General features: G+C 44.6%; 2 protein-coding genes and 1 long non-coding RNA gene across 11 annotated transcripts in view; all 3 read left to right on the forward strand.

Moving 5' to 3' along the window:
- Nucleotides 1-333: 333 nt before the first annotated feature.
- GNG4 (G protein subunit gamma 4) lies at nucleotides 334-68,452 on the forward strand. 5 transcript variants are annotated; one of them, XM_067711033.1, is made up of 4 exons: nucleotides 502-637; nucleotides 31,893-32,011; nucleotides 38,369-38,477; nucleotides 64,867-68,452. In XM_067711033.1, exons 3-4 carry the CDS (start codon nucleotides 38,379-38,381, stop codon nucleotides 64,993-64,995), a joined length of 228 nt encoding a protein of 75 aa, XP_067567134.1. In that variant the 5' UTR covers nucleotides 502-637; nucleotides 31,893-32,011; nucleotides 38,369-38,378; the 3' UTR covers nucleotides 64,996-68,452. The 5 variants fall into 5 exon arrangements, with proteins under 5 accessions (XP_067567136.1, XP_067567134.1, XP_067567133.1 ...); XM_067711032.1 differs by having other exon boundaries at nucleotides 31,893-32,003; XM_067711034.1 differs by lacking the exon at nucleotides 502-637 and adding an exon at nucleotides 7,977-8,084 and having other exon boundaries at nucleotides 31,893-32,003.
- Nucleotides 68,453-76,857: 8,405 nt separating this feature from the next.
- LOC137209398 (uncharacterized) lies at nucleotides 76,858-96,727 on the forward strand. Of its 2 annotated transcripts, none has more exons than XR_010936034.1 (5): nucleotides 76,858-77,696; nucleotides 77,830-77,984; nucleotides 79,582-79,796; nucleotides 81,123-81,232; nucleotides 96,023-96,727. It is a non-coding gene; the product is annotated as an uncharacterized lncRNA (long non-coding RNA). The 2 variants fall into 2 exon arrangements; XR_010936033.1 differs by lacking the exon at nucleotides 96,023-96,727 and adding an exon at nucleotides 86,036-87,154.
- Nucleotides 96,728-98,054: 1,327 nt separating this feature from the next.
- B3GALNT2 (beta-1,3-N-acetylgalactosaminyltransferase 2) overlaps nucleotides 98,055-144,179 on the forward strand; it is a 58,148-nt gene continuing 12,023 nt past the window's right edge. For 2 of the 4 annotated variants that reach the window (XM_067711052.1, XM_067711054.1), the window contains exons 1-7: nucleotides 98,055-98,412; nucleotides 109,892-110,039; nucleotides 123,128-123,228; nucleotides 127,060-127,253; nucleotides 132,249-132,344; nucleotides 141,469-141,579; nucleotides 143,927-144,005. In XM_067711052.1, coding sequence (XP_067567153.1) covers nucleotides 98,301-98,412; nucleotides 109,892-110,039; nucleotides 123,128-123,228; nucleotides 127,060-127,253; nucleotides 132,249-132,344; nucleotides 141,469-141,579; nucleotides 143,927-144,005 — 841 coding nt within the window. In that variant the 5' untranslated portion in view covers nucleotides 98,055-98,300. The remainder of the gene's footprint in view (nucleotides 98,413-109,891; nucleotides 110,040-123,127; nucleotides 123,229-127,059; nucleotides 127,254-132,248; nucleotides 132,345-141,468; nucleotides 141,580-143,926; nucleotides 144,006-144,179) is intronic. The other 2 variants (XM_067711051.1, XM_067711053.1) reach the window with 2 other exon arrangements.

Consider the following 144,179-nt stretch of genomic DNA (forward strand, 5'->3'; position numbering starts at 1 on the left):
CGGGATGGGAGACTAGGGGCGCTGGGAGTGCGCGGAGCCCGGGTGCGGGAGCCCCGGTGACGCACCAGTGACGTCGACGGCGGCGGGCGGGATTTCCTGGCCCCTCCCGGCCCCTCCCGGCCCCTCCCGGCCCCTCCCGGCCCCTCCCGGCCCCTCCCGGGCGCCGGGCGAGACCCTGCTGCGGAGTGGGCGCGACCAGAGTGGACGCCAGAAGGCGGGGTTCGGCGACACGCGCTCTGCACCCGCCGGACCCGGACGCACGCCTGGCGCCCGGCACCGGGGGTGCCGAGCAAACAAAGTACTCGGCAGCTGGGTGACCGCACTCGCCAGCGGGGCACGGGCTCGCCCACCTGCACCCAGCGCTCGGCCTCACGAGGTCTTTCCCTTGCCCAGGCCTGGAGGCACGGGGCGGGGCGGGGCTGGTGACGCGGCGCGGAGACCCCGGGGGCGGCGCGCTGCGCGAGGCGCGCGTTTCCACCGCCAGCCCGTCGGCGCCCAGGCGCGGGAGCCCGAGCGCCGAGCCAGAGCCCGCCCAGCCCTGCGCCCGGATTAAGGGGCGATGCCGTTCGGTCTGGCCACCCTCTGCGAGCACGACTCCGGAGACAAAGCCAGCGCGTGAGCGGCGCCCTCGACCCGGGTAAGTGCCGGCCGGGGCGTGTCGGTGGGTAACGAAAGGCACCGTCCTTGCTCGGGGCGAGCCAGAGACAAAAGGGAAACTCGGGCGGGACGCTCTCTGGAAGTGGAGAGACGGTTCTGGTGCCTGCGTCTTCCTGCAGCTGTCAGCGGAAGCTCGCGAAACGAATACCTGTGATCATCTTGGCCGTCCGCGGCGAACCCGGCCTGCGCGGCGCCCGCACAGGTGGGCATCGTCGGCGGCCCGGTGCCGGCGCGTGCGGGGGCTCCTCGAAGCCAGGACCCTCCGCCGAGCCCTTGGGAAACCCGAGCGCAGGTTTGGACAGACAGCTCGGAACGTCTGAGGGGTCTCCTGGGGGTCGGGGTCGCCCGATCTTTCCGGCTCGAGGCGGGGGAGGCTTCTGGGGACCCGTTTTTCGTATGTAGGTCACGGCAGTTCGCTCTTGTCTCGGCAGGGGCGTCCCCCGTTGAGGAGCGCCGTAATGGGAGGGACGGAGTGGCTAGTTGGTCATTTTATTTGGAGAAATGCTTTGGGCCTGAAGAAGCCCTCTTGATTCCCCAGCACCCGGGACACCTGCCTCGGGCGGCAACAGTGGACGGAGGGGCGACGGTTTGTCCCCCCCTTATGGCGTCTGTCCCCGAGTCTGGTGCTGAAATGGGCTGCGCTCGCAGCGCGCGCACCCAACGGCATTCGGGGAGCTTAGGTTTAATTTTTTTAATTACCTTAGAAATAAAAACAAGAGGATGGGATGGGACGGTGGACAGAGGTGTGACTGGAGAAGACTTCTTAATTTAAAAACAAGGAGGACTTATTTCTGTGTATCTTGAGCTAGGGTGTTAGAAAATGCAGAAATGGTAAAGTTTGATCAAGTGATAAAGTGGATCCTGGACACGGGTTCTCCCGCTCTCTTCCCAGCTCCCCACCGGCGCCTGTTTTCTTCTCTCTCTATTGCCTCCCAGGATTGTAAAAGGCTGGCACGGGGCCGGCTGGGCTGCGCTGGTGTTTCCCATTAAACCGTGTCAGTCTCATCATCTGCTCATGAGTCCTCACTGTGGTGCTTCCTTCTCATGGTGCGATAGGAAAATTCAGTGGCAAATGCCTCAAAGAGGCAGGGAGGGGACCCGGGCCCTCTGGCTGGCTTCTTGATCCTTTGGGGAAATCCTTTTCCTGGTTTCTGCATGCTGGGGGGGGGAAGGAGGCACCCGCCATCAGATCTGGCCCAGTTCCCTACTGTGGGAACAAACGACGTGATAAATGGAAAGCCTTTTTCAATCCTGAGAAACAAGACACGGTACACTGTAAACTGTGAATTATTTTTGAAGTGTGGGGTTGGCTGCATTATCAGTCGTGATGAGACATGGATATAGCTGGGCATGACTAGTAGGCGTTAAGGTAAGGTGTATTGTGATGCTAGTTAATGAGTAGCTGCACCGTGGGGTTATTAGGCTGAAATGACTATTTAGGACAATGGGCTTCCTGTTTTCTCCTCCGCCCACACGTGGCTCCTATCCTTCAGCCTCCTTAACATAAAATTGTTCAGAGGAAGCCTCTAGAAGATGTTTGGGCAGCTGAGAAAAAAAGCAGTGCAAAAGGGTCATTCCCAGTGGTGCTATGATTGGCCGGGCAATCGCCTTTGCCGTTTCGCATGCAAGTTGATGGTGGAGAAACGAGGAAAAAGCTTTTCCTGTATTCATCTTACAGTTTTTAAAGCCAAAATGACAGTCCCTAAAGCCCTCCAAATCTCAGTACGTTCTTCGAAATGGTGGAACATCAGGTGGGAACTGGACACTGTCCTCTTGTCCCCCTGGTTCCCAGGGAAGCTAGAGCCTGGCAGCTGTCTCAGGAGGGTGGGGTTGAGCTTACGAGTGACTGAACAATGTCATCTCTCGCACACACGCACACGCACACACTGACTCACCACGTAACTACTCCTTGCTGAGGAAAGCAGCCAAATGGCTGAGAAAAGACTGAAGTCTACTAGACGAATCCTTCTCATTTATTTATAGCCACATATCACTGTCACATTTTTCTTACCTTGTCTGATTTTTTGTTCTAGTTGAGGAAGGGAGAATGCCTAATAATGCAATGCACGTTAGTAGATTGACCTTTTTTCTTCATGGAATTTTGAAACTGTCTTTAAGATATTACCTGATTTGTTCTCAGAACACCTTTATGAGAATTTACTATCAATATTATCTAATCTTGCAGATTATTCCTGTTCGTTTTTTTTTTCACTCTAGAGATATTCAGGCTTCCAGAGGACTATTATTCAGGTAGAGAAATTGTTCATCAGTTTTCTTAAGCCAGAAACTGAAATTTAACTTCCTTCATGCACCAAAAATACTACCAAAATATCCTTTCAACAGTAGTCAGCAAAGGAATTTTAACTGAAAATCGGAGAAGCTGAATGAGTGTCAGAAAAGAAAAACAGGGAGATCAATTATACTATAGAAATTAACGTAATACTACTGAAAGGTTTTAAGTAGCTGGTTGAAACCACATGAAGAATAAACCAAATATCTTTTAAAAAATGATCAGAAGTGAAAACAAGCAAATGAAATTTCCATTTAGGGAAGGAAGTAGAGGCAAGAAGTACTGCTGGAAGAAGAAAAATTACTGCAGAGAAAACAGTGGGTACTTAAAAAGAGCTCCCATTCAACAAGCTAGCTGGGGCATTCCAAATCACTTTAATTGTCAAGGAGCTTTTGTTAGGTCAAATGGCAGCTGGTGTGCAATCAGTTTTTCTGGTGGAACTTGGCAAACAAAATGGCAGGTCCTGGGACTTCCCTGGTGACTCAGTGGTTAAGAATATGCCTGCCAATGCAGGGACACAGGTTCGAACCCTGGTCCGGGAAGATCCCACGTGCTGCGGAGCAACTAAGCCTGTGCGCGGCAGCTACTGAGCCTGCGCTCCAGAGCTCGTGTGCCACAACTACTGAAGCCTGCACACGTAGAGCCCGTGCTCCGCAACAAGAGAAGCCACCGCAATGAGAAGCCCGCGCACCAGAACGAAGAGTAGCCCCCGCTCTCCGCAACTAGAGAAAGACCGCACGCAGGAACAAAGACCCAACGCAGCCAAAAATAAAATGTAAATTAATTAATTAATTTTAAAAAAAGTCAGGTCCTGTGCAGATTGGGGAGTGCGGGGTGTGTTGAGAATATGGTGCTTCTGGAATGGGCCCTGGGTGTGGAGAAGCTACTCTGTCCCTGGAGCCCTGAGGTTCCCAGGTATCTGCAAGTGAGTCACCAGTGGCTCAGCCTAGGAGGACCAGACAGCAGAGGGAGCAGCGGGCAACGGCGTGGAGGGAGGACCAGGCTTCACCTGGATGCCCCTCGTGGATGAGCTCATTTAATCTTCCCGGCGTACCTGGAAGGTTTCTCTTCAGCAAAACAAAAAAAGACAATGGTGTCCATAGTGTCCTTTTTATCCAGGGGTATATCTGGCAGGGTACTTGTGGTGGGTGGTGACTTTTTTAACTAACCAAGGAAATGCATATACCAGTGGGAGGCGAGCGATTGAGATGCGTGGAAGAGACCCACCCCCAGGGACTGCATTTGTGCTCCCTTCCCAAAGAAGATTTGTTCCTCTCACTTCTTAGAGTTCTCAAACCATTTCTCCCTGGGCAGCTGGGTTGACTCTCTAGTGGGACATCTGCTGTGAGGCTGAGGCAGTAGATAGAGGAGACAGAAGATAGAAGAAATGGTGCTTTGTGACCACCTAGAGGGGTGGGGTAGGGATGGTGGGAGGGAGATGCAAGAGGGAGGAGATATGGGGATATATGTATATGTATAGCTGATTCACTTTGTTATAAAGCAGAAACTAACACACCATTGTAAAGCAATTATACTCCAATAAAGATGTTAAGAAAAACAAACACACACACAAAAATAAATAAATAATTTTTTAAAAAATTAAAAAAAACATCCCTCTGGGGCCCAAGTCACCCCCTCTGCCCCATCAAACCCGTGCACGACGCGGAGCGGTAGCCCTCCCTCCACCCGGTAACTGGCGCGAGCTGCTTTTCTCATTCGTCCCTGTGCTTCCTCCGGGTGCTGTGTGTAACTTGCAGCTCTGGGGCCTCCTCTGCCACGCCCTCCCCAAGGTCGCCACCAAAGGAAGAGGGGCAGGACGATAGCAATAGGAAGAAGGAAAACATTTAAAATTGTTTCCAAAATTCTTATTAGAACACCTTTGCAACTGCAGCTTAAAAGGGGTTACCGTGAAAAATACATGTGCCCCCATAGCCCCACCACCCGAATTCAAGTGTAATTACTCCTTCCGGTGTTGTATCACACAAATATGTAAAATTGAGAGATGTTCGCCAAAACAATACACGAGTATAAAGGTCCAAGTAGGCGAAACGGAATTAGAAAACAGGAAGGAAAGAGCAAGGGAATATTGAGAGGGGGTAGAAAGCAGAGCAAGGTGGGGGATTGCTGAGGACAGTCTGTTACAAGTAGGTTATCTTCCATGATGGCCCCTCGGACTCTGTGGCTCAGGTTCCGGACGCTGTCGGAGAGGCAAAGACAGGGATGGTAGACAGTGGGTGGTGTCAGGACCCTCACATCCTGGAGGGGACCCCCCTTTTTATCTGTGGGACCCACTATCCCAGTGGCCTCCACCTTCCCATCTTTCCTTACCTGTATGAGGGTCCAGGCACATCCAAGAATTGGAATCCTCCTCCGGCATGTTTTTCCAGCCTAATTTGGGCAGGCATCTGTCCTGTTGCTCTGTAGTACCTGCTATGCATACCCTTTATGGAAACTGTAGGAGGGGAAGAAGATTTCTCCTCTACCTTCTTATGTTCTGTGCCTGGGGCCTGGGAATTAAACTGAGGACAGGCAAGAATAACAAGAGAAAAGAGCCAGATTAACAGGGGAAAAGGTTTATTATGCATGTGCACAGGACCTTCACAGGATAGAAGAGCAAACCCAAAGAACCGGTTAGGCTTCAGAGCTTATGTACCATTTTAACAAAGGGACATGAGTTGTGGGAAAGTGACAAGACAAAGATAAAGGGCTTTGAGCTTCCAGGGGTGGTAAATTTTGGGAAGGTAAGTATGTGGCGAAAACTAATGGCAGATAAGGGTTATTTTATTTGTGTAGGTTTATTTGTGCAGGCCCATCTCGGTGGTGTCTTTCTCCAGTGATACTGGTTGTTTTCCTCCTCCTGGGTGATGGGAGGGGAAAACACCTTCACAAAGGGAGATTTATATCCTGCTTTTAGGTAGAAAGGGGGAGGCCAGAGAATTCCTCCTGTGTCTGCTGTTTTCTAATTGCCTTCAGCTCAAAATAATCCTTATGCCAAGGTGGCATATTTTGGGGTGGTCTATTCTGATCCCCTTCAGAATTTCCAGCAAAGTCTAGAGCCCAAAACTGGTGGCCTGCTAAACCAGTGTGAGTAATCCCTCTTTGCTTTTAGTCTCTGTTCCTCAATCTTGGGAAAAATCTGTTTTCTCGGTGCCCCGGTTGACTTCACTTACAACCCAGGGTCTCCAACTGGTCTGTAGGTGCTTATTTAGCCCCTGACAGCTGTGGGACCACACGGACAAGGGAGGGTCGCATCTTGGTTAAGGAGACAGATTACTTAAGTGTGTAAGTGTATGTTTGATGGTGTACATGGGGGAAGCCAGTGTTGCAGGGAGGTAGAGACACAGTCAGGCGTCTGAAGTTTTAAGGGCTGTGTGGCCAGGAAGGGATGATGGAACTTAAGATTTCCAAAGCGTTGAACCTCGAGGGAAGTACCACAGGAAAGCAGTCACCAAATTCTTTCTGGAGCAAGGTGAGGCGTAGATACGTAAATCAGCCTTCATCGGCATCCCGTATTCTCTTCTTCAGCTGAATTTTAACTAACAGGGACAGGGTCACCGGAGTCTTCTGCTGACTTAGACCTTTGGGTGCCCGGGTGACCCCACTACCTTGTCCCTGTCTCTGAGTGGCTTTGCCTCATCTCCCTTGCAAGCGGGGCTTGGTGTTTCAGCTCCACTCAGCCGGTCTTGTAGAATCGTGTCTTCTTCTGGCTGTTTCCCACAGACCTTTCTGTGCTCCGTCCGTCTGTCCACATTGCAGCGAGTGTGACCACTGCCACCACTCTGCCATGTCTCCATGTCCTCAGAACTGCTAAGAGGAGGTTAGAGAAAGCACAGTGTGTCCTGCACGGGGCGGGGTGGAGGGGGACCAGCCCTGACATCCCCCGCCCATTACATACTCTAATGGGTCAAAGTCCTCTGAACTGCCCAGTTTCTCTCCAAACCCTCTCCTTGTGCTAGAATCTGTTTTAGTAAATAGCGTCTGAAATAAGCTGATCGTTGGCCTGGACCCAGGCGTGTTTTCTTTGTCATGGGATTTGTCACCACGGACTTCTGCCCATCCTCACCGTGACCAGCCTTCCCAGGGTGGTCAGCCTTTCTCTGCTTCTCCTGTGCGTTAACTGCTGCAAACCACGTTCAGCAAGTTCGGGTCTTCAGCAGGCCCTGGAAAGCCGAGTCCCATTTTTGAATCCAGACAAGCGAGAAAGGGCTCTCTAAGCCAGAGTGACCAGCCTGAGTGAAGGCCCAGAGTTAGGAAAGGGCAGATCGGAGCCCGGTTATGAAGGCGCATGAGTGGCATATGGAAGAGTTGTTTTTTTTTTTTTTTTGCGGCACGCGGGCCTCTCACTGCTGTGGCCTCTCCCGTTGCAAACCACAGGCTCCAGACGCGCAGGCTCAGTGGCCATGGCTCACGGGCCCAGCCGCTCCGCGGCATGTGGGATCTTCCCGGACCGGGGCATGAACCTGTGTCCCCTGCACCGGCAGGCGGACTCTCAACCACTGCGCCACCAGGGAAGCCCTGGAAGAGTCTTTTGTAGGAGGAATGGGGATCCAGGGCAGGTGTTGAGCAGATCCAGGATTTAGCAGGTCCCAGCCTTGGCGCCCTGTGCCTGCTGTTCAGGGTGAGTCAGATCGGCTAGCGGGAGATGGAGGGCAGGGGGAGCTGGGAGGTGCATCCAGGTCAGCAGAAATCCGGCTGGAGACGGAGCCAGAGCTGCTAGTCCCCCGGTGAAGCCAGGGGGTGGGTGACACTGCCCACCGGCGGGGGGTCCGAGGGAAACCAAGTAGGGAGGCTTCAGAGAACAGATATGAAGTGTGGGCCAAACAAAAATGATTCTGTAGAATGCATACTCTTTCTGCTGCAAGTTCTCATGTTTTGGAGTCCCTGAAAAGGGACCCCCTGCCTAGCAGTCCCTGAGGCTGCTCAGGCCGCCAGTCTCTGCGAAGCAAGAGCAAACCGCCACCACCCTGCTTCCCTGGATGACTCATTCTTTCTGTGTTCAAGCAATTGCAGCTCTGCTTCTTGTTTATGACTCCTTTGTCCCCCTAACGTTACGCACTTGATCCGATGCTCTCACCAGTCGCTGACGTCGGGGGTTACGGTTTCTTAGCCTTCCGTGAGAACGTGTCTCTATCCAAGGGTGAGTCTCTGTTTTATGTTTTTCCCGAAACTCCTGGTCCCCCTCTACCCACCCCCAAGGTCTGGTGGCCCGAGGCAGGCGCTCTGGGCCCTGGCCCAGCTTCACGGTAACCATGGCAACTCACCTAAACCACCCACAGATTGACCCAGGGCCCCAGGCTAGCTCGGGCTCCCGCTAGTTGTTAGGTGTTCGCTGTGAAACAGGCCCCGTGGTGGGGTTTGCTCTCTTTCTTTCTTCCTTTCTTTCTTTTTTTTTTTTTTCTTAAAACAGTCCTCCCTCTATCCTGCTGTTTTTCCTCACTGCACCTTCTACGTGGGAAGGATACAGCAGTGGAAAAGGCAGGCAGTGGACGGGGAAACAAAAAAAATCCCTGCCCTCGTATATGTTTTAGTAGAGGCATCACACCGTACTAATAAGTCAGAAAATAGAAAGTAATTTAAATAAGCAAATAAATGAGCATTTAACAGTATAATCAGTGCTTGGGAGAAAAATAAAACGAGGAAAGGAGATAGGGGATGCTAGGGAAGGGCGTTATGCATTTAAAATGCACTGCTCGTGGAAGGATTCCTATGTTGATCCAAGATGAAGGTCAGGAGGTAAATGAACTTACCTGATCTGGGTGGTGCCCGTGAGAGTGGAAGCAGCTGGAGACGTGGTGGACCCACAGGCTACTGGTGCTCCGCGGCCTTCCTCGACAGAACAGGGCTTCGTTGCCCTCCTCCCACACTCCCACCGTGCAAGGAAGGTGCATTTCCCAAAAGGAGTGTTTGGTAGTGTCGACTGAAAAAAAATGCACAACGTGAGAGTTGAGAATTATGTTTTATTCGATGGATTTACTGAGGACTGAAGCCGAGGACACAGCCTCTCAGATCGCTCTGAGGAACTGCTCTGAAAAGGTCAGGGAGGACCAAGGCTATACAGGAGTTTCTGCAGCAAAGACCAGGGAGTCGGAACATCAAAAGCTTACTGAAATTAAAGAAAACCAGGTATCTCAGGTTAATGAATTGAGCACTTTTCTTCGTATATGGGCAGATGCATGAGTCTGGGCTCATTGAAATGATTCCTTTGATATGCGCCGAAACTCTCTAGGGTCAGTATCCTGCTTTTCTCCATCCTGAAACCCTTCAGGGTGCACAGCTGGGGGTGACTGCAGTGGCTGCTGGTTTGATGGTCACAACATCCTTTGTTTACTGATACTGGCAGGTGACATTCTTCATCCCCAGCTCGGGGCAAGAGGCAGAGACTCTCAGCAAAATAACACACAGCACAAAGATGTCTCTCACTCGAGAACAGCCTGTTTTGTGGACACCCCACCCATCCAGGGACTGGACCAATGGGCCAAGCAGCTCCTGATGTACCAGGCTCCAGATAGAGCCTGGTACCGGGGAGTTTGACCCATCCCGGAGCCCTCCAAAGAGTGCCCTGAGAGGCTGGATCAGAGACCTGCACGTCTTGAAGATCTGGGGGCTCGCTAGAGTAGAGAGACCACCCGCAGGTCCACTCTTCTGCGGGCCTGGATGGGTTAGGGGACACAGCTCTGTAAGAAGGGTTTCATATGTTCTGGATGTGGGGCCTGCCTCGTTCACAGTAAGTTTGCTTAATGATGAGCTGCCCTGCCTGTTCCTTCCATTTTAACACACCTGTTCAGGGAACCATTTATTTGTAGCACAGTCTGTCTGTAAAATTCAGGGTAGATCCATCCGTGGTTTCCAAACCTGGCTGCATAACACAATTGCTTTGGGTAGTTTTCAGAAATACTGCTTTCTTGCCTCACCCCTGGACGTTCTGATTCAGCAGGTCTGGGCTAGAGCCTGGGACTGTGTTTTGAGTTTTACAAACCACGGAACCAGGTGATTTCTGTGGGTCTTTCTTCCTTGTGTCTGATCACCTCTAACCTGCCCAAGCGTCGTGGAGCCTGTTTCCCATGCTGGTCCCTCCCGCCCACCTGCAGCCCTGAGACGTGACTCCCAGCAAACGCCACCTGGCTGCCACACGTGCTGGAGCCCAGGTCTCCCTCCCTTCCAGGATGAACGCATGCATCTGTCGTCCCTGCATTTCACGCGAGAGCCTCCTCGATGGGGAAACCAGCTACTCTCCCTGAATAACCGCCCCCGCGCAGAGCACGATGACCTTGGGACACAGACATTCCCTCCACAGCTCGCCTCCCGCAGGGAGCAGCACCCCGTGGTCTGGAGCACCCGGCAGGTTGCACCCTTGTTTGCTGTGGAGTCAGGAGGGACCCTTGGTTGTTGATGAGACATGTGAAGGCTGCTGTGTGCCATGTGCTGGGAGTCGGGACGCAGAGATGAGAAGAAGGCATCCCAGCTCTTGAGGAATTTACGATCTAGTGAGACAGGCAGATGATTATAACACCACAGGGAACTGAGAACAGGTCCCCCCGATCACAAATCTAGCCTAGGTCATGGAAGGCTTCCAGAAGGGTCTCAGGATTTGGCCAGGTGAAAGGGTTGGGGCAGAGCCAGTGAGTGGCGGAGGCTTTCCAGGCTGAGACTTTCTGCTTGAGCAAATAATAGTCATCATCGTAGCAAACATTTATTGAGTGCTTACTGTTATGCGTGGCAGACTGTAAGTGCCTTCTATTATACTACGTATTTATTCCTTGATAACTGTTGTGTTAGGAAAAGCAATCCCCCCCCACCAAAGATGGCCACACTCAAATACCTAGAACCTAATGAGTCTGGTAGCTTAAGGGTAGAAGAGATTTTGCAGATATGAGTAAGAATCTTGAGGTGGGGGAGTTAGCGTGGACTATTTGGTGGGCCCAATGTAATCACAGGTATCTTTATAAGAGGAGGGTAGGAGTGTCTGAGAGATTGAAGGTGTCATGGTGGCTTGGAAGGTAGAGGAAGGCCACAAGCAGGGAGTGGAGGTGGCCTCTGGAAGCTGGGAAAGGCCAGGAAATGTTACCAAACTCAGTTCAGCTGTTCACCACTCAAAAACAAATAATCGAGAGGCAAGTGTTGGTGAAAAGGAAAGTTGTTTTAATCAGAAAAGCCAGCGATCTGGGGAGAAGGTGGACTCATGTCCGAGACCAACTCCGAAGATTCTGCTCAGCATGACAATTCTTGGAAAGGGAAAACAATCTCAGTTAATCATTAAGGTAGGAGGTCAGATTCTTCATCGTTTTTTTTTTTGGTTTAATTTTATTTATATTTGTCTGTGTTGGGTCTTTGTTGCTGCGCGCAGGCTTTCTCTAGTTGCGGCGAGCAGGGGCTACTCTTCGTTGTGGTGCACGGGCTTCTCATTGCGGTGGCTTCTCGTTGTGGAGCACGGACTCTAAGCATGCGGGCTTCAGTAGTTGCGGCACGTGGGCTCAGTAGTTATGGCTCACGGGCTCTAGAGCGCAGGCTCAGTAGTTGAGGCGCACGGGCTTAGTTGCTCTGCAGCATATGGGATCTTCCCGGACCAGGGCTCGAACCCGTGTCCCCTGCATTGGCAGGCGGATTCTTACCCACTGCGCCACCAGGGAAGTCCCCTCGTCATTTTTCCATTGCTAGCAGACTGCTGACTTCTCCTGATCTTCCTTTGGATGCTGTCTTGCCTGCCTGGTTCACTTGCACATTTGCTAAGGGGGAAGCTGGGGGTACAGAGTCAGTCATTCTTTAACTACTTAATTCTTCATTCTCACACCTTTTAATCCAGGAAAGGAATCAACAGGTTAGGTAAGGCATTGTGTATGTTCAGTAGAGCAGAACTCAGGAGGCAGGTTAAATGTTACCGAGTGATCTCATTTCTGTAAGGTTTGAGGGGAACAGAAATGGGCAAACAGGAAAGGGACAAAAGAGCTGCTTATAGAAACATTCTCCCCCAGAGCCTCCCCCTCCAGCCCTCCTGATGCTGTGGAGTTCCAAACTCCAGCACTATAAAATCATAAGTTTGTGTTGCTTTAAGCCATGAGTTTGTGGTAATTCATTGCAGCAGTGATAGGAAAGGAATACAGCCATTACTTTTTCCATCTTGCCACTGAAGAAACCAGGAGGTTAAGTAACCCGCCCAAAATTGCATAGCAAGTAAGAAGTAAATCCGGGATCCAAAATTCATCTGTGTGGCCTCAGATCCTGCGGTTACTTGTCCACTTTCATTTCTCTCCTGCCTGGCAGAGGTTAAAAAGCATCATGGCCCCTTGGGCTTCCCTGGTGGCGCAGTGGTTGAGAGTCCGCCTGCCGATGTAGGGGACACGGGTTCATGCCCCGGTCCGGGAGGATCCCACATGCCGCGGAGCGGCTGGGCCCGTGAGCCATGGCCGCTGAGCCTGCGCGTCCGGAGCCTGCGCGTCCGGAGCCTGCGCTCCGCCAACGGGAGAGGCCGCGGCAGTGAGAGGCCCGCGTACCGCAAAAAAAAAAAAAAAAAAAAAAAAAAAAAAGGCATCATGGCCCCTGGAGGTTGTCAGGAAATAGCTTTTCTCCGCTATCTGATGGTTTTTACTCCTCCTTGGCTGCGTGGTTAAGGACAGACTCGGGTTCAGCGCAGCATCCTCATGCATTTAAAATTCTCCTATCTTCAGACATCCGTTCCTACCTCGTAATTCCTTTGTTCATTCATTCTAACTCATTTTCTCTCTCATAGAAAGCATCCCCTGTCCCTCTATCTTTGACTGAAATAAGTGGTGAGAGGAATTTGAAGGCAGGGTTAGAGGTTTTTGTTTTTTTTAATATTAAGCACAGTAAGCATTACTTGAAGCCACAACTCCAGATACATCTACTTCACTTGTACTCCAGGTATTCTGCAGGCTGTGCTTAGATTTCCAGAGGAGCAATAGCTCACACTTCGGAATTTACTAAAAGCATTCATGTCCCCAGTCCACTTGATCGTTTCAGAAATGCTGGGGGGATGTTTATCCCCATGTATCAGTGAGGAAACTAAGGCTCAAAGAAGTTCAGTGTGGGGAATTCCCGGGCAGTCCAGTGGTTAGCTCTCCACACGTTCACTGCTGAGGGTGCGGGTTCAGTACCTGGTCAGGGAATTAAGATCCCACAAGCTGTGCGGCGCAGCCAAACTAAAAAAAAAAAAAAAAGTTCAGTGTGGCCGAGGCACACAGCAGAGCCAGGATGGAAGCTCTGGGCCTCCACGCTTTCTCCGTTGTGTTCTTTTGCCTCTTAAACGAAAAAAAAAAGTTGACCCAAAACATCCTTACAAGGAAATAGGATGCCAGATTCCAGGTCAGATGTGCCTCTTTCAAGTGTGGAAGTAAGATGCTGGGGTATCCACACCATCCCCTCTCGGTGTTTCTGGGACCCCGCCCTGCTGGAGGGGATGCATCAGATCCCTGGGCCTTTGCCATGAGAGTGTCATGTGGGATAGTTGAGTTGAGCCGCACTGGTATCTCAGGGCACAGGCAGGAGTCCTGATAGGGACCCACAGTGACATGCAGGTTGCTGCAGGCCTGGGCTCCCAGTGGGACGAGGACAGAGGCCTCAGGTCTGCTTCTCAGTACTCAGTGCTCTCCTTACACATGGGCCCCCCAGGCCCCTCGGTGGTCCTGTCCTGATCACCGCCCCTCTGCCAACACAGGGGTCCCAGGGACAGGCCGGTCCTGGCCTTTCTCTCTTCTCTTTCTAGGTGCCTTTGGGGGCCTCCCATAGATGAGAGACCCCTTTATACAAATCAAGAGTTTGGCACCCCAAACTTCTTCCTGAGGAGGGCTCTCAGAGCTTACTTTGGAAGTGAAAAGCAGAACACCTGTCTTTCCCTTTCTGCTTTAACAATCCTAGTTCCCCTGGAGGCAACATGGATGCCTCTGGCCGGCTGAGACGGGCTAGGTACAGGGAAGCGCGGAGAAAAAGCACAGACCAAAGTGGCAGGATATTCTCTTTCTGCACCGAAGTCTGGACTCACCTGTTCAGGGAAAGGAAGGACCCTCAGTGTCCCCCAGATGGAGGTGAAAGAAGAGGTCCCTGGCTTGCTACCTGGGCTGTGTGGTGATGCCGGATGCGCACCACTCACTGGCTGGTTAAAGGAAGTTAAGGAGGTTAAGTTACTTGCCTTCTGCCATCCTTCAGCTTCCTCGAGGTGGTACCCAGAATTGCTGCAGGAGGTCTCTGAATCCAGGTCTGCACCAGGAACCCCGGGTAGACTGAATGCAGGGTGCTGTGCTTTTGTATAAAGCTAATTTGCAAGTGTACATAGACGCCTCTGGGATCAAGAAGACAAAAATGAATGTAAGTGTACTGCTGGGTTCCTTAGATCATTTTATATCTTCCGAGTCAACAGATATCAAAAGTCCTGCCATAAAGGAAGCTGCATTTTTATTATTATTATTACTTTAGAAGGGACCTTATGCTTGAAACCATTGGAACCATGGTCTGCGAAATCCCTTCCATTTCTAATACCCTGTGGTTCACGAACAATGTCATGTTATGGTAAATCCTCTAAACACACCAGAAATGTAGTTGCTGTCGACTTCTCCCACATTGCTCGCTGGCTCCAGAGCAGGAAGCCTCTGTAAGCGGCCGTACTCCTTCCACAGGGCATGGAGCGGAGACTTTCCAGGGGATGGGGCTTCCCTGTGTAGGTGTAGAGGGCCACTCTGAGACTGGCTGTTGGTCCTTCACCATCCCTGGTAAAGTGGGGACTAGTTAGTGGCCAGTGAGACTAACCGTGCCATCATAGGACAGCTCCGTCCCCGGCCGCCGTCTCAAGGTTGGCGTCTCCTTCCACCCCCAGGTGATCCTCTTCTTGGACCAGAGCCTTTTCTCATTCGACTTTTCCCATCTCAGGTGCCTCTTCACAACAGCTAGTTGACTGCTGGTTAAAAGGAGAAACAGCCAGAGCCAGCCTCCCTGGCAAGCGGTCTTGCTCAGAGACGGCTCGGAGCTTTCCCAGCGTGGTCCAGCCGTACGGCACAGGGGGAGCTTTTTCTCCACGGGGGTGCTGGCTACAGATCAGGTCAGCCCCGCATCTCCTGTGGGCTGTGGCTTCTTTGGCTGCCAGCAAGAGGTGGACTATATCCCTGCTTTGCTTCCAGCCCCAGCTCCGCCTATCACCACGGCCACCTCTCCTACTTAGGGACAATTCACCGGGAACAACTACTTTCCTGGGATCATCAGTGGGCTGTTGACACGTTAACGAAAAACTGGTGTCAGACGCTGCATCTTTTTTCTTGGAAAATACCCAGATTATTTTTAGGCTTATTTAATGAGTCCTGTTTTTCTCTGTTTGCTTGTTTTTTTCCTCCACTGCTGCTAACATATGTTCCTCCACGCACAGTTCACTTGAGCCACACAAATCTTTTCTGTCTGCAAAGTATGAATAACCACCTCGGAGAAATCCCGTTAATTCGCGTAACAAAGGATCAGCCATATTGGTGGGTAGCAGCCTTCAACGTCAGTTCTTCCTTCTTTTAAAGACAACTGCCTTTGAGTCATCATTTGGTCTTACTGATTCTTCTCCTCTAGAAGGAAAACTACATTACTGTGTTTTTCTTTTTTTTTTTTCCCCAAGATCAAGCCATTAAGTTGTTAACCTAATCTCAAAAAAATCTAACTAGACAAGGTCTAATATTCTACGAATGTGCTGAGTTGTCCTATGGGTTTTGTTCCCACCTGAGGCATTTTACCTGATTCTCATCTTGTTGGGGGTAAGAGCATCATCTTACAAAGGGGAAGACAAATGCAGAGAGACAGAAACTTGCTTGAAGTCATACAAGTCACAAATAGCACGATGAGACTAGGATAGGCTACGCTTCCTGTCGGAAAAAAACACTCTTTTTCTGATTGTTTAAGCTTCTTCTCCAGAATCAGCATCGGGAGCATTCTAACTACTTCCCTTGAAGGGGGGATTCTCTAATTTGGTTGTGGTAGCTTGTTCTGCAGCCCAGGTGTTCACACAAAGATGCAAAGTGTATGAACTCGGCCCCGCCCCTGCACAAGACGCTCTCCATCAACACAGCCTGCCGACCCTCTTCATGTGGCCTTCTGCGCCCTCTCAGGGTTTATTTTAAATTCTTACATGATGTGTTCACAGGAAGGAAGTTTTCTTGTCAGTAAAGTGCCTTCTTGGGGTTAACTGAGAATTCATGCACACATCACCCCTCTTAGAAGAATTAGAAAAAAGTAAATTACGCCGGATGTGTCAACAGTCATAAGTCAGAAGTCACTTGGGAGCCCCGCAGCGCCTCCTGGGTGCGTGAGCGTCTGTCCCCTCAGGAGTGTTGGTTCCTAGAGGCTTCCAGTGGACAGAGCAGTGGATAAGCGGCTGCCACACTGTTTCAGAGTTCCTCTCCCCTAGTGTCCTGAGCCACACTTCCTAAGTGGTTCTGAGCTACGCCCACACCCCACAGTGTGGCCATCACACAGCCCTTGTCTATGGCACGCAGACCTGCCCTTGAACTGCCGTCCCGGGCTGTGTTGACCCGCAATTTACAAACCCCTGGCTCTTGTTCGAATTTCAAGGATGAACAAAACACCCAGCTTTGGCTGCTCTGCCTTGACGGGGCTGCTGCTGTGTGACTGCACTGCAGGGGTCGCTGCTGGTCTTGACTGACCATAGGCTGCCGTCCTCAACAGCAAAGCTAAGTACTTACGATACTTTGAAGGTGCGTTTCTGACAGCTTGAAGATGCTGATGATTCGAGGATGTTTCTGAAACAGCGTCACAGGAGAATTCTTAAATGTCTTGAGTAAAGAGTAACAGTCTCTTTCATGAGCTTGTGTTTGGTGTATGTGAAGTTACAACACATGGAGGCTTCCAATATCTTAGTATTTTTGATAGTATGTTAGATTGACAATATATTTGATAGTACGTTATTGTCGTCCTATTTAAAAAGAAAGGGAAGAGGGAATTCCCTGGCGGTCCAGTGGTTAAGACTCCATGCTTCCACTGCAGGGGGCATGCGTTCAATCCCTCGTCAGGGAACTAAGATCCCACGTGCCGTGCCACGCGGCCAAAAAAAATTATTTCTAATAAAAATAAAAAAATAAAAAGCAAGAGTGAACATGAAGAATGTATATAATCTACACCAAGTTTCTTCCTGGTATGTACCCTAGAGAAAATCTCTCTCAAGAGATATATTTACGACATAATGGTACAAATATTACAATATTTGTACAGTATGGTACAAAAATAACAAAATATTGTAAATCACCAGCTCTACATCTACAGGAGGAAGGGTAAAGAGAAGGTAAATATACATATATATGTGTATATATATGTATATGTGTATATATATATATGGCAGTAAACTGGATAAATCTCAGAAAAATAGTTCAAGAGGATACATAAATATTTTTCAATAGGAAAATAATTGTATTGTTTAGAGACACATACATATGTTTTTTTAAACTATAAAGACATGTAGGAATAAAAAACCAAATTCAGAAGAGTGGGCACACAATTAGGGAGAAGTACCCAGGGAATTTCGACCATATGTTTTTGATTTATTTCATAGGCTGGGTGGGAAATAGTCCAGGGTGTCCGTTGTATGATTCTCTAAATTGTATTATATGTCTGGAATATCCCATAATAAAAAGCAGGTGGGAAATCTACCCAACGCTTTGCTCAGGAGCATAGGGGAAAAAATAATGAACAGATTATTAGATCATAGCAGATATTTATGTAAAGCATAGCGTATTTAGTTTTTGGCTGTTTCCATGCACAGTGGGCCTTAGCTGCCCAGGGACCGTCTCCTGGTCACACAGCCACGAGGAGAGCAGATCACAACTACGCCCTGGCAACCTGGGGACAGAACCCAGGAACCAGCAGCCAGACTGATGTCCGTATAGATAGGTGGACGAGTGGAGATGAGTCCCTAATACAGCTGTCGAGCACCCAGTCCTAGTTTAAGAAAACTCTGGGTCTTTTCCAGACAACAGAAAGCAGCTCTGGAGTCCTAAGCTAAAGGAAGATTTATTGTAAAGTTATGGGCAAGTTCACAGAATCAACAGGAATGAGCTGGCTCAGAGGCCGGGACTGGGGAACCATTGGCAAGTTCTCCACGACCTGTGAACAAGCCACTACTGCTGGCGGTCACCACCCCTGTGAAGAGCATCTCAGCATCCTTCTGTCCACAGGCCTTGTTAGGAGCGTGCTGGGGCCAGATGGTCATTTGGCCAAGCTGTTGCAGGGGCACTGAAACCTGCTCCAACACAGAGCTTTGGGATTGGTTCTGTCCTTATGATTCCATGGATTTTTGCAGATGTGGTTGCCGCGATCTTAAAGAAGCTAAACAAATATTCCCATTATCTCGTTCCACTCTAGCCTTCTAACAGTCTAAAATTCCTCCACCAAATATTGATTTTTTTTTTTTTTTTTTTGGCCATGCCCTGTGGCTTGTGGGATCTTAGTTCCCCGACCAGGGGTTGAACCCGCACCCTCAGCAGTGGAAGCGCAGAGTCCCAACCGCTGGACCGCCAGGGAATTCCCTAAATATTGTTTTTTAAAGGAGTCATAATACTGGAGCAAATATATACATGTTTTTCATGGAATTAAGTCAAAGAATGTAAATAAAAATCTTAATTATCTTACTGAAATAACTTAATTAACTTACAGGTGATTTTAACTTTATATTTTCCTGTGGAGTTTGGATATGTTTGTAATGAGCACATAATTAGGAAAAAAAAATAGATTCGTTCCATAAAACGAATCTACCCTTCAAAAGAATTATTGAGACCTGGAACCTTTGCAGCTGATGTTATTCCAACCTAGGCCACCATCATTTCGGCTCCCATGGTATTGACTCAGAAAAGAGCTGACGCTTGGTATTTTAGTTTGGTTGGTTTTTGGTTTGGCATTCTATTCAATTAAGTAAATAGCTACTCGGTGGTAATCCCTTTGCTCGGTGTCCTGAGGGTATAAAAATGAACCTAACACACTCCCTGCCCTCAAAAAAGCTGGCAGTCTAGAAAGGAAAAAATTATTTGAATACAAGATTACACGGACTAATGTGGAAGGCTAGAAGTGTCACAGTAACAGAGGGGAGAGCTTGGCCCCAGGGGCCGAGATGACAAGCCAGCTCAAGGAGCTTTTTTTGAGAGGGTGGTAGCATCTGAATGGTACCTTAAAGATGGGTAGCAGCACCTTGTAACAGGAGGAGTTGGGACGGTGAATAAATAAAACACCGGAGGCAAAAGCATGACTGGAAAATTTCTAGGCACCTAAGACTAAACTCAGCCAGCCAACTCTAAGGTTGGATTGGAATTATTTAATTTTGAATATTATATGGAGGAAGTTTGGTACCAATTTTTTTGAAGTCTCTTGTATTTGACAGTTCGGAAGACTCAACCCAGCCGTGACGTTAAATGTGGTTAAAAAAATAAATGTGGGCTTCCCTGGTGGCGCAGTGGTTGAGAATCTGCCTGCCAGTGTAGGGGACACGGGTTCGATCCCTGGTCAGGGAAGATCCCACAGGCCGCAGAGCAACTAAGCCCGTGCGCCACGACTACTGAGCCTGCGCTCTAGAGCCCGCGAGCCACAACTACTGAGCCCATGCGCCTAGAGCCCGTGCTCCGCAACGAGAGAAGCCACTGCAATGAGAAGCCTGTGCACCCACAACGAAGAGTAGCCCCCGCTCACTGCCGCTAGAGAAAGCCCACGCGCAGCAACGAAGACCCACTGCAGCCAAAAATAAAAAAAATAAGATTAAAAAGAAATATATATATATATAAACGTAATGGCTTTATCTGGGCCTCTGCTTTTTCTTGCCTCACATCAACATCTGCCTCACCTGGTTTCTAATTAACTCCCGGCTTGAAAAACCAAGCAGGTGTTTGACTTCATCACCTCTCCATAAAGCAAGTGCCGGTTGTGTTCAAAAAGGGATTGCACGGCAGCCTCTGGTCCTGCTCGGTTCTGTCGGTTCCATGGAGTCATTACCTCGAGGGACGTCTGGCACAAAGATTCCAAGGAAGTAAGACGCCTTCAGAGAGGCAGCCTGGTAATAAATGGCTTGTGAGCTACAGAGAGCTGAGGCCAGGTGCCCTTAACCAGCTGGGGCTCGTGCAGAAGCCCCAGAATCAAAGGAGGCCGAGGGTACAGAACACAAAAGTGAAGGGAAACAGCGGAAGGGGAGGCTGGGCTTGCAGTGGGGGAGCCATCATTAACCGGGGCCCGTCTAGTGCCAGGAGTCAGGATGAAGGGGGCTGGGGTGACTCTCAATCCACAAACTCGGCTGTAGGGGGAAAAGGTGGTTCTTGTAATTTTCCTAGAACTCCACTTCCTCTGAAGTGTGTGTCCCATAGCCAGCAGGGAACTTTTGTCCCAGCCTGGACCCTGGGGTTGCCTCAGGGCTCCCCCAGAATTTATGTAGAGCCAGGGTGTTGGGAGAGGTGCCTCTCTGGTCCTCAAGGCATCTGTCCACTGGGTGACCAATGAGACACGGTAGCTGGGATGAGCCCTTGAGACCGGTGGCTTTTGGTGGTCTTGTGTCCCACACTCCTCAGGGCTGCCCGTGACCCTCTCTGCTGCAGGGCATCAGGTGGCCGTTCTGTGCTGGGGTCTTACCGACCCTTCATGCTCCCCCTAAGAAGGCTTTACAGCCCCCCTACCACCCAGCAACCCTGGTCCTGGGGGCAATTCCTCCTGCTCTGGACAAGACATTTTGACCCCTGCGTGCTGAGTTCTTTATTTCCCACCTCCGAGGCGTAGGCTTTTGGAAGCAAAAACCAGAAGGACTTTCAGCAGCTGTGTCTGCTTTTTTTTTTTTTTTTTTTTGTGGTACGCGGGCCTCTCACTGCTGTGGCCTCTCCCGTTGCAGAGCATAGGCTCCGGAGGCGCAGGCTCAGCGGCCATGGCTCACGGGCCCAGCCGCTCCGCAGCATGTGGGATCTTCCCGGACCGGGGCACGAACCCGCGTCCTCTGCATCGGCAGGCGGACTCTCAACCACTGCGCCACCAGGGAAGCCCTGTGTCTGCTTTTTAACCGATCATACCCATCCCTCCGTGAAAGGGCAGGTGTAGGTTAATGTCTCAAAATGCCTTCCAGTTACATGTGTTTGAAGGTAAGAGATTTGGGTTTTCTTTCAGACTTCACTCTACTATGGGTGGTCTAGCTTTCCTCCCTAAGGATATTAACACATAGAAGGCTTGCAGTGAAAATTTAAGGAGACCCTGGATCTCAGGGTTGTATAAGTGCAGTGTCACTCTTGCAGGATCCTGAGACGGAGTGCCTCCTTAAATTCTGCACTCTGGGGTGCCTTACTAGTGTCCTGAGAGTGGAGGCCCTGCACACAAGCATCGGAAAGGGTGGGAAGGTCAAAAGAATGAGAATACAAGCCACAGACTGGGAGAAAACATCTGCAAAATATATCTAATAAAGGACTGGTATCCAAAATACATGAAGAACTTTTAAAACTCAACAATAAGAAAACAAACAACCCTATTAAAAATGGGTAAGAGTTCTGACCAGGCATCTCACCAAAAAAAGATACACAGATGACAGATAAGCAGGTGAGAAGATGCTCCCCAACATATGTCATCAGGGAAATGCAAATTAAAACAACGAGATAAGAAGCAAGAGGGAAGAGATATGGGAACATATGTATATGTATAACTGATTCACTTTGTTATAAAGCAGAAACGAACACACCATTGTAAAGCAGTTATACTCCAATAAAGATGTTAAAAAACAAAACAAAAACAACGAGATACACACGCCTCTTGGAATGGCCAAAATTCAAAATACTGAAAACACCAAATGCTGGTGAGAATGTGGAACAGCCGGAACTCTCATCACTGCTGGTGGGAGCACAAAATGAAGAGACACTTTGGAAAACAGTTCAGCAGTTTCTGACCAAACTAAACTTACTCTTAGCGTACAATCTAGCAATAGTGCTCCTTGGTACTTACCCAAAGAAGTTAAAAACATATAACCACACAAAAAACCTGCACAGTAATTTTTATAACAGCTTTATTCATAACTCCCAAAACTTGGGAGTAACCAATGTCCTTCAGTAGGTAAATGGATAAACGGGGGTACATCCATACAATGGTATATTATTCAGCACTAAAAAAAAATGAACTATCAAGCCATGAAAAGACATGGAAGAATCTTTTTTTAACTTATTTTATTCAAGTATAGTTGATTTACAATGTTGTGTTAACTTCTGCTCTACAGCAAAGCGATTCCGTTTTTTTATGTAAATATATACACACACACATTCTTTTTCATATTCTTTTCTGTTATGGTTTATCACAGGATATTGAATATAGTTCCCTGTGCTATAGAGGAGGACCTTGTTGTTTATCCATTCTATAGATAACAGTTTGCATCTGCTAATCGCAAACTCCCAATCCATGCCTTCCCTCTCCTCCCCACCCCTTGGCAACAAGTCTGCTCTCTCTGAGACTCTGTTTTGTAGATAGGTTCATCTGTGTCATATTTTAGATTCCGCATATAAGTGATATCATATGGTATCAATATTTGTCTTTCTGTCTCTGACTTAACTTTGCTTAGTATGATAATCTCTAATTGCATTCCATGTTGCTGCAAATGGCATTATTTCATTCTTTTTTTAATGGCTGAGTAGTATTCCATTGTATATATATTTACCACATTTTCTTTATCCATTCATCTGTCGATGGACACTTAGATTGTTTCCATGTCTTGGCTATTGTAAATAGTGCTGCTGTGAACATAGGGGTGCATGTATCTTTTCGAATTATAGTTTTGTCTGGGTGTATGCCCAGGAGTGGGATTGCAGGATCATATGGCAACTCTATTTTTAGTTTTTTGAGGAAACTCCATACTGTTTTCCACAGTGGCTGCACCAGTTTACATTCCCACCAGCAGTGTAGGAGGGTTCCCTTTTCTCCACACCCTCTCCAGCATTTGTTATTTGTAGACTTTAATGATGGCCATTTTGACCGATGTGAGATGGTACCTCATTGTAGTTTTGATTTGCATTTCTCTAATAATTAGCAATCTTGAGCATCTTCTCGTGTGCCTGTTGGCCATCTGTAAGACGTGGAGGAATCTTAAATGCATTTTACTAAATAAAAGAAGCCAATGTGAAAAGTTCATATACTGTAGGATTCCAACTGTATGACATTCTGAAAAAGGCAAAGTTATGGAGACAGTAAAAAGATAAGTGGTTGCCAGGAATTAGGTAAAGCACTGAGGATTTTTTTTAATAGACTTTTTAGAGCAGTTTTAGGTTCACAGCAGAATTGAGCGCAAGGTACAGAATTCCCATGTACCCTGAGATACATACAGCCTCCCCACTAATCAGCATCCTCCATAAATGAGGCACAGTTGTTACAAGTGACGCACATACATGGACACATCATCATCACCCAAAGCCCACAGTTGACATTTGGGTTTATTCTTGGTGGTGTACCTTCTATGGGTTTGGACAAATCCTCAGAAGATTTTTAGGGCAGTGAGACTATTCTATATGATACTGTGATGGGGGATACCTGTCATTATACATTTGTCCAAACCCCTCCCGGGAGCTACTTTCAAGGTCAGTTCTTTCCCAGGTTTAAGAAAGTCAGCAGGGCTTCCCTGGTGGCGCAGTGGTTGAGAGTCCGCCTGCCGATGCAGGGGACACGGGTTCGTGCCCCGGTTCGGGAAGATCCCACATACCGCGGAGCGGCTGGGCCCGTGAGCCATGGCTGCTGAGCCTGCGCGTCCGGAGCCTGTGCTCCGCAACGGGAGAGGCCACGACAGTGAGAGGCCCGCATACTGCAAAAAAAAAAAAGAAAGTCAGCAATGTTTTACAGGTTTTTCCCAAGCGCTGCAATTGACTAACAGTCCTCCTCTTTTGGCGTTCAGGAGCTGTTTGTAAATAGCACCCTTGACCAAGACAAATAACAAGTTGCTAAAGGTGAGAGGGAAACTGTGATGGAGCCACAGACAACAAAGAAATCTTATTTGATCTGTTTTACTCCTAAAATCTCATAGGAAGTAAAAATCTGAGAAATAATTGACACACACACACGTGCGCGCATGCCCACACAAAGTAAAGTAAAATCCGGATGCCTTGTAACAAAATCATCTTATTTTTTTAAAAAAAGATGAATTCTCCAGGAATGTGAAAATTAATGGTTTGCCCTAAGAATACTAATGGAAAATTCATTCTTGAATAATGCTAGGAGCGGACATAGGACAGCAGTTATCCTTTTCTCGATCAGAAATTACATGGAAAACTCAAAAGTATCACCTCTTCTGTCAGTCACTTCCCACTTTGGAAAAGTAGCTTTTCTGTCGAAATAATGTCATGTCAAAATGAGATTCGACGTAGTCTGACGTATACCACGCTGTCTTTCAAAGGACTTGCCTGGGCCCCGTGACCTCGCTCTTCTTTCTGATTTCTCCCTTTTAGAGTGGGAATGTCTACCCTATGCCTGTCACTGTGGTATTTTGGAAGCAGATAACTTGTCTGGTTTCACAGGTTCACAGCTGGAGATGAATTTTTGCCTCCAGATGAATAAGTCTTAACCCATACCTGATGTAGATGATATTTAGATGAGATTTTGGACTTCAAGTTGATGCTGGAATAGATTAAGACTTTTGGCCTGTTGAGATGGGGTGAATTTATCTTTCATGGAAGAGGGACATCAATTTTGGGGGATCCAGGGGGTGGAATGTTATGGGCTGAATTGTGTCTCCCACCAAATTCAGAATGACTTTATTTGGAGATAGACCTTTAAAGAGGTAATTAATCGGGTCATGTGGCGTTTTCATAAAAAGAAGAAATTAGGGCACTGTCACACCCAGAGGGAAGACCATTTGAGAACACAGCAAGAAGGCAGCCATCTGCAGGCCAAGGAGAGTCTCTTCAGAAGAAACCAGACTTGCCAGGAGGCTCTCTAAGCGAAAACCCATTTTCTTGCCTTTTCCAGCCTCTAGAGGCTGCACGCATTCCTTGAGGCATGGCCCCCTCCCATCTTCAAAGGCAGCAGTGTAGCATCTTCAGATCTCTGGCTGTGACACCAACTCTTCTGCATCAACTCAGCTTCCTTCAGCATCATGGTCCAGCTTGACTAACTGGAATATGTAACCCAGCAGGCAGAAAAAAGTTGGCTTCATACTCTGTGAGGGCTGATATAAAAGCAGCAGAGCACTATTAGGTGTTTTTTTTGAAGATGTTGGGGGTAGGAGTTTATTAATTAATTAATTTATTTTTGCTGTGTTGGGCTTTTGTTTCTGTGCAAGGGCTTTCTCTAGTTGTGGCAAGCGGGGGCCACTCTTCATCGCGGTGCGCGGGCCTCTCACTATAGCGGCCTCTCTTGTTGCGGAGCACAGGCTCCAAACACGCAGGCTCAGTAGTTGTGGCTCACGGGCCTAGTTGCTCTGTGGCATGTGGGATCCTCCCAGACCAGGGCTCGAACCCGTGTCCCCTGCATTAGCAGGCAGATTCTCAACCACTGCGCCGCCAGGGAAGCCCCACTATTAGGTTTTTGAATGCTTGCTCCTCTCGATTAAGACTTTGGACTCCATTTGCAATGCCGAAGAAATACTTAGAGAGTGTCTGGAGTGGAGGATCCCAGGGAAGATGGACCTCTTTTTTATTCTGCACCAACTTGTCAAATGCCCTTTAATATCACAGCTGGTCTGCCAACCTTCTCTAATTTTCTTGACCGTAGTAGGGACCAGATAAGGGCAGTCACTGGGTGACTGGCGACCAGCAGAGGCTCCAGCATTGTTCAGACTCAGCGTGCTCTTCCTAAGGATCCTTTGTCTCTCAAGTCCACTCCAGTACATGCCATGCTGAATGCTTCTTAGCCCCGTACCTGGTTAGCATCTGTGTGATTAGGTGTTATTAGGTCAGGCAGATGCTATCAGGCAATCAAGATGTAAACTGAGTAATTGAGATTCAGATTGTAAAATGCATCAAGCTTGACTATCACTGTATTTAATTTGCAAAGTGGCTCAAACAGGAGCGGGGATGGCCGTGCCCCTGACCAGGGGACGAAGGGGACCATGTTCCCACCACAGACACAGAGCCAGAGTGGTCTGTATGTGTGACAGCACATGATTCTCTGGCACTCGCCTCAGGGGTTGGGACTTTCAACTCCATCCCAGGATGACTGAGAAAGAGCAGAGTTTGTCAAGTGAGGTTAAGACACCACTTTGTGCTTCCATGTGTACATAGAGGAAGCCTGCACCCTTTGCTGCTGCAGAAGTTATGACTCTTTGGGTGAATTAGTATCTCCCTCCCTTTTAGAGCCTTTGTTTCGAAGCGAATGTGACCTGCATTACTGGGTGGGGTGGAGGGGGACACTCCAAAATGTGAACTCAGTGTGTGAAATCTTTGTCCTGAAGCTGGGGAGGAGGGACCCTAGATGACCACTCTGAATGCCAGGAGAACCTGTCCCCAGTTTTCCTGCCAGAAGCAGTGTCACTTGTGGGATTTTAGGGTGACAAAGTGGCTTCCTTACGTTCTACGTGTAGCTCCTTTCACCTATGGGGATTGGACCAGAGAGGAAATCTATGTGAAGACACCATGCAGGACCAGAAATTGTGGCTTCAGCCCAAGGCATGGCTATTAATACAGGGTTATTGTTGGGCTCGCTCTCCAATGAGGTGATTTTTTCCTGGGGACACGTGGGGCTCAGCAGGCCCACCCCACCAGTCTGTGCCCAGAAATGTTAAACCCAAACATGCACACAGCTTCCCAAGGTGGAATCCTTGCTATAATTGATGCAAGGATTGTATTGTATTGGGTTTTCCAAATAGAATTTACGTTAGCACTCTTTAAAAGAAATTTTTATCAAAGTATAGTTGATTTACAAGGTTGTGTTAACTTCCACTGTATACAGCAAAGTGACTCAGTTATACAGATATATATTCTTTTTCATATTCTTTTCCATTATGGTTTATCACAGGATATTGAATATAATTCCCTGTGCTCTACAGTAGGACCTTGTTCTTTATCCATTCTACATATAACAGTTTGCACCTGCTAATCCCAAACTCCCAATCCTTCCCTCCCCCTTCCCGCTTGGCAACCACAAGTCTGTTTTCTATGTCTGTGAGTCTATTTCTGTTTTGTAGATAAGTTCATTTGTGTCATATTTTAGATTCCACATATAAGTGATATCATATAGTATTTGTCTTTCTCTTTCTGACTTACTTCGCTTAGTATGATAATGTCTAGGTTCATCCATGTTGTTGCAAATGGTATGTCATTCTTTTTTATGGCTGAGTAATATTCCATTGTATATATGTACCACATTTTCTTTATCCATTCATCTGTCGATGGACATTTAGGTTGTTTCCATGTCTTGGCTATTGTGAACAGTGCTGCTGTGAACATAGGGGTGCATGTATCTTTTTGAATTGTAGTTTTTGTCTGGATATATTCCCAGGAGTGGGATTGCAGGATCATATGGCAACTCTATTTTTAGTTTTTTGAGGAAACTCCATACTGTTTTCCACAGTGGCTGCACCAGTTTACATTCCCACCAACAGTGCAAGAAGGTTCTCTTTTCTCCACACCCTCTCCAACATTTATCATTTGTAGACTTTTTAATGATGGCCATTCTGACTGGTGTGAGGTGATACCTCATTGTAGTTTTGATTTGCATTTCTCTAATAATTAGTGATGTTGAGCAGCTTTTCATGTGCCTACTGGCCATCTGTATGTCTAGTTTAGAGAAGTGTCTGTTTAGGTCTTCTGCCCACTTTTCGATTAGGTTGTTTGGCTTTTTTGTTATTGAGTTGTATGAGCTGTTTGTGTATTTTGGAAACTAAGCCCTTGTCAGTTGCATCATTTGCAAATATTTTCTCTCATTCCGTAGGTTGTCTTTACATTTTGTTTATGGTTTCCTTTGCTATGCAAAAGCTTGTAAGTTTGATTAGGTCCCATTTGTTTATTTTTGCTTTTATTTCTATTGCCTTGGGAGACTGACCTAAGAAACCATTGGTACGATTTATGTCAGAGAATGTTTTGCCTATGTTCTCTTCTAGGAATTTTATGGTATCATGTCTCATATTTAAGTCTTTAAGCCATTTTGAGTTTATTTCTGTGCATGGTGTGAGGGTGTGTTCTAACTTCATTGATTTACATGCAGCTTTCCAACTTTTCCAACACCACTTGCTGAAGAGACTGTCTTTTCCCCACTGTACATTCTTGCCTCCTTTGTTAAAGATTAATTGACTGTAGGTGTGTAAGTTCATTCCTGGTCTCTGTATTCTGTTCCGTTGATCCATATGTCTGTTTTTGTGCCAGTACCATGCTGTTTTGATTACTGTAGCTTTGTAGTATTGTCTGAAGTCTGGGAGGGTTATGCCTCCTGCCCCCTGCATTGGAAGCGCTGAGTCTTAACCACTTGACTGCCAGGGAAGTCCCATCCTGCTTTGTTCTTTTTCCTCAGTATTGCTTTGGCAATTCTGGGTCTTTTATGGTTCCATATAAATTTTAGGATTATTTATTTGTTCTAGTTCTGTGAAAAAATGTCATGGGTAATTTAATAGGGATAGCATTAAATCTGTAGATTGCTCTGGGTAGTATGGCCATGTTAGCAACATGAATTCTTCCGATCCAAGAGCATGGGATATCTTTCCATTTCTTTGAATCATCTTCACTTTCCTTTATTAATGTTTTATAGTTCTCAGCATTAAGTTAGTACTTTTGTCTCAAGGCTTAAAAGTATTTTCAAGGCCACAGTGTTTCCCTAGCAGTCTACAGACCTCTGTTGAAACACTGTATTGGTTAGGGAGATGCACAGCTGCTGTGACAGAGAGCCCCAGAAAGACAGTGACATAAAATGCACGGAAATATTTCTCTCCATCACCTCCGAGCCCAGAGGCAAGCAGTGCAGGTGGACAGGGCAGCTCAGCTGTAAGTGCATTTCAGAGATACAGGCTCCTTACACTTTGCTTCTCGGTCCTGCCCCAGGACTGTAGTTCTTAGTCTCTCCTGAGCATCCCAACCCCCTGAAGGGCTGATTAAACCACCTCCCACGCCCAGTGTCTTTACTCAGCAGGTCCAAGTGGGGCTTGAGAATTTGCATTCCCGACAAGCTCCCAGGTGCTGCTGGTCCAGGGACGGCGCTTGGAGAGCCACTGCCCGAGGCCCTGTGCTTGCCTGCCCTGGTTGATCGCAGACATGTCCACGGTCCAGATTATGGGGTGGGGAACGAGTGTGGAGGCATACACACACGGATTGTTCAGGCCAGGCAGGAAGTGGCACTCTGCATTTCCACTCAGTTTCCACTGGTGAGAAGACTCACAAGGCCCCACCTACCTGCAAGGGATGCTGGGGCAAGTCTAGTTCATTGGCCATGTCAATGAAAATAATCAACAATCTATAATAGGAATAGAAAAGAGTGTGATTGGAGCCAAACTGAAGACTGTAGCCCGGAAGACAGCATCTTAGATAATTCTGAGGAACTGCTCCAGAGAAGCACGGTTTTCAGCACAGTTTTATGTCTTGTCAGAACAAAGAACATTAAACAAGTCGGGGATACATTCCTTCAAGCTTTCAGAAAAAACAGACCAGCACGTCACACCAGTGAGTCAGCATGGCGTTGGCACCTGGGAAGGCAGTCTTATCATCGAAGGAGTCCCAGCATTGGTGTCCCAGGAAGGGAGGCATTTAATCTTTATTTTTAACATGGGCATTCTTTACTTCTGGTCAATGTGCCCTTTTCTTTAAAGCAGATGTGAAGTATAGGTTTGATAGGCCACAAACAGGCTGTTTCAGCTAATATAAAATTGAAGTGAACGCATGGGGACTCCTGGTGGAGGACCTGCTGGACCCCCCTTGGCTTCTCCAGTTAGGACCCCAGTGGGCCCCCTCAGTGGGCTAAGACCAACCCAGCAGTCGAGATCCTATGCCAGTTGGAAAACCAGATACTTGAAAACAGAGAATGAAGTGGGTTTTGGGACCATTAATAGGAAAGTGAAAAACAAGGGAATAGGCCAAAAAGCGTTTTCTTTTTTTTTTATATTTATTTTATTGAAGTATAGTTGATTTACAACGTTGTGTTAATTTCTGCTGTACAGCAAAGTGATTTACGTATACATATATATATTCTTTTTCATTATGGTTTATCACAGAATATTGAACATAGTTCCCTGTGCTATACAGTAGGACCTTGTTGTTTATCCATCCTATAGATAATAGTTTGTATCTGCTAATCCTAACCTCCCAGTCTATCCCTCCCCCAACCCTCCCCCTTGGCAACCACAAGTCTGTTCTGTATGTCTGTGAGTCTGTTTCTGCTTCGTAGAAAAGTTCATTTGTGTCATATTTTAAATACCGCATGTAAGTGATCTCATGGGATTTGTCTTTCTCTTTCTGACTTATTTCACTTAGTATGGTAATCTCTAGGTCCATCCATGTTGCTGCACGTGGCATTATTTCATTCTTTTTTGTGGCTGAGAAGTATTCCATTGTATATGTACCACATCTTTTTTGTTTCGTTTTGGTTTTTTTGGCCACGCTGTGCAGCATGTGGGATCTTAGCTCCCCAACCAGGGATCGAACATGCACCCCCAGCATTTGAAGCTCGGAGTCTTAACCACTGGAAGGCCAGGCAAGTCCTACCAATCTTCTTTATCCATTCATCTGTCGATGGACATTTAGATTGTTTCCATGTCTTGGCTATCGTAAATAGTGCTGCGGTGAACATTGGGGTGCGTGTATCTTCTCAAATTATAGCCCAAAAAGGGTTTTCTGATGGCAGAGGATGAGAAAACAAAACAGGGAAGGAGATGAGAATAAAACTCCATAAAAGTCTAACAATTTGGGGGGATGGGAAGCACCCAGATGCAACAAATTACTGTGACAGGAAGAAACAATCACTTTGGAAACAGCAGGCATGGGTGTTTGTGAAGCCGTACAACGGGCCCAAACGACCTCAAACCAAAGCGCATTTGGATGCCCCTCTAGCTGGGGGAATAAACAGCGCTGTCAGTCCATTCCTGTCTGGCCTTTGTTTTTGGTCCAAGTTCACTGGGATCCTGGAAGATGGATGCTCTAGGGCAGGATGCTGGGAGCCCTGGGGGAGGGAGCCCATTGTCCCAGAGTCAGCCTTTCTGGGGGAGGGAGTTGGCGGGGCTCATTGTCTCTCCGTGGAGAGTCCCCTGCTTTAAAGCCATCTAATCAAATCATCTCTTCTAAATGTCCTCTGGTTGGAATCAGGTTATTCCTAGGATGTGTGAGAATAATAAGCATCAACATGTTAACCAAAATTGTCTCTGGCAAAATGCATTGTAGGGCTTCCCTGGTGGCGCAGTGGTTAAGAATCCGCCTGCCGATGCAGGGGACACGGGTTCGAGCCCTGGTCCGGGAAGATCTCACACGCTGCAGAGCAACTAAGCCCATGCGCCACAACTCCTGAGCCTGCGCTCCAGAGCCCACGAGCCACAACTCCTGGAGCCTGGGCGCCTAGAGCACATGCTCCGCAACAAGAGAAGCCACCGCGATGGCTGAAGAGTAGCCCCCCTCGCCGCAACTAGAGAAAGCCCGTGCGCAGCAGCGAAGACCCAAGCAGCCAAAAATAAATAAATAAATTAAAAAAAAATGCATTATAATCTGTCTTTATTTTCTTTGCTGTAATTTTCTCTATACTCACATTTTTCTACAATGGACATATCTTTTCATAAGAAGAAAGAAAACATCTAAACTGTTCCTGTTTGGCAGAGGTCTGGGTGAGTGGGGGTGGGTGAGGGCAGCGTGCAGGTACGGGAGGCCCCAGGTGGCCTGTGGCCTCCAGATGTTCCCCTGTACTCTTTGTCGGATCGGGGCCTTCTCTTTCTGCCTTTAGCTCACCGTCTCCCCTGGGGTCTGATACAGGAGAGACAGCTGCTGAGCTCGAGGGCAGGCACGGAGGGAGCTGGGGCTGTCTGGGAGACGCCTGGCTTCTGCTGCACCTGGTGACCCATCTCTGGTTGTGCTTCCAGGTGAGCCTCAAAGCAGGAGCCCTGACTCAGCCTCTCATCTGACGACTGTCAGCTGCCACTGCCGCCAGCCCATCCCCTGCCCAGGCCTGTCGCTGTGCCATCTCTCAGCAGGTGAGCAGGTAACGTACCCTGTCCAAGAGCAGGTTCTCTCTGGAGAGCAGGTGTCTCTGCCAGCAGTGCGTGTGTGGGCCTGGGGTGAGGCTGGGCTGGCAGGCTCCTTGATGGGTGGTCAGGTCCTCACACCGTCACTTTCTTCTTCTAGCAGGTGTCATCATCCCAGATGTAGGGCCCTCATGAAGCCTGTTTTACCCCCCTCCTCACATGATCCCTCACGTTATGGATGTGCCCCCTCCTGGGGGAGCATCAGGAGGAGAACCGAGCCATGTCCATGGGTTGCTGGCCTGGGCTGGGAATCAAGCTGTGTGCTCTCCCCACTAGGAACAGAGATGTTACTCAGGGAGGCACCCTTGTTCAGCAACTCGCTGTGACAAAGGGGGTGAAGGTCAACCAACACTCCCACCCAGCCCACCTTGCAGTCTAAGCTGCTTGGTCCCTTTAGGCCTAGAGGGCTGTGCTCACTGGCAACAGCTGTTTTTCAGGCATTTCCCAGAGAGAGAGACTGCAGCACTCTGTCAGCCGACACATAGCAAGGGCTTGTGGAGATAAGTCATATTAGGGAGGATGGCTGAAAAGGCACGATGAAATTCTAAACACTGTATCCTGAGTCAGGTCAGATGGGCAGCACTGGGGATTGAACCACCTTGCACTGCCCTGCCCCTGACTCTGAGTTTACCCAGTTATACACCACAGGATGCAGCCCGTTAGAACCTCCCTGGGAAAGCTGTCTGTGTGAGTGTATCCCGTGTGCCGGAGGAGAAAGATGTCTGACCACCGAGGTGACAGAGCCAGTCTCCTGAGTAGTTGGCTCGTTTCCCTTTCCTTCTGCCTTGTCTTCTAAAAAGCCAAGGGTCAAGTTCGTGGTCCACCGGTGGCCAGTATTCATGTTCAGCTTCATTGCATCTCCATTCTTCCCTACTTCCACGTTTCTTCTTGGGTCAAGGTGGGTGTATATGCACGCATACGTATATGGAGAGAGACATCCATCTGTTCACGTGGAGGTATGGTGTCTGGGTAGTCTTGTTGCCAAACCAGACTTAGGTCCACTCTCCCGCCCACAGTAAAGCCAATCTGCTGACACCGGGTGGTGGTGAAGGAAAGTGCAGCGTTCTTTGCAGGGTGTCAACCAAGGAGTCCAGGGCGGCTAGTGCTCAGAACGCCCGAACTCCCTGGTAGGTTTCAGGAAAGCATTTTAAAGGCTGAGTGAGAGAGGGGAGTCCCAGGGGATGTGATCAGCTCACGCACAGTTCTCTGATTGACTGAAGGTGAGGTCACAGGACGGTGTCACATCATCAATCCTCAGGCCCCAGTAGGTCTGGGGGCTTCATGCTCGTGGTCATCAGGTAGTTAATTTCTTCCATTTGGCGGGGGTTTTAGGATGTACAGAACAACTCAGGAAATGTACATCAGACACTGTCATCTAGGTGCTTCAGAGAGGAGCTGAAGTGGAGGATATGGGGGAGGGCTCTGTCCCGGGAAGGCCCCATAGGGTCCCTCTCAGTTACAGTCTTGAAAGGGCAGCGATGTGGAACCTAAGAGGTGCCTGACCAGGTAGGGGAGGGAGCCCCTCAGAGACCTTCCCATGGGGTCCTATCTTTAAAAGGTTCAGTTGCCTTTAGCTCCATTTGACAAAAGCCATTTCCTTCTCCAGGGCCAACTATGTCCCTGGGTTATCTTGACACCACAGCGGGTGGGGGAATCCTCCCTGCCATTGCATGCCCAAGTTAGACTGGTTTAGGGTCACTCGAGGGGAGAGCCTGTCCTGGGAGAGCAGGCTAGCCCAAGTGATGGGTAACGGCCTCTTAGTGCCCTGAAGGCCCCACCAGGCTGAGGAGGGGCGACCAGCCCGGGCAGCATCGGGGAAATGCTTCCTTCCACTTCCATTAAAGATCTCTGCAAAATTAAGTTCATTAACCGCCTTGAAAATTCGAAAAATAAAGGGGTAGGACCTGGACCTCTGAGGTCCCTTCCAGTATTAACGTTTGGTGATTCAGAGCCTTGCTACTCAAAGTGTGGTCCCCGGACCAGCAGCAACTGGGGGCTTGTTAGAAATGCAAAATCTTGGACCAAACCCCAACTCATTTAATCAAAAAATCTGCATTTTGTCCAGATCCCCAGGGATTCATATGCCGATGAAAATTTGTAAAGGACTGATTAAAGAGTCCTGAAGGTACACGAACACCCACCTTCCAAGGTGATCTGATGGACATACAGGAACGACGGAGTGGAAACGATTTACTGCCAGCCGTGGTTCTCCACCTCTGGGACGTGCCAGAATCACCTTGGGAGGTTGTGAAATGCAGGTTCTGGTCTGTGGCGCCACAGTCTGGGCTCTGGGTGTGCATATGCTTGAGAATCCTTCCTGGCCACTTGGAGACAGGACAGAAACGTGCATGTGTGAAGTGGCTTATAAGTCACTGACGGCAACAAGAGTGACATCCTATAAATGGGGCCAGCGAGCCCAGGGGCAGCAGAGCAGGGGGGTGAGGTGGGCAGGCTTGTCATCCCTGTACTGGGGACAGGGCTTTGCATCCTTATTTTTAGCATCTCCACGTTTAGTTACTTAGGGGGCCCTTCTATGTGCATCTGTAGTTACCTCTCCACCTCCTTCCTGAGCAACAGTGGAAGTGGGGGGAAGGGAGGGTTCTATGTTATGTTGTTGGTGCTTGTTTTGAGATGATGAAAAAGACATAAACGTATTTTTATGTGCTGAGAAAGAAGGCACCCAGAGACACTGATGTTACAGGAGAAAGTGGGGTGCGTGGCAGGTCAGCGCCCCAAGAAGGGGACAGGTCCGCTACAGGTGAGGTGTCAGGCTTGGGTAAGGAGGTGCTTTCAGCTGCAACTGACAGGTGACCCAAGAAGTATGGCCTAGACTGTGAGGAATATATTCGGTCAGTATCAAGGGTCCGAAGTAGAGTGTCCGGGATCCACGCATCTCAGGGCTCTGGATCTGTTTCTCCATGAGTCTCCTGCCTTTGCCCTGGGTCCATTCCCCAACGTCACGATGGCAACTCTCAGTGAAGCCAGCCAAAGACTGGGACTTCTCCTGATGGGCCTTGACTAGGAAGGAAAACCTTTCCTACAAGTCCCCTGCAGATTTCCCCACATGTCGCCTTGATTAGGACGGGCTCATGCTCTCTGGTCCTTCTGCAAGGGAGGTGGGAAATGGGCGTGTGGCACCATGGGCCCCTGAAGCAGAAGGTGGGCTCTGCTCTCAGGGGCAGCAGGGAAGTGGGCAGCCATGGGGAGGGCCAGCAGCGGGTCCTGATGCAGAGGCACAGATGGAGGGCAGGATGCGTGTGGACACCGAGCAACCGTAGGAGGTGGAGCTGGAGTCAAGGAGGTTCTGCCCTAACGGCTTTTCCTCTATTCCATGGAAGCTGAGCTCACCTTCCAAGGACGAGAGGACAGAGGTGGTGAGGAGGTGATGGGGATTGACGTGGTCAGGAGGGCAGAGGGAGGGGTGATGGGAACGGGCTGAGGTCGCCAGGCTGCCTTGAGGACCCGCTCAGGCTGGCCTGTCAAGTCTGTGGGCACCAGTCCCCAGCTTTTGGGGGCGTTTCTCCAGCAGCCCTTCCGAGGGGGCCGGGAGGGGAAGGAGTTAGATTGAAAGTGCTGGGTTTCGGGGACAGAGGGAAGAAGGCAAGTCTTGGGAGAGTGATGACGATGCGGGGCTGTGGTCTGACAGACACTGTGGAGGCCCCGGGGCTTTGAGGCTGAGGAGGAGGAAGGGGGTGAGGACACCGGGGCCTGGGAGCAGAGCCCTCCTGGCTGAGGGCGGACGCGGTCCGGAGGGGGACCCGGTGGGGAGAGCGGGGAGGCAGAGGGGCCCACGGAGGGGACACAGGAGGGAGAAGACACGCGGCGCCAGGTGCTGGGCCCACCCCACCTGCTTATTTTATCTCTCGGACACGAAACGGAAAAGGCTCTTTGTCCAATATTAAGCATTTGGCCAGACTTCTCGCTCTGTGTTGAGGAGAGGGTTGAAAATGTGCCCTTTCTCTGTGACCAGGGGAAGGATGAGAAAGCGGCAGAGCGGGGTCAGGGCCAGTCCCGGGGCGGTGGGGAAGGAGAGGGCGGTTCCAGGGGGACGGATGGGGATCCGGTTCTGCAGGTAACGTTTTCTATACGCTCACACCCACCCTCACTCACACACTCTCACACACACACACTCACACACACCCACTCTCACTCATACACTCACACACCCTCCCTCACACACAGTCTCACACACTAATTTCCATCCTCACTCACATACACACACCCTCACACCGACATACTCTCACACCCACCCTCACAGCCACTCACACACACCCTCACTCACACTCACACGCACATACTCACACCCGCCCTCACTTACACAGTCACACAGACTAACACCCACCCTCACACACACCCTCACACACACACACTTACACTCACACCACCCTCACATACTCTCAGACACACAAACCCCCACCCTCACACACACAGACACCCACCCTCACTCGCGCACACACACACACACACACACACACTAACACCCACCCTCACTCACACACACACACACACCCTGACTCACACACACACTCGCACACACCCACATGCAATTCAGATTCCTTCCCCCCGCTCCCTTCCCCCGGATCTTCCTTTCTTCACTTCTGCTGACCCCGGGCTCAGCTTCCTCTCACGAAGCCCCCCTGGTCCCTGCCACCCCTCCACTTCCTCAACTGCTGAACCCCCCAAGTCAGTGATGAGGGAAGAGAGGGGTGATTTCAGGAACGGGGCTGGACAATGGGAATCTGAGGACAGTCATCTCAGGGCCCTTTTTCACTTGTCGGTCAGGCTGAGGAGGCTGGGAAGTAGACTGCATCTTCTCCTTCCTTTTGTGTGGGCGCAGGGACATGTAAACACACCCGTGCACGGAGGGGCCGCCCTGCACACACAGGCTGGCAGAGGGCACGCCCTTCAGGCACGTGGGCACACAGGGACACAGCCCTGAGCACACATGCAGAATTGCACGCGCATCTCTGTAGAGTGCGGGGTAGGTGGCTGCTCCCTCGGGTTGCAAAATTCTCAACTACTCATGCCTCTCCTTCCCTTCCTGGGAAATAAAAGTTCCCAACCACGATAGGAACACACCCCTGTTACACTGTGGTTTTGGTGGCTGCTCTGTCTTAGAAGAAGGAAGTTTTATTTTTCGAACATTGCCTGTGGACAGATGAAGTTGCCATCAGGCCTCCTCTGGGCCAGAGAGTCAGTGTGAATGAGAAAAGCCAGAGTGTGGCCTGCCCACCACGGGACCGGCCTCGCCTCCTGCCGCCTCACCGTGCGCTGCGGAAAACCGGTGGCGCCGGGAGACCCACCTCCAGCTCTCGGGCTAGCCCGAGTAGACCTCCTCTGGGTACTTTCTCGTTAGATGCGGTAACGGTAACCTACGGCATGTGCTTTGCTGTGGAGCAGTTAGCATCACAGGGGTCTTCTGGCAGAATGACATGTTGGGTCAGGAAGAATTTCTTCCCCCTTCTAGAAAAACAAATCTATGCTTGGGATAGGTGTGTATGTGTTTGTATGTGTTCTTGTTTAAAAACGAACTCCCAACATAAAGTCTGTAACGTTTTAGAATGACAGCAAATTAAAGCGAATAATAAAGCGGGACTTCCCTGGAGGTCCAGTGGTTAAGACTCCCTGCTTCCACTGCAGGGGGTGCGGGTTGGATCCCTGGTCAGGGAACTAAGATCCAACATGCTGCATGGCGTGGCCAAATAAATAAACTAATTTTAAAAAAAGAGTAATAAAGCAGGCTCATTCAGGGGAAACTTGCACTTTGCAGTGTAGCCGGCTAGAGGACACCGTGTGAGACAGTGGAAAGAGCCCTCAGCTAGGCTTCAACGCTTTGCGTCTGCGTTCTGGCTCCACAGATTTTGGCTGTGGGACCTTTGACTCTTGGCTTCGTTTCTCTGAGTTCTGCACTTTCTTTACTTGTAAAACAAAACTCAGTCTGTTTTGCCCACTTTCAGGGCTGCTAGAGGAGTGAGTGAACAAATGTGTACGAAAATGATTTATTACTAGCAAAGCACCGCACAAATGTCACGGTATTACTTATGGCCATGGGGGTGGTAATGTGACTCTGGGACCATCTGTTATCTTCTGTATCGTCTCGCTGGGGCTGAGAAGGTCTGGCAAACAGGAGCCTGATGGCTTGCTCCCATCACTCGGATGAAGCACTCCTTCCTCTTATCCCAGGAGGGTCTGCTCCCACGGCTCCCTGGCCTGGAAAGAGAAGCTGCAGGGGGTAGGAGGCGAGAAAGCTGAGGGGGGTTCTGCCTCACTTTGGAAAAGCAGCTCTTTCAACCCCTTAACTTTGGTTGTTTCAGGGGCAGCAGAATGAAAGAAGGCATGTCCAGTAACAGCACTGCCAGCATCTCCCAAGCCAGGAAGGCTGTGGAGCAGCTGAAGATGGAGGCCTGCATGGACAGGGTGAAGGTAAGCACGCGCAAGCCGGCCTGGCCCTCTGACCAATGCTCAGCTCCAAACAGTGCCCCCCCCACGCTCAGAGCAGCCTCATGAGAGCAGATGCGTCGCCCCATAGCGCATCCAGCCAACTGGCGGCTGTAACGTTTACAGACGAGCGTTTGCTGCGGGGTTCAGAGCGTGCCTGAGCAGCCAGTGGGTGCAGAATACACAGTGTGTGGATTCCGTGAGGAGTTGCCAAAAATAGACCCGTATCCATCTCAGCTCTCTTTAGCTCCGTTGTCATGCCAGTAAGCGAGGGAGAGTTGAGCCGTGAGATCCGTCATAGTTTTCCTGCCTGATCCAGTGACTCTGAGGTTAAACAGCATCACGTATTTTGACAGGGGCGCTGTCGGGAGTGCAGCATCGAGCCGTGCACCGCGTTTGTCATAGGCTCCTTTGGGGAGGAGAGGGAAGAAAGGTGCCAGCCGCCTCCCACCGTGTTCGTTTCTCTGAGGAGTGTAGTTGTCTTCACGCTGGGCGAGCTGAAGTGAGATGAAGCCAGCTCTTCTCCAGGTGCCACTTTGAAGCAAGCAGGGGGCCAGGCGGAGCAAGTGGCTCTGAGATGCCGCTTAGTTAGGTTCATGGACTGTAATACACCTGGAAGCCCATCGGGAATCTGACAGCAGGAAACACGAGTCCAATGTGTCTGTGGCCTTTTGGGACACAACACGGGGCTCTCACCCAGACACTGGGATGCAAATAAGACAGAATCCATGGGGTACTGGGGGAGTCCTAAAGCCTTCTGTTGGCAGAGCGAGCAGTCCCTTCCCCAGGCTCCCACCCCCGAGAGCTGTGGCCAGATAACACCAGCTTCTGCTTCCGTCAGGATAGTTTTTCCCCTTCCCTGGGGACGTCCAGGTACGAGCTGTCCAAGGAGGCAGTAAGCAATCACAGTGAGTGACACAGTGTATATACCACGCAAGAAGGGGATGCAGGACGATACACATCGGTCTAAGTGGACCAGCTGTATCTGCACGTACTGATACCAACTACAAATTAGACATCAGTCCTTGATCCCTAGGCTAGAAGAAGAAGCAAGAAGAGAAACAGTTCTTAAAGAGGGGGAGCCCCAGTGGTGTAGAAATGGGTCTAAGGATGAGCACTGCAGACAGTCAGGAGGCTACTGGTTCAAGGATAGACTAGACCTTGCTGAGAGGACGAGAATGCGGTGAGATTCGCTCTTTGGACAGAGATGCCTGAGCACGTGCTCTGGCCTCAGCTCAGTCCTGGGATAGAAACACGAGTGGAATGTTCCGTCATGTTGCTCAGAGAAGACTCCCGGGAGTCGTGAGCTGGGAGTGGGTTGGGAGGTGACACGGGGGAGAAGGGAAGGCCAGTGTGAGCTGACTGTGGCTCATTGCGAGCACTTGGACTTGACGGAAGAGCTGGTAGTTGTGCTGGGAGGGCAGCTGGGGGATGCCGTGTGCACACGTACAGTTCATGGAAATGACTGGGTGTGCGCCGAGGCTGCGTACGGGATGACTAACAACAGTCGATAAAGTCGTCAGAGGCCGAGGGCAGCGGAAGCTGTAGAGGTACCCGGGAGAGGCCTCGAGGGGAAGAGAGCAGAGGCAGGATGGAGAGGCCAGCGCGCAAGAAACTCAGCAGAACTTAGAGGGTAAGTGTGGGAGCCGCCAGGAAGAGAGAAGCTAGACCCCAACCGTCAAGCCCATGGCCTGAGGACTGGAAAGATGGTGGGCACCGGTTTTGGCGATAGGACAGTCACCATGCTGGGGAGTTTTACTTTGGCAAGGAAGATACACTCGGTGATAACAGGTCCTCACCTGTGACCTTCACCACCCAGGAGTCATGGTGGGGACCACATGTCGCCACGAGGAAGGGCCCTTCAGGAGTCACTAAAGGCACATGCACAGTCTCCGAAAGAGGCGGAGGAGATCATAAGGCAACTCAGAGTCCAGTTTGTTACTCAGGTGGCATCAAGGGATGGGCAGTCCTGTTCTTGCGATGAGTGGGTTATGGAAATGCGGCTCCTCGATCCTGGGAGAAGCCGCCCGGCGGGATCTGCGGCCTCTGTGGTAATTCCAGGGCCAGTGACAGCCGTGTCAGGTTTGGTTCAGAGCTGGCAGAGTGTCGTCACAGCAGAGATGATCCAGGGCTGCCCGAGGACAGAGGTGGCCCTGAGGAACCACATGCTGGCCGTAGCTTCACAGTCACGTGTGGTTTTTTGGCTTGGGTCTTGCTCACACAACCTTGAACTTTTTCTTTGTTTGTTTTACATTGTGGTAAGATACATATAACGTGTAACTTACCAGTTTAGCCATTTTTAAGTGTACCGTTGACTAGCATTGCGTACATCCACAGTATTGTGCAGCCACCCATTTCCAGAGCTCTTCCTTATCCCCCAAACAGAAACTCCACCCATTAAGCTCTAACTCCCTGTCGCCGCCCCCCCTTCCTTAGCCCCAGCAACCTCTCCTACTTTCTGTCTCTATGAATTTGACTCTTCAAGGTACCTCATTGATGTACACGGAATCATGCAATATTTGTCTGAATTTTGTGTATGGCTTATTTCACTTGGCATATGCCTTCAGGGTCTGTCCAGTGTAGCATGTCAGGATTTCATTCCTTTGTAAGGCTGAATAGTATTTCATTATGTGCATGGACCACGTTTTACTTACCCATTCATCTGTTGATGGACATTTGGATTGTTTCCACCTTTTGGCTATTGTGAAGAGCGCTGCTGTGAACATGAGTGTGCAAGTGTTTGGGTCCCTGCTTTCAGTTCTTTGGGGTATATGCCCAGAAGTGGCATTGCTGGATCATATGGTAATTCTATGTTTAACTTTTTTGAGGAACCACCATACCGGTTTCCATGGTAGCCATACCTTTTTACATCCTCCCCACCCCCACGTCCTCGCCAATACTTGTTATTTTCCTTTTTTTAAAATAATAGCCATCCTCATGGGTGTTACGCTCACACTTTATTTGATATTGTTGTTTTTAAGATTTTTTTTTTTTTTTTGCGGTACGCGGGCCTCTCACTGCTGTGGTCTCTCCCGCTGCGGAGCACAGGCTCCGGACGCGCAGGCTCAGCGGCCATAGGTCATGGACCCAGCTGCTCCGCCTCATGTGGGATCTTCCCGGACCGGGGCACGAACCCGTGTCCCCTGCATCGGCAGGCGGACTCTCAACCACTGTGCCACCAGGGAAGCCCGATTTTTTTTTTTGATGTGAACCGTTTTTAAAGTCTTTATTGAAGTTGTTACAATATGGCTTCTGTTTTTTTGTTATTTTTTTATGGCTTCTGTTTTATGTTTTGGTTTTATGGCCGCAAGGCATGTGGGATCCCATTAGCTCCCCGGCCAGGGATCGAATTCGCACCCCCTGCATTGGAAGGCAAAGTCGTAACCACTGGGAGTCCCTCACACTTGATTTGAATCACTAGACGGACGCCCCTTGCTTCAGGGCACAGGATGGCTTTGGGGAAAAATCTACTTGATGCAACTCTTTGGCGGAAAAAAAAAAAAAAGTGTGTATTGATATCAGTTAAGCCAGACAATAAAAACAGAATGTGGGAAGAAAGAGACTCCGTCAAGGATACTCCAGATTGACCTTGATGAGGACCTTGAGGAGGGTGGAAATAGGAACAGTGTCACCAGGGAGAAGAAGTGGCCTTTCTAGGGTGGCTGAGAGTTTACTGCAGGAGGGGAAGAAGGAAAAAGGGAGCCTGGGGGTAAATGACCGAGGCAAGCTGTGTGGAAGGAGGAGAGGAACGGTACCTAGAATTCACTGACCTCATACAAACAGTGAGGGCAACGCCAGGTCCAGAAGAAGGGGGAAAAGGGCAGTCTGACTGCATGGTGAGGATGTAGGAAAAGCGAGTGTGCTGTGCCTTCCATGGGGCCCGGAGAGAGGGAAGAACAAGGGGAAACAGCTGGAGGCCCCGTGGAAGAAATAATTGCAGTGACAGGTCCCACAGAGCCGGCTCCCAGGTGGAAGCATGACAGAGGGGGACCCAGAGGACAGCCTGGGCATGAAACCAGAGAGGAGCCCCATGGCTTGTACGGTGTGTCGCCGACTGCAGAGCCCACCTCGGGGCTTCATAGTTTGCTCTGCTTGGAAGAGCATCTCATGGGGAAGGAAGGATGGAAACGATGGCGTTTGCAGCTCAGGGGAATAAAGGAGAGGTCTGTTAAGGGGAGAGAAGGGAACAACTACCGCATTAAGCAGTTGTTTGGGTTGCAAATATAATAAAAAGTATTCGTGTGAACCCAGAGAGGTATAAGGCAGGTCATGGAGGAAAAATGTAGAAATATCCACTACCTTCCTGTCTGTCCCCCGCAAACATCATCTGCATAAAAGCACTAGTGTCAACGTAGACTTTGTTCCAGATTTTGCAGGACGTAGAAGAGAGGCTTCACCATACAGCCCACAGCCAGCCCTCAAACCCACACACCGCTGCGTTAAGAGACCCTCCCCCCACACACCCTCAGCATCCTTCTTGCCTCTTTACTGTTACCAAATCGGGTCCAGCTGCTTGCCGCTCATAAATGAATACTGGAGAGAGAGAGAGAGACAAACGTTGGTAGAAAGGAAAGTTGCTTTTAATCAGAATGCCAGCAGTCTGGGGACACGGTGGATTCAGTGTCCCCCCAAAACTACCTCTGAAGATTCTGCTCAACCATGGAAGCCTTTAAAGGGAAACAGGGAGGTCATCTCAGTGAATCACTGAGGTAGGGGGTCAGAGTCCTCGCCATACCCCACTGCGTACAGGCGTGTGTGCAGGCTTGTTGATTCCTCGTGATCTTTCTTGGGATGCTGTCTTGTTCACACCGTTCATTGATGAGATTACTGAAGGGGAAGCTAGGGAAGAGATCTGGTCATCTGTTAATTACTTATTCTTCATTTCTACGTCTTGGATCTATGGAAAGAACCAACGAATTAGGCAAGGTACTGTGTGGTCAAACGATGTGAAAGGGGTGCTAGGGCCGGAGATGAGTAGAGCATGTGGGGCACCTGGTGTAAGGTTAGTGACAAGACAAAGGGGGCCGCTGTAGAGAGGTCTTTCCTGCCAAAAGCTGCTTATCCTCCCTTCATTCCTTTAATGTTTATTGACTGCCTTCCCCAGCTCAGCCCTCTCCCCCAGCATCCATGTGACTCTTCTCCATCCTACCTCAAAGCTCACCGGGGCATCTCCCAACAAAGCTGGGTGTTCCTCTTTGTGAACCTGTATCAGCTGCTAAAAAAAAAAGGTAGATGTGTTCCATGCATCGTAAGCACAGGGAGGATTCAGCATAGAACCTATATGGCCTCCCCAAAAGCAGAAGCTTAGCAAATAATACTCAGGATCTTAAAAAATAAAGAGCACAGGGACTTCCCTGCTGGCACAGTAGTTAAGAATCTGCCTGCCAGTGCAGGGGACATGGGTTCGAGCCCTGGTCCGGGAGGATCCCACATGCCGCGGAGCAACTAAGCCCGTGCGCCACAGCTACTGAGCCTGCGCTCTGGAGCCCGCGAGCCGCAACTACTGAGCCCGCGTGCCACAACTACTGAAACCCACGCACCTAGACCCCATGTTCCACAACAAGAGAAGCCCCCGCAATGAGAAGCCCATGCACTGCAACGAAGAGTAGCCCCCGCTCGCCACAACTAGAGAAAGCCTGCATGCAGCAACGAAGATTCAATGCAGCCAAAAATGAATGAATGAATGAATAAATAAATAAATAGCGAGCACATAAAAGATGACTTGGAAACTGTTTTGGTCCCTTGGAAAAGGGCACCCATAACCTTATTCTTACTCTCATCCTTTAGAGGTTCAAGCAATATAAAGTTCTATTGGGAAAGCACATATATGACATGGATCATCAAATAGGGAAAATTTGTTGAGAAATTACGGCAGATACGAGCTGAGCAAAGTATAAGATTCTTAAGTGGAGAAAGTGGTTTCTGGAGCCTGACTGTCCAGCCCAAGAGAAGACTTCAGCTGCAGAAAAGGCGTTGCCCCCTGGGGGAGATACAGAGGCCCTGAGCAGGCCAGGTCCCAGGCTCCCAGGAGGGCTTCTGGGAGCTGCCTCTCCACTGGGTACCCCTCAGGGTGTTCTGATTCTCCTGACCCTGGGCCAACCGCATGGGCTGTGGCCTGTTAGGCTCTGGGGATGGATACACACCTTGAGCAAACCAGTACTTCGCAGCCAGGGACCAGGAAGCTGACAGACTTGCCAAGCAGCATTAGGCCCATCTCTCTCACTTGCCTTCAGTAGATAACTTAAACAGCTGTGGGCGTGCTAACAACCCCGAAAAGTGCCGCCCTTGGGATGAAAGTAATCTTGTCACCACAAGCTTACAGATGAATGGATAAAGAAGATGTGGTACATGTATACAATGGAATATTACTCAGCCATAAAAAAGAATGACATAATGCCATTTGCAGCAACATGGATGGACCTAGAGGTGATGATACTAAGTGAAGTAAGTGAGACAAAGGCAAATATCATATGATATCACTTATGTGTGGAATCTAAAAAAATGATACAAATGAACAGAAACAAACTCACAGACTTTGAAAACAAACTTATAGTTACCAAAGAGGAAAGTTGCTGGGGGAGGGGGCAGGTGGTGGGATAAATTAGGAGTTTGGGATTAACATACACACACTATTATATGTAAAATAGATAATCAACAAGGACGTACTGTATAGCACAGGGAACTCAATATTCTTTAATAACCTAAATGGGAAAAGAATCTGAAAAAGAATAGATACATGTATATGTATAACTGAATCACTTTGTGGTGTACCTGAAACTAACACAACATTGTAGATCAACTATACTCCAATATAAAATAAAATAAACAGCACAAGCTTGATTTGCTGATTGTTGACAGACAAATTGCCCTGTTCTATGTCAGCCTCCCTTCTGTAGACTGCTGAAAAAATGAGGGCAGGAAAAGAAGAATGGCAGATGACAGATGTGCATAAAGTCACCCAAAGAGATGGTGGCAGTAGTGAAACTAGGCTGAAAGAAGGAACTGCCGTAAAAGAAGAGAGATTCTATCATGAGATGTCTAAGAATGTTCTCTTCTAGGAGTTTTATGGTGTCATGTCTTATATTTAGGTCTTTAAACCATTTTGAGTTTATTTTTGTATATGGTGTGAGGGAGTGTTCTAATTTCATTGATTTACATGTAACTGGCCAGCTTTCCCAACACCACTTGTTGAAGAGACTCTTTTCTTCACTGTATATTCTTGCCCCCTTTGTCATACATTAATTGACCATAGGTGTGTGCGCTTATTTCTGAGCTCTCTAGTCTATTCCATTAATCTGTATGTTTTTGCACCAGTACCATACTGTTTTGATTACCGTAGCTTTGTAGTAGTTTCTGAAGTCTGGAAGGGTTATGACTCCAGCTTTCTTCTTTTTCCTGAGGATTGCTTTGGCATTTCTGGGTCTTTTGTGGTTGCATATAAATTTTAGAATTATTTGTTCTAGTTCTGTGAAAAATGTCTTGGGTATTTTGATAGGAATTGCATTAAATTTGTAGATTGCTTTGGATAGTATAGCCATTTTAACAATATTAATTCTTCCAATCCATGAGCATGGGGTATCTTTCCATTTCTTTAAATCATCTTCAATTTCCTTTATCAATGTTTTATAGTTTTCAGCATATAGATCTTTCACCTCCTCATTTAAGTTTATTCCAAGGTATTTTTAAATGTGATTTTAAATGGGACTGTTTTTTACTTTCTAATATTTCATTGTTAGTGTAAAGAAATGCAGCAGATTTCTGAATATTGATCTTGTATCATGCTACCTTGCTGAATTCATTTATTCTAATTTGTGTGGGACTTTAAGGTTCTCTATATAGAGTATCATGTCATCTGCAAATAGTGGCAGCTTTACTTCTTCCCTTCCAATGTGGATACCTTTAATTTCTTTTTCTTGTCTGATTGCTGTGGCTAGGACTTCCAGTACTATGTTGAATAGAAGTGAGAATTTAATGGGAAGTCTTTCAGCTTTTTACTATTATTACATTGGTTGTGGGTTTGTCATAAATGGTTTTTATTATGTCGAGATATGTTCCCTCTGTACCCACTTTGGTGAAACTTTTTATCATGAATGGATGTTGAATTTCATCAAATGCTTTTTCTGAGTCTGTTGAGATGATCATGTGTTTTTTGTCTTTCCTTTTGTTAATGTGGTATATCACATTGATTGCCTTATTCCTACCCCTGGCCCAACTTTCTGTTGTACTTATCTTTTTTGTATTGATTAGTAAGAGTTTCTTGCATATTATATATTACAAATAGTTTTCCCAGTTTGTTGTTTGTGTTTTAATTTAGTCTTTGATTATTTTTGATGTACCAGTATTTAAAAATTTTACTGTGAAAACTATCAATATTTCCTGTGGACTCCTTTGCTTTATACGTAAGCCTTTCCATGATGAAATTAGATCAACACTCACCTATATTTTTTCTATATCCTTTATTATTTCAGTTTTTACATTTAACTGTCTAATCCATCAAAATCTGTCATTTACTTAAGAATCAATATAAGACTTTTTTCAAAGTTTTTAAAAAATTTAAACCAGTTCATAATTAACAACCCATAATTCCCCCTCTTGATCTGAAATGTGGTAACTGATTCTGCTCTCCCACTTTTGAGCAGATACTGACTCTTCAGAGTATTTCTGTTCCTACTTCTGGTCACTCATCCCTGTTTCCATTACTGGATCTCTATCTGCTATATTCCTGCTAGTGGTCTCTAGTTTTATCCCTAGCCTGCTTTGCTTTTAAACCTTCAGGGTCTTCTTAGGTATACTCATCTACTCCTGTGACTTTTTAATATATGTGTCTCCAGCCCAACCCCCTGAACTTTTGTTCTGTATATCTAGGTGCCTACTGGTCAATCCCCCAAAGCCTTAAAATCAGCACATCCCAAACTGACCTTTTTTTATTTCATCCTGTTCTTTTCGTGTATTCTCGCCCTCATTTCTTTATACCACCATCTGCCTGGTCTCTCAAACAAGAAACTCTCTTTCATCCCATATAGCTAATATATTTCCATATCCCACCAGTTTAGCTCCCTGAACATTTCTGAGATTTCTCCCCTCACCTCCATCCTCATGGTCACATGTATTGTCTGACCAACTGCAGAAGCTGTAGGTGGTTGATCTGCCTCTAGTCTTGCCCCTTCAGATCTGTCCTTCCCCTTTCTCTAAATTAGTCTAGTATAAAAATCTGACTTTGAATCCCTCTATTTAAAACTGGATAAAATAGGAGCTCCTTAGCATGACCTACAAGACTCTTGGTTCAGTCCACTCATGGTGTCCAAGGAACTGTCAATACCCCTCCAGGCTCATCTCTTTGTACTCCCTTCCACATGTCTACACTCACACTTTCTCCGGCAGTTTCTTAAATATGCCCTGCTGTAACAACGCTCTTTTGCCTTTTCACGTGGTAGTCTCTTCATCTGGAAGATTTCTTTCACCTCTGCCTGGAAAATATGTATTCATTAATCATATGCCAGAGGGGAGAAACAGACACTGGCCTGTGAGCCTTGGCATTCCACCCGCCTGGCTTTTCACAAAGGTGGTCGGCTTGCCCTAAAGTGGGAATTAGCCAAAAAACGAAGATTTCCACCTTGGGGTTGGACAAGCTGGGGAAGGTATGAAACATCTTTAGAGGGAAAGCTCTAAAGAATAACTTACCTGAACTAGGACTTTCCACTGCCTCCGGTCTCATCACCCACTCAAAGAACTGAATGAAGATGTTCCAGCCACACTATAAAGAGAATATTCAAATACTGCTTCAGCAAACAATGAAGGGGGTCAAAGGGAACCTCCCCATACTGTTCTTGCACAAATAGCAGACTTGGATTAGAACTGCCCTCTTTCTAACTATAAAAGAAAAAAAAAATTGGACCTATGCAAATATTCTGCCAAGGTATCAAGGACCAGACTCTAGCGTATGACAGGCTAACGGAGCACTCACTTAGGAAGAAGTCTTCTTCCAAAAATCCAAAGAACATTTTCGGTGACTGCTTTATAGTCTCCAAAAAATGTAAAGCAAACATAGAATCTATGAAACAGGAGCTCAAGGGAGAGATAAAATAATGAGTTGAAAGGGAGGTAGAAAAGCTAAGGAAAGAATTTGAGAGGGGGTGGGGAACACCATTAGAAGGAGCAAAGAGTCTTTTTTTGTCTGACTCACTTTACTTAGTATGATAATCTCTCTGGGTCCGTCCATCTTGCTGCAAATGGCATTATTTCATTCTTTTCTATGGTTGAGCAGTAGTCCACTGTATATATGTGCCACATCTTTAGCCATTCATCTGTCGATGGACATTTAGTTTGCTTCCATTTCTTGGCTATTGTAAGCAGTGCTGCGATGAACATTGGGGTGCATGTATCTTTTCAAATTATGATATCGCTTATTTGTGGAATCTTAAAAAAATGATACAGGGCTTCCCTGGTGGCGCAGTGGTTGAGAGACCGCCTGCCGATGCAGGGGACACGGGTTCGTGCCCCCGTCCGGGAAGATCCCACATGCCGCGGAGCGGCTGGGCCCGTGAGCCATGGCCGCTGAGCCTGCGCGTCCGGAGCCTGTGCTCCGCAACGGGAGAGGCCACAACTGTGAGAGGCCCGTGTACTGCAAAAAAAAAAAAAAAAAGAACACATCAAGTATACAGGCAGGGGAAGCGATCATTTAGGACAAGTACACCTGACTTAACACGTGTCAGATGCTTGAATCCTCACGCCAGACCTCAGATGTTGGTGCTACTGGCACCCCAGTCCTCAGACAGGAAAACCGAGGCCCACAGTTGTTACGTGATGAACTGAGGATACCAGCCCAGATCCTTGATTATCATTACACTACATTGCCACACACCCCCCCACCAAAGGGCGGAAATATCAGTCTGGACAACATTGCACCTCAGTTCAGAAGATGCCAGCCTAAAATTCTGCAAAGAAGTTGCCACCCAACCAAGTGGTCACATGTGTCCTAGAAACATAAATATATTCTCAATTAGGCAGAAAGTTAAATATAATGCAAACACATGCTTCTTTTCTTTAGCAAAATTATTTCATTTTGTACAGTTGCATTTCACAAAAGGAGATAACAGATGTGCATATTTTGTGATCATTTACATGTGGTGATATTTATTAGGACTGTAAGAAAGTTTCTGGTGAAGTTCCCACTAGATCAGGAATTCCTTCGAGTGGGGGCTGTCCTCTTGTCTTGGGGTCCCACACACTACTTGGGTCATAGCAGGTCACACTGAAGTGTGGGCTGGCTTAGGACAGCCCAAATCAATAGCAGAGAATCAGGGTCAGGTGAGGCCATCTGTGTATCATAGGCTTCATTCCTACCAATAAGGGGTAGGAAATCTGCAACTACGCTGGCTCAGACATCAGGAAGAAACAACACAACACCCGCAGGCATACTTTTTGATCAGGGCTATGAAACAAAGGCCCTGCCTTGGGGCGGGTGTCCACTCTTGCCTTGTGAGGTCTCTAACTTTGTACTGAGCTGCTAGGACCACTTCAGTGTCATCTGCCCTACAGATCTTCTGGACAAGGATCCTTCAACTGAAAGCTCAGCCTCTTAAAGGAACTGGACTTGCAGGGTGAGCCCTCTGGAGAGCCTGTGCCCAGCCCAGTGAAGAGCTCTTCAGGACGTCAAAAGCCCCACGTTCGTTGGTGAGGCAACAGCTAAGGTCCACTCGGCCTCAGTATCCCTTTTGACTGCACTGGTCACTGCTACTGGACGCCCAAATGTCTGGTCATTTGTTTCTTCAAGATACAGAAGCCTTTTTCCACCAAGCTTCAGAGTCTCCTCCATGTAAGCCTTTGGTGGAGTCCTTCCAGCTGTATCTTTGGGCTCCCGCTTGCATTTTATGGGTTCTGACAGTAGCAACAAGCCCTACCACAGGAGAGATGGGACTAACATATCAGCATTTGATGTTAAAAACCTTTTTCATCACCCCACACCCATCGGGATGGCTACTATCACCGAAACAGAAAAAAACAAGTGTTGACAAGGATGTGGAGAAATTGGAACCTTTTGCCACTGTTGCCAGGAATGTAAATGGTGCAGCCACTGTGAAAAGCAGTATGGCAGTTCCTCAAAAAAATTTTTTTTAAAGAATTACTTACAGGATCTGTCGACTCCACTTCTGCGTATACATCCCAAATAACTGAAATCAGGCTCTTTGAGAGAGATTCGTACACCCAGTTCATAGCAGCATTATTCAGAAATGCTGAAAGGCAGAAGCAACCTAAGTATCCATCAGCAGATTAATGGATAAATTGTATACAGGCGTACCTTGGAGACACTGCGTGTTTGATTCAGGTCACCGCAATAAAGCCAATATCGCAACAAAGTGAGTCACACACATTTTTTGGTTTCCCAGTGCATATAAAAGTTATGGTTACACTATACGGTAGTCTATCAAGTGTGCAATAATATCACTATATCTAAAAGAAATGTCACATATCTTAATTTAAAAATACTTTATTGCTAAAAATTGCTAACCATCATCTGACAATGCATGGTTGTCATGAATCTTCAATTAATAAAAAAAAATGCAATATCTATGAAATGCAATAAAGTGAAGCACAATAAACCAGATATGTCTGTATATCCACACAGCAGAATATTATTCAGCTTGAAAAAGGGAGTAATTCTATCACTGTTTTTGAAGAAAGCAAACTTAAAATTATTGTAAATTTTAGTTAGATAAATAAATGTAAGGGTATCCAGGGAGTTTTTAAAAAAAAGTGTATCTATTTGAGGAGGAAGATATGTAGAATATTCCTACTAGGTATTAAAGTTTATTATAAAATCATAGTACTTAAAGATTTATGATACTCCTTTAGGAATAGACAAATCAATGGAAAAGAATAGGAAGTCCCTAAAGAGACCCAAGTGTATTGGGAATTTGAAATACAACCCAGATGGCATCTCAAAGCAGTAGAGAACAGAGTATTAGTAAGTGTTGCTGGAAACGGCTAGCACTTTGGAAGACAAAGCTGCATACACCACTAATTTTATCCAGATAAATATCAGATGGACTGCATTCATCTGCTAGGGGTGCCATAACAGAATACCGCAGACTGTGTGGCTTAAACGATAGAAATCTGTGTTCTCACAATTGTGGAGGCTCCAAGTCCAAGGTTAAGGTGCCGGCAGAGTTGTCTGGTGAGGCCTCTCTCCTTCGGTTGCAGACAGCTGCCTTCACACTGTGTCCTCACACGGCCTTTCCTCTGTGCTCATGTCAAGAGAGAGCCTTCTAGATTCTCTTCCTCTTCTTATAAACACAATCCTACTGGATTGGGGTCCCGCCCTTATGACCTCAGCTAGCCTGAATTACAGTCATCTCTTGGTATCCCCGGTAAGGGACTGGTTCCAGGACGCTCCTCAGATACCAAAATTCAAGGATGCTCAAGTCTCTTATATAAAATGGTGTAGTATTTGCATATAACCTACACACCTCCTCCCATATACTTTAAATCATCTCTAGATTACTCTTAATACAATGGAAATGCTATGTAAACAGTTGTAAATACAACATAAATGCTGTGTAAATAGTTGCTGGTGTGCAGCAGATTCAAGTTTTGCTTGTTGGAACTTTCAGGATTTTTTTTCTGTGAACATTTTCCATCCGTGTTTGGTTGAATCCGCTGACACAGAACCCATGAATACAGAGGACCGACTGTATCTCTGAAGGCCTTCCAAATACAGTTACATTGGGGGTGTTGTCCTTAAAAAGAAAAGTCAGCTATTTTACCAGCAAAGATGGGTTCATTTGGGAATAGTACTTAATAGACTTGAAATTCAGGACAAGCATGCTACAGCAAAAACTATAGGCAAGTCCAACAAACAAAGGAGAGGAATGTTATTTTATAGAGAAAAAGGAAGACGCTGGGAGGGTTGTTTTGAATGGAAGTCCTTTGGAGAAAAGTGAGAGTTCAGGGTGACAATAGTTTATCGTCGGCCGAGTTTGCTGGGGTAGTTGATATCTTGTAGGAGATGTCCTGTTGGGGCTTGTAATTGAGGAGTCTTCTCCTGTTGCTGGTTCTTCTGTTGGGGTTTGAAATTGACAATGCTTCCAGTAATTGACTTGAGTGGTACTTCCTGACTTCATGAGAGCTCCCCCTGCTGGCCTCCTCGCTCCATTTTAATGAGGCTTCCCTTTATTAATTTTTACGGGGGTATGGCTTCAACCTCTGAGTTTGGGGAAACACATTTCAGTTCATAACTTCAATCAGAGATTTAAATATAACAAATAGAACCATAAAAATACTAGGAAAATAGGAGCAAGTATTTTTATAATGTGAGTTTGCGAAGGCCAAGCATGTTACAAAATCCACAGTTCATTAAGTAAAAGTTTTGTCTGGATTTTTAAAAAAATTCTATATGGGGCTTCCCTGGTGGCGCAGTGGTTGAGAGTCCGCCTGCCGATGCAGGGGACGCGGGTTTGTGCCCCGGCCCGGGAAGATCCCACGTGCCGCGGAGCGGCTGGGCCCGTGAGCCATGGCCACCGAGCCTGCGCGTCCGGAGCCTGTGCTCCGCAACGGGAGAGGCCACAACAGTGAGAGGCCCGCGTACCGCAAAAAAAATAAAAAAAAAGAAAAAATTCTATATGGTAAAAATCTCCCAATTAACAAATTAAGAAAAATATTTGCTACCTGAATAGCACAAGGTTAATTTCTTTAAATTTAATTTCTCTGAAAAATCAATAAGATAAAAAAGAGCCCCCTTTTCTTAAAAAAAATGCACAAACAGCATGAATAGGCAATTTAAAAAGGAGAGATGTAAAGGGTCAAATATATGAAGAGACATTTACCTTCAAAAATCGTATAAGAATTGTGCCTCCGGAAAACACTGAGATCCACTTGGGAAAAAAAAAAAAACCAACAACTGAGATCCAGGCTATTGACATTTTTAATTTTTGCTGAAATCCAATGTCATCCATCAACTGTTAAAGGAAGTGAGCAGTTGTTTTGATAGCCGGAGTGGAAACTGGTACCATCTTCCCAAAGGGTAGTTTGAAATATGTGTCAAAATATTTATTGTTTACACTCTGACCCAGCATTCTCACTTCTAGGAATTTACCCAAAGGAGAATCTCATAAATAATAAAGGACAGTAAGAATTTCATCAGAGCACTGTTATAATGTCAAAAAATTGTATTTTTGTCCATCCATAGGGATTGGTTAAATAGTGTCGATGAAAAATTAATCAGTCGATCTAAGAAAGAAATGGAAATTTTTATTGGCACCAAATTGAGGATTATAACCCGGGAAGAGCATCTCAGAAAGCTCTGAGAACTGTTCCACCCTTTACAAGTCAAAGCAGAGTTATATGTTTTTTGAGACAGAGGGCTGTACATCAAATGATGGATTATTGACAGTTTGCATACTACGGATCTGCAGGTACAAAGTGGTGGGCCATGTGACCCCTTACAAGATCAAGAAGGTACGTAATCTTGTAAGGTGTCGTCTTGTTGATGCTAGGAGAATGTTGCACTTTATGGTTGCGAGGTACTTCTGTGGAAGGGGAGGTTCGCGTGATGCATAATGGGCATACACAGTGCACAGTGCGGGGAGAGAGGCGGCCAAATGGCAGAGAAAATTTTTTATGTCTAAGTTTTTCTTGTCTTGCCATAAAATATGAATTTTATTTCACATAAGTTATATATAGGCAGTGTTATAGCATCATTAAATGATGTACATCTGTGTGTACTGAGTGAAAAGCATATTGCAGAACAGCATGTGAGATTGTATGTACAAAGACGGAAAGTAAGATGTCTGCAAAGATGTTCACCAAAATGTTCCCTCCAATGGCAGAGTTTCCGTTGATTTTTATTTCCATCTTTCTACTTTGGGAGTAATTTTACAAACAAATAAGGATTTTTATTGTAATAAAGACAACAAAGTGTCACCACCACCACCACCACCGCCCCCGAGGACTCAATTACTCCCTCCTCTGAAGGGGGCGGGGGGGGGGTGCCACGTGAGGTGACCACATAGCGCAGGAAACAGAAACAGGGACTCCTGTTCTTTTCACGCAGGATCTCACCACCGCACCATCAGCCTAAGCCACTTGTATTTCAAACCCAGGAGTGGCTTTTTTTTTTTTTTTTTTACTACTGTCAGTTAAGTTAAACAGATTCAGTTATCTTCACGTGCATTGTTCATTTCGTGTACAGTCTCTGTCTTCCTCCCTATTCCTTAGGTATTAACAGCCAAATGCAAAATCTGACCATATTTTTAAGTAAACACACGGCACAGAAATCATAAATGATATTCCAAATTTTAGTGTGAGTTCGCTTGGGATTGTCTTTGTACTAATGGTTCTTCTCTCCAACAGCCTGGATAACCCAGAGCTGTTTGGTGGAGCCAAACGGTAAGTGTCCGGGAATTTGTCGACACAGCCCTTTCGGCATCAATGTTGTGGCTCTTGCTTCACATTTGGTTGTTTATTTTTAAAATAAAGTTATTTATTTTTGGCTGCGTTGGGTCTTCATTGCTGCACGCGAGCTTTCTCTAGTGGCGGCGACTACTCTTCGTTGTGGTGTGTGGGCTTCTCATTGCCGTGGCTTCTCTTGTTGCGGAGCATGGGCTCTAGGCACACGGGCTTCAGTAGTTGTGGTGTGCGGGCTTCAGTAGTTGTGGCTCGCGGGCTCTAGAGCGCAGGCTCAGTAGTTGTGGCGCACGGGCTTAGTTGCTCCGCGACATGTGGGATCTTCCCGGGCCAGGGCTCGAACCCGTGTTCCCTGTGTTGGCAGGTGGATTCTTAACCACTGCGCCACCAGGGAAGTCCCTCACGCTAGTATTTGAGCCAGGGCTCTTTCCTCATAATTCTTCTAACAGCTATGTCTTTAACGCATGTTATTCTTATGTTTTTCTAGCACTTCCTAAGAGGTGTGGCCGTGCTACCAGCTTGTGAATTCTTTGCAAAGAGCAAAATGTGTTTTTTATGGTTTTATTTTTCCAGAAGATAAAACATGCACTATTAAGTTTCTGAAGCCAAAGCACAAAATTCTGAAGCCAAAGGCAGTAGTTGTTCAAACAAAAGAAGAGTGAGGCTCAAATATCATGGTATTCCCCGTGAACAAGTGAGAAAGAGTAGAATTGGGGAGATCATCATGTTCTGATAGGTCATAGGTGGACGATTGAAAGGCTCTGGCGAGGGCTGCCCTGGTGGCGCAGTGGTTGAGAGTCCGCCTGCCGATGCAGCGCACGCGGGTTCGTGCCCCCGTCCGGGAAGATCCCACATGCCGCGGAGCGGCTGGGCCCGTGAGCCATGGCCGCTGAGCCTGCGCGTCTGGAGCCTGTGCTCCGCAGCGGGAGAGGCCACAACAGTGACAGGCCCGCGTATCAAAAAAAAAAAAAAGGGTCTGGCGAAATCCAGGAAAGGGATCTAATTAAGAGGATAGATGATATTAAGGTGGAAAGAATGGCATTTCTAAAAGAAAATAAATATTATGTCACATGACCCGCCGCAAGTCTAGAGGCAGTGCTAATAGGTTTTTCCTTTTCAATAGATCTCGTCTGAACTCTGTAGCAACCCTTTCTCAATCCAGCTTCTGCTAGTTTAACAGTTTAGGTTTAACCCTTTTGTTCATTTTCCCTTCCTCTGCCAGAAGCATTTATAATCCTCACCCAGACCTTTAGAAATTAAATGATTCAGAGGATAACTTTCTACAATCAAATTTAGAAATAAAATCCAAAAAGGGGGATACGAATGAGCACTTCTAGAACAGGTATCAGATAAAAGGAAAGGAATCTTTGAATTAAATCAGAGAGTAGAATGTGAGAGTAGAACAAGAACATGAAGGATTTCCCTGGTGGCACAGTGGTTAAGAATCCGCCTGCCGATGCAGGGGACACGGGTTCGAGCCCTGATCCGGGAAGATCCCACATGCCGCGGAGCAACTAAGCCCGTGCGCCACAACTACTGAGCCCACGTGCCACAGCTACTGAAGCCGGCGTGCCTAGAGCCCGTGCTCCGCAACAAGAGAAGCCACTGCAATGAGAAGCCCGCGTGCAGCAACGAAGAGCAGCCCCTGCTCGACACAACTAGAGAAAAGCCTGTGTGCAGCAATGAAGATGCAATGCAGCCAAAAATAAATAAATAAATTTATTTTTTTAAAAAAGAAAGAATGTGAAGAGCGCCTCCCACTTCAAGAGGACCTTTTGGGCGGAGGCACCACAGGCATCAAATTGCCCTGATCATTTCTGAGAAATGACTTCATGTCTATGGCTCAAACACCCTTCCCACCCTACCAGAAAGTAGCCAAGTGAGTAATGAAATAATAACACACTGTATGTATAATAGCATCTGTTATTATATCATTTAGCCACAAACCACCAGGTATTGCCATTCCCGTTTACAGGAGTGGAAACTGAGTGCCCGGATGACACAGCTCAGCAGTGCTGAGTGCAGCTCTGTCAGGGACATTGCTTTTTGACTCACAACCCCATGCTTCCTCTCTAAGAGATGCTGTTGCTTTCTAGAATCCCTAGAGCTAGAACCCGCTTGTTATGTTCATCTTTCACCCCTACGTCAGCCCCAGAAACCTCTTGAGTGACTCACTAGTTTCTGTCACCACATAAATTACTCTTTTGGCGAACTTGCAAAATGACTGAATTATGGCTTCCTTTGTGGGAAATTGAGACGTATTAAAGCTAAGAGGTGGTCAGAGTCCTACAGGACACATAGCAACCTGTTGGAAGTGTTTGGTTAAGTCAAGGTCCAGGGTAGACCTGGGTCAGTCATTCTAAACAAGCTGAGAGCTTTGCGGTTCTGGTGGTGAAGACCATGTAATGACAAGCTCTTACACTTAGATTAACTTGGAGATATTAAAACTCTCTTTCAAGCATCTTAGAATTACCTCTTAATGTGCAATCAACTTCTGATGTGGAAAAAAACCTTTACGCTGGTGATAGGAAACAGCAGCTAATCCTCTATTGTGGACATTTGACTTTAGAATTCAGAGAGGGACTCTCTGTTATATTATTCATTTATTCACACATATCTCCCAACCCCTCTGGTTTCCTCTGGGAATAACCTTACTCCCAACTAGATGCTATTTGTGGCCTAGAACCCGATGATTGAGAATTATCTGTATTGATCTGGGTCAATACAAAATAGTTGCTGGGAACCACTGGAAGCCAAATGTATGCTATAACAGAATACCATAGACTAGGTAGCTTAAACAGCAGAAATTCATTTTGCACAGCTCTGTAGGCTGGGAAGGCCGAGACCAGGGTGCCAGCATGGTCAGGTTCTGGTGAGGGCTCTCTTCCTGACTTACGGATGGCCACCTTCTTGCTATGACCGCACATGGAAGGGAGAGAGAGAGAGAGAGAGAGATTCTCTCTCATGTCTCTCATAAGGGCACTAATCCTGTTACCGACCAGGGTTCTTGGCCTCCTTAATCAATAGAAATTGATCAGAGGCCAGACAAGAAATTCAGGCAAGGCTTTATTGGGGGCCCTGCTGCAGCTGGGGGGTGGGGGTGAGAGCAAGTAACAGGTTCCCTTGCTTGCTTGCTTGCTCCCTGAGGCAGGGGGCGAGCTTGTTACTTACATGGGGTGAGGGTAGGGGCAGGTCCAGGGGTCGGGCTGGAGGGGCGGCTTAGGTGGTTTGCCCACCCCTTGGTGGTGCTGTGTGCAGGGGGCATGTGCAGTACCCTGCTTTTGCTCCTGACACCCTTTTTTCTGCTCCCGGCTCTGCAGAAGTAGCAGTTGGGTTTTGGGTCTTTTTGTATCTTTTAGTTCATAATTTTCCCCAACTGCACTTTGTACAGTTATTTTTAGTCCCGTATAGTTTCTCTGTTGCTTGGGGAGACGTTTGTCCAGGTGCAAACATTCAGCAAAGGGTCCCAGGTCCCAGGCCTGTCTCAATCCCATTCATGAGCGTTCAACCCTCATGACCTAATTACCTACCAAAAGCCCCACCTCCCAATATCATCACATTGGAGACTTAGGCTTCAACATGTGAATTTGGGGGGTGGTGGGAGGACAGACACATTCAGCCCATAGCGTAATAATTTGGAAGTATCTTGAGAATGCCCTTAAAAACTGGTATGTTGATCTCAAATACTCTGCAGCATTAGAAGAAAGAAAAAATTCACAAGGATTCACCCTGTAGTGTTAGCTCAGGACTTAGAGGCGAGGCATAAACCTGTGATGTCCTCAGGATTCTACTAGGGATAAATGACGTATGACTTCTTCTGCTGGAGTGTGTACCAAGTTTGACCTTGTGAAAGCTACCATTGCACAATGCGGGCTGCACCCTGGCTGTGCTCGTGACTGTAATCCTGCTTTGTTTTCTTGGGGTGGAGGGAGGAACAGGCAGAGCTATCAAGGATGATTGTAATTGATTCCAAGTAGTATTGTTAAATGGACCAGAACTGCTGAGAAATAGGTGTGAGTCGCTCCACTTCAGATGCAAAGGGTAAATGCAGTGGGTGTCACAGCCAGAATAGTAATTATGTCATCTGCCTTGTCCAGGAATGTGATTTAGTAATTGCCACATTTTCTCCCCATCATTGAAGCTTGTAATTATAGTGCAACTAACGGGATTATGTGCTAACTTGGGCTGTTTCAATCACCTCTTTTATTCTGCAATGTAATGGTAAAATTCCACAGTTGTTCCCAGGCTGCTGATTCTTTTCAACATCTGTTGTCTTGTAACTTCAGTACTAAGGAAAGGAGGCAAAAATTCTCTGGGCATTTCATAACAGAGGCCTTTAGGCAGAGCAGACTTCAGGCTTGATGAGAAAGCATAAACAGTAAGGGAGTTTCACATTTCCAACCATAATAAAATTTTCCCTTTGAAAGTGAATCGTCTATTTTATGTTTCAAAGATGGCAGATGTTTCTGGGATATGGTGAAGTCTGCAAGCCATATTTTATATGCACTGAAGGAAACTTTCAACCATAAAAATCAATCTAGGGCTGATTAAGGAAACCCTCTCTTTCAATCTAAGGAGCAGATTTAGGTTGATTAATGCCTGGATACTAAACTGTGTGTTAGGATGTCACCTTTCATGTGGAAGGCTCATTAAGATGTTCATTACGGGACTTCCCTGGTGGCTCAGTGGTTAAGAATCTGCCTGCCAATGCAGGGGACACGGGTTCGAGCCCTGGTCCGGGAAGATCCCACATACCGCGGAGCAACTAACCCCGTGAGCCACAACTACTGACCCTGCGCTTTAGGGCCGCGAGCCACAACTACTGAGCCCGCGAGCCACAACTACTGAAGCCCGTGAGCCTAGAGCCCGTGCTGCGCATCAGGAGAAGCCACTGCAAGGAGAAGCCCGCGCACTGCAATGAAGAGTAGCCCCCACTCGCCGCAATTAGAGAAAGCCCACGCACAGCAACAAAGACCCAATGCACTCAAAAATAAATAAATAATTTTTAAAAACCTATATATATAAATATAAAAAAAAACTATAAAGGTGTTCATTACATGTGTGTATCTTTTCAGATCCCATTACAACAAACTTCAGGGGTTATCCAAGATATTTTGGCTATACAGGAATAAAGGGACCTTAGACACTGCATGAAATAAAGCTGATAGCGAAGGTGGAAAAAGGTGGAAAACTCCCTTTTGTTGTAAGATGACTTACACGCTCGTATACCATACTGTCCAGTGTTCTCAATAATCTGAGTGCATCTAGGAAGCTAAAATTGCGTGGAGCTAACCCAGACCCACACATTTGGTCTTAAACTGGGCGCCAATTACTGGGCGCTAATACTGACTTGATTCCAATTTCATTCCTGTTGTACAGGTGCACGGATAGGACTCTGCAATCCAGAGGCGTGCAGTTATAACTAAGCAAACACATCTGTGATCCTAAAATAACAACAACAACAACAAAAGGAGGCAATCTAAGAACAGCTTGTTTTCTTGAAAGAAAAATTGTGGCATCTCAAGTGCAGTGTCACCTTTGGAGGTGACAGAAAAATCCCTAAATTAGACCTGCTTGGAGCTAGCGAGGCCAGACATTAACAACATGGTTTTCAGGGCGTCGTAGACACGGGGCTGGGAGGGGAGCAAATACACAGCTGTGAGACCGGAAGGAGACCCAGCCCCATCTCGCCTCCGCGGGCGTCCCCCAACGCCCCATTTTTTTGAACCCTCTCCTCCCATGTCCTGGCCTGATGGTTGGCGATGCAGCGCGCCCTTGCGGTTGCTCCCGGGAAATTACACTCGTCAAATCCACCCACGATGGATGGATCTGAGCATGTAAACTGATCAAGGGGAAGGAAGTTGTAATGTTGGGACTGGTTGTTAGCAAGCCAACTTCGGACCAGATGGATCGTGTTGTTAATAGGTAAACTGAGGCGCACTAAAATTTTTGAAGAGTTTATTTAGGCATACGTGGAGTCGAATCCGGCAACGCCAAACCAAAGGTAGTTAGCCGTCCACCGACAGGCGTAGGGCAAGGTGTTTATAGAGAAGATGCTGAAGCAAAGCAGCTATTAGGTATAGCTTAAGCGGTTGTCCCAGGTGGGAAGACCTAGCTGGCTGTTTGTAATTGGTCTTAAGTTTCACTTTCTCAAATTCTCAGGCTTCTTGGTTTTGGTTAGTTTACGAAGGCTACTAAGGAATTAGAGCCAACTCAGTGTAATAGCGTCCTTGTCTAATTCTCGAACAGCGTGTAATGTAGGTCACAGCCTAGAGGGAGGAGTCTCAGGGTGACATTGGCAGCGTCCATCCAGTCACTCCCCAGGGCACCGGGAGAGAAGAAAGCCAGTCCCAGCTGAGGACACTCACCTGTTAGGGTTTCCTTGGCAAGACTGTCCCTGGATTAAACAAATGACCTAAGAGACTTCAATTGCAAGACTCTTTTCCTACTGGTCACGTGAGTTCCCAGGTAGCTGGTCTACAAGGAGAGTGTGCTGGCCCAGCAGACGAGAACTTTCCAGCCCACCTTACAGTTAAAGTCTTCATAAGCAGTTGACCAGGCAGCTGCTGCAGCATTTAGCTTCTGGGGCCAGACTGCTTAGCTTCAAGTTCTGGTCCTCTCTCTTACTAGTTGTATGACCTTGGGCAAATTTCTTAACTTTCCTGCATCAGTTTCCTCGTCTGTAAAGTGGCTTTAAGAATAGTACTTAGGGGCTTCCCTGGTGGCGCAGTGGTTGGGAGTCCGCCTGCCGATGCAGGGGACACGGGTTCGTGCCCTGGTCCGGGAAGATCCCACATGCCGCGGAGCGGCTGGGCCCGTGAGCCATGGCCGCTGAGCCTGCGCGTCCGGAGCCTGTGCTCCGCGGCGGGAGAGGCCACAACGGTGAGAGGCCCGTGTACCGCAAAAAAAAAAAAAAAAAAAGAATAGTACTTAGAAGAATTAAATGAGGTCATACATAGGATGGTGCATTTAGCACAGGGCCTGGCACATAACAAGCACTCAGTAAATGTTAGCTATTGTTTTTATTAATGGTTTTATACAGCTGTCTCTTGAACTTGTTTAATCTGGATCTAACACAGGAGATGAGCCATTCTTGGCATGCCAGAAAATCGTGTTTCTGGGTTCAGATGGCTGGGACCAGCCTCTGGATAAAGGAGGCAGGTTAACCCAGGTAACTGCCCCTGTGTGGAAGTGGATGGGGTACTCAGGCACCCCTGTGTCCCTGCCCTTGTTCATGGCCCTGCAGTGGTGTGCAGCTCTTCTCCTGTGATGTTTTAGCACATACTGATTATTCTAGTGACTGTATAATTTTTTAGCTCTTCTCAGTTAGATCTTTAGAGGACAAAAATCCTGACTTATTTTTTCCCCTATGCCCTTTCAATGAGCTAAAAGATGAACACTCAGTAAATACTTCCCAGATGAGGTGATAAAGTTTATAGAGAATTCAGAACACATGGAAGCATGTCCCCAAAAATGAAATTGATGGGGAAAATGAAAACTAGAAAACTAGAGAGGGGATGTTAAGACATTCTTAAATGAAACATCTGGAAGAGCCCACTGAAGGCAGAGCTAAGAGGACAGGTGGCTGTTAGGGGAAGAAAGTCTCAAGACTGCCGTCCTCTTGTGTGTGTGGGCCTGGGCAGCAGTGTAGACCAGTTCGCAGTGGTTACCAGAGAAGCCACTGGATGACTTCCATGGTCACCCTAACAAGGTGGCCACGGAGAAGACCCCATGCCTCTCTGGGCCCTGGGAGAAGCCTGGAATGGAGAGTAGGGGATCGTGACTAAGGCAGTCAGGGGAGAGCACTTGGCTTTGGAGCAGAAGGTGGACTTCAGCGTGCTGTGTGCCGAGCGCCGTCTCTCGGCTCCATGCCCACGCGCTCACTCTGTGATTCTGCTTCTCTTGTGTGTCCATCACAGCTTTGTGGGCTTCAGAGACAGCTTCCCTGCTCATGTGCTCTAGTCCCTTGTGATGGCTTCACAGGCCCCCTGCAGGCCCATATTTGTGGCCTCACCTGGGAGATTCCTGTATGTGTGTCCTGTAAATCACTGCAAACCTCATTCTCATCCAACCCAACATCCATTTATTTAGGATCTAAAATAGTGCCGTGGTGCTATGAGAGCTCAGATTATAGACTGTTTAGAGTAAACAGGATCTTGGAGATTTCTAACTCACCCAGTCTGACAAATGAAGAAACTAAAGCTCAGAGAGTTTGAGTTACTTACCCAAGGTCACACAGGCATCTTGGGGGCAGGGATGAATGGGGAAGCCTGATGCTCCGTTCCACACTCCCAACAAATGTAGACTTTGTCAGGATTTAGGTTGACTCATCGGCTCAACTTTTAGTTGTTTCATTCAAAGGAAAAATTCATTACATATCTCTACTGGAATTCTTTGTAGGATTCCAGGCACTGCTAAAATAGGTAGGTCTGGGCTGGAATACAGAAGAAGAATTTCTACAAAATTTTGGAAGATGGGCCAGTTTTTAAAACCTGATGGAAGGTGTATGGCTTGTACATACTGGGGCTTTCAAACATTTTTCATTCACTTGTGGAGTGTTTTTTCATTCTGGAGAAGATTTAGACATTGAATGTACAAAAAGGATTAACTTTGCTTGCTATATACTTACCCTGGCCTGTAGCCTCTAATAAGCACAAGCTAATGGGGCAGGATGTTAATTCACAGACCACTCATTTGCCAGACACGTGACACAGACCACGGGCAAAATGAGCTTCCTCTTGGCGAATCCTTCTCGGCACCTGGCCTTCTCCCAGCAACTCCTCCCCTGGAACTCCTGGAGTTGAGCTGGGGGATAGTTTGATCCACAGTTGCTGGGTGTCAGGAGGCTTCAGACAAGCCTGGAAGGAAAATGGAAAGGGTGTTCTGGTCAGGAGCAACTGTCTCCTCAGGGGAGTGGCCATTCCAAGTTCAACATGTGCTTATATGTGCGTTCTATATTAATGTGCTTATGATCTGTGTTCTGTCGAGGAGGAATAAGTGGCTGTGTTGGTCACGAGAGTAGATTGCAATAAAACAATGACAATAATAACTACAGTCACACTGGCCTGGCTTGAGCCAGCACTCGGCTTTATCCTGCTAGAAATGGTCTCGCAGAGTAATGGTGGGGCTCCTGGCCTGGAGCTTCCACTCCCTCAGCTGAGAGGAGGACGAGGCTGTCTGGACCTTCCTGCTGGCCCCTCATTCCTCTCTCGCTATTGATCTACTCTACCACCAGGCGACATCTCTTTGTGTTACCTAGCCTACGCTTGTACTGCTCGATGCACAGCAGGCCAATAGATAGAGAGATGAGGTGTTGGGACATGGAAGGTGACTTTATTCAGAAAGCCAGCAGACCAAGAAGATGGTGGACTACTGTCCCAAAGAACCATCTTCCCTGGAGTGAGAATTCAGGCTTCTTTTATATTAAAGGGGCAGGGGGTGTGGCTGGTTGTTGCAGACTTCTTCATGTAGGAATCTTTTGTTTTTGCACCTGTCCCCATAGGGCAGGTCACAGTGTTCCTTTAAACCTCCAACAAGACAACTGTTGTCCTCTGTTCTGCAACTTTTTATCTCTATATGAATGGAAAGGTGTTTTACCGTTAAAGGTCAGAGCTTTGAGAATAGGCTCTCCTCTATATTTCAGGCTACAGGCAACATTCTTTACAGAAGGTGCAGAGCCAGCATGACTAAGCACAGGAGACAGAGCACCAGGGTTAGAGCTAAAGGGACAGATGCCATATGGAGTCATGTTTGTTCTTCTCTATCACATTTCCTTGGAAGCATGTTTCAAAACCTGTCTCCTCTGGGTTTGCACAAGTCCACGCTCCAGACCACGGAACGGCCTTGTCATTGGTGGTGCACACGACACAGCCTGTCCTTGCGCTTGTCCACTCTCCAGATGGACACCTCTGCCTCAGACCCACCGTGAACCAGCCTCTAACCCTGCACCTGTGCTGTGTCCCCCCCCCACCAGGTCTCCCAGGCAGCAGCGGACCTCCTGGCGTACTGTGAAGCTCACGTGCGGGAGGACCCTCTCATCATTCCAGTGCCTGCGTCAGAAAACCCCTTCCGAGAGAAGAAGTTCTTTTGTACCATCCTCTGACTCCGTTTGCTATGAAAACGTCTCCTTTTCGGTCCGTAAAATCCCTTGTAGAGACCGCGCATGCTCATAGCTTTAGGGAGCTCTGCCCACACCCACCCCCGCCCAACCAGGATTGCCCAGGCCTGTCTCCTCTTTTCACTGGTTTTCTTCACTGCATTCTATTTCACTTTTTCTTTCCATTTTCATGTTATTTTCATTATTAGAAGATGAAATAGACATTTTTGTAGCCAAATAACAAATGTGCCAAGTAAAACTAAGTATGGGTTTAAGGGCTTAAATTTTTTTAACATCAATTCCCAAGTTTACATAGGTCAAGTGTATACATTTCAGTGGATAATTTATTGAGAAGAGATAATTTATTGAGAAGTGGATAATTTATTGAGAAGAGAAAACAGTCCCCCATTCGTGATCATTCAGTGTCAAATCAGATCATTTTGACCAACTGAAGTATATGGGTAACGTTTCCATCTCTCTCCCTGGAGAGAGCAGTTCTGCAAGTTCTCGATTTCCTGCTTTTCTGTCATCCTATTTAAAGAAGAAATAACCTGCATCATCGGATGGTTTTCTAAACGTGGGTCATCCTGGGGCCCTGTGGCCCAGCCCCTGATGGAGGGTCCAGACCCCTGTTTCCCACTGATTGTCATTGATCCCTTTGGAGGTGGTCCTTCTACAAATGTAGGTGTTGGGTGGATATTGGAGTGAGCTTAACTGTAAATGTCACACCATTACATCTGTTTATGTGCGCCAGCCAGGCGGGCCAGGGGCACATGTCTTCTCTCCAAATGCCACCTTATCCTGCCCCCTCCTATTCTGCCTCCTGCTCTGCATGGGCTGCGTTAATAAGGGCCTGTTCTGGGGACTTCCCTGGCAGTCCAGAGGTTAGGACCCTGTGTTTCCACTGCAGGGGGCCCGGGTTCGATCCCTGGTTGGGGAACTAAGATCCCACAAGTTGTGTGGCGTGGCCAAAAAATAATAATAATAAAAATAAGGGCCTTTTCTGGGCACAGCACTGGGTCCTGTGGGGTTTCACCAGGGTGGCCCCTGCCCCAGAGGAGTGAGTGAGAGGCAGCAGCTCACCACGTAGCATCCACTGATCAGAGCATTTACACGTATCCACTTATTTAATCCTCCAACAATAAATAAATGCCGTGAGAGTATGTCTGTTCTAAAGAGGAGGAAACTGAGGCACAAAGAGACCATGTAGTTTCCCCGAGGTTGTAGATAGTGAGCCAGAAGACTGGGACCTGAGCCCCTGAGCTCCCCTGCCTTCCAGGCCTGCCTGTTTGCAGGCAGGTAGGTAGACCTGCAGACAGCCCGAGCCACGTGCCACAAAGCACCGCTGCTGGGGTCCGCTCGGCAGCACACTTCTCTTCCCATCTTCGCCAGGAGCAGGCGTGTTGGGCCCGTATCCTGGCAGCTTCTGGAAGATGAAACGTGGCTGCTGCCATGGAAGGCTAGGTGGCTCTCGATTTTTCTGAGACAAACTTGCAAGCCCCACCTCAAACAAACTCCTGCCACCCCGGATGAAGGAAGGGAATAAACCACAGGGGCAGAGAGCATTCTGTCCAAATATGTCCTGTTCCGTTGGTTTGGAAACTGTCTCCCTTCCTGGCCCTGGCAGTGGCTTCGCTGTAGGGCAAGCCATTGTGTGCCTGCAACCTGCAAAGTGGGGATAACGGTAGTTACTCCTCCTCCCTTTCTGTCTAGGACAGAGGGAGGTGCTACATAGATGAAAGCTCTGATTATCATTTAAAACCAATGTGCTGAATGCCAGGCTGTAGTACAGGGAAGAACGCATGACTTCAGAGATCCGTGGTTCAGTTGGAGGAATCATGTAAAACCGCCTACAAAGAGGCAAATGTAATTTTCAGATCAATTAATGACTTGCTACCCTCATAAAGGGTTTAGTACATTTTTATTCTTTGTTTCTTTTGTTGAAACCCATTCTTTGTTTCACGAAAGCTCCCTGGTAATAACACTGTTGTTAGGAAGCTGTGTGCTCAAACTATAGCAGAATTGTATGCTGTCTGTGATACTAGGACTTCCAGTCCTCCTCTATTTTGGTTTATGACCAGGACCTGTTTATTCTGTGGTCCACAGTCTTCACCACACTTTCTCCCCTTTGTTTTCATTTCCAACATCCCTCCGTATTCTGCCTCCACTTTTTCCCTCCTTTTCCTTCTCCTCCTCTCTTCCTTGCATCCCTCCATGAGATGCCTTTTGTCCTTTTACTACACCTTTTCCTTCCAAACCTATGGCGTTTTGTGTGGCTCGCCCCTTTTAACGTATCCCTGAACTCATTGCTGCCCTTAAAGGCAAGTTCGTGAACATGCACTGTGAGACACGCAAACATGTGGATGAGCCCCTCGCCCCCTAGCAATCGCCGGGAGCTGATGAAGCTGCCTGTAGCAGGCAGTTGTCATATGGTGTTTCTAGCTTGGCTGTCCAGCACCTGACTCCTTTCCTAAAGGGGGAAATCATGAAATCACCCCTATGTATAAATGTAGGGATGCAGTGCCCCCAGCACAGTGGATGCCGAAGTGGGGAGGTCTTCTCTCTCAGGTGCATCCCCTTTTCCAGCACCAGACCAGCCAGTGACCCAGGGTGAACTCCTTGGACTCCCATGCTTGGGATTGTGAGCTTGGTGCAAGTGACACAGAAATTAAGGGATGCTGAGATTCGTTTCACGGGAGCTGTGGTGGTCCAGGGGTGGCAGTGGTCCAGCAGGGGAAGTGTCTAGGATTGGCAGGCTGCAGGGGTGGCGTGTCCACTGGTAGTAATGTCCAGGGATGGCAGAGTACTGAGCAGACCGTTTCTGCTTCGTTTCTTGGCCCCCACCCATCTTCCCAGGTCTCCTTTCTAGCTTTCTGTCAATTCTGTGAGCTGCCAGTCTCTGTCCAATAAATTCCTCATTCTTCTGTGAAATAGCTTGGGTTGAATGTACATATCATATGACCTAAAAACTCCACTCCTCTACCCAACAGAAATGTGTACGTACATTCACCAAAAGAAATGTACTAGAATGTTCACAGAAGCACTGTTCATAATAACCCTGAACTGGAAGGTACCCAGATGCCCATGTTGAATGGATAAATTATGGTATATTTGCACAGTGAAGTCCTACACAGCAAGGAGAAGGGGTGCTCCTGCAGCCACCCGCACGGCACCACGTAAGTCTCATGAGAGGAGGCAAGTTCGTACTGTATGGTTCCATTTATATCAAGTGTCAAACCCGGCAGAGTTCACCTCTGCTGTTGCAAGTAGGGATATGAGTTACTCTTGGGGGGATGGTAACCAGACGGGCACAAGGGAGATTCTCGGACCTTCTGTTCCTTGATCCGGTTGCTGGTCACCTGGGCGTATCTAGTTTGTGAAAATTCTTCGAGCTGTACACTTGTGGTTTGTGCCCTTTTCTGTATGGATGTTGTACTTCAATAAAAAGTTGGTTTTGTGCCTAGCAATGGAGAATCCTATGGTTATTGTTTTTCCTTTTTTGGGGGGGGGCACTTTGCTCAACTTTTTACTCCTGTTTAGGTATAACATCATTAGTGGGGCATTTAAGTGTATTTAACAACATTCTGAAATACAAAATACTTGTAATCCACAGCTCTCTGGACAGAGAATAGCTCTCAGCACAACGCAGACGGTTGCCCATGAATGGGGCATGTGAGTGCCGTGCATGGGATCTGTATCTTTGGGGAGAACAGTGAGAAATCCTCCTGGGATTTCCCACTCGGCTCAGCCTCTGTCAATGAGGCCGGTGACCTACCCTGAGCCTCTCCTGCCTTCCGACCACTGGAATGAATGGCCGGCCACAAAAACCTATTATCAGACACCACCTCTGGGGGAAGGAGCTGCTACAGGTACCAGCTGGCTTTGTGATGATGCATCTTCTGAATGCAACCCAGTCTCCCCAATACACTGAAGCAAACATGGCTCCCTCAACTCTGCTCCCACCTACGGGGGCACTGGGTCCCCTTCCAAACTTCTGACTGAGTCCGAGGTCCCCCAGGGCTGTCTCCTTGGCTCTCAGCTCCCAGGTGGCCTCAGCATTCTCCTTCTTGCAGTTCTGAAACGTTGAATCCCGGGGTGATCACAGAGTGGGTTCATGCTGGGACTCCTGCTACATGAATCCACAGGTCTTACCTTTGATTCCGAGCGCCAGGCCCACAGAACTCAACAGTGAGTGTGAATTCTCAGCAGCCTCCCTCCGAGGGAGCCGTGGGAGGGGAGCAAAGCAAAGGTCAGAAGGAATTTTGTTCTGATGACTGTTCCAATTTGACATGAAACTAATGATAACAACTAGTGTTTGGGGAATTGCCTGGAGGTCCAGTGGTTAGGACTCAGCACCCTCACTGGTGTGGCCCTGGTTCAATCCCTGGTCAGGGAACTAAGATCCCACAAGACGAGCAGCAAGGTCAAAACAACAACAACAAAAACAAAAACACAAAACAACTAGTGTTTTGACCTGAGAAGAACATGGTTGTCATAGATTAGACAGAACTGACCTACACCTCCGTCTCCTTCACCTCTTCAGGGTGGCAAGAAGACACCAGGTTTTACGGAGGACCCAAGCGAAGCTCTCCACCCCGCCCCATGCTTCAGCTCCATCTCTCGGGGGCACGCCACTCTGCCCTCCCTGGGACACACAGCCAGAGCAGCAAGGGTGGAGGACAAGCTGGCTGTCTGCCCAGTTTCAGTGTTTCTGGAGGTACGTGTGGATGAGCTGGTGATAACTCCCACTGGTCAACACCTGACAACCCATCCAGTTTCTAATAAAACCCTTACACTTGATTCTGCATTAGCTGTAAATAAGTCACTGACTTGTAAGATGTTCAGGCCCGTGCATGGTAGTGAACCAAATGCTGGCGTTATTGTGACCCCTTACCTTTAAAATGGATAAACAACAAGGTCCTACTGGATAGCACAGGGAACTGTACTTCAGTAGCCTATGATAAACCATAATGGAAAAGAATATTAAAGTGAATATATATATAGGTACATATATGTATAACTGAGTCACTTTGCTGTACAGCAGAAAGTAACACAATATTGCAAATCAAATATACTTCAATAAAATAAATTTAAAGAAGAAAGATTTCCCCAGTGACACAGAGTGGCCTCCGAGGCCCCGCCAGCTCTGGCCCTACTTCTCACCAGTCACTTTCACACCTCACTCCCCGCAAAACCCTGTGCTCCATCCACGCTGGCCGTTACTCAAGCGTACCTCACTAGCCCTGTTCCCTGCTGCCACGGGATCTTTGCATCTGCTGCTTCCTTGGCCTAGCACGTTCCTCATCCCTCTCTTGGCCAGGTCGACTTATTTTTCAGATCTCAACTCCGAAGGTGCAAGCCTTCCCTGAACTCTCTGACCAAGTCAAATCTGTTTATACGTCCTTCCTGGGCTGTGAAGCCATCTGTCATTGCTGCGGTTTTACATGGGTACAAGTGATCGCTCAGTGCCCATCTGCCTCCCGGACTATGCTGTCAACGCCACGAGGGCAGAGGTTTTATCCCCGGCACCTAACATATCACCTGGCACATGACGGGCACCCGATAAGTATTATCCCAATGAATGAGTGCAAGTCACTCCCAGTCCCCTTTGTGACCCTGAGCGCTTCTCCTTAGAGGTTCTCATAAGCTGCGAACCAGTGCAGATGAGCCCTCAGAAAACGCTGAAATAGTAACTAAGGGAAGGAGCGAGGGAAACCGTTATTTGTTGAGGGCTTACCCGTGGATCATTTATTGCAAAGAAAAAAATGTACCCAGCCAAGGAGTTCACGTTCTAACCCTCACAACAATTGTGTTGAAAGATTAATTATCCTCACTCTGGAGATGTATATTCCTCAAATGTAAATCAGGAAGGTAAGTTCAAATTAAGTAACTCGCCCAAGATCAGACAGGTACTAAGTGACTGGATTTGAATCCCAATCAGTCCTCCTGACTTACCACCGCTAGAGCGCCTGTAGTTAAATCAAGGAGTCTAAGAGGCAAAAGGTTTTCATATCCTCCACCCCACATTTTTTTTTAAAAAGCTACTTGGAAGCCAGGGAGAATGCTCTTGAGTTTATAGTATTAATGTGCTTTCTGGCCATTTAAAAACCATAAAGTACCTGCATGCTATAAACCCACCTTCACGCTGTGCAGCTGAACGCTGGTTTAATTGTAGTAATTCAGGCCAGGGGAGGGCAGCTCCTAGGTAAGTGATGAAAGAACAGCTTGAAGAGGAAAGAAACATTGTCCCCGTGAAGCATGAAGGGAACATTAGTCAGCTTAGTTCATGCCTAATGCCCATTGTTTGGAGTTACGGGATACTGAAGTGTTCCTGTGACAAAAGTGACCTATTATTACCATGACCAGGTGTGTGCATAAGTACTAGTTCTCTGACTTTTCCTTCCAAAGCATTTGGAAAATTCTTATCATTTACTTGGAGCTTTTATATTTGTTATATTCTCTCTTTTTGTTTTTAAGTTAAATTAAACTTCATTTAACTCAGTTTTACGTAGGAACCAATCCCCAGGCAGAATATAAGAAACCATTGCCCCTGATGAAGTCGGTGCCTTGTAGCTGATGCCACTTGTTTTCTGATCAAATAAGCTATTGTTTCGTCTTAGCTCTGCCTGGTCTCTTATACTCAGAAGTACAGATCGGCATCGGCACGTCTTGCTGCAGTGAAAATTACATGGGAACAAGAAAATGCAAGAAGAAAGGAGAGGCCCCACTTGGTCAACAAATAACGATTGAGCCAGGAGGTATTTGGGAGACAAACACACACACACACACACACACACACACACACACACACACACACACACACACACACACACACACACACACACACACACACACACACACACACACACAGTAAAACAGAGTGCCAAGGAGCCTGGGTCATGGAGTCAGAGGAACTCAGGTTCAAATCCTGGCTCTGCCACTAACTAGCTCTGCCACTGCTCTGAGCTTTCATTTCCTCATCTAGTAAAATGAGCGAGCAACACCTATTTCAGAGGAATTCAATGGAATAACGTTAAGTATTTAGCACTGCCTGGGACATAACACATGCTCAATAAATAGGGACTGACTGTATATATCTTTTATTATTGCGGAAACAAAACCGGCTTCAGAACTTAAAGTAAGGCTTTTTCATTTATTGTAGAAACAAGACCAGTTTCAGTATTTAAAATAAGACTTTGTCATTTACCAAAGGTGCACCAAAGGAAGGAGAGAAGGTAGAACTTCCCAGCCAGTAGCTGAGCACCCATCATGCTCCAGTACCTTGATACATCAAAATTCCAGGCTTATTTATACATAAATACAACGTAGGAGGCTCACATTCCAGGAACAGACTTGTGGAGAAGGGGCCTCATGGCAGACAGGGAAGGTGGACCTTGTGATAAAGACCAATGGAGCAGGTGGTCAAGCCTATAGCTGTAAGTTTGCAAACTTCAGAATTGGTATTTAAAAAGGCAATAATAGTATTCATCTGAAGGAGGTCAAAATATTTGCTTGATAAAACATTCAGGGTCTCTGAGGGACCACAGTATTCACCCAAGGAAGTAAACCATTAAGGGTCTCTCTGATGGCCAGAACTTTCTAACTATGACCAGGTAGTGCTGTCTTTGTGTGGTGAGCTGATTTTTCTGTGTTATCTTCTCCTGGTTTTTACCTCTGACAATTTTGAACAAATGCACAATGGACCAAGATAGCAGAGGCTGGACTCCTGCTCTGTGATGCCAGGTCACACAGAGCATGGAGGAAGGGCTCTTGTAGGCCAGGCTGGGCTGGTGAGGAAGGTCCCCCTGCTGTCCCGGCCGGATGCTGGAGGAGAGATGGCTGGAGAAAGAAGCCAGGGGTTCTGCCAGGGAGAGTCAGGGGCTTGTCACTGTCCAGGCACAAATTATTTAATTATTGTTACAGACTGAATTGTGTCTCCCTAAAATTCATATGTTGATGTTCTAACCCCCAGTAACTCAGAATGTGACTCTATTTGAAGACAGGGTCTTTATAGAGGTAAGTCAAATCAAAATGAGGCCTTTAGGGTGGGACCTGATACAATATGAGTGGTGTCCTTATAAGAAGAGATTAGGACACAGACACACACAGAGGGAAGACTGTGTGAGGACACAAGGAGACAGCCACGTGCAAGCCAAGCGGAGACACCTTAGAAGGAACCACTCTGCCAACACCTTGATCTTGGACTTCTATCCTGCAGAACTGTGAGAAAATAAATGTCTGTTGTTTAAGCCATCCAACTTGTGGATGGATGCACTGGAACTCAAAGTCTTAACCACTGGATTGCCAGGGAAGTCCCATAACTAATACCATTTTCAATTTTTATTTTTCGGCTTATAAAATGTTTTATTTATTAAAAAAAAATTTTCCCTTTTCACATTTTTATATAGAGCTTACCAGGTGCCAATCCACCTTCTAAGCACTTTGCAAGTATCACTTTCTAGCTCCTCCTAACAAGCCTTAGAGTACTATGATTACGCCCATTTTAAAGATGGCAAAATGAGGTGCAAAGAAGTGGAGTGACTGTCCTGTCACCTGAGTAGGAACAGGCAAAGCTGGAACCCAGGAAGTGTAGTGCCAGAGTGCACGCTTTAACCACTTTGCTATACTGCCCTTTAGAGTAAGTGGGAAATATTGATAGTCGATACCCAAGGGTTCAAATGAAAATAGTGGGCAGCTGAACAGGGGTCACAGGAGGCAAGTGATGCTGAAGAATCCCAGCAGGTGGTCAGTCATCATGGGGGACAGGAGACATGGGGGCAGGGGACACATATGCCTTCAGATAGCTGGGAGGAAGCCACAGGGCAGATCACAGGGCCAAGCCCCAGTTGTTATGGGCCTGGTTAGTGTAAGATCCGGATTCATGTAATGTCTGGAGAACTAAAATTTGCCAGAAAAGAATTCGGGGTAGAGACCACAGTAGAAGCCTAGTTCTGCAAACTGGGACACACCAGAGGCAAGAGAACTCAGGCCTGGGGACCCCAGGGCAGAAGCCTCATGAGCAGAAGAGGTGGTGGACATGTTCAGAAGAATGTCACAGATTTCAGCCAGGTGACAGGTACTATTTTCCAAGTCAGCCTCATCAGGACGGAATGGGGATAAAAGTCTACACATGAGGGCAAGGCTACTTGAGCACAGATTGGAACAGACTGTATGGGACTCAGGAAGCCCAACTCTGGGGACCAGAAAAAGCAGGAGGAGGGAAAAGTAGGAGAAAAACTTTTCCGGGGGCGGCCAACATCCTCTGGGAATGTCCTTTCCTGCCTATGGAGAAGGAGACACCTATTTATATTAATTATCCTGAAACGTATTGCTGAAGCCGGACTCAACTCCACTAACAGAGAAAGGCTTGGAAAAGGTTTACTGCTGCAAGAAAAAGGATTCCCAGAAGCAAGCAAGGTTGACACCAGAGTATCTTGAAAAGGAAACAGGATTCCATGTCCTCCAAATGCCGTTGTCTTTCTCCATGTTGACAGCTGGTATTTTGTAAACATCATACAAGCAGGCTATATGTTTTTTTCTGAAGAGGGGCACTGTTTGAAGAGATGAACTTCTAAGCATCTTGGTTGAAGAGTTCTCCAAAGTATCCTGGGTGCAGAATCTATAATGATTTTGTGATGATCGACTCTCCATTAATAACACTTTCTTCCTATAATGCAAATGCTGATAAAGTTAAATTAAGATAAACGTATTCCACTAATCATGAAAACTAAGAGAAAATAAATTCCCCCAAATCTACTGAGGATAAATGAGGGACTCATTTAAGAAAACACTGAACTTAAGCTTTGCTAGTAGAATATTTATATTTAAATACACATATGTGATTAAGTCATTAGTGATCAGTCAGATAGTTATAAGATATATTTTTAGCCCTCAGATAACAGCAATACATTACCAAGAGTTTATTTGCTCACCAAAGTCTTGACTAACTTGTAGATAATTAATGTGAATTATCAGCAAATGTTTTACTTCAACACAGCTATTTCCATTTTTTTAGAACACATTTGTTTACTGAACTACCAAATGCTGTAATAAACTATCTTTAGAGACTTTGCTTTAATTGGGAGAAGAATAGAAATTCCAAAGAAGAAATTCTTTCTAACAGCTAGCCAAAGGAAATGTATATAACAAAAGTAATCAATGCTAGACTTAGAAAAATTCTAATTTTATAATCATCAGTGTCTGCCTCATAAACATTAGACCACACATTTTCTATCAATTATGAGCTAGTTGTTTTAAGGCACTGATTAATCTAAGTGATTTTCTTAAAATGTACCAACGTATGTGCTGGATCTGGCCGGTACAGTGTTTGAAGTAATGGCATAAAAGCTCTGGACCATGTAAGATGGGAGAAACACCCAGAGCAGCTCACAATTATTGAGTATTTGCCAGCACAAGTAAGCATATTTAACTCAACTCTCCCAGAATTCTCCATGATGTATTCACTGTTACTACTCCTATTTTATAGATGCAGAAACTGAGCAGGGGTGAGCTGGTAAATGCGATAAGCAGGTTAGGGAAGGGGGCAGGTACCGATTTGCAGCATTTGCCAATTTCCGTGGTGTAAATACTACCCTCAAGGCTGAAGTCAAGTTACCAACATGACATCAACAGGCTTGCAATGTTCCTGAAAATTTCACAATTGGCTGTCATTAGCCAATCAAGTCACTTGCTCGAGTTCACGGGACACAATCAGTAAATGGAAGAACTGTGATTTGAACCCAGCAAGTCTGACTTCAGACAATGTTCTCAAACACTATGTTAGCTTTTTTTAGAAAGAATAACTCACAAGGGTAAAAAGAAGACAGGAAAAGGACCCCACTGTCCCCAGAGCTTCACCTGAGCCACAGGCACAATCAGGAGTAAATAAGTGTCTAATGGCTCTAACTGGAGACTTCAGTCAGAAAAAGACTGTATAATGTAATGAACTCTCAGAGGAAGAAAAATTGGCAAATTGGACAGCCCTTAAGTGTGAAGAGATGCTGTATCTTTTGTTTCTATTTTTTCATAAAAAATGCCCTGTTCCAGAGAGAACCTTAGATGGTGGGGCAGACAATGAAGCTGCCTTTATTTGTGGAGTTGCCACAAATTCCTTTAACCTCTAAGAAATGGTACACAATCAGCAGCGCTCAGCAGACACCTCCCAGGGCAATGTTCTGGAGGTTTCTTCTTGCTAGTCCCCACTCTTCATTTCCTGTCAGAGGTTTTATGGAATACCCTGGGAAGCAGAAAAGGCATTGTTTCCCCAAATCAGCTTATGAAGGGCATATACAGGCACACCTCAGGGATATTGTGGGTTGGGTCCCAGCCCACTGCAATAAAGCGAGTCACACAAATTTTTTGGTTTCTCAGTACAAATAAAAGTTATGTATACACTATACTGTAGTCTGTTAAGTATGCAATAGCATTATGTCTAAAAAAAGTGTACATACCTTAGTAAAAAAATAACGCTGTTGGAAAAATAGCACAGATAGACTTGCTCGACGCAAGATTGCCCTAAACCTTCAATTTGTAAAAAACAAACAATAACAACAACAAAAAAAAATAAGGCAATATCTGCAAAGCGGAAGAACGTGAAACACAATGACTGAGGTATGCCTATATTCGCCACATTTTTATTTACTATCTACTATGCACTTTGTAGTTTGGCACTCAAACGGCAAAGACAGGTGAGATTCCTTTTCTTTACGAGTTTCAGGCCAAAATGGTTTGTAGGCTGTCATGGGCAGGGCTGTTGATGGTGGGGGGGAGGGGAGGGGAGGGGGAGGGGAGGGGGAGGGGAGGGGAGGGGAGGGGAGGGGAGGGGAGGGGAGGGGAGGGGAGGGGAGGGGTGGGGTGGGATCAGTGGACTCATGTAGGAGATCAAGATCAAGATCCCCATTTTAAGGAGTTAGGAAGGTGGGATTGTATACCCTGAGATCCAGAAAGAGACTCAGGTTTTGTGACGCCTAACTAAGGCTTGTACACCTCGGCAGACCCACTTTAAGAAAAGTTATACCAGCTTACAAATTAGGTACAAGGGCTTGGCACAGACCTTGAAGCTTCAGCGTCATTAGCTTCATGGTCAATGCTCCATTTCTGCTAAGACTTGAAAAATAAGTAGGAATTAGCCAGGCGAGAGAGATGTAGGAACAGAGAGCTGGCCGAGGACCCGACAAACGCAGCAACAAAAGTCCGGGGTGGGAGGGCGGTCTGGGAGCTCCAGGAAGTTTTGGAGCCCTGGACGAGGAGTTAGAAGTGGCCAACGGGGACATGAGAGAGGGTGGTGATGAGGGGTCAGGTAAACCGAGGCAGGGAGTGTCAACTTTTCGCGGAGAGCAACAGAGAGCCACAGAGAGTTTGGGGAAGGGGTGTGACAAGGTCTGATTTGCATTTTTGTTGTTGTTTTTCAGATTTGCATTTTGGACCCTCACGGCCACCACAGTAAGGGGAGAGGACTGAAAATCATGTGATTATTCCCCCCCTGACCTGACCTCCATTTTCTCTGTCCTCCTCCTAAGTTGATCTTTGTTAACACAGGAGCTGAGTACCCTCGGAGCCGGGCACATGGACCCATGCTGGACCACGTGACCCTCCAGGTGGCCCTGTGCTCACACGTCCTCAAGGAGCTGAGAATACTCTTACCTGGAGGAAGCAGGTGGTTGGAAAGTGGAGAGAGGAAGAAGCAACGTGCCCAAGACCTTCTCCAGGTGTTTCCCATGTTTGGGGAGGGGTGCGGGAGGAGGCCTGCAGCCTGGATGCTCGGTAGGGGATGCGCATGCGCAGGGTCTCCGTAATGCCATTTCCTATCTGCCTGGCCTGCGACCTTCTTCCGGGCCTCAGAGGCCGAGGTGGTTTCCGGATGGAGTCGAGTTCTTGCAAATCAAAGACAAACCCCGGAGCAAGATGGACAATGAGGGTTGTCTCAAGGGGCTCAGCGGAGATGCCAAAAAAGATCCAAAGGACCTTGAAAGCAGACAAGCGGGAGAAACTGGAAGGTAGGAACTAGTCGTACGCAACATGGGGAACTTTAGAGCCGAGACTCCGTGTGTGTGTGTGTGTGTGTGTGTGTGTGTGTGTGTGTGTTAAAAAACACATAACGTGGGCTTCCCTGGTGGTGCTGTGGTTAAGAATCCGCCTGCCATTGCAGGGGACACGGGTTCAATACCTGGACCGGGAAGATCCCACAAGCCTCGCGGGGCAACTAAGCCCATGCACCACAGCTACTGAGCCTGTGCTCTAGAGCCCGTGCTCCGCAACAAGAGAGCCACCGCAATGAGAAGCCTGCGCACCGCAGCAAAGAAGAGTAGCCCCCGCTCGCCGCAACTAGAGAAAGCCCACGCGCAGCAACAAAGACCCAACGCAGAGAAAAATAAATTAACTTTAAAAAATGTAAATTTACCCTCTTCACAGTTTTTAAGTATTCACTGCAGTATGCTATATGCACATTGTTGTACAACAGATATCTAAAACTTTTTCATCTTGCAAGACTAAAATTCTATACTCCCGTTTTTCCCTGGCCCCAGCCCCTGGCAACCACCATTTTGCTTTGTTTCCATGACTTTGATTAGTTTAGATGCATCACAGAAGTGGAATCATAGAGTATTGTCCTATTGTGCCTGGATTATTTCACTTAGCATCATGTCCTCGAAGTTCATCCACGTTGTAGTATAAGACAGGATTTACTTGTTTTTTGTTTTTGTTTTTTAAAATTTATTTTATTTTTGGCTGCGTTGAGTCTTCGTTGCTGCATGCGGACTTTCTCTAGTTGCGCGAGGGGGGGGGCTACCCTTTCGTTGCGGTGCGCGGGCTTCTCATTGCGGTGGCTTCTCTTATTGCGGAGCACGGGCGCTAGGTGCACGGGCTTCAGTAGTTGTGGCTTGCGGGCTCTAGAGCACGGGCTCAGTAGTTGTGGCGCACGGGCTTAGTTGGTCCGCGGCATGTGGGATCTTCCTGGACCAGGGCTCCAACCTGTGTCCCCTGCGTTGGCAGGCGGATTCTTAACCACTGCGCCACCAGGGAAGCCCTTTAAGGGTTTTAAGGGTGGATAATATTCCATTATATGGACATATCTCAGTTTGTTTATCCATTCATCCCTCCGTGGACATGAGGTTACTTCTGTCCCCTGGCAATTGTGAATAGTGCTGCAATGACAAGGGTGTCAAGACTCCTCTTATAAAGACTCTAGGCATCTGTCAGTGGAGTGAGCTGTCAAGATTACTCTTAGAATCAGAACATTATACTGTGGGCACCAGTTCACCTACAAGTGCTGGGATCCTCCCTTCAGGAAGGGAATATCCAAGTATCCACCCAATAGGATTGTACCTCTTATAACCTACTAAGAAACTAAGATTTCCTCTCTAGCATTACATGTACACAAGTACACACATTTATTTCCCTTACTGCGAGCAACTTGAGAATAGGAACTTTGGGAACTCAGTAATTGTTGAATTGATACATGAATTTACTAGTTAGTCAATAAAATGGTGGTATTATCCCCATTTTACAGATTAGGAAATGACAATTTGCAGAGATTAAGGGACTAGGATTGTTACCGACCCGGGTTCTTGGACTCTTTTTTTTTTTTTTTTGCAGCATACGGGCCTCTCACAGTTGGGGCCTCTCCCGTTGCGGAGCACAGGCTCCGGATGCGCAGGCTCAGCGGCCATGGCTACGGGCCCAGCCGCTCCGCGGCATGCGGGATCTTCCCGGACCAGGGCACGAACCCTTATCCCCTGCATCGGCAGGTGGACTCTCAACCACTGCGCCACCAGGGAAGCCCTCTTGGACTCTTTAATCAACAGAAATTGGTAAGAGGCCAGTCGAGGAATTCAGGCGAGGCCTTATGGGGACTTGCGCTGCAGCACAAGGGATGCTTGTGCTCGGAGGGGGGCAGTCTGGTCCCTTATATGGGGTGAGGGTGGGAGCGGGTCCAGGGCTCGGGCCGGAGGGGCGGCTTAAGTGTTTTGCCCACTCCCTTGGTGGTGCTGTGTGCAGGGATCATGCCCAGTGCCCTGCTTTTGCTCCCAACTCCTCAGAAGTGGCAGTGGGTTTTTGGTCTTTTTGTATCTTGTTTTCCAAAATTTGCTCCAACTGCGCATGCATGCAGTTATTTTTAGTCCCTTATAGCTTCTTTGTATTTTGTTGCTCAAGGAGACGTTTGTCCAGGTGCAAGCACTGCAGCGAAGGGTCGCAGGTCCCAGCCTGTCTCAGGACCACTGTACTGGTGAGCTGAGAGCCAGCCTTCAAACACAAGCCCGTGGAGGCAGGACGTACCTGAATCAGACGCACAAATCAGTTCTTTCCCATGTCCCCCCGAAGCGGCCCAGAAATGGACCAAAGAGGGAGAAAGCGCAAGCATGGACCTCACCGTTTCTGAGGTGCATGTTATGGGCTGTGTGTTTGCTATTTCAGACTCAGCCAAAGCAGAAAGCCTTCAGAAAGGGTTAACAGAAAGCTCCCAATTCTATTTCCATTTGATGTCTAAGCTCACTGGCGACATCTCATCTGTAAGACAACTTTATTTGTTGAATTTAATGAGTGCCCTTGGTGACAACGGCAACACGTGTGTCAGTCCTTTTCAAACAAGGGTGCTATAGTTTGTTCCAGGATGAGAAGAAGAAAATGGGAAGACAGTACCTACACAAAGATTCTCCAAGATTTACACCAGTTGTACTGGGCATTTATAAAACCAAAAGCTATTCTGTTCTTACGGTAGCAATATTGCAAAAATGTGTTGAACGTTGTTGGTTTAGGCCAATGTATAGAGTGACATATAGAGTAATGCAGAATCCCCTAAGTGGTTTAGCAGGCTAATAAGTGAAATTTACAAGCTGAAATTATACAGAGGAAATGTCCAGTTCCTGGATAGAGTGCGCAGCAACGTACAGTTGTGTGACAGTGCGTTTGTGATGAGAAGGAAGGAATTCAGAAGATTTGACGTGGGCCACTGATGTGATGTGGGCCAGTCTGTCTTCTCTCAAAGTATTTTCGTAGTCTGTTAACCTCCTCTTGGATGGTTACAGTGACAGAACAGAGCCTGTAGTTAAGAGCTGGATAAAACATTGAAGAACTATTTAACTGCTCTGAATTCTGTCAAAGCCTCAGAATTGTTCCTCTGATGCTTTATTCCTCAGTCTAGTTAACGCTGTAAAAACCCATCATGAGGAGAGATCTCATCTGGACCCAGCAATCTCAGTTCTAGGAAAGAACCTCCGCTCACGTGCATAAGACAATAGGCATAACAGTAAGTACAATAAGACTTTAATAGGGAAACACCTTAAAGAGGCAGCACAGCTCAGCCGTTAGGATGAAGACCCTGATGTGACAGATCATCTGGGTTTGAATCCTGGTTCTACCACTTATCTGCTGTGTGACCTTGAATGGGTTACTTAGCCTCTCTGTGTCTCAGTTTCCTCATCTGTAAAATAAGAATGGTAATAATAGTACCTGCCATGAGGATACATGAACGAGAATTTGTAGAGCCCTTAGAACTGTGCCTAGCAGATTGTAAATATTGTACACATGTCCATCCCATGGGAAAATGCCGAAATAAACTGTGACATAGTCATCCAATGATGCAATCTCGTAGTAAACAGCAGCCAAAATGAACAAATTAGGTCCACACATATCACATAAGACAGGTATTGAAAATAGAACGAGCACGTTATAGAACAATAATTAAAATACGCTGTTTTGGTAAATTTGAAAAGCAAAACAATATTACATATTTTGATGGACACACACAGAGACATAAAATGTAAAAACACGAGCCAGAGGCTATCCCCCAAATTCACTGTGTTGGATAACTCTGAGAAGGGAACAAAGCTTCAGCTCTACCTGCGACAAAGTTAGCATCCCCCGGGACAGAGGGTTTCAAACGTGTGCAGGTAGATGGGCTGCTTTGGAGGTGGTCCTGAATCAGAGTGGCTCTGCCTTTATCTGCTGTACGTATTTGCATGCCACTTAAGGTCCCCACCCCCAAGAGCGCTGCCTTAGCACCCTGCATTGTGTTTCTCTTTTCACCGTTAGAGCCAGGGCCTGCCTCAGTGTCTGACTCTCAGCAGCTCCTTAATTACTTGTTGAATTCAATTTTAAAACAGGATATTTTAATTTTTTTTTTTTGCGGCAAAGTAAGGATTTGTTTGCAGGGCATCAAGCAAGGGAGCGGGAGACAAATCTCAGAGCTACTCCAACTTGGGCTTTGTGCTAGGGGTTTTTTTTAAAAGGGGAGAAACAGGCTGGGATTAATCATCATCTAGTGACAATTCCTTTAATTAATTAATTAATTTATTTATTTTTATTATTTTTGGCTGTGTTGGGTCTTCGTTGCTGTGCGCAGGCTTTCTCTAGTTGCGGTGAGTGGGGGCTACTCTTCGTTGAGGTGCGCGGGCTTCTCATTGCGGTGGCTTCTCTTGTTGCAGAGCACGGGCTCTAGGCATGTGGGCTTCAGCAGTTGTGGCACACGGGCCCAGTAGTTGTGGCACACGGGCTTAGTTGCTCTGCGGCATGTGGGATCTTCCCGGACCATGGCTTGAACCCATGTCCCCTGCATTGGCAGGCATATTCTTAACCACTGCGCCACCAGAGAAGCCCATCTAGTGACATTTCTGTGACATTTCTTAGTCATAGTTTCATGAGTCAAGGTGTCTCTGGTTTATGATTCTCAGGCCAGGTGGTCCGTGGCTCGGGCATCAAAGCAGGACATTGTATGTTTTTTTAAATTTTCTTTATTGAAGTAGTTGATTTACAATGTTGTATTAATATCTGCTGTACAAAGTGATTCAGTTTTACATATATATATATACTCTTTCTTTTAATATTCTTTTCCATCATGGTTTATCACAGGATATTGAGTATAATTCCCTGTGCTATACAGCAGGACCTTGTTGTTATCCATCCTCCCTCTCTCTCTCTCTCTCTCTCTCTCTCTCTCTCTCTCTCTCTATATATATATATATATATATATAGAAAGATATGAAAGATATGAAGATATAGAGATATCTTTCTATAAAGATATAGAAAGATATGAAAACCCATGCTAAAAGCTGTGAGTTAGCTGTGTGATGGGTTAATCACAAAGGAGGGGGTGGTGGGTTCAAAACAATGAAGGATGTCTTAGCGCAATGGATTTTCAGCCATTGCACAGACATGCAATGAAGTGCTGAGAACTAAGCGCCAAGATGATGGGCGTGCCGTTAAGGTGATTCTGAACCGCAAATGCGTCATCACTTCAAGGTTGCACAGTAAACAGAAGGCCCACCTTCCACTAGCTCATCCTTCTGGCTTGTCACTCCCTCACAGCCACATTCATCCCTCTTCTTCATCCCCTCGGAGGGGAGGCCTCCAGCACACAGATCCCTTACTTCCTCGCAGTCACACAATCCTTTCTTTTCCTCATTTCTCTGCCTCATCAAATTAGGGTCTGCGATCCATCACTTCAACCTCCCTCTTGCCGATTTCCTAGATTCCCTGACCCTGCCTTCTTTGAGCCCACCTGGCAGAATCCCAACCCTGGATAAACCCAACGATAATCTTTTCGGTGCCCTTCACCCTCAGGCTGCTGATCTGTGGAAGAAACTCACGAAGCACGATGTGATGCAGGAAATAACCGTTGCAGTGGTGGCCTCCAGCTCACCGCCGTGCAGACCCTCCCAGAGGCCACAGAACAGAAAGCCTCACATACCACATGAAGGAGCTTGCATGGGTTATCAGATCCACTTAAAAGACACAGGAAGAAGCAAGGGGAAGGACAGAGGGTAGGTTAGCACCCTGAGAATGGGTTGCAGGCAGGGCAGAAGGAGGACACCACCAGAACCCTGTGCTCTGCACATTTGGTTGTCTTTTTTTTTGTTTTTTTTAACCATTTTTAAAGTCTTTATTGAATTTGTTACAGTATTGCTTCCGTTTTACGTTTTGGTCTTCTTGGCCTCGAGGCATGTGGGATCTTAGCTCCCTGACCAGGGATCGAACCCGAACCCCTTGCATTGGAAGGCGAAGCCTTAACCACTGGACCTCCAGGGACACCTCCCCACACACATTTGCTTGTCGTGTTTCTCCCTCTGCCACACGATCCTTCCTCGCTGATCTGGTTACGAGGGCCAGAGTAGGGGTTGGACAAGAGGAGTCAGCAGGTCAAAGGTGCCTGGAGCCAACATAACCTTCCCTATCAGAGAGACTCGGGACAGTACACCCAGCCAGTGGAGCTTCCCAATAGCTTGATCATCCTCCAGGCCTTTTACCTGCATCCGGGGGGCAGAGCATACATGGGGCAGGGTAGGTGACAACAGGTATGGCCAGTGTAGTAATGGCATCACCGTCAACCTAGAGGTGGCAGGACTCATGCCTTATGAATATGTAAGGTCCATTTTGGTGCTCCCAACCCTTCAGTGTATCATTGACACTCTCAGTTGCTTCATCTTCTTTATCTGTATTTAGCACCCATGTGCTTCATTTATTCTATCTTTAACATGTCTTACAGTTGAGTCCTTAAAACATTTTATACTTTCTGCCTCTGCCTCACAAGCTAATTGCTTGTTATCTATCCCAGTTGCTTTTCTTGTTTGCTATACAGCAGAATTGAATTTTCTTTTTTTTTTTACATCTTTATTGGAGTATAATTGCTTTACAATGGTATGTTAGTTTCTGCTTTATAACAAAGTAAATCAGTTATACATATACATATGTTCCCATATCTCTTCCCTCTTGCGTCTCCCTCCCTCCCACCCTCCCTAGAATTTTCTTATATAATACTTTAAGCATCTACATTTCTGGGATATTCTTCCCTTGCCCTTGCTTCACCGAGCTCGCTCCTTCCTCTGCCAGCCTTTCCTCATGCTTTACACATGGTCATGCCCCCTTGCTGGAGGGTCACAAACACCTCGTCCTTCCTCCCTGGTGACACTGATCGTCATCTCCTGGACTGGCCGAGCTCCTTGAGGGCAGGAGCCATGTCTGTCTTACACTTCGCTGGATTCGGGCGCATAATAATTGTTAAATGGTTGAAAAGGAGTTAAACCTATGAGAAGTGGCCAGGCATATCAACAGGAGGTATTACAGTAAGTCCCTGTTCTCTTTCCCTGTTAGAGTTTATGTCCTATCACTTTCTCATTTCTGGTGTGCATGGGCTGTGCTTGAAAACTCCTAAAACATTTCACCCTTTCTTATGACCTAGAACTTGTACTCAACTCTCATACTGACCCTAGGAGGCGCACCTCCTCTCCGAAGTCTTCCTTAACCTTCCCAAGCTTGGTGTAATTCCAGCAGCACCGGGGTTTCCTTTTCCCTGTAGTGCTGATCGCATTTGGTGATTGTTTATTAGCCCATCGATCTACTAGTCTTTGCCTCGCTAGCGTTTCCACTCAGTGCTTGCTACACGGCAGATGCTCGACTCAGCATTGACGGAGGAGCGTGCAGAGGCAGGCCTAGGCATCAGTCCTCCTTTCTCTTGGGCTTCCGCATGATCCTGTTTGCCTTCAGAGGTCCAAGCTCTCCTGAGCTGAAGACACCCTAGGCCAGGGACTTCCCTGGTGGTCCAGTGGGTAAAACTCCGCACTCCCGGTGCAGGGGGCCCGGGTTCGATCCCTGGTCGAGGGACTAGATCCCGCATGCTGCAATTAAGACCCGGCACAGCCTAAATAAATAATTTTTTTAAAAAGTTATATTAAAAAAGAAAAAGACATCCCAGCCCAGCCTTGTCCCTCCAAACTCATGGGCAGCTCAAGAGAAGCCCAAGTTGAGGAGGAGAACAGTGGCCCTTTCCCTCCTCCCGCCCAAGACTCCGCCACCCCCAAAAGCATCCTGGCACGTGTCCTCCAGAAGCTCATGTTTTTCCTTGAATCATATCACAGGTCCTCCTGGAGAGTAAAATGAGGGGTCAGAGGGAAGCCTTTATGTCCTCCCTGAGGCCAGATCAAAAAGAAGAGAATCTGTGTGTGTCCCTGAATTCAGGAAGCAGATATTCACAATCAACCTCTTTGTGAATGTCATTCGATAAATGGGTGTTATAGCAGAGAAGTGATTTTCATCATCATCATTTGTCTATTTTTAGGCCAAGGACCTCATCTGACATTGCAGGGGCCCCTGTGCTGTGTCAATCTCACTGTCCCACTGTTTACAGCTTTGCAAATGTGGAGTGGCTGACACTTTCATGCCACCTTGTCCCTTTGGACCGCACGGACCTCCTTCCTGATCCCTTCACTCAGAGGGTACAAAGGTATTTTACTAGCCTGACCTTGACTGGCCCAGTCCCCTTCCCATGAGGTCTGGGGGCTGTTCTTGCTTCTCTAAGAGGTTGCTTGTTTTTCCCAGTTCTCACCCTCCCTGCATCCATGCCCTTAGCATGTGGCTTTCACAGCGCCTCCTGCTGGAGGTGGCATGTATTTCACTGCACACTGACTGGGCGTGGCCTGTGGACGTGACGTCACACCAGTTCTGAGCCTTGACCTTAAGAGGGCTCGCGTGTTTTAACCCTCCTGTGCTTCTGACTCTGCCATAACAGGGACAGGTAGTGGCTGTCCCTTCAGCATGGGCCCCAGAGCAAGACAAGCAAGGCAGAGCTACCCCAACCAACTCACAATCTACAGCTGTCACCCCTGCTGACTTGCAGGTACATGAACAAGAGGGAACACTGAGCTTTGGTGTGGTTTCTTACGCAGCCGTTGCTAACTAATACAGCTCTCTACCCTCTGTGTTCCTCTAGCCTCATAGAAGAAAGGAAACTAACATTTTCTAAGCACCTGCCAAGTGTTTTCACATACAGTATTATATTTAATTTTTCAAATGTCCTATGAGGTAGGCATTCTTTTTCACGTTCTACAGACAAGGCACCTGAGGCTCAGAGAAATTAAGTAACTTATCCGAAGTTATCATTTTAGCAAGTGACAGAATTAGGATTCCAAACCAGGTTTTCACACTTCATGAGAAACACCACTTGCACTGCCGAATCCTTTATAGAAATCAGATGAGGTCACTGGAGCATCTGATTGCCATCTCCATGGCAGGTAATTATAGGTTTTGTACCCCAACGTGAATTCATCAGGGGAAAGAGATAGTCACCTCATTGTGTATAAACCAGAAGGAAAAACTGTTTTAGCATTGTGTAAGATGGGATCTGGCACCGCTGTCACAGAGGAAACTCACCTTAATACTTAGGTCAATATGAATAATGATCCCCATGCATAATTAGCTATTTGGAATTACCTTTTCTCTTTTTTTTTTAGATTTTAAAAAATAAATTTACTTATGTAATTTATTTTTGGCTGCATTGGGTCTTCGTTGCTGTGTGCGGGCTTTCTCCAGTTGCGGCGAGCGGGGGCTACTCTTTGTTGTGGTGCGCGGGCTTCTCATTGCAGTGTCTTCTCTTGTTGCGGAGCATGGGCTCTAGGCACGTGGGCTTCAGTAGCTGTGGCTCGTGGGCTCAGTAGTTGTGGCTCGTGGGCTCTAGAATGCAGGCTCAGTAGTTGTGGCACACAGGCTTAGTTGCTCCGTGGCATGTGGGATTTTCCCAGACCAGGGCTCAAACCCGTGTCCCCTGCATTGGCAGGCAGATTCTTAACCACTGTGCCACCAGGGAAACCCTGGAATTACCCTTTTACCTTTTAAAATCAACATATCATCCTGTCCTCTGACTCAGAATGGCTCTAAGATATGCTTGCTGGATTAATGTAGTGTCATTTTGGAAACCTAGTACCATCCTCCCTGCTAGCATTTGAAATTCATTTCTTATAAAATTATCACTCTGCAGTTCACCACAAGGCTTCTCTGTACAAATTTTGGTCAGAAAGCTTTGAAGTAATTTTAATGGTGTATCTTGGGCAAATATAAAAACAATGTTGATTTTTAACCTAAACGAAACACAGAAGTGTGGGAGAAAAACTTGTTTTTCTTTGATCTCCTAAAAGCAAGATTCCTAACATATCTCAAGGTACCAAATGAACAAGGAGAAACAAGGTGAAAAAATCAGTGCAGAGAAGAGTACAAATGAATCTCTTCCTGTGTACATAAACCCAAGTCACTCTAAGAGTATTAAGTTATGGAATTTTATAATTTGAGAAATGTGTACACTAGTCCCCCCTTATACACAGGGGATTATATTCCAAGACCCCCAATTTCAGCAGCCTGAAACCACAGCTAGTACCAAACCCTATATATACTATGTTTATTCCTATCCATACATACTTATGATAAAGTTCAATTTATAAATTAGGTACAGTAAGAGAGATAGAAAATATAAAATAGAACAATTATACCCATATACTGTCACAAAAGTTGTGGGAATGTGGTCTCTCTCTCTCTCTTTCAATATCTTACTGTACTGTGTTCACCATTCTTCTGCTTGTGATGATGTCAGATGATAAAATGCCTGCATCATGAGATGAATGAAGTGAGCCAGTAGAATTTCCTAGAATAAGGGCATTTTAGGGAGTCTTACAGAGACCACGGACACTTCCTGTTTGTTGTCAAAGCCATTAGTGACTCTAGCTTTGCCAATTCCAGGGTGGCCGGAGGATCCATCTCAACAGCCGTGACCTCTGTAATGTAGCAGGGCATTTGTCTGGGGTAGATCCTCCAGGACGGAGACCACTAGCCATGAAATTGGCTATGGTTAATATTGTGGATGGCTTTTAGCATTTCCATTAAGCTGAAGAGGAAATGGAGGAAGTGACAGAGTAATGCAGCTCGTTAAATTAAAAAAAGGCAGAAGACTCAGCCCTGGAAGTTTGAATTCTGGCCCTAGTCCAAACGTTGCAATTTGTTTGTCCCCAAATTCCCTTGTAGGGAAACTTGTCCCTGGGTCAAGATGTACCTGAATAATTGGGATCAAGTTGTAAAGTTGAAGAAATACTGAATTAATGTATGTCCAGTCCTTTGGGGGGTTTTGTTGTTGTTTATTTGCTTGTTTTAAAGCAACTGTTAGAATTAATTTCATTTTCTTAACTTGGTGATCTATTTTCCAAGGGTTAAGTTTGCATCAGCCTCGTTTCAGTCTAGCTGTCTTCATGTTTAGAGGAGAGCAGGAAACACACTTATCGACTTTACCCATGTGTCTTCTTATTTAATGTTCAGAACAACTCACTGAAGTACGCCCTCTGAGTCTCATTTCACAGATTAGGAATTTGAGACAAAGAGGTTAAGTATTTTCCTTGCTTAAGGTCACATAATTCATAAATGCAAATCTGGGTTTTGAACTCAACTTTGTCTAATGGGCCTGCAAAGAATTATTCTAATGTTTTGTGTTTTTTTTCTTACGAAGTTTTCTGAATTTTAAGTCTTTTGGTAATTAGATTCTGCCAGGATGGCCTGAATAATGTGTGCTTTTTCACCTTACCATTCTCAACTTCTAAAAGTTTTTCTCTTTGGACATCTCTAGTCTTATCTTTGACAACAAGAATTTTGGTATCATATGTAATCATTTAAAAATATTTATAATCTCTCCATAGCAAGGTCCCCCAAGATCTATCAAAATTGGACTTGGCTAAAAATTTATGTATACACATAAGAAGTGTGTTCATAGAGCGATGCACGTACTGAAACTGAACTGCTGACATTGATAGAAGTTATTCTGTATTAGGAGGAAGAGAGACGTTCATCTTTTAAAGGTAGAATGGCTCAGAAAATACAACACAACTAACATATTTTATAATTGCTCAAATATTATTTCCTCTTTGAAAACTGATAGAGATGTTTCTTTTCATAAAAAGGTACAAAATGAATTTTCCCAAAGTAAAATCTAAATTGAAATCTGTTTTCAGCATATGCCTGGGGCTAAACTAACCTTTATCAATACTTAGTTGCCTTTTCAAAAAAAACAAAAAGGCAAAAAGAGGCAAGCTTTTTTTTTGTTTGTTTGTTTCCGGTACGCGGGCCTCTCGCTGTTGTGGCCTCTCCCGTTGCGGAGCACAGGCTCCGGAAGCACAGGCTCAGCGGCCATGGCTCACGGGCCCAGCCGCTCCGCGGCATGTGGGATCTTCCCGGACCGAGGCACGAACCCTTATCCCCTGCATCGACAGGCGGACTCTCAACCACTGCGCCACCAGGGAAGCCCAGAGGCAAGCTTTTACTGCCACCTACCGGTAGAAAATGCAATCGCCTGCCAAGTGCAAGGAAGGAAAGAATTGGAGGGAGAACCTGAGCTTTGGATGGGGTGACCCTATGTCCACATTTACAGAAATTCCCCAGTGTCCTGGCATCTATCCAATTTAGCACTTGTTCGGTCCCCTTTTGCTCTCAAAACTCTGATGTGGATGATAAATTATATGGCTATTACTGGCTCTTTCCATACATCATATAAAATACTCAAGTTAGTCTTAGACTCCCACCTAAATGCACATACACTTCTTCATTCTGAGCCCTCCTCCCAGCTCTGATCTTCCTCTTTCCTGTCTTCACAACCAAGCTTCGTGAAAAAGTAATCCGTATACCATTTCCACTTCATTACTTATTATTCTTCCCTCAGCTCACAGTACCCTAACTAGCTTAAAACTGCGAGTTACCTAGCAACATCAAATTAGTAGACACCTTTCTGTCTTTGTCTTAGTTAGTTCGGGCTGCTGTAACAAAGCGCCATAGACGGGGTGGCTTATAAACAGCACAGATTCATTTCTCATGGTTCTGAAGGCTGGAAGTCTGAGATCAAGGTGCCAGCATGGTTGGGCTCTGGTGAGAACCATCTTCCCGGTTGCGGATTGCAAACTTCTTGTTGTAGAAACTGGTAAAAGGGAATGACCTAGCTCTCTGGCCTCTTCTTATAAGGGCACTAATCTTGTCATGAGGGCTCCACCCTCATGGCCTTACTACCCCCCAAAAGCCCCACCTCCAAATACCATCACTGTTGGGGGTTAGATTTCAGTATATGGATGTGGGGGACACATTCAGTCTATAAGTGTTTACCTCACTTCATACAGTGACAGCACTGTTCACGTTCGCTTGTCCTCCCTCCCCACCTCACCCTTGTCTTCTGTGACACTTTCTCCCGTTTTCCTCCTGTATTCTGACTTCCTCTCAGTGTCCTTTGTAATTTCCTCTTTCTCTGCTTGCACCTATAAGCTTGTGTCTCTGCTACACTATCCCTGGGTAACCACACGCCATGGATTACTACAATTAACTTGGTAAGGATTTCTGCGTTCATTCACTCAGTCATTCATTCAGAAATACTTATGCAACACCTACAAAGTGCCATGTTTTGGGATATGGCCGTGAACAAAATGGAGGGGGAAAAGCTCCTGCTCTATGTGGGACAATTAAAAAAAAAAAAGTAGGTCGGACAGTATGTTAGAGGGTGATAGTGATGTAAAATAGAATAGTGGAGGTTAGGAGTGGGGGGGGGGAGGTTGTAATTTTCAGTGGAAAGGATGGGGAGGGGTTCATTGAGAAGGTAGCAATTTAGCTGACTTGAAGGAGGCGAAAGAGTGAGTCATGAAGATATCTGGGGAAAGAGCCAAAGGAGCAAACAGTGCAAAGGTCCTAAGGCAGGAATGTACCTGTCATATTCAGGGGGTGGCAAAGAGGCCAATATGGCTCTGGAACAGAGGCAGTGAGGTGGAGGGCAATAGGGGATGAGGTTAGAGGACCTGTAGTCTACTTTGAGAACTTTGGTTTCCCTGTGAGTGAACTGATGACCCTTTGCAAGATTTTAGGTTGAGAAATGGGGTGGTCTTATTTACGTTTGAACAGAATCACCGTCTTAGGTCAGGTTTCCCGGGAAACAGACTCAAACTCAGGTAGCGTGCGGGAGGTTTACTGGCAACTGCTCTTGGAGACACGTATAAGGGAGTGAGGGCAGCAGGATTGGGCAGAGGAAGAAGTTGAACTGGGATGCAGTTGCAACAGAGGCCATGGCACGGTTCTTTAGTTACCCCGAATCTTTTCACCCCTATTTAACTCGTCATTGGCTGCAGGTTGCCTCAGCGGGGGGAGCTGTACCCTTAGGCGAGGCAGCACCCTTCAGCTAAGAGCAGTTCCCAAAAGGAGATTCAACTGAGAGTCATCAGCAGTCCGCTCTCCGGCCAGAAAGGGGGATCTGGGTGGCACACCACTGCATCCCCTCAGTCTACCCTTTGCACCCCTCAGCTAGATCTGGTCCATTTAGTTCCCTTCTGGACGCATTCTGCCACTTTCTGGTCGGCCCTTGCTTCCAGTAGCTTGTCTCAGAGTGCAGATGCTACTCCTCTTCCTCTCCTGTTCCTGGTAGATACCCCTCCCCGTCAGCCAGTCCCTTCTCCACACAGCAGTGTGAGTGATCCTGCTAAAACATAAGGCAGACCATGTTACTCCCCCACTCAAAGCCATCAAGTTAGTACTCTCCATTTCAGGGTGAAAGTGAGAATCCTTTTCATGATTTATATCATATTCTTGCTGGAGACTACATCTCTAACCTCATCCCCTATTCTTCTCCTCCTTATTCATTCTGCTTCCCTTACACCAGCCTCCATTTTGTAAGACAGTTTGGTAGTATCTATTCTCCTATTCTTCTCAGAGAAGCCCTGAACAAGTAGGATAATCAAAATACAAGAGTCAAGATGCCTCAGACCGAGATGTTAAAAGAGTTCCATCTGGTGGTGGAAAAAAGGCTTTCTTCTGCAAAGATTATCTGCCACATCATTTAAATTAATTCTTAGCTTAAAAGAATTCAACGATTGGCTGAAAAAGAAAGAGAAGTAATCATTTAAATAGTACACATTACTTGGACAGTGTGTGCCCTAGGTCCTAAAACCCTTGAAAAGAATGTGATTGGTTTTAAAGGTTTCCTGACTATTGGCCCAGAGACGTGAACTTTATTGTTTAAGTGACTGATAAGCAAGATGGTTTCCTTGGGGAAGAAAGTGAATGATTGAAGAGCTGCAGGGAAACATTAATGACAAAGAATTAGGAGAAAAAAATCCACAGATTTTTGCAAACACAAAATCACATACTATGCTTTTTTGGCTATTTAAGAGATATTCAAGGGTAATTTTTCCTTCGCTGTTGGCAAATAAGAATTGGACCCTGTTTTAAAAAATGGGCAGAGGATCTGAATAGACATTTTTCCAAAGAAGGCATATAGATGGCCAACAGGTACATGGAAAGGTGATCAACATCACTAATCATAAGGGAAATGCAAATCAAAACCACAATGGGATGTCACCTCATACCTGTTAGAATGGCTTTCATCGTGCAGGAGGGAGGAGATATGGGAACATAAGTATAACTGATTCACTTTGGTATAAAGCAGAAACTAACACACCATTGTAAAGCAATTATACTCCAATAAAGATGTAAAAAAAAAAAAGACAAGGAATAACAAGTGTTGGTTGGCAAGGACGTGGAGAAAAGGGAACCCTTTTGCACTGTTGGTGAGAATGTAAATTGATGCAGCCACTATGGAAAACAGTATAGAGGTTCCTCAAAAAATTAAAAATAGAGCTATCATATGATCCAGCAATGCCACTTCTGGGTATTTATCCAAACCCTGAGTTGTCAGATGATGGTTAGCATTTTTTAGCAACAAAGTATTTTTTAATTAAGGAATGAATATTTTTTTTTTAGAGATAACGCTATTGCACACTTAACAGGCTACAGTATAGTGTAAACATAACTTTTATATGCACTGGGAAACCAAAAAATTCATAGGACTCGCTTTATTGCGATATTTGATTTGCTGCACTGGTCTGTAACAGAAACCACAACATCTCTGAGATATGCCTGTATTGATCAGACTTCATGGTTAGAAATGTCCTAAAATATGGGAAAAATGAAAATATTGATTATTTGAATTCATAAAAATTTTAAATGTTTTATGTCCAAAAAGTCATAAAATTAAAAGACAAGAAAAATGGGAAAAATATTTTCCACAAATATAATGGATTAATATCCTTAATATATAAAGGGCTCTTACAAATAGGTAAGAGGCAAAATACACAGGTAATTTACAGAAGAAGAAACAGAAGCACCTAAGAAACATAAAAATATTTAATCTCACTAATGAGAAAACGTTTCACCCCTTGAATTAGAAAAGAATTTTTTCTTAAATGCTAAGGTAGGTAGGATGAGATAGAAATGTACTTGTTAAAGGCAGACATACACATTGATACAATGCCAGTATGTACAAAGAGCCTTAGAATAATATTTAAAAAGGAAATCATCTGAAATGCACAGAAGTGCCAGTATTATTTATTATAGTAGAAAAAATGGAAAGAACCTATACATCCAATAAGAGGAGAACAGGTAAGAAATTATAGTGTGAACAAATGATTGTACAGTTGTTATATTTTCTAAGACTACTAATTAAATGCAAAAATGCTTATTTCTATGGTAGGTGAAAATAAATGGATATAAATTTGTATTTACAGTATGATTGCCAATATTTTTAAATGGAAAAAAGCAATATATGATTGGTATTTGGTGTGATTTAATTTCTTCTTTATATTCTTCTGAATTTTCCAAATTCCTGTTTATAATTATGTATTACTTTTGTAGTCCGAAAAAAAAAATCCTCCTCAGAGCCTGCAGGATAAAATCTAAATTCCTTAGTATAGCATATGATGATCACCTTCTCACCATTCCCCAGTCCTAACTTTCTTAAGGTCCTACCAGACTGCTTGCATTTCCCTAATTGCCATGTCATCACTGTCTCGGGGTTGTCTTTATTATTTATTTATTTTTGCCTAGGATGCTCTTGAATGCCCTTCCCACCCTCTGGTCCCTTTTATTTCAATCCCACAGCCACTCCGTGGGGTGGGTCAGATAACTCCTCATTTGTGCTGCCATCATTCTCTATGATTCCTTTCTCATAGCCCTTCCCACACTTAATTGCAATCAGAGTGACCAACCATCCTTGGTCTGCCTCTCCCGAATTCGAATTCTCTGTTAACTTGTTCACTCCACAGACTGTTTACATTGTCTCTGGGTTTTAAATTTTTTATTCTTTCCATTATACGGATTGTCTCTCTTACATCTTTACCCACTAAAGTTTTTCAGGTGGTAAGAGATAACAAGTAGGTGGAATGATGACTGCTGATCCTATCAACAGTTGATACAGGCAGCTCCCACTGTGGTGAGAGATGAAGATGCTAAAAAGGCCTGTCAGGTGCCAGTGAAGTTTCCTTCACAGGTTAAATCATCTTGGTAATTGGAAGGAACATTGTGATTAGTTAATATATTAGGATGGTTTTTTTTATTCCTCCCTTTAGTGCTCCTTGTAATTCTGAACAGTTGTTTAAATACTGCTATTTAATACTGTTACCTGCCCCATTTCAGTCCCACATTCCCAATTCCTGTACCCTGCTCTACTTTTCATATTTTCTGTAGCAATTACCATCTTCCGTGTGCCAGTAAAATGTATTTCTTTATTATATCTATAGTCTACAGTCTGCCCCTGCTGCCACCATCACAGGACAAGGACCTTTGTTTTGTTCATCAATTTATCCCAAGCACCTACAAAAATGCCTGGCACATAATAGGAGCTCCATAAGTATCTGATGAATTAATAGATCTGCCTAAATTGGGGATTATTCCTCTTTTGGGCTTAACTCGTTATAAACCTTTAATCACAAAATGAAAATTTTAGGATTTCAAGAGAGGCATTTTAATACTCTTCTTGAGGATAAAAAACAGGACACCCTTAGTGACAACCAATTATTACTTTCTTGACAATTTCTTTACTTGAAATGTAGAAAGCAGGTTAGCAAAATTTCTAAACAAAGAAGAACTTCTAACAGGGAATATGTAGACATTATGTATTCTCCTTCCTTACTGCAATATGTAAACATTCTGGGAAAAGGGTGCACAGACCTTGGGGACATTTGCTCAGGAGCCACAAAGATCACAGCCTACTAATTCCATGTTTCCCACAAGAAGGACAAATTGTTCTTTGTTGTCTTCAGGGTATTCAGGGGCCATGGAGAATACTAGGGGCCCTGAAGACTCCCAAAACTGTTTACAAACAGTATTGTTTCTCATATTTGTATAATATACTGCGACAGCCGCCAGCTGCCTATGAGATGACCCCCAATCACCCTTGCCTCCTGGTATTCACAACCTTCTGTGGTCCCTCCCACAGTGAATCAGGGCTAGTCTGTGTTGACTGCAGAAGTGACAGTGTGTGTCTTCCAAGCATTCATCATAAAAGGCATTGCACCATCTCCACCAGTCTCTTGGGTCTCCAACTCTTGGGGAAGCAAGTCGCCATGGTGTGGGGACTCTAAAGCAGCTCATTGGAGGGACTTCCCTAGTGGTCCAGTGGGTAGGACTCTGAGCTCCCAATGCAGGGGGCCTGGGTTCGATCCCTGGTCGGGGAACTAGATCCTGCATGCATGCTCCATCTCAGAGTTCACATGCTGCAACTAAGAAGCCCGAATGCCACAACTAAAGATCCCACATGCTGCAACTAAGACCTGCATGCTGCAGCCAAAATAAATAAATAATATTTTTAAAAATAATAAAGCAGCTCACTGGAGAGAGCTACTTAGAGAGGAACTTAAAGAGGCGGAAAGGCAGTACCAACTTGCCGGCCATGGAAGTGAGCCACCTAGGAAGTGGATTCTTCAGCACCAGTCAAGACTTCAGATGACCACAGCCCCAGCTGACATCTGCCTGCAACTTTATGGGAGACCCTGAACAAAAATTTAGCCCTCCAATTCCTGGTCCACAGAAATTGTGAGACATAATAAATGATTATTGTCGTTTTAAGAGTTTGGGAGTAATTTGTTAGGTAGCAATAGATAACCAATGAATATACAAATCCCTTTAAAGGGAAAAAATTACTTCTGACCCCATATTAATTAAATTATTTTTATTATTTTACTTGAACAGTACAAACATACAGTATAAACTCTTTAGGCTTATAGCTTTTATACAACTATTATAAGAAATTTTAAAATTAAATATAATACAGGCCATATTACAAAACAATCAAAAAGTAATTTTAATTTCTGCTGAAATTAAATTGCCACTCAAGGAGACTATGGTACTGACAGTGCCTAAAGACGTCTCCTCCTGGACTGTTCAGTGACTTTGAATCAATTACCCTTTTTTCCTTAAGCCTGTTCGAAGTGGATTTTCTGTGGCTTTCAACCAAGACTTTCCCCAACAATATAGTTAACTTCTGTTTCCACAATTTGGGAAAACTTAAAAAACAAATAAACGGAACACCACAAGCCAGGCGCTCATTTTCCTCCTCTCCTCCGTCGTCTTAACATCGGTACCTTGACCGTCTCGCCCCTTCACCCACACGGCCTCAACCAGGGCACTCGTGCGTTTGGCCGCGGGCGGGTCCGAGGGGTCAAGTCCTCGGGCCAGTGGGCAGTACTTTATCCTTAAGGGGCGCTGCAGGGGTCCTGCCCACAGGTGCTTCGGAGCCCGCGTCCTCTCGGCCCTCCCGACTCACGTCCTGTAGCAGGTGTGTGTGCGCCTCGTTCTACTGGCAACTTTCCAGCGCTAGTTGGACACCCGGGCACGTGAAATTTTACTCTAGATTGGACCGTCGCTGTCGTACTCCACAGCTTGATCCCCTGGGCGCGGTCTTACTCATCCTGAGTTCCTAGAGGACAGGACCGGGCAAAGAGCCGGGTACACACTGCACCAGAACTAATACTCGACGATTCACAGCTGAAGGCAACTGGGCTGCTTCGCCCTGATCTCCGGCGTCCGCAAGATGCTATCTCCCACACAAGGCTAGCATTCGGCATAAGGAAGCTCCTGCGTGATTTTAAAAAATCTTCCCTTAGATCTCCCTTTCAATCTTGGGCAATCAGCACATTCCACCTCTGTGTTTCCCTCCCGGGTGGGGGCGGCCCCGAAGCGCGGGGTCGCCCGGCACTACCTCCCTTCGGCCGCCGCGGGGCGGTAGACGTCGAAAAGGGTTGCGCATGCTCCGTGTGGGGCCTCGCGCTCTGCCTCCGCAACCGCCGAGTGACGGAGGCGAGTGCGTGGGGTTATGGGAAGTGTGGTTTTCCAGTCACTGGATCACTGGGGCACTCCCGGCTTGATCCCGGAGCGGGACTTCAGCTCCCGGCTGGCCCCCGAGAGCGGGAGGGGACGCGAGGGGAGGGGGCGGGGCGAGTGAGAGAAAAGGTGGGTGGGGCCAGGGGAGGCCAAGCGCAGGGGGCGGGGCTCCGCCCGGCTGAGCTGCTGCCGCTGGTGGTCTGAGGAAGCTGAGGCGCGGGGCCCGAAGCCGAGAGGAAGCTGGACGGCGTCGGGCGCGAGGGCGGGCGTCCCCGGAGTCGTAGCGCGGGAGTCGGCCGTCGGCACTCGGCCTCCTTACTTGCAGGTTCCCTCCCGGGACGCGGGAGAACCCGGAGCGCGGCGGGGGTGCGAGGTGGAGCAGGCGGGGGCGGCCAATGCGAAACTGGCTGGTGCTGCTGTGCCCGTGTGTGCTCGGGGCCGCGCTGCACCTCTGGCTGCGGCTGCGCTCCCCGCCGCCCGCCCGCGCCTCGGGGGCCGGCCGGGCAGGTGAGGTCCTGGGGCCAGGCGGGGCGGGGCGGGCCGGGCGGCCGCGAGCCGGGGGGAAGCCGGCTCCGAACCTCCCGGCGGCTTCCTTCGCGGAGCTCCGCCGGGAGTCCCGGGCGGGGGGCGGCCCGACACGACGGTCCGCCGATGAAACAAACGGCCCTTTTCATCCTCGAGGCGTTAATATCGGGCAAACTTGAGGGCGCTTTTCTCGTTTCGCGTCTCGGCCGCTTCTCACCTCCTCGCGTTTCTTAATGGGCACAAAGCCGGTGCCCGCGACTGCAAGCCCTCCGGCTGTCCCCAGGCCTGGCCCGAGTCGCCCGGCGCCTGCCCGGGGAGCAAAGCCCCGCGTGTCCTTCAGCCCTTCAGCGGCAGCTGCTCACGCCCGGGGTTGGGCTACCAGGTTGCTTTCTTCCTCCCCAGGTGTTGGTTATTCGGTCAAGAGTTTTGAGGTCTTCGGGCCGTGGATCACGTTTGTGCGTGTTTTAAAAGGTGGCTGTGTTTTGCTTTTAAGGAATAACTTTGCTTTGAGAGTATACTGTACTTTGTGAATCCTTTGAAAACTGCGATGTAAGTCGGTTGAGCAAATCGAGGCATGGCTGCGAGTGGAGTTGTTCCTGGGAACTTGGTTTGCAAAAGCCTGTGAATGAAATATACACGAAAATATCAGGTTCTTTAATGGTCTTCCCCATTTGCTCTAAAAGTTATTCTCTCGTGGGAAAGAAACCTTTGTTCATGTTCACTTCACAGCCTGAGAAATAGAATGCTGTGCCCACAGCACAGGGGGTTTTCTGTTGTTAATGAATTCCACTGCTCTGAAGACGTCTTCAGGTTTCCCTTATTTTCTTGTTTTCTTTTTTAAGGGCTTGCCCTAGGACATGTAAAGAAGCCTAGAAGGCTGTTTTAAAGATGAGGTAATAGTCCTTTTTGGTTTTTAACTACGTTGGGAGTTTTTTTCTTACCACTTCTCCCTAAAGACAGTTGTTTTCTTATGCAGTATTTTAAAGAATAGTTGAATATTTGCAATTCTGAGATGGCTCTGTGCCTTAACTTAGAAGTAGAAAGTACAGAAACTAATTTGGCAGTCCTCAAAGCAATCTCACTGTTATAATTGGAGTTCTTTATTCTGGTAACTGTCTCTTAAAATCCTTTTCTATTAGAGAAGCCACAAGTTCTTTGAGAAGGCTGTTTGTGAGACCTGAATGGAATTAAGATACTATTTAAATGATTTAATGAGAGTGCAGTGTTACAGGGCATTTAACTTAACAGGTTAGGATTTTTTTTGTCTGTTTTGTTTTTTAGGGTTTTGTAAATGGAGCTGAGGAAAGAGTGCTGTAGATATATAGTGCTCTGTAACACCTGTTGGGTTTTGCATTTTACAAATTTCTTTTCTGTATGATGAGTGAGCTCTACTGGAATTTACTTGTAGAGCATACTTAGGATATTTATGACCTAAATATGTTTTAGGGTCCATAAACAAGCGAAAACCGTACGTTCAAGCTGAAAACTTAGTAGGCCTCCCTGACAATTTCTTACTTTTTTAAATTTATTTTTTATGTTTTAATACAATTTTAAAAGGTTACTTTCCATTTACAGTTATTACAAAATATTGGCTCTGTTCCCTGTGTTGTACAACACATCCTTGAGCCTATCTTACACCCAGTAGTTTGTCCCTCTCACTCCTCCACCCCTGTATTGCCCCTCCGCCCTCCACTGGTAACCACTAATTTGTTCTCCACATCTGTGAGCCTGGTGCTTTTTTGTTATGTTCACTGGTTTGTTATATCTTTTAGATTCCACGTGTAAGTGATACCTTGCAGGATTTGTCTTTCTCTGACTTATTTCACTTACCTTGATGCCCTCCAAATCCATCCGTGTTGCTGCAAATGGCAAAACTTCTTTCTTTTTTTAAGGCTGAGTAGTATTTCATCGTGTGTATATTTATCACATCTTCTTTATCCATTCATCTGTTGATGGACACTTAGGTTGTTTCCGTATCTTAGTAATTGTAAATAATGCTGCTGTGAACATTAGGGTGCATGTATCTTTTTGAATTAGTGTTTTTGGGTTTTTTTCAGTTATATACCCAGGAGTGGAATTGCTGGGCCATATGGTAGTCTTTTGAGGAATCTCCATACTGTTTTCCACAGTGACTGCACCAGTTTACATTCTTACCAACAGCGTACAAGGGTTCCCTTTTCTGCACATCCTCCCCCAGTATTTGTGTTCTTTTTGATGATAGCCATTCTGACAGGTGTGAGGTGACGTCTCATTGTGGTTTTGATTTGCATTTCACTGATGACTAGGGATGTTGAGCATCTTTTCATGTGCCTGTTGGCCATCAGCATTTCCTCTTTGGAAAAGTGTTCATTTCTTCTGCCCATTTTTAAATTGGGTTGTTTGTTTTTCTGATGTTGAGTTGTATGAGCTGTTTATATATGTTGGATGTTAATCACTGATCAGTCATATCATTTGCAAATATTATATCCCATTTGGCAGGTTGTCTTCCTGTTTATATCAATGGTTTCCTTTGCTGTGCAAAAGCTTTTAAGTTTAATTAGGTCCCATTTGTTTATTTCTGCTTTCATTTCCTTTATCTTAGGAGACGGATCCAAAAACGTATTGCTGCGATTTATGTCGAAGAGTGTTCTGCCGATTTTTTCCTCAAGGAGTTTTATAGTATCCAGTCTTACATTTACATCTTTAATCCATTTTGAGTTTATTTTTGTATATGGTGTTAGAGAATGTTCTAATTTTATTCTTTTACGTGTAGCAGTGCAGTTTTCCCAGCAGCACTTATTGAAGAGACTGTCTTTTCCCCATTGTCTATTCTTGCTTCCTCTGTCATAGATTAATGGACCATAAGTGTGTGGGTTTATTCCTGGGCTCTCTGTTCTGTTCCATTGATGTATGTGTCTATTTTTGTGCCAGTACCATACCATTTCGATTACTGTAGCTTTGTAGTATAGTCTAAAGTCAGGGGGCCTGATTCCTCCAGCTCTGTTCTTCTTTCTCAAGATTGTTTTGTCTATTTGGGGTCTTTTGTGTTTCCATACACATTTTAAAATTTTTTGTTCTAGTTTTGGAAGCTTGGTGGCTTCATGTCCAACCCTTTTGCCCTTTGCCTGTGTGCCTGGAGCCAGTCCCACTGTGCTCACATTTTCTCCTGTAGTGATCACAACTCCCAGCCCCAGTGACACTCCCTTTCCCTGTGTCTGCACTGGGTCTCTTCTGTGCTTCCTTCCCCTCAGGTAGCCAGTCTTCCCCTGGGCCACTCCTGGAGGTGAGGGGGTTACCTTTTCCCAGTGTTTTTTATTTCTGTGGGGCTCACCTAAAAGTATTAAAAGTAACTTTTTAAAAAAATGTTTTTTCTTTTTGAGATAAGTTTTTCCCCCTCCGTCAGTGTTTCAGTGATACCTTATCTGCTGTCCTGTGAGACCAGGCTAGATTAAGGAAACTAGGAAGTAGACCTTGGAAAGGGCAGGGCTATTGGTGAGGAGGTCAGTACTAGTTGTGTAAATTAACTTTGACTTTAGATGGATATTGTGCATCTAGTCAAATAATAAATAGAGTATTCAATCTAAGTGAAACCTTGCAGAGTCCTAACTTTCGTTTTGCACTTTTGGTACTTTCAAAACTAAAAACAGTAGAAGCATCTTGATTGCTAAAATTTCATACAAATTCTTTTCTCTTTGTGTTGTTACCAGTTCAAACCAAAAAATTGGAGCATTTTTACATTTTAGTCCTTATCCCTTAAGCCTAGAGTGAGAGAGAAAACCCAAGACTTTGTTAAGTATTCTTCCCTTGAATTTACATTTTGAATTTTGTTTTTGTTCTCTTTTCTCTCCTGCCTCTTTGTCTGTCTTCAGTCTCAGTAAGTCGTGGCAGGGAGATTTACCTCCTCTGAATGTTAAAAAAGGCCCTCTGACTTGCAGTTGATTCTACAAATATTTGAGCGCCTCCTCTGTGCCAACTCCTGTTGTAGGTGTGGGATTACAGCAGTAATCAAGATAAAGTCCCTGCCCTCATGCAGTTTACAGTTCACAAGGGAAAGCAGAATATAAGAAAATAATTATTAAATATCATAGGGGAGAGTGATGTGTGGTGACAAAAATAAAGCAGTGTAAGAGGATAGAGAATGATGTGCTGCTGCTGTTTTAAATAGAGAGGTCAGGGGCTTCCTTGGTGGCGCAGTGGTTAAGAATCCACCTGCCAGTCCAGGGGACACAGGTTTGAGCCCTGGTCCAGGAAGATCCCACATGCTGCGGAGCAACTAAGCCCGTGCGCCACGACTGCTGAGCCTGCGGTCTAGAGTCCGCAAGCCACAGCTACTGAGCCCACACACCTAGAGCCCGAGCTCCGCAACAAGAGAAGCCACCGCAATGAGAAGCCTGTGCACCGCAATGAAAGAGTAGCCCCCCTCGCTGCAGCAGGAGAAAGCCCGCGTGCAGCAACAAAGACCCAACGGAGCCAAAAATAAATAAATTTATAAATAAATCAATAGAGATGTCAGGGGGGCCGCTCTAAAGAGGTCACAGTTGGGCAGGAACCTGAATGCATGAATGAAGTGTGTCAGTCGTGTTAGTACGTGGTACTATTCTAATGTAGTAGCTCGCCTTGAACAGGTGAAGCCCAGTCAGGGAGAACAGCTGGTGAAGAGCCAGCAGATCTCCTGTTGTGAAATCCAGCACAACTAGGGGGTGAGGAGAGGAAAATGGAGGTGGAGACAGCCATTTGGGCTAGGGAATAAAGATACAGGATATCTTAATGATAACGTATTGGTTTGGGGTTATGCCTTAGCAGGAATTATTTAACAGTTAATTTAGAAAAATTATGTACCAAAAGAGGCTTCTCTTTCTGGGATATTTTGAAAGAAGGAAACTAAAGAGAAAGGAAAGAAACGGATCCATTCAACAAATGCTTAGAGCAGTAGGTATTTAGTCCCTGCTCTCAAGGTGCTAGCAGTTTGTTAAATGGAAACCGACATGGGGCAAGCAGAAGGTCAAAGACAAATTGAGCTTGCTTTGCAGTTTCGCCTAGGGCTGCCTCGTCCAAAATGATCGCTATATGCTAATCTGGTCTCTGTGCTTCAGTTTCCTTATTTATAAAATGATGACCTCACAGGGTTATTGTGAAGATTCAGTTAATAAAACACCCGGAACAGTGCCTCATTCCTCGTGAGCACTCTGAATTTTAGAGAGGAATGGTAGTGTGGAGGTGGCTGATGTCCTTGCTAGTGAGGTGTTTGGGGAGGTATCTGAAATCGGTGAGAGCACGCTGGTAGTGTGTATAATGATTGTCCTTATCAGTAGATATGTGGTGAACTTGCATGTTTTCTTCATTTTTAAGATTCCTGCCTGTTTGTGGTTGGTGTCATGTGAGACATGCACATGAGAGTGGAAATTTTAGTCTAATTTTTAAGAATCTTTGGGCTTATTTTGAGCAGTCAGTTTTGGAGTCTTTAATAAACTTTTGGATGTCCACTTTCAGTGCAGAGTCCAGCAGGTTGCCAGACTCTCAGGATATACTACATATTAAAGAAGAGAAATGGTCATTGCCTTCAGGGAGCTTCTGTGGGGTTTTAATTATTCTTGACAGTATGAAGATTTGTTTATTGCTATATATTTGCCATCTAAAGCAGTGAACATAGGAGGTGCTCAGTTACTTGAAGGAATGAATCAAGAGGAGAAAACTGGGAAAGTATGAATGAGTTTGTCACCTATAGATCGTTCACATTCCATGATTTACATTTTTTCTTATAAAAGTAAAACAAATTTTACTTTACAAAGTAAAGTAAAAATTTACAAATTTTACTTTACAAAGAAAAATTTACAAATTTTACTTTACAAAGAAAAATTTTGAAATTATTTTTTAAAAAGGAAAGAAAGATGATCTATACTGGGCAATGTTTGAATGTATCAATACATATAAAACATGGTCGGGGGAATTATTTAGTATTAAAAATTTTTTTTTGATATATAACGTACATTCAGAAAAGTCCACGTAAATGTGAGCTTGATGTAGTTTCACAAACTGAATCACCCAGCTAATCAGCACCCAAATTAAAAACAGGAAAACTACCAACACCTTAGAAGCTCCCTTTATGCTCCCTTCTTATCACTGCCAGGAGTGGTACCCATGATCCTGATCTTCAGTGGCAGAGATCTGCCTGCTTTGTACTTTATTTAAGTGGAACCAAATAGTATGTACATAGTTCTTATAGCCTGCTTATCTGACTTAATAAGATGTAGAACAGCATTTAATGAAATGCTTAAAACAATTTTAATGTCTGTATAGTATTCTAGCATATAGATACACCATAATTTATGTAACTGATGCCTTATTTGTGCATTCATGTATTTTGTAGTTTTTCCCTATTAAGAAACGACACTGTGATGAATAGAGATCTTTTAGTGCATCACTGATTATTTCCTTAGCCTATATTCTTAGCCAAGGACAAAAGTTATACAATTCTGAGGTATTTGATGTATATTGGCAAAATTTACTGCAGAATACTATACCAACTTACATTCCTATTAGCAACATAGGAGAGTAGCCATTTCCTTGAAAAAACTACCTCTATCAAAACATCAGTCATTTGGGTATTATCATTTAAGAAAATATTTGTCAGTTTGAATGTAGGAGAAAACTGGTGTCTTATTATTGTTGTAATTCAAACTTGACTTGTAGTGAAGTTGAACCGTTTTTTATAGGTTCGTTGGCTATTTGCATTTCTTTTTCTGTAAATTATCTTTATTCTTTGTCTCATGTTCACTTCTTAGTTTTTTTTGTTTTTGTTTCCTGTTTTCAGACACCAGAATCAAACTAGGTACCCTGTACTTGCAACATTGAGCAGAGGATGATGAAAGTGTAGGGGGGGAACTGGAAAGCTGGGCAGCATTCTTACACAGCATCCACTTTGAGGAGTTTTTGTTTGTTGGTTGGTTGGTTGGTTTGTTTAATCTTGGCTGTGCCACGTGGCTTGCGGGATCACGGTTCCCCAACCAGGGATCGGACCTGGACCACAGCAGTGAAAGCGGTGAATCCTAACCACTAGACCACCAGGGAACTCTCCACTTTGAGTTTTATACTGTGTGACACACTACTCACAGGTCTGTTGGACTGATTTACATTGATGGTATGTGGCAGAAGAAACCAGTATTTAAAAAAATTGAGGTATAATTGACAAATTACATTAGTTTCAGGTGTGCAGCATAATGATTTGATACATGTATATATTCTGTAATGATCACCACAGTATGTATAGTTAACATCTGTCACCACACACAGTTACAAATTTTTTTTCCTGTGATGAGAACTTTTAAGACCCACTCTCTTTAGCAACATATAAATACAGTACAGTTGTTGTTGTTGTTGTTGTTTTGGTGTGTGTGGGGGGTCATGCCGTGCGGCTTGCGGGATCTCAGTTCCCCAAACGGGGATTGAACTCGGGCCACTGCAGGGAAAGCCCAGAATCCTAACCACTGGACCGCCAGGGAATTCCCTGCAATACCGTCTTGTTAACTATTGTCACCATGCTGTATGTTACATCCCCATGACTTATTTATTTTATAACTGGAAGTTTGTACCTTTTCACCCCTTTTACCCATTATGCCTACCCTCTACACCCAGCCTCTGGCAAACACCACTCTGTTCTCTGTATTTATGAGTTTGGTGTTTTGTTTGTTTTAGATTCTACATATGAATGAGTTCATATGGTATCAGCCTGTCTTTGTCCAACTTATTTCGCTTGGCGTAATGCCCTCAGGGTCTGTCCACATGGTTGCAAATGGCAAGATTTCCTTCTTTTTTATGGCTGAATAATATTCCATTGTGTATAAAGAACACATTTTCTGTATTCATTCATCCATCAGTGGACACTTAGGTTACTGCCATGTCTTGGCTATTGTAAATAGTGCTGCAATGAACATCCCCATGTTCACTATCATGCATATCATCCCCATTCATATGTCTTTTCTAGTGAATGTTTTCATTTCCTTCAGGTAAATACCCAGAAGTGGTTTTGCTGGATCATACGGTAGTTCTATTTTTAATTTTTTGAGGAACCTCCATACTGTTTTTCATTTTTTAGTGGCTGCATCAATTTACTTTCACACCAACAGTGCATGAGGGTTGCCTTTTCTCCACCTTCTCGCCAACACTTGTTATTTCTTATCTTTTTCATAATAGGCATTCTAAGAGGTGTGGTGATGTTTCATAGTGGTTTTGATTTGCATTTCCCTGATGATTAGTGATTTTGAGCACCTTTTCATGTACCTGATGGCAGTCTGCATGTCTTCTTTGGAAAAATGTCTATTCAGATTCTCTGCCGAATTTTAAATGGGATTCTTTGCTTTTTGGTATTGGGTTGTATGAGTTCTTTGTATATTTTGGATATTAATCAGATATATGATTTGTAAATATCTTCTCCTATTTGGTAGGTTGTCGTTTCATTTTGTTGATAGTTTTCTTTGCTGTGCAGAAGGTTTTTAGTTTGATGTAGTCTCACTTACTTATTTTTGCTATTGTTGCCTTTGCTTTCAGTGTCAAATCTAAAAAAATTATTGCCAAGACCAATGTCAAGGAACTTACTGCCTATGTTTTCTTATAGGAGTTTTATGGTGTCAGGTCTTACATTCAAGTTTTTAATCCATTTTCAGTTGATTTTTGTGTATGGCATAAGTTAGTTGGTTCAGTTTCATGCTTTTGCATGTGGCTGTCCAGTTTTCCCAACGTCATTTATCTAAGAGATTGTCCTTTCCCCGCTGTATATTCTTGGTTCCTTTGTTGTAAATGGATTGACCATATACGCATGGGTTTACTTCTGGGCTCTCTATTCTGTTCTGTTGATCTATGTGTCTGTTTTAATGCCAGTACCATAGCTTCATAATATGGTTTGAAACCAGGAAGCATGGTATTTCCAGCTTTGTTCTTCTTTCTCTAGATTGCTTTGGCTTTTCGAGGTCTTTGTGGTTCCATACAAATTTTAGGATTTTTTTTTTTCTATTTCTGAAAAATGCCATTGGAATTTTGATAGAGGTTGCACTGTATCTGTAGATTGCTTTAGCTAGTATGGACATTTTAACAATATTATTATTAGCAAGCATGGAATATCTTTTGTTTCTGTATTCTTTAATTTATTTCATCAATGTCTTATACTTTTCAGTGTACAGGTCTTTTACCTCCTTGGTTAAATTTATTCCTAGGTATTTATTCTGTTTGATGTGATTGAAATTGGGAGTTTTCATAATTTCTCTTTCTGATAGTTTATTACTGTGTAGAAATACGGCTGATTTTTGTATATTGATTATGTGTCCTGTAACTTTACTGAATTTGTTTATTAGTTCTAACAGTTTTTTGGTTGAGGCTTTAAAAACCTATTTTTCAGTATTTCTGGAAGTAGAAGTTCTCTAAAAGGCCAGAATCTGCCATGTACTTCTCTTCTGCAACAAAAAGAGAAGTGCATGTAAAAAGTAACACAGTTCAGTAGAGGCAGCTGAGATGTGGATGAGAAGCAGAGAGGATTGGCAGTGGCAGAGAGAGGTGGAATAAGATGAAAAAGTACTTTTCAGCGATAATCCGTGAGGCTTTCACATACCACATGGTTATCTTCGTGTCTATTGATTTATTTATTTTTAGAAAAATCTCATGGAGAAGTCTGGGAGGAACTATTAGGATAGCCTTGTAGGTCCAGGTGAAAGGTAAGAATTTGAACTGAAGCTGCGACTAGAATTAATGATAGAGAAATTTGAGAAAAATTTTAAAAAGATTTTGTCATTAAGAAAAGGTTAAATGATGTTTCATGTAATCCATCTCTAAAAGATTTATTTTGATTACCCGTCAAAAATAAGGTAGTGATGTTTGGCATTTAAAGGGATGTTTCAGTTATTTTGAAATTTTACTTTTGTGCAGCAACCTTGTTTTCTCATGAAGTCAGATAAATGAGGCATTTGGGATGCATATAATTTTTGCTCTTCTAATCTTTTAAAGCTTTTTAATCTTTTGAGAAGACATTTTGAAACAGATGAAATAGAGTATCTAAAAGACTGTTTTTGGTATCAACTTTCTCTGATTAGGAAACTGAGGCACAAGGATTTAAGTAACTTCTTACTGATACTGTGCAGCATGTTGGCTGTAGAATCAATGTCAGATATGTCTGGTTACTGCATTTTCCTCACTCCTGTCTATAAAATGTGCTTACTGCTAATATTTCTCTGTGAAAAAGTCGGGGGAGGGACTAGGTTTTCATTGCCAATTTTACATAAGCATTTAAAGTATTCTCCCTTGAAGAAATATCAACATGTCTTTGTTGTCTTTTGAATCCCTAGATTCTATGGCATATAAAAACATTTCATTTAATACAGTAAAGCTCTGTGGCCTGCAGTAATTTATTTTTGGAAACATTGTGGGATCAGTTTCCACTGCTGAAGAAAGAGATGAAATGGGATCCCTAATGAGAGCTATATATTAGCTTGTAGCTCTCAAGCTTTGAAACTGGTGATGAAAAACAGGGACAAAGTATCTTTCCCTCTATCTTTCTCTAAGGACAGTTTTTTGGGGTGGGGGTGGTGTGCATCTTGTGGGATCTCGGTTCCCTGACCAGGGATTGAACCGGGGCCACAGCAGTGAAAGCCTGGAATTCTAACCACTGGGCCACCAGGGAACTCCCTCTAAGGACATATTTTAAAAATGTTATCCTGTCCATTAAATATGATAGTAAAAAATGACTTGTTCCTTGATTTTTTTTTTTTTTTTTAACTACAAACGTTTCCCCTCCTTCATCCTTTGCACTATTCAAGTGATAAATATTTGCTGGCTGTAGAATTTATTGGCATGAATAAGAGTTCTGATTCTTTCCAGCACGGTAGTCCTTCAACTTCATCTCCCAAACTTAATAACTAATATTCATGTAGGACTTCACCTTTGACAGCACATTTGTTGTTGTTGTTGTTAGCTGCCATTGAATGCCCACTCTTTGCCTGCTACCAAACCAGAACCTTTATACACATTATATCATTTAATTTTTATAACTCTATGAGAAGTATTATTACACCCATTTCTACTTAAGGAAACTGAGGCTCAAGGAGTTAAATAACTTTTATAGCTAAAATAAAAAGCCAGCATTTTATAATTGGCTCTTACTGCCTACTATTATATGGTTTATGCCACATTGACCTTCCAAACTGATTCTTATCAGAAAAGTCTTACTTGTTTTGAAGAATTTACATATATACTTGGGTGAGCACGAATACATACATAGGTGTGGAAGCAAAAAGACTCTGCACCAAAATGTTAGTAGTGCTTATCTCTGGATGGTGAGTTTTATGAGTGCTTTAGGTTTTTTATTCTTTGTATTTATTTGTATTTTCTGCAAATATGAACATATATTTATATTACCTTGTAATAAACATTTTTATGTTACATATTGAACTTAACAGTAATTGAGAAATGACATTTCTGATTTACTATTGCTTATTTCTAGATCAGTTGGCCTTACTTCCCCAGTGGAAATCTAGGCATTATGATGTGGTAGTTGGTGTGCTGTCAGCCCGCAATAACCATGAACTTCGCAATGTGATAAGAAGCACCTGGCTGAAGCATTTAGTACAACACCCAGCATTAAGTCAACGGTACGTTTCTTTTCTTTTTTTTTTTTTTGGCTGCATTGGGTCTTTGTTGCTTCACGTGGGCTTTCTCCAGTTGCGGCGAGCGGGGGCTACTCTTCGTTGCAGTGCGCAGGCTTCTCATTGCAGTGGCTTCTCTTGTTGTGGAGCACGGGCTCCAGGTGTGTGGGCTTCAGTAGTTGCAGCGCATGGGCTCAGTAGTTGTGGCACACAGGCTCAGTAGTTGTGGCACACGGGCTTAGTTGCTCCGCGGCGTGTAGGATCTTCCCGGACCAGGGCTTGAACCCATGTCCCCTGCATTGGCAGGCAGATTCTTAACCACTGCGCCACCAGGATAGCCCCAACGGTAGGTTTCTTGAGTTCACACCTTGCGTGACGTATTGAATAAGTGTTCTGAAAAATCTCTTCTTGGAGAGTCAGAGATGTTAATTCAGATATGTGACTTCTTTTCCTCAGAAATGACTATTTCATTTTGCTTTTCCTCCACGTAGTTGAGCCCAAAAAGTAAATTTAACCAAGATTTTAAGCCAAAAGAGATATACTTAATGTTTTTCAGCTCTGTATCATTTGGTTGTGTGTGATCTGCGGTTTGTATAGTTTGCCATACTCTTTTTGCCAACCACCCTTCCAGGCCTGAGCTTGGGTAGCACGTCACACGTTGACATTAGATGGCTCGGTTGTTGGTTAGGAATGCAAGGCCTTAGTCTTCTCAGGGAAAGCAGCCTCTGAAGATTATATAGTGAGGGACTAGTGGAAGTGAAGCATGGAAGTTTGGACTTCTAGTTATGTGACGATTCTTCTCTGCTTATGTGAAGTCACTGATAAGCAGAGAAGGCCCTCAGGATTGCATTCAGCTGGGATGCTTGTGACTGAGTAGCTATGCGGGGGAATCACAATTGTGAATTTTCTTGTCACCAGTAGTGAACATTTATAGATTTCCTATCTTACTCATAGCAGCTTTTTTTTTTAACATCTTTATTGGAGTATAATTGCTTTACAATGGTATGTTAGTTTCTGCTTTATAACAAAGTGAATCAGTTATACATATATATATGTTCCCATATCTCTTCTCTCTTGCATCTCCCTCCCTATCCCACCCCTCTAGGTGGTCACAAAGCACCGAGCTGATCTCCCTGTGCTATGCGGCTGCTTCCCACTAGCTATACATAGTGTATATATGTCCATGCCACTCTCTCACTTTGTCACAGCTTACCCTTCCCCCTCCCCATATCCTCAAGTCCATTCTCTAGTAGGTCTGTGTCTTTATTCCTGTCTTACCCCTAGGTTCTTCATGACATTTTTTTTTCTTAGATTCCATATATATGTGTTAGCATATGGTATTTGTCTTTCTTTTTCTGACTTACTTCACTCTGTATGACAGACTCTAGGTCCATCCACCTCACTACAAATAACTCAATTTCATTTCTTTTTATGGCTGAGTAATATTCCATTGTATATATGTGCCACATCTTCTTTATCCATTCATCCGATGATGGACACTTAGGTTGTTTCCGTCTCCTGGCTATTGTAAATAGAGCTGCAATGAACATTTTGGTACATGACTCTTTTTGAATTACGGTTTTCTCAGGGTATATGCCCAGTAGTGGGATTGCTGGGTCATATGGTAGTTCTATTTGTAGTTTTTTAAGGAACCTCCATACTGTTCTTCATAGTGGCTGTACCAATTCACATTCCCACCACCAGTGCAACAGTGTTCCCTTTTCTCCACACCATCTCCAGCATTTATTGTTTGTAGATTTTTTGATGATGGCCATTCTGACTGGTGTGAGATGATATCTCATTGTAGTTTTGATTTGCATTTCTCTAATGATTATTGATGTTGAGCATTCTTTCATGTGTTTGTTGGCAATCTGTATATCTTCTTTGGAGAAATGTCTATTTAGGTCTTCTGCCCATTTTTGGATTGGGTTGTTTGTTTTTTTTGTTATTGAGCTGCATGAGCTGCTTGTAAATTTTGGAGATTAATCCTTTGTCGGTTGCTTCATTTGCAAATATTTTCTCCCATTCTGAGGGTTGTCTTTTGGTCTTGTTTATGGTTTCCTTTGCTGTGCAAAAGCTTTTAAGTTTCATTAGGTCCCATTTGTTTATTTTTGTTTTTATTTCCATTTCTCTAGGAGGTGGGTCAAAAAGGATCTTGCTGTGATTGATGCCATAGAGTGTTCTGCCTATGTTTTCCTCTAAGAGTTTGATAGTTTCTGGCCTTACATTTAGGTCTTTAATCCATTTTGAGCTTATTTTCATGTACAGTGTTAGGGAGTGTTCTAATCTCATACTTTTACTTGTACCTGTCCAGTTTTCCCAGTACCATTTATTGAAGAGGCTGTCCTTTCTCCACTGTACATTCCTGCCTCCTTTATCAAAGATAAGGTGACCAGGGCTTCCCTGGTGGCGCAGTGGTTGAGAGTCCGCCTGCCGATGCAGGGGACACGGGTCCGTGCCCCGGTCTGGGAAGATCCCACATGCCGTGGAGCGGCTGGGCCCGTGAGCCATGGCCGCTGAGCCTGCATGTCCGGAGCCTGTGCTCCGCAACGGGAGAGGCCATAACAGTGAGAGGCCCGCGTACCGCAAAAAAAAAAAAAAATGTGACCATATGTGCGTGGGTTTATCTCTGGGCTTTCTATACTGTTCCATTGATCTATATTTCTGTTTTTGTTCCAGTAACATACTGTCTTGATTACTGTAGCTTTGTAGTATAGTCTGAAGTCAGGGAGCCTGATTCCTCTAGCTCCGTTTTTCGTTCTCAAGATTGCTTTGGCTATTCGGGGTCTTTTGTGTTTCCATACAAATTGTGAAATTTTTTGTACTAGTTCTGTGAAAAATGCCAATGGTAGTTTGATAGGGATTGCATTGAATCTGTAGATTGCTTTGGGTAGTAGAGTCATTTTCACAATGTTGATTCTTCCAATCCAAGAACATGGTATATATCTCTCCATCTATTTGTGTCATTTTTAATTTCTTTCATCAGTGTCTTATAATTTTCTGCATACAGGTCTTTTGTCTCCTTAGGTAGGTTTATTCCTAGATATTTTATTCTTTTTGTTGCAATGGTAAATGGGAATGTTTTCTTGATTTCACTTTCAGATTTTTCATCATTAGTGTATAGGAATGCAAGAGATTTCTGTGCATTAATTTTGTATCCTGCTACTTTACCAAATTCATTGATTAGCTCTAGAAGTCTTCTGGTAGCATCTTTAGGATTCTCTATAGTATCATGTCATCTGCAAACAGTGACAGCTTTACTTCTTCTTTTCCGATTTGGATTCCGTTTATTTCCTTTTCTTCTCTGATTGCTGTGGCTAAAACTTCCAAAACCATGTTGAATAAGAGTGGTAAGAGTGGGCAACCTTGTCTTGTTCCTGATCTTAGTGATGCTTTCAGTTTTTCACCATTGAGGATGATGTTGGCTGTGGGTTTGTCATATATGACCTTTATTATGTTGAGGAAAGTTCCCTCTTTGCCTACTTTCTGGAGGGTTTTTATCATAAGTGGGTGTTGAATTTTGTCAAAAGCTTTCTCTGCATCTATTGAGATGACCATATGGTTTTTCTCCTTCAATTTGTTAATATGATGTATCACATTGATTGATTTGCGTGTATTGAAGAATCCTTGCATTCCTGGAATAAGCCCCACTTGATCATGGTGTATGATCCTTTTAATGTGCTCTTGGATTCTGTTTGCTAGTATTTTGTTGAGGATTTTTGCATCTATGTTCATCTGTGATATTGGCCTGTAGTTTTCTTTCTTTGTGACATCCTTGTCTGGTTTTGGTATCAGGGTGATGGTGCCTCGTAGAATGAGTTTGGGAGTGTTCCTCCATCTGCTGTATTTTGGAAGAGTTTGAGAAGGATAGGTGTTAGCTCTTCTCTAAGTGTTTGATAGAATTCGCCTGTGAAGCCATCTGGTCCTGGGCTTTTGTTTGTTGGAAGATTTTTAATCACAGTTTCAATTTCAGTGCTTGTGATTGGTCTGTTCATATTTTCTATTTCTTCTTGATTCAGTCTTGGCAGGTTGTGCATTTCTAAGAATTTGTCCATTTCTTCCAGGTTGTCCATTTTATTGGCATTTAGTTGCTTGTAGTAATCTCTCATGATCTTTTGTATTTCTGCAGTGTCAGTTGTTCTCCTTTTTCATTTCTAATTCTATTGATTTGACTCTTCTCCCTTTTTTTCTTGATGAGTCTGGCTAATGGTTTATCAATTTTGTTTATCTTCTCAAAGAACCAGATTTTAGTCTTACTGATCTTTGTAAAGATCATTTCGTTTTCATTTATTTCTGATCTGCTCTTTATGATTTCTTTCCTTCTGCTAACTTTGGGGGTTTTTTGTTCTTCTTTCTCTAATTGCTTTAGGTGCAAGATTAGATTGTTTATTCAAGATGTTTTCCTGTTTCTTAAGGTAGGATTGTATTGCTATAAACTTCCCTCTTAGAACTGCTTTTGCTGCCTCCCATAGGTTTTGGGTCATCGTGTCTCCATTGTCATTTGTTTCTAGGTATTTTTTGATTTCCTCTTTGATTTCTTCAGTGATCACTTGGTTATTAAGTAGTGTATTGTTTAGCCTCCATGTCTTTGTATTTTTTACAGATCTTTTCCTGTAATTGATATCTAGTCTCATAGCGTTGTGGTCGGAAAAGATACTTGACACAATTTCAGTTTTCTTAAATTTACCAAGGCTTGATTTATGACCCAAGATATGATCTATCCTGGAGAATGTTCCATGAGCATTTGAGAAAAATGTGTGTTCTGTTGTTTTTGGATGGAATGTCCTATAAATATCAATTGTTTAATTTATCATTTAAAGCTTGTGTTTCCTTATTTATTTTCATTTTGGATGATCTGTCCATTGGTGAAAGTGGGGTGTTAAAGTCCTCTACTATGAATGTGTTACTGTCGATTTCCCCTTTTATGGCTGTTAGTATTTGCCTTATGTATTGAGGTGCTCCTATGTTGGGTGCATAAATATTTACAATTGTTAAATCTTCTTCTTGGATCAATCCCTTGATCATTATGTAGTGGCCTTCTTTGTCTCTTGTAATAGCCTTTATTTTAAAGTCTATTTTGTCTGATATGAGAATTGCTACTCCAGCTTTCTTTTGGTTTCCATTTGCATGGAATATCTTTTTCCGTCCCCTCACTTTCAGTCCGTATGTGTCTCTAGGTCTGAAGTGGGTCTCTTGTAGACAGTGTGTATATGGGTCTTGTTTTTGTATCCATTCAGCCAATCTGTGTCTTTTGTTGGGAGCATTTGATCCATTTACATTTCAGGTAATTATCGATATGTATGTGCCTATTCCCATTTTCTAATTGTTTTGGGTTTGTTATTGTAGGTCTTTTCCTTCTGTTGTGTTTCTTGCCTAGAGAAGGTCCTTGAGCATTTGTTGTAAAGCTTGTTTGGTGGTGCTGAACTCTCTCAGCTTTTGCTTGTCTGTAAAGGTTTTAATTTCTCCATCAAATCTGAATGAGATCGTTGCTGGGTAGAGTAATCTTGGTTGTAGGTTTTTCTCCTTCATCACTTTAAATATGTCCTGCCAGTCCCTTCTGGCTTGCAGAGTTTCTGCTGGAAGATCAGCTGTTAACCTTATGGGGATTCCCTTGTGTGTTATTTGTTGTTTTTCCCTTGCTGCTTTTAATATGTTTTCTTTGTGTTTAATTTTTGACAGTTTGATTAATATGTGTCTTGGCGTGTTTCTCCTTGGACTTATCCTGTATGCGACTCCCTGTGCTTCCTGGACTTGATTAACTATTTCCTTTCCCATATTAAGGAAGTTGTCAATATAATCTCTTCAAATATTTTCTCAGTCCCTTTCTTTTTCTCTTCTTCTTCTGGAACCCTTATAATTCGAATGTTGGTGCATTTAATGTTGTCCCAGAGGTCTCTGAGACTGTCCTCAGTTCTTTTCATTCTTTTTTCTGCTCTGCAGTAGTTATTTCCACTATTTTATCTTACAGGTCACTTATCCGTTCTTCTGCCTCAGTTATTCTGCTATTGATCCCTTCTAGAGTTTTTTTTTTTTTTTTTTTTTTTTCCCTGTACACAGGCCTCTCACTGTTGTGGCCTCTCCCGTTATGGAGCACAGGCTCCAGACGTGCAGGCTCAGCGGCCATGGCTCACAGGCCCAGCTGCTCCGCAGCATGTGGGATCCTCCCGGACCGAGGCACGAACCCGTGTCCCCTGCATCGGCAGGCAGACTCTCAACTACTGCACCACCAGGGAAGCCGTAGAGTATTTTTAATTTCGTTTATTGTGTTATTCATCGTTGCTTGTTTCATCTTTAGTTCTTCTAGGTCCTTGTTAAATGTTTCTTGCATTTTGTCTATTCTATTTCCAAGATTTTGGATCATCTTTACTATCATTCTGAATTCTTTTTCAGGTAGACTGCCTATTTCCTCTTCATTTGTTAGGTCTGGTGGGTTTTTATCTTGCTCCTTCATCTGCTGTGTGTTTTTCTGTCTTCTCATTTTGCTTATCTTACTGTGTTTGGGGTCTCCTTTTTGCAGGCTGCAGGTTTGTAGTTCCTGTTGTTTTTGGTGTCTGTCCCCAGTGGTTAAAGTTGGTTCAGTGGGTTGTGTAGGCTTCTTGGTGGAGGGGACTAGTGCCTGTGTTCTGGTGGATGAGGCTGGATCTTGTCTTTCCGGTGGGCAGGACCACGTCTGGTGGTGTGTTTTGGGGTGTCGTGGCCTTATTATGATTTTAGGCAGCCTCTCTGCTAATGGGTGGGGTTGTGTTCCTGTCTTGCTAGTTGTTTGGCATAGGGTGTCGAGCACTGTAGTTTGCTGGTCGTTGAGTGAAGCTGGGTGTTGGTGTTGAGATGGAGATGTCTGGGAGATTTTCGCCGTTTGATATTACGTGGAGCTGGGAGGTCTCTTGTGGACCAGTGTCCTGAAGTTGGCTCTCCCACTTCAGAGGCACAGCCCTGACTCCTGGCTGCAGCACCAAGAGCCTTTCATCCACACGCTCAGAATAAAAGGGAGAAAAAGTAGGAAGAAAGAAAGAAAGAAGGAAAGAGAGAAGATAAAAGAAAATAAAGTAAGATAAAATAAAATAAAGTTATTAAAAAATAATTATTAAGAAAAAAAATTTTTTTAAAGTAAAAAAAAAAAAACAAAAACGGACGAATAGAACCCTAGAACAAATGGTGGAAGCAAAGCTATACAGACAAAATCTCACACAGAAGCATACACATACACACTCACAAAAAGGAAAAGGGGGAAAAAAAATAAATCTTGCTCTCAAAGTCCACCTCCTCAATTTGGGATGATTCATTGTCTGTTTAGGTATTCCACAGATGCAGGGCACATCAAGTTGATTGTGGAGCTTTAATCTGCTGCTTCTGAAGCTGCTGGGAGAGATTCCCCTTTCTCTTCTTTGTTTGCACAGCTCCCGGGGCTCAGCTTTGGATTTGGCTCCGCCTCTGCGTGTAGGTCGTGGGAGGGCATCTGTTCTTCGCTCAGATAGGACGGGTTAAAGGAGCAGCTGCTTTGGGGACTCTCAGGCCAGGGGGAGGGAGGGGTGCGGATGTGGGGTGAGCCTGCGGCGGCAGAGGCCAGCGTGATGTTGCACCAGCCTGAGGCGCACCATGCGTTCTCCCGGGGAAGTTGTCCCTGGATCCCGGGACCCTAGCAGTGGCGGGCTGCACAGGCTCTGGGGAGGGGAGGTGTGGACAGTGACCTGTGCTCGCACACAGGCTTCTTGGTGGCGGCAGCAGCAGCCTTAGCGTCTCATGCCCGTCTCTGGGGTGTGCGCTGTTAGCCGTGGCTCGCGCCCGTCTCTGGAGCTCCTTTAAGCAGCGCTCTGAATCCCCTCTCCTCGCACACCAGGAAACAAAGAGGGAAGAAAAAGTCTCTTGCCCCTTTGGCAGGTCCAGGCTTTTCCTGGACTCCCTCTCGGCTAGCCGTGGTGCACTAACCCCGTGCAAGCTGTGTTCACGCCGCCAACCCCAGTCCTCTCCCTGCGCTCCGACCGAAGCCCGAGCCTCAGCTCCCAGCCCCGCCCATCCCGGCGGGTGAGCAGACAAGCCTCTCGGGCAGGTGAGTGCTGGTCGGCACGGATCCTCTGTGCGGGAATCTCTCCGCTTTGCCCTCCGCACCCCTGTGGCTGTGCTCTCCTCCGCGGCTCCAAAGCTTCCCCCCTCCGCCACCCGCAGTCTCCACCCGCGAAGGGGCTCCTAGTGTGTGGAAACCTTTCTCCTTCACGGCTCCCTCCCACTGGTGCAGGTCCCGTCCCTATTCTTTTGTCTCTGTTTATTCTTTTTTCTTTTGCCCTACCCAGGTACGTGGGGAGTTTCTTGCCTTTTGGGAGGTCTGAGGTCTTCTGCCAGAGTCCAGTAGGTGTTCTGTAGGAGTTGTTCCACGTGTAGATGTATTTCTGATGTATCTGTGGGGAGGAAGGTGATCTCCGCGTCTTACTCTTCCACCATCTTACCCTTGAGCCACTCATAGCAGCTTTCATTCCTTTTCAAGACAGGTTTCTCTAGTTCAGGATCGCAATGATAATAGAACCTATTACCCAGCAAGTGAAAAAAAGGCCTCAGAGTCATCACTACCCTCAGAACCACCTTGAAAACCTGCACTTCCTCTAGCCTTTCCCATCTCAGAAAGTAATGACCCATCTCTTGCAGTTGCTCAGATGAAAACTTTGGTGTCTGAGCTGTGAGTGGAGGAGTGAGTCCCCTTTATTGCATCTGTAAGGGTCGCTCCAGCACGGCAATGGGAATTACACTGGGAGAGGCATTGGAAGTGAAAGGATCTGTCATGCTCACAGGTCCTAGAGACGGAGGCCCGGCACACCACACAGGGGGCCAAATGGGAAGAGGGTCCAAGGAGCGGGCTCGCCGAAGCAGGTGGGGAGCCGAGAGAGAGTGAGGACCCGTGGGCAGGGGTCTTTATTTGGGGTCAGGGTGGAGAGGACAAGCAGAAGGTGTGAGGTATTTCACTGTTGGGTTTGAATGTCACGAGGTCAGTGTCAGGGGAGGGCAAGAAGGGGAACTTGTGGCAGGGACCAGCCTTGTCACCCGAGTGGACCTGGTCATCGGGGCGGGATGCTTCAGCCTGTTTGTGGGGATGTTGAGGTGTCAGGAAAATACGAGGTTTTTACAATTTACAGTACAGTGTTATCTTGATCTTTCTTTGTCTCATATGCCACATCGGATCCATTAGGATATCTTCTCGGTGCTACCTTACATTGTATACAGAATCCAACTTCTCAACACCTTTACCACAGCTATCAGAACCACCATCCTGGTCTAGGCCACCATTACCCCTCACCTAGATTATTGCAGAAGCTTCCGTATCTCAATTTCCTGCTTCCACCTTTGATCCCCTGTGTTTTATTTTCCATACAGTAGCCAGAGTGATCCTTTTAAAATGAGTCAAATTATGTCAGTTTTCTGTTCATATTCCTCCACTGACTTCTCTTCTTGCTCCGAGTGAAATCCCAGGTCTTTACTGTGGTCTTTGACCTTATCTACATCTACTTTCCTGCCCTGGCCACCTCACTGTGCTTCAGTACCCTAAATGTGCTCCTGCCTCAGGGCCTTTGCACTTGCTGTTCCCCCTGCCTGTACCATTCCTCCACTGCATGTCCTCATGGCTCACTTCCTCACTTTCTTCAGGTCTCTGTTTAGATATCATAGCGCTATTCCAACTCTGTCTTCCCTTACTTGACTTTATTTTTCTTTATAATACATATCACCAACTAGCACGTTTATTATATTTAGTTGTATATTTATAAATTGTCTTTCCTCACTGGACTGTGTTTTATGATCATAGGGGCTTCAGCTTTTTTCATTGATGTATTTCCAGCACCTTGAACCTAACTTGGCACAGAGTAGGACACTCAAAAACTATTGAGGGAATGACTCAGAGCTAAATATAATGAGTAGAATTAACATTCAGGCATTCATCAGTAATTTATTTGTTATCATAGCATTCTTATTTTAAATTTAGTAAGCTTGTTGATTTGTTTTATAAAAATGATGGGATACCTATATAAAAGTAGATATTAGCCGGAAACTTCTTCCTGGGGCAGAGTAATTTTGTGGATCTAGTAAAACTATTGAAGATAGCTTAAAAAAAACAAATTTGGTAAATATCTGCAATAATTTAACACATTTATTCATTTCTGTTTATACTTTTATTCTAAATGCTAGTTGTTTATAAAAGGTATTCTGCCTTAATTGGCCGTTCGTAAAAGAAACCGTTTTCATTTCTGTGGTTATGGCTTACTTTCAGGTCTTGCATTTCACTGAAGGAGCCAGACTCCACATATATTTCAAGGACGCTATTTAATTAAAAGCCTTTGTAGTGAAGCTGTAAGTTGTCAATTTCACAAGTATTTATTAAGTATCCTCTGTATACAGGTAGTATACTATGTATAGTAGAATACATAGATAAATACCATATAGCCTGAGTCTTTATGGAGGCTTGGAGTTTAGTAGAAGGAAATAGATGTAATAGTGTAATAAAATGTTATATGTGCTATGAATTAAATAGATACAAAATAGCTTGGAGTGTTTGGGAAATTCCATACAGTTCTGTGTATCTGGAGTGCAGAGATTATGGGGTAGGGAGTATATGTGTTTGTGGGTGAGTGTGAGAGAGAGCACTTAGGGAAGGAAAGAGAAGCAGAGAGAGAGAGATTATCATATAAAAAGGAAAGAAGGGAGGGCTTATAACTGTTACAACTGTTAGAGGTAGGCAGTGACCAGATTGTGCAGAACAACGTGTTGAGAGTTCAGGGAGCCGGTGAGACCTATTTAGCTCAGCCCCTTAGCAGTCCTTGTCTAAAGTGGTGACCTTTTAAGGAAATTAGGTAATTGAATGTAGAACGAGGAAGAGGACTCTAGGATGGTTGCTAGCTTTCTAACTTGGAGAATAATGAAATCATCAATTAAGACAAAATGTATTGATACTAGATGAGAAGAGCAGGTTTCTTGGGGAAGGAGCTTAGTTGTGATTTGTTGAGTTTGAGGTATCTGCATGTACCTGGTGCTGGTAAATGTTTATTCACTGACTCTCTGAAGAAAAGCATGCTTATATGTATGTATATGTTTATTATAAATTTTATTGATATGAAGACTGGGGCACATAATTGACAGATAATAGGTATATAATGCTCTCTATTATAACTTCCATATTGATTCTCAGAATGCGTCATTGTTTGCCAGACTTCTGTATCTATAACCAACCTGTGGCTGCGGTTGACGAGAGTGTAGTTCTGACATGAATATTTCCTTTAAAGACTAAAGTGACAACTAAGGTATGTGACAGAACTCTACTCTTAGTCAATGAAGTGACGTCTTTGCTGAATCAGATGATAGGTTTTGAACAATGGAAGAGTATTTCCTCAATTTTTTGTACTATTCACAATGGAATGGCCACAAACATGTCACATTTTTAAGTTTGATCTGCAATACTAACATTTTCTCCATCACTTTAAGTCTAGACAATCAACAGAACAATAAATCAAACCCTTATTTGTAGTGCTTGCCAGTTTCCATGCTTTAAGTGTTCCCACCATGGCCAGTTTCAAGCGACTAATGTGATGTCTCTGAACACAGAGTTGGGGAAGATAGGCAGTGGCACACCATTATAATATCCCCATCATACAGATACAGTGGATACATATAACATCAGAGATGATAGAGAAATAAATAAGAAATGATGAATTTGAGCATTTATTTCCTTTGTTTTTAATAGAATGTATTTAATTGTAAGTTTATAAATTTAATTTTTAATAAAAGCTGTGCTTAATAACCAGCTCACAAAATTCTTGAAAATTTTGCAGTTGGCCCTCATGACCCAGTAGCAGCAGACTGTAGTACACAGCTGTCTGTGGGCCGTCTAGGTGAAGATGTACGATTAATTCATGGATCTTTTCCTTAGAAGTTGGGTCTAAACTAGAAATGCTAATTCAGGAATCATTCCCAGGCTGGTTGAAGCTTTGGGGATAGAAATTGTCCAGGGAGAGCAAGTGGAAAGAGTGAGCCGAGTGAGAAGCGATCCCAGGGCAAAGCCCTGGGGGAATATCCACTCTAATGGATGAGCTGGGCAGGAAGAGTCAGGGATCCCACTGAGCAGGGCCACGTGGAGAAAGAGAGCTTTCTAAGGAGACCTGCATTGTCAAGCCCCAGAGAAGTCAAGTAGGGAAGAGTTGAAGAGTGTCTGTTGACTGAACAGCAGATTGCTAGTTGTATTGGTGGTAGACATCTCGGTGGAAGTGGTGGGTACTGAAGCTAAAATTTCCGTTTTATAAAATGAGTGGGAAATGAGAAACCAGAGGCTGCAGTTTTAGATGTTCCTTTGTAGGACTTCACTGTAAAGGAAGTGATGGGGACAAGGACGGATGGTAGGTGGATAGAAATTAATGTCAGACTTCATTGTATTTATAATGTGTAGGGAAGGAGCCATGGGTTACAGGTGGCTAGTGAAGCAAGGTCTACGAGAGGAGGGGTCCTCTTCTGGGGTAGAAAGACTGCTCAAGCAAAAGGAACACTTTGTGAAATAGAAGAAAGCGAGTGAAGGAGATTGCAGGTATAGATGTGTTTTTACGTGTGGGCATAAGAAGTTGTCTTTACCGTAGTTTGCTGTTAAATGGCATGAGCATTTGCTGGTGGCCAGGCCGAACGTACCCACTCTTGCTTTAATGTAGTCCTGCAGTAGAGGGCTTACACATAAGTCACTTGGTAGTTAGCAACTCCTAGTTTGCCTGTTCCCCCTTTTTGCTAGACTAGAAGAATTAAGTTAGGGGATTCCCTGGTGGCGCAGTGGTTGAGAGTCCGCCTGCCGATGCAGGGGACACGGGTCCGTGCCCCTGTCCGGGAAGATCCCACATGCCGTGGACCGGCTGGGCCCATGAGCCATGGCCGCTGAGCCTGCGCATCCGGAGCCTGTGCTCCGCAATGGGAGAGGCCACAACAGTGAGAGGCCCGCGTACCGCGCGCAAAAAAAAATTAAGTTATTATTAATCCTAATAAATACTAGTGTCTCAAAGTAAAAGCTCTGAAATGGGCATGAGGAAACATGCATGTGCAAGGTGAAGGTCAGTAACTGATGTTAATGCCAACACATCTCTCAGTGTGCTTGTGAAGTTCATAATAGGTGCTCATGGCTGTGAGGTGCCTGTGGAAGACAGGGAAGATCCTTATTCCTGCAAACTACTCAACATCACGAATCCAGGTAAGTCTTCTTTTTCCTCAGCCTTATGACTGCTGTATACACTGGTCTTCCTTTACCCACGAGGGATACATTCCAAGACCCCCCCGTGGATGCCTGAAATCCTGCTAGAACCAAGCCCTGTGTATACCGTGTTTTTTCCTGTTCATACATACTGATGATAAAGTTTAATTTATAAATTAGGCACAGTAAGAGATTAATAACAGTAAGTAATAGTAAGATAGGACAATTACAACAACATACTATAATAAAATTTATGTGAATATGGTCTCTCTCTGTCAAAATATCTTATTGTACAAATTTAATGCCTTTTCCATTTAACTAAGCACTTTTCCTGCACGTAGTCATAACTTTGGCCGTTTGAAGTGTGACAGCAAAATTAGCACAAATTTCTTTTTCCTTGTTTACAACTTCACAGAATATTCTTGCGGTAGATCTTAGCAATCTCAGCATATGATTTTTTTTTTCCTTATTAAGTGGAGAACTTTTACCCATTCACTTGAAGGAAGCACTTCATGGCTTCTCTTTAGCATATCCGAATTGCCAGCATCACCACTCTTGCGCTTTGGGGCCTTAGTTAAGTAAAATAAGGGTGACGTGAACACAAGCACTCTGATGCCTCGAGGGTTGGTCTGACAACTGAGGTGGCTACTATGTGACTCACCGGTGGGATATGCTGGACAAAGGGATGGGCCACATCCCAGGCAGGGTGGAGATAGATGGCATGAAATTTCATCATGCTGCTCAGGACAGCATGCAGTTTAAAACTTACGAATTATTTCTGGAATTTTCCATTTAATATTTTTGGACCACAGTTAACTGTGGGTAACTGAAAAGCAAAACCACAGATGGCAGGTTGGGGAGCGGGGGATTACTGCACAGGTTTGATGTTGAGGAAGAGTTGTTGAGCTGAATAAGTACCGTGGTCTGCTTTTAGCGGACTAAAATCAAACTTGCCTCAAAATGTAGCTTTCATCCTTCCTGACAGACTAACCACTCTGGGCATCTGTGAAGACTCTTCATAGATAGATATGTAATTTTAGGATCCAGGAGAGTTTATTTTTCAGTATGATTCAAACGCATCTGGAAATTCCTTAAGCATAGACAAATCCTGAGTTACTGAAGTTTAAACTTAAGGAAAACTGATGATTTCACCAGCCTGCTGGTTTATAATAGCCTTGATACAAATATTGTGACTCAGCTTTCTCTAAGAATTATTGCCTAAGCTTCTGCAAGAGAAACAAATAGTAAAAAAAATTGAAAATACAAGTAATATTTTTTTATTCCTTACAGTTAAAAATTTGTGGTAGTTCTGATGAGGATGAAGAAAGGTGATCCTAGTTAGGTTCTCCGTTTTACCAGGGAACCAATTTTAGAAAGTTAATAACTCTATACCTGTATATCTTTATTTATTAGCATTTCCCATTATGTTCAGCTGTGGTTCTAAGGGAGATGAAACTCTCGCAAATCTTAAATGTACTGATTATGACTTCAGGTGTTTTAAGATTTGTCACACCTCTATAATTATGTGCACCTTGCCTTTGTAGGCAGCAGTAGTGTAATGGTTAAGAGCGTGGGTTCTGGAGTCAGGCCTCCTGGCTTTAAGTCTAGGCTGCATCATTTTCTAGCTGTATGACCTTCGAACAATTATTTACTACTCTGTGCCTCAGTTTCGTCATCTGTAAACTGGGGGTAAACAGTACTTACCTTATAGGGACTGACTTGAGGATGAAATACGTTGATACATATGAAATATTTAGAATAGTTCCTGGGACATGTTCAGTATTTAATATTGTTATTTTTAAAGGACCTGCCTTTTTGTAAAATAGGGTTGCAATCATATTTTTTAATGAATTGGACCATATTTTCAGGTCTGCATTGTAAAGCAGAGGTATCTTACTTAGGATGTCTATGAATTTAGTTAACAGTGTAAGCAAAATTTTGTGTATGATTGTTTTTTTCTGGGGAGAGGGTGCTTTAGCTTTCACTGGGGTCCCAAAGGGACCATGAACCTAATAAAATATTGTATCACTGATGATGTAAGAGTAGCCTAGAACAAATTATGTTTGAAATCCAAAACCAAGCCAAACCAAATTTTAAGAAACCTTACCTTTAGATTAACCAGACTTTTACTATTTTAAGTGCTATTATTCATTAATGGTAAAAGAGTGGAGTTTTTCACTAATAGAAAATTTTCATATATATAATACCTAGGTTACCAATTTTTAAAAATAGATATAACTAAATTACCATTGAACCTAATTTTATCTCTTTGATAATTTAAATGGCATTTAGATTTATTTAAATACCTTAAGGTCGCCGTGAACATTAATCATCATGATACTCTTGGATGTATAGAAGTTTGATTAATAGCATTATCAAAGCAGCAGGCTGTCTTGTGTCCAGGTAGCTTGAAGTTCAAGGAGCATTTGTTTTAGGTAGAAAATAGTTGTGTTATAATGTGCTTAACCTACTGCCTTTAATGGACATGCTTCACTTTGGATATCCGATTTACTGAGTATATTAAAGAGAAAAACTTTTGTTATTATCCAGTATATTTGGAGTCTAGACTCTCCAGCCAGTGCTTGCCCCAGCCCATGACAAAATCTGTATCCTCCTTTTTTCCCTCCTGCTCATGTGTGTAATTGGGAAGGAGCCATCAATTCCATTTAGTCACATTTTATTGAGCATCTACTAAGTGTAAAATAGCGTTCTAGGAACTCTAAAGTAGGGATCCAAATGATCTGCTGGAGTATGGGAAGAAAACAGGATTTATTTTTATCTGAAAATTAAATGTAATCTTTATTAATATTGAATATATTAACTGACATTAATATGTGTATATTTTGTACATAAATATGACATTAATATGTGTACAAATGTTTTTAACTGGGTTGTGTGATCTGTAAAGTTGGAAAACCACAGCTCTAAAAAAATACAAAGAACTTTGATAAAATAATCTTTTAAAATAAGTTTTTATGTTATTTCTCAAGGTGACACTGATATTCTCAGCCATATTAGCTGCTTCATGTAATCTATCCTGATTCATTTATGGTAATTGAGAAAATTTTCCAAAACGGACTGTTTTTGGCTTTGATTAGACAGCTCTGGGGAGATAGAAAAAGCACTGAATTAGAAGTCAATAAATCTGGGTTTGATTCCTGGCTCTGCCACTTTCTGTGACCTTAATCAGATGTATCTCTGGGCCTCATTTTCTTAATCTGTAAACTGGAGATAATGTCACAACCACATAGAGTAGTTGTAAAGATTAAATATGATGGGAGGTGGCACATAGTAGGTGGTCAGAAATGCTTACTGTGTTTGATGTGCTTGTCTTGTTAGTTGAAGTGATTTCAGTTACTTTCGTACTGTGATAATTGCCCGACATCACAAAAATTGCTCAACAAGACGTGGGATTTTTGGAATTTGCAGAGCAAGACTAAATTTACTCATTATTTATGACTGCAATTAGTACTGTTTTTATTATCCCCATTTATCCAACCTTTCCTAATAGATGCCTTTAAATTTAATATTCCCCTGTAGCGTTTATACATACAGACGCACACATGTATAAAAAAAGTTTATTAAAGTAGTTCTTAAATATTTTACTTAGATGTGGTTGAAAACTTCATTCTTAAATTTCAAAATGAGGTTTTTTTTTTTTTCTGGAAGCAGCCATATTTCTGAAGCACTTTAAAAATTTATTGCCATTTGTGAAAGAATTATATAACGTATAATTATCTAGATTTTGCTATCAAGCCCACTTCATATTAGTAAAATAAAAGTTTGTTTTCGTTTGATTATGTAAAACTCCTTTTCTCGTTAATTCCTTAGTTTTGAATCAGGAAATTGAGGCGTTCAGTCTTTTGGAAGACACTTCATCAGGGCTCTCTGAGGACCGAGTTGTCAGCGTGAGCTTCCGAGTTCTCTATCCAATCGTTATTACCAGCCTCGGGGTGTTTTATGATGCCAGTGATGTGGGTTTCCAGAGGAACATCACTGTCAAGCTTTATCAAGCAGAACAGGAGGTATGCACTGCTTCGTACATGCTTTTCCCCACTTTTTCTCTTTCAAAATCATCAGCTTTTCCTCATGGCAATGAGTAGGTTGGGAGACTTCCACCTTTCTTCCCTTACTGATTAGACACATTATAGTGTAATGTATTACAGTGCTAGTTTGAGGAGAGAATTCTAATGAATAAATGTGTTATACCTAGGAAAGGAGGAGTTGGACCAGATTAGAAATTTCCAACCTAAAATCCCCTAAATCCTAAGGAATTTCAAAAGTTGATAACGAATATTTAAAGTTTGGGACTTACAGGTATAAGCAAGTCTTATTGCCTCTTTCTTCCAACCCTAAAAGTCTATCACCATAATACAGGCTAACAGCTGCTTTAAATCTTTTTTGTAATAAGGGTGTAGAGGGAATAAAAGTTTAAAACAGCTAGGGTTACTGTTTCTGATATTTGAGAAAACCTAATTTGTTCACAGAGTGTATCTGAAGGAGTGTAGCAAGGAATTGTATTTGAAAAGATCTGTCCCTGGGTTTTAAACTGCAGAAATCTTGAAAGAATTATACAATGAGCACCCGTATATCCACCACCTAAATTCTACAATATTTTGCTGTATTTGCTTTATGACGTCTGTAGTCATTCATTGATCTATCTTTTTTTTAAAATGTATTTTAGATTAACTTACAGGCATCAGTACCCTTCAACCCTAAACATTTTAGTGTGCATATAATTAACTAGACTTTAATATTTGTTTATGGTTTAAAAAAATTTACAGTATAAGGTGCATTCGGTTGTTTAAACTGTGTAAACCTGTGTAATCCAAACTCCCATTACCCAACCCCATTACCTAGAGGCAACCACTGTTCTATTTTTTTTTTTAACATGGACTAGTTTTGCCTGTTGTAGGATTTTATGTATAAATAGAATCATATACTAAGCACTCTCCTGTGTAAGGCTTCTTTCACCCAACATAATGGTTTTGAAACTCATCCATGTCATTGTATCAGTGAATTTTTCCTTTTCCTTCTTTTAATTGCGAAGTTGTATTCCAACAATATATGATGTTTATGTGTTCTGTTGATGGGCATCTGGAATGTTTCCAGGGTTTTTCCTCCTTTATTCTGTTACTGTGATGAATTACATTTATTAACTTTGCAGTGTTAAATCAATTTCCTATTCCTCTTGATCACAACATATTATTCTTTATATATTGCTGGAAATTGTATTTCTTGTGCATGGCATGTAGTTGGGTCTTCCTTTTTATCCAGTCTGGGAGTCTCTGCTTTTTACATGGAGGGTTATTCCATTTATATTTAATGCATTTATTAAAGTGGTTGGATTTCAGTTTTTCATTTTGCTATTTGTTTTCTGTTCTACTTTTTTTTATTTGTTTCTCTTTTCCTCTGTTTCCTGCCTGCTTTCGGGTTAATAGAGTATTTTTTACAATTCCATTTTAACTTTTCTGTTGTTCTTTTAGCTACAGCTCTTTGTACTATTACTTTGTGGGAGCTTGGTTGACATAAGAATTACAATATATATCCTGAACTTTTCAGTCTTCTTTAAGTTAACGTTGTACCCCTTCATGTAAAATATAAGAACCTTGCCATTATATAATTCCATTTACCATCCCCTGTCTTTGCTCTAGTTGTCATATGCCTTATATCTATATGTGCTATAAATCCCACAACACAGTGTTACAATTTTTGCTTTAAACAGCTAACTGTATTAAAGTAATTTAGAGGAAAAAGCCTTTTATATTTGCCCACTTACTTACCATTTCTGGTGCTCTTCATTCCTCCTGAATGTCTCCTTTGGCCCAAATCAAATCCTTTACCAATTTTTGTAGTACAGGTTGACTGGTGATGATTTTGCTTAGTTTTCATTTTTCTGAAAATGTTTTTAATTTGCATTTATTCTTCCCCTCCTTTATTTTTGTGGGATATTTTCTGGCTATTGAAATTCTGGGTTGACTTTTTTTTCTTTTCAATATTTTGAAGATGTCATTTCAGTGTTTTCTGGCCTCCATTTTTTCTGGTGAGAAGTCAACCTTCCTTATGTTGTTCCCGTGTATGATGTATGTAATATGGGTTTTGTTTTTTTCCTGGCTAATTTTAAGATTTTTCTCTTTATATGTATTTGGTTTTAAGCAGTTTGGCTGTGTTGTACCTTGGTGTGGTTTTTCTTTGTTCTGCTCAAGGTTTGCCAAGTTTTTCAATCCATACATTTATGTCTTTTACCAAATTTGGGAAACTTTCAGCTCTTATTTCTTCAAAAATTTTTTCCCAGCCCCATTTCTCTCTACTCATTCTGGGATTCCAGCCACATGTATGTTAGACCTTTTGGTACTGTCCTGCAGATCACAAAACTGTTCTTTCTTTTTTTCAGTTTTTTCTCTCTTTTCAAATTTGATAATTTCTGTTAATCAGTATTCAAATTTATTGACTCTTCTGTCATATCAAATCTGTTAAGCCTAGCCAGTGAATTTTTTTTTTAGATATTGTACTCTCTAGTTCTAGAATTTCCATTTAATTCTCTTTTGTAATTTATATTTCTCTAAAATTTACTATTTTTCTAAATTCATTTTGAGCATATTTTCTCTGTGGGCTTGACCTTACTTGTAATAAGAGTTTTAAAATCCTGTGTCTGCTATTCTAAATTGGAGTCATCTTGGCCTGTCTTCATTGATTATCATTGTTTCTCTTGCACATGGTAACATTTTCCTGTTTTATCTTACATCGAGTAACTTTGGATTATATCCTAGATATTGCGAATAATTCATTATAGGATCTCTGGATCCTATTATATTCTTTGAGGAGTATTGATTTTTTGTTTGTTTCTTTTAGCAGTCAGTTAAATTAGCTGGGCACAGACTCTAAACGCTGTCTTCCTTGTAGTGAGCAGCAGCTGAAATCTCTAGTCTATTCTTTTGGACTTAGATGGGCTGCTTGGATTCTGTTTTGAGTATGTACTTCGTGAGTCAGCCACAGATTAGGACAGAATTTATGTGAAGAACTGAGGATTCTGTCTGTGACCCTTTCCTTTCTGGGGTTTTCTTCCTCACTTGTTAGCTGATGTGTTTGTCTCCACCCTGCCTTCTGCTTTGCAAACAGAAAGACTGCAGTTTTTATTTCAGAATTTAGGTGCCCCCTGAGGTATGCCTCAGACAAAGAGCCATTAAAAAACAAAAAGTGGGGGAAGCACACCCAGTGTCTTTCTCATCTCCTTGGTATTGCTTTTCCTCCAGTTTCTGCCGGCTTTGTGTGCATCCCAGTGCCTTCAGCTCTTTCTTTTTTTTAAATGTTTTGTCTACTGTTCATAATTGTTGTCTATAGGAGAATTGGTCTTGATATCACTGGAAGCAGAACTCTGTTCATTTTTTTTAGGCGTCTTTTAAAATGTTTTTATATTTATTTATTTCTTGGCTGTGTCGGGTCTTAGTTGTGGCACACGGGGTCTTAGTTGCGGCATGCGGGCTCTTTGTTGTGGCATGCTGGTTCCAGAGCCTGTGGGCTCAGTAGTTGCAGTGTGCGGGCTCCAGGATGTGTGGGCTCTGTAGTTGTGAACAGGCTCCAGGGCACATGGGCTCTGTAGTTGTGGTGCACAGGCTGTCTACTTGTGGCGCACGGGCTCAGTAGTTGCGCCACATGGGCTTAGTTGCCCCGTGGCATATGGGATCTTAGTTCCCCGTCCAGAGATTGAACCAGCGTCCCCTGCATTACAAGTTGGATTCTTAACCACTGGACCACAGGGAAGTCCCCCTGTATTATTGTTAATGTTGGTTGTTACTAACAGGGTACAATGTTACAGTCAGCGATAAACACACAAATAAAGGTTAAATTTCTTGTTTGCAGTTTATCCTAGTCCTTTGTCCTCTAAAGAACTTATGTAGTTTGTAAATGTGCTTAATGACGTAAATATAAATATAAGAGAGGGAACACATCTTAGTGATGATTCCAGTGAGAAAAGCTTTGTCATGTTACTCAAGTATAGGAGTTCATATATTATTGTGGTTAAAGGTTTCATTGATATCGAAGCTCAAATAGGTAACTGGAATAGCAGTACTCTGAATTCCACTGTCAACCTTATCTAGAAATTAGGATCAATCTTGAATGTTTTTTGATACTTAATTTTCTTAGTATATATAGTCTTTTTTTAAACTATTCATAATGTTTGAGTTGTCATTCAAGTTGTTTGGTTCAGATGTACAGTATTTTGGTCATGTTGATTTCACCTTTAGTTGCCATGTTTTTACCCAAGGAGAGGTTAATCTTTGTCCTCAAGGAAGGCCTAATCCCAGGTGGATCATAATGGGTTCACAGGGAGTCACGATGGAAAAAAATATTACCCTAGCGTTGCCAAGAGCTGATGTTAATGGAAGAACTACGCTAACTCATTAACCCCCTTCATTCTGAACTTCTGCATGGTCTTGGTGGCTTTAACAGCAGCGTCCCCTGTGGCAAATCGGTGTCTAGAATAGGTGTGAGAACAAGGAAGTGTTCTTGCCCAAAACAAGAAGTAAGGGCCCAAAGCAAACAATAGACATAATGAGGATCAGTTCTCTTTTATGTTCCCTTTTTTGTTTTTGTTTGTTCTTCTAAAGGTTCTTTTTGAAGGGGGATTCCTGAGTACCTTTGTTCTATGTAGAAATCTGTGATCTTTCAGTTTATTCTTAACCCTTTGCGGCTAAGCCTAATAAGTCGGCTTAATTTAACACCTTACACTTCCCCTAATGCTCCTCATTTCAAGGTGTCTTTTTTTTTTTAAGGTTATCTGGATTATATTTAGTGTTTTAGAACTTCATGACAACTTTGATTATCTTCAGTAGCTTTATTTAATAACCATGATTGCACTAGAAAACCCGAATGATGCCTAAACCGCAGTAGAACAATGTTAGTGACTGTGGTCGGGGCCACTGAGAATTTAGCTGACCAACATGTAACTTGAAAACTTGCTGCATGTGCCGTGTCTGACATAGGGTATTTCTTCTTGTCTTTTTCCCCCCGATCTGTAGGAGGCCCTCTTCATTGCTCGCTTCAGTCCTCCGAGCTGTGGGGTGCAGGTGAACAAGCTGTGGTACAAGCCTGTGGAGCAGTTCATCTTACCAGAGGTACAGGCTGTAGTAAAGAGACTCTGGTCCCAGTGCAGGCTGCTGTCGGCCTGAGGATGTGCTTCCAGAGGCAGACACTGCATATTCTCCTGCCAGGACAGCTCTCCAGAGTGGTGGATGAGGCTACCAGCGGGGATGTACTGAGCTGTAGCACTCTGCATTCCTCCCTCCAGAGAGCTACATCGTACCCCAAAGGTTCCAAACCTCACTTTGAAAAGCGTTGCATGTTACCATGGTTTATTTAGTGGAGTAGAGGACTGCATGAGTGCTCTAGTGACAAAGGATAGTAATAGGTGTGGTTGATAGAAAGACCAGGCACAGGTACCATTTGAGTAAATCAAATAGTTTGCTTATCTAAAGAATAGGGGGGTGGAGGGAAGTGCAAACAGGATAATGGCAAAGAGATCTGTCACATTTCCAAGATGAATAAAACTTCTCCAAGTAGTGGAAGATGTTTGAAAACATAACTCTTAGGTAGGGACCACCTCAGCTGCCAGGTGCCCTCATCAGCCCTGGAGTTAAGCCCAAATGTGTTTGTATTACACTGTGTATTACACAGCTGGACATGAACACATTGTTCATCCGTCAGCCTCAGCCTTTCCAGGCTATTGCAGTCTTGTCTGAGTACATTTCTGAACAGCATGCTTTGGAACCACAGCGTAGGGGTCAGTTTCCCGGTCATCTCTGGCGGTCACTTTAGATGAGCTCTAGTTGACAAGTTCCCCCGGCGACATGAACGCTGAATTAAGATGTGGAAGCTGGATGATTGACCAGCCCTGCTGGCTAACCAGGAAACATCTTTCTACCACCAGGCGTGTGGGTTGCTGTTCACATTTATGCAACAGCAAAGTCACACATTTTATAAGGTACTGTGTATCTTTGGAGTTGAGTACAGGTAGTTAAACTTTGCATGTTAATTCTGTGACTGTTAAAGGGAGCTCCTTTGTTTCACCTATGGGTACCTCTGTTTAAAAGCATTTTACAGAAAAGCAAAACTAAAACATACTGGAAAAAATTTTCCAGTTTCTCAGTGTTATAAAAAAGACTGTAGTGACCATCCTTACACTCTGTTTTGTGTACATAACTGGTTATTTTCTTAGGATGAATTGTTGGTTCAAATTTCTGCACATTTTTGATGCAGATAATTTCTTTCTGGAGGACAGTTTAGCAGTTTGTATCAATTTGAATAATCATCAACATTATATGAGAATGCCTATTTACCTATATGTATGACCTTTTAAAATTTCATATATGAACTTTCTTCCTTGTTAAATGAAGTATGTACCATCAAAGGTATCTCTTACTCTTAATTAAAAGTAGTGGCTCAACTAAGTAGTATTGGCCAAGTGTTGGATCTCAGTTTTTGAAGGAAGCTTCTCTTCGGTTTGTTTACTCATTGACTCAGAAAATATTTATTGAGAACTTAGTATATGCCAAGCACGGGGGCTATTTGAGACGTAGTACAAAGATCCCTGCCCTTAAAGCAGCTTATGTCCAAGTGAGGATAGAAGAGCCAGCACTGATATTCTGCTTAGCTTGCTGTGTCCCAGGCACAGCTGTAAGCAGATTTCCTGCACTGATTGGTCCGCTCCTTTAGGGTTGAAGCGAGTCATCGGTGAGAGTCCTGCCTTTCTACTCAGAACCAGCATGGGCAGAACCTCACTCAGACTCTGTGATTCCCAGGGGAGAGGAGTGTGACTCTGAGGGGACCAGGAGCACAAGCGCCGCGTTAGGTGCTCTCCAGAAAGGTCTGGAGCCTGCTGGAGGGTTGATTTTCACAGACCGCTCACGCGGGTTGGCACGAATAGGAAAGGAAAGGCTGCCGCGCCTGGAAGGCAGCGTGGGCATCACGTTCGGGTGCAGGTGCCTGAGCAGCCGCCTGTGGGTGAGGTTGAGTCCCTCGCTGCCACTCGGTGGCTCTGTGACCTGGAGCAAGCTCCTTCGCCTCACTGCGTCTCTTCCCTCCTTTGTCAGAGGCCCCCAGTTCAGAGGGTTACGCTAGGGCATAAATGATTTCCTAGATGGAGAATGTTTAAAACATGCCGCCACATGGTGAGCATTCGGTAAAGAAATGTGCGCTGGCTTCTTCACTGCTGGTCCTCCTCTGGACTTGTGGTTCTTCAAAAGCGGTGTCTCTCCCCCGGGCCGTTTGGCCCTAGGGGACACTTAGCAGTGTCTGGAGACAACCCCGTGTGGAGCAGCGCTGGCATCTTGTGGGCAGAGGCCAGGGATGTTTCGAACATCCCACATCATACAGGACACGTCCCCACAGCAGAGAATTATCTGGCCCCAGATGTCAGCGGTGCGCAGGTAGAGAAACTCCAAGAGGAAGGAGTCACAGTGTGGGGCAAGGAGAAAGAAGATAAGCTGTAATACTAACTTCAGGCTAATCACAGTCTTATGGCGCCTGCTCCATTATCTTGGTCAGCCTTGTAGAAAGAATTACAGTGTTTGATGAGTCCACAAAAAAACATTACTTTCTCTTAGAATGTCCATGTCCTTAGGAAATACATGCTGAAGTCAAGGTGAAATGTATTTTACTTTCAAGTGATTGAACAACAAAGAACAACAGAAAAGAATGTGTGTCTAGAGACAGAGATAAAGCACATGTGGCCAGGACTTCCCTGGCGCTCCAGTGGTTAAGGCGCCACGCTTCCACTGCAGGGGGTGCAGGTTTGATCCCTGGTCAGGGATCTAAGATCCCGCCTGTTGTGCGGCGCGGCCAAAAAGTTAAAAAAAAAGGCACATGTTGCCAAATGTTAACAGTTGGTGAGTCTAGGGGATTTGGGTGGTAATTTCAACTTCCGTAGGTTTGAAGCTTTTCAGAATAAAAATTAGGTTGGGGCAAGGAGCTGCCTTCCTTGCCAGTGTTCAGGATGGTATATATGGCAGTAGGTACTCAGGACGGAAAGGACTCAGCCAAGTCAGGTAGTGGCCGTTTCAGTTATTAAGACTTCTACCGGCTAAAGCCTTGTGATCTTTATTTCCCTTGATGCTTTAAGCTAAACTAGCTTTTGGTTTTTCATTACATCTGAATAACGTTTTTTCCTTCTATAAACGCAGTTATTTAATAGTGTCCGCATCTGGGGGAGTAGGATTATGGATGATTTTTATTTTCTTCTCTCTGTGTATCTATTTTCTAAATGTTCTGAAATAAATATATATTAGCTTTTATTAAAAGAAAAAAAACTTTTAAAGATAACATATTCTTTCCTTTTACACAAAATCCTATTTTTGTTGAAAACCTGTTTAATTTTATATAGATACTCATTTTTGCTGCCTCAAGCCTAATTGGGCTTATTTGCACAGAAAACATGATAGTGATGGATGGGTTTGCCTGCCTGCCTACCATCAGCAGAGTATGCCCGAAGAACAGATCGTTGATCCCAGTTGCGAGGGAGAAGTGGTTGATTTGTTCATCATCTTATTCCTTCCACACTTCACAGTCGGCTAGAGTAACGTCAGCAGTATGGCTTGTCAGCTAAGCAGGGCTCTTGCACTGTTTTCGTCGTGTGACTCACTAAAGCATAAATCTCACTGGGGGTCACAAATTTAAATGGAGACTGCTGTGTGTTTCTTTTAAAATATTTATTTCTCTAATTTCATATTTCTCTTAGTGCACCTGAAACCTGAAACTAATTTCAATAAAAAGACTATTTTCATTCAACACGAGTCACTAGAGACAGTATTGTTAGTATCATGGGTACTTATATACTTATTTTTTATGAAAGTTGAAATTCTTTAGAGGTAGTCATTTCTCCAATCCACAAGAAATCGTTAACAGTTACAGGTACAAAAGTACTGTGTATGTTTAAGCTACTCTGTTGGTTTGGATGACGAGTTAGAAATAGGACACAGAAGAGTGGACAGCACAGGTTGCACATAGCTCACTTACGTTATGGGTGAGAGGACTGATGAGAGCTCATTTTTCCAGCCTACACCGTGCTGTTCTTTCCTACCTTTTCCTTTGGTTTTATGATTTTAGCAGGGAGTTGCCATAAAGAAGCTGTTTCGCATCCGCAGAGATTCCTGGCTTTGTGATTACTCTGTATGAGAGTAGAAAGTAGGCATGGGAGAGAAGTGGGGAATAGAAATTTAACTGTGCCATGGAGCAGCTGCAGGGGAGGTGGAGAAGGTAGAACCCCTCCCTCCTCTCATAACAAAAACAGCTGGTTATCAGTTGAGTGAATAAAAAAGCAGGATCACTTTTTGGGCCAATGAGTTTTTCTGGTAATTACTCAGTTTAGTCAACATTGTTGATGTTATATCACAACCCAGTCAAACAAAATGGAGTTGGGTGCCGGGCAGAGTACAGGTGCCAAGGGTCAGTTGACTGGACTGGACAGAGAATTACTTGATTTGTCATCATATTTGCCAGATTTGTAGTTTCAAGGTGAAGCTTTTCTGAGGTCACTATAGCTTTTACTTTGGTATGGTTCGTTTGGAACTATAATTGCAAAGATTCCCAGTGACCTAACTGCCACCTCCAGGGGACACTTACCTGGAGTCCTTACCCTAGTTGACTGCGGTTTTCTCTTAGCTTATATGATATGCATTCTTCTGGTTCAGCTTAATCTGGCCCAGTCCTTCTTCCCAGTACATAACTTCATTATCTCCTCTTTCGTTTTCCCCTTAAACGTTAATCATTAGGATCTGATACCCAGCCTTCTGTTTATTTTACTCATTCTTCCTAGACAGTTTCATCTATTACCACCTGTTTACTGCAGCCCAGATTTCTTATGAACCCCATACACACTTCAGCCACCTACTGAACTCCTCCACTTGGGATGTCCCCTGGGCGTTCTATGGTGATAGCATCTCCAGCCCACCCATTCTCATCTCCTCTGGTATTTTCAGTCTTGGGTCATAGTATCTCCTTTTTCTCAGGCACCCAAACCAGAATCGTGGGCTTTAATCCTCAATTCTCATATCCAAGCACTCACTACGTCCTATCATTTCTTTCTCTGAAACTTATTTGGTATCAGTCCTTCCAAACTTTATCACTATTAAAGTTTTAGAAGAAAGTAAAGTATCCCAAGGGGAAGAGGTCGTTGTTGCCAGGAGAAAGACACATGATTAACCCAAACCAGCCTCACACAGTCGAGGGTCTAGGACTTAGCTTTTGGGTCCTAATGCTGCCCTTGTGGAGTATATAAACCAGAATGTCTATTGATTCATGTTTGATGGGTGTTAGCTCATTAGAGTGGTTTGAATTCTTGTGGCCACCAGCTAGGAACCTCCTTCCTGATATGACAAGGCACCTAAAAAACAATCTGAACCGTACTTGGTTCGGGCATTGGATTTGATTACAGCAATGGGAGGTGGTGGGTGTTTTTGAGAGCTGCCTCATTCAGGTAGGATGTGACCAGAGTGCTTTATATCTTCCAATTATTCTATCTCCCCTTAGACATTGCTACTTGTTGCCAAAATTCTCTCTTAGACCAGCTTTCCTATAGTGTTTTAAGGTATTGATTTTTACTAATTAAGCTTCAACCTTAGAGCTCTTCCCAGTTATTGGAAACATTGTTTCTTTTACTTGAAGAATTTAATTAGTTCAACTCAGAGGGCAGTTTCTTTAAATTTATTTATTTATTTATTTGAGATATAATTGACATACAACATTATATTAGCTTCAGGTATACAATAAAATGATTCAGTATATGTATTTGTTGCAAAATGATCAACACAAGTCTAGTTAATATCCATCACCAGACATAGTTACAAATTTTTCTTATGATGAGAACTTTTTAAGATCTCTCTTAGGGGCTTCCCTGATGGCGCAGTGGTTAAGAATCCACCTGCCAGTGCAGGGACATGGGTTCGAGCCCTGGTCCGGGAAGATCCCACATGCCGCGGAGCAGCTGAGCCCGCGAGCCACAACTACTGATCCTACATGCCACAACTACTGAAGCCCACGTGCCACAACTACTGAAGTGCGCGCACCTAGAGCCCATGCTCCGCAACAAGAGAAGCCACTGCAATGAGAAGCCTGTGCACCGCAAAGAGTAGCCCCAGCTCGCCACAACTAGAGAAAGCCCACGTGCAGCAATGAAGACCCAATGCAGCCAAAAATATATATATAAATAAATAAATTTATTAAAAAAGAAAAATCTACTCTTAGCAACTTTCAAATATACAATACAGTATTATTAACTATAGTCACCAGGCTGTACATTACATCCCCAAGACTTATTTTTTTGTAAGCAGAAGTTTGCACCTTTCGATCACCTTCACTCGTTTTAGCCACCTCCCACCACCCACCTCTAGCAACCACCCATCTGTTCTCTGTATCTATGAATTCAGTTCTTTTTGTTTATTTTAGATAAGTGAGATCCTTATGGTATTTGTCTTTTTCTGTCTGACTTATTTCACTTAGTGTAATGCCCTTGGGGTTCATTCGTGTTGTCACAAATGGCAAGATTTCATTCTTTTTAATGGCTAGTAATATTCCATTGTATATAGATACCATATTTTCTTTATCCATTCATTCACTGACGAACACTTAGGTTGCTTACATGTCTTGGCTATTGTAAATAATGCTGCAGGGAGCATGGGGGTGCATATATCTTTTCGAGTTAGTGTTTTCATTTCCTTTGGATGAGTACCCAGAAGTGGAATTGCTGGATCATATGCTAGTTCTATTTTTAATTTTTTGAGGAACCTCCAAACGTTTTTCTGTAGTGGCTGCCTCAGTTTACATTCTCATCAACAGTGCACAAGGGTTCCGTTTTCTACACATCCTTGCCAACACTTGTTATTTCTTTTTTTCAGTACTAGCTGTTCTAACATATATGAGGCGATATCTCATTGTGGTTTTGATTTGCATTTCCCTTATGATTAGTGATGTTGAGCATCTTTGCATGTACCTGTTCACCACCCGTATGTCTTCTTTAGGGAAATGTCTATTCAGATACTCTGCCCATTTTTTAAAACTGGCTTCTTTGGCTTTTTGTTATTGAGTTGTTTGAGTTCTTTATATATTTTGGATATTAACTCTTTATCAGATACATGATTTTGCAAATATTTTCTCCCTTTCAGTAGGTTGCCTTTTCCTTTTGTTGCTAGTTTCCCCTGCTGTGCAGAGCTTTTTAGTTTGCTATAGTACTACTTGTTTATTTTTGTTGCCTTTGCTTTTGGTATCAAATCCAAAAAATCATACCCTGAGACGGATGTCAAGTAGCTTACTGCTTATGTTTTCTTACAGGAGTTTCCTGGTGTCAGGTCTTATGTTCAAGTTTTTTTAACACATTTGAGTTGATTTTTGTGTATGGCATAAGTTAGTGGTCCAGTTTCGTTCATGTTAAGCACGTGGCTCTCCAGTTTTCCCAACACCATTTGTGGAAGAGACTGTCCTTTCCCTGTTGTATATTCTTGGCCCCTTTGTTGTGAATTAATTGACCACATATGCGTGGGTTTATGTCGGGGCTCTATTCTGTTCCACTGATCTATGTGTATGTTTTTTTGCCAAAACCATATTGTTTTGATTACTGTAGCTTTGTAATATAGTTTGAAATCAGGAAGCATGATGCTTCCTACTTTGTTCTTCTCTCTCTAGGTTGCTTTGGCTATTTGGGATCTTTGATTCTATACAAATTTTAGGATTGTTTGTTCTATTTCTGTAAGAAATGCCATTGGTATTTTGATAGGGATTGCACTGAATCTGTAGATTGCTTTGTGTAATATGGACATTTTAACAAGTTTTAATTCTTCCAATCTATGATCATGGAATATCTTTCCATTTATTTGTGAATGGATAAAGAAGATGTGGCACATATATATAATGGAATATTACTCAGCCATAAAAAGAAACAAAATTGAGTTATTTTTAGTGAGGTGGATGGACCTAGAATCTGTCATACAGAGTGAAGTAAGTCAGAAAGAGAAAAACAAATACTGTATGCTAACTATATATATATATAGAATCTAAAAAAAAAAAAAGTTCTGAAGGACCTAGGGGCAGGACAGGAATAAAGATGCAGACATAGAGAATGGACTTGAGGACACAGGGAGGGGGAAGGGTAAGCTGGGACGAAGTGAGAGAGTGGCATGGACTTACATATACTAACAAATGTAAAATAAATAGCTCGTGGGAAGCAGCCGCATAGCACAGGGAGATCAGCTCGGTGCTTTGTGTCCACCTAGAGGGTGGGATAGGGAGGGTGGGAGGGAGACGCAAGAGGGAGGAGATAGGGTGATACATATATATATGTATAGCTAATTCACTTTGTTATAAAGCAGAAACTAACACACCATTGTAAAGCAATTATACTCCAATAAAGATGTTTAAAAATAAATAAAATAATTCTGAAAGAACATTCTTAGTATATAAAATATACAGTATTAATTTATTAAAGCTTACACAGATTAATAAGAAAAATATAACTCAGTAGCTAAATGGCAAAGAAGCATGACAAGGCAATTCCCAGAAGAGACTACAATTCATAAACATCATTAGAAATCAAAAGAAACACCAATTAAATGAGGAACCGTTTCTTTAAATCTACTAAATTAGCTTAACTTCTTTTACTAATATCCCATACTGGGAAGAGGACAATGCAACTGGTATTCTTATAAATTGCTAATGACCCTACAGGTAGAATTTGTTTTTGAAAAGCAGTTTGGCAGTGGGTACCAAAATCCAAAGTATCTCTATTCCTGTCCCAGTAATTTCACCTCTCGGAATTTATTTTAAATAAAAAACAAAGTATTGGGGAAAAATAAACATTTACACCAAAACACGCCTCACATTATTTTACTAGCTATTTGGTAGTATCCAGATGTCCAACGGTAGGGAGATGTCTGAGTGAATCAGGATGCATTCACTCAGCAGTATGGCTACGAGTACTTGAAAAAGAGCAGTTGTAACAGCGGCAGTCGCATAAGGAAATGCCTTTGATGCAATGGGAAATGACAGCAGCATGTAAAACTGTCTATAAGGTCTTTGTAACTATTGTTTTAGACGTGCTCTAAGATATACACCAAAATGTTAGCATTGGCGTCTTAGCGCGCAGTAAAAGTTTTAACCAATGTGTCTTAGAAAAAATAAACTCTTCTCTAGAAACTTACTTAAAATCTAAATGACAGCAATAAAGAAACCGACTCACTGTTCATCTTTCCACAAAAGAGCTTTGAAGGTACAATCGTGTGGGAGAGCCAAGACCTCCAAGGCCTTGTGTCAAGGAATCTCCACAAAGTGACACTCAATGATGGGGGAGGAGTTCTCAGAGTCATCACAGTAAGTCATTCATTTTTAAAGGTTGTTTAGCACACCTTAGCATTTTTTAATATGTAAAAGTGTTTTTAAGTTTATTTTTACATCAACTCATATGGAACAATGAATCTTATGTATTTTAGAACATATACACTAGAAAATGTTGAGGCACCACATAGTAAAGATGAAAAACTCAAATGTTGTACGATTTTGTAACTTCAACCTTAGTAAATATATAGTTTTGCCTTAAGTCTAGTGCATTGTACAGAGTGCGATGTTTTATTTCTTCATAGTTTTTGTTAATGTTCTTTTAAGTTCACTTACTCTATAGTATTCAGAATATTCACTATCTCACCTTGATAGTATGATGTCAGTTACAATACTATAGATAAAAGTATTAGAAAGTAAGGTTGAGTATTCACTTTCGTTTATGTTGGGATTTGTGACTTTGTTTTCATTTGCCAAATTTTTTTAAAATTTGAAACAGTTTGACAATAAATTTCTCAAAGTGTAGGATGAAAAAGAAGGTGTAGGCAAACTTAAAATGGTGAACTTTAAGTAAACAAGTGGTATATGTGCTGATGTCAGACAGAATTGTTCTCCTTGATGCTCTAATCTAATTAGGAAAGCACCTGGCATTTAAGGTCACAAGCTTAGTACATTCCATTAAATATTAACCTAATTCACATAAATTAATACCTGAATTTGAAATGAAAATCATGTGGTTTGTTATTACACGTTCAGAAAACATCTACTGCACACTGTGAGCCAGGCACAGTCATGGGCAAAACAGGCCCATTACTGGCCCACAGTGGAATTTATAGTCCAGTGAAGGGAAAAGACACTAGACAGACAGACCCCACAAATTCATGTGTAATTACAACCTTAGCCTTGTAGGCCATGTATCAGATTTCATTCTTGGTTATGAAAAGTCCTTTATTTAAGACACAGTGTTTTACGGATTTATAGTTTTTTTTCTTTCCTTATTTTCAAAGCAAGTGCCTTTAATATCTTGCCTCCTTTTCTGTGTATGAAACTTAAAAATATCCAAAACATGCCAGAATTCTATACTGCTCAGTTGGTTGCACAAAAGGAAATCAGTTTACTTCTGAATTGAGGGCTAGATTTAAATGTAAAGACTCAAGTGATCTGCTCTGGGAGTGAATATGGTTGCGGAGGGCAGTGATGGCTTAAACACTCAGCTAACCTAAAAAAAAGTCCGATAACTTAGTAGCTTATTCTAAGAAACCCATGTAGAGCTGGAAGTTTTCCTAAGTCTCGCTGCCTTGCCAGCAAGTAATCATGTCGGAAAAAGTTTAAAGACAAAATAAAAGCCAAGCTGTGACCTTTCAGACAGAAGTTAATAAACATAAAGTACTGTTAAGTAAACAAGCCAAAACAGTATAGATTGTACAATTAAAAAAGCGTGTGCAATCTTTTGTAGACGTACAAGGTTGGAATCTGTAGCGCTCACCTTTAGAGATTTCCTCCACATTCAGCTACAAACCATATTCTGAATTGAATGGCAATTTTCCCACAACCACTGCAGAACACTGTCTCTCTACTGGCCTTATTAAAACATTGCTTTGTACAGGGACAGCTCTGCTAGAAGGATCTGTTCAAAGAGGACTACCCAGGCAGTAAGCCCTCTTGACCACCCGTCAAGAAGAAACGCTGTAAACATGCTGAGGCGTGGCTGTGACAATCCCATCCAGCCCGCAGCAGCTGGATCGCTGGTAGGGTGTTAAGTTGGGGTGGAACACATAGAGGTGAGGCCCCTCAATTTGAGTAAGGGCCTGGGGTAACCTGTGAGGTAAAAGAGGTAAATCTCGTAATAACCAAAGATGCCCCACACCTTAGCGGTAGAGGGGGCTGTTGTTGGCTGTTGGTGCAGTGGGCACCTTCAGCATCAGTCATCAGTACGGCTCGGGCTGAACTGTGTGCTTAGAGGGCTTGTCTCTGCGTGGTAGCTGTCACTTTGAAATGTGCTTGGGTGTATTTGAACTCACGGGCATTTTCAATCTCCACGAAATCAGAGGTGGTTATAATTTTTTTTAAGTGGTGGAGTTCGGATGTAAAAGAAAATTGGTCTTGGTAATAGTGTTGGTAGCAAGTTCAAGAATACGTGATTCTGTGTAGGCTGGAATTCTCAACACTAATCCGTAGATTACTGTGTGTACCTGATCTTGGACTAGACGACAAAACTAGAATGCTGATGTCATCCTGACAGCGTAAGTCTAGTGCATCAGCATCTTAGATGGATTTATGTGCTGTGGCGTCACATTATGAATTGTGCCAAATCAGTTTTCAAATATAAGAAATGTGTTCTTAGTAATAAAACACCAAGCACTTCTATTCTGGTTTCTTTCAGGCTGGGGAGGGTGCCTTGCCTCATGAATTCATGGAAGGTGTGGAGGGAGTTGCAGGTGGCTTTATTTATACTATTCAGGGTAAGTCAACTGGTTAAAAGTTGAAAAACATACTGAATCTCGCCTACCTCATCTTCATACTTTTGACATCAAAGGTAATCTTTTCTTTTTTTTTGGTCATTAAAAATAGTAGCTCTATTGCTACATAATTCACATACCATATACTTTACCCTTTTAAAGTATTTGATTCAATGG

This window comes from Pseudorca crassidens, chromosome 16, assembly GCF_039906515.1.
Source record: "Pseudorca crassidens isolate mPseCra1 chromosome 16, mPseCra1.hap1, whole genome shotgun sequence".
NCBI classification, from domain to species: domain Eukaryota; kingdom Metazoa; phylum Chordata; class Mammalia; order Artiodactyla; family Delphinidae; genus Pseudorca; species Pseudorca crassidens.

Excerpts from the sequence above, each read along its gene's own strand:
- GNG4 (XM_067711035.1), top strand. The coding sequence starts at position 38,379 with ATGAAAGAAGGCATGTCCAGTAACAGCACTGCCAGCATCTCCCAAGCC. Across the intron at positions 38,478-64,866 it reads CCTGCATGGACAGGGTGAAG|GTCTCCCAGGCAGCAGCGGA; the intron begins GTAAGCACGCGC and ends CCCCCCCACCAG.